This window comes from Triturus cristatus, chromosome 9, assembly GCF_964204655.1.
Source record: "Triturus cristatus chromosome 9, aTriCri1.1, whole genome shotgun sequence".
NCBI classification, from domain to species: Eukaryota; Metazoa; Chordata; class Amphibia; order Caudata; family Salamandridae; genus Triturus; species Triturus cristatus.
In genome coordinates this window covers 1,072,151,561-1,072,295,739 of record NC_140592.1, presented here as the reverse complement: position 1 = coordinate 1,072,295,739, position 144,179 = coordinate 1,072,151,561, and positions in this window count along the sequence as shown.

The following is a 144,179-nucleotide window of genomic DNA, read 5'->3' as shown; positions in this document are numbered from 1 at the left end:
GACAACTACGATGGTTGCGATGGCACACGCTTCTTCCTCGATGCAAGACTCTTCTCTTGATGTGGTGCAATGCGTCAGCTACGATGGCTGTGATGGCGACACGCTTCTTCGGCGTTGCGAGACACTTCCTGTATGATTCAAGACGCTTCCGCTCGATGCGATGCTGCAGCGGCGACACACTTTACGAGATGCGTCGACAACAGCTCCGACGGCAGCACGCTTCTTCTTGAGTCGCGCTTCCAGCTCCTTGCGACACGCAGTCCATCAAAAGGCCCAACAACAGCAGCAGGCACTTCCAAAGAACTCTAGGGAGCTGGGGGTGAAGTCTGCTGTTCCTGAGACTTCAGCAGGAGGCAACCTCTTTTCCAAGCCCTTGGAGATCCTTCACAAGTTTAGCAAAAGTACACACAAAGTTCCTTTCTCCTCTCTTTGGCAGTAAGGGAACCACTGCAGGCCAATCCCCTAGGTTCAGGGATAGTTTCCTCCTCAGCTTCTTCTGGTTCCTCCCTCAGCAGAGGTTATTCTTGTTTTCCCAAAGTGATCTAATTTCTTGGGATCAGGGTACCAATATTTATACCCAGAAATACTTTGTCCTCTGAAGGCAGAGGGGCCTTTGCCCAGTCCAAACCAGTTCCTGAGCACTCTGTTTACCTTTCCTTTCACAGTGCAGGGCAGAATTGTTAGACGCCCACAGGAGGTGGAGCCAGCATTGTGGAAGGCAAGTACAGTCCTGGAGCACTTTGTTGACAGGATTGCTTCTCTTCATTCACTGTGCAGGGCAGAGACATCAGCCACTCCCCAGGAGGTTGTGCCGGCATTGTGGAAGGTAGGCACAGCCCTATTCAGGTCCCATGTGCAACTCCTCCCACCCATCTAGATGCAGATCTCTCTATTCACCACTGGGGCACCTCACTCTGTCTCCTGGAATTCCCCAGCCCTGTCACTCAAACTCCAGACAAAGGAATACACACAGCCTAGCAGAGGCAGGTTTGAATGGTTAGACAAGAAAATACCTACTTTCTAAAAGTGGCATTTTCAAACCCAGAATGTTAAAACCAACTTCACTAAAAGATGTATTTTATCATCCTTAGTTCAGGCTTACTAATTTCGAATTTTTACCATGTTCTCTGAGTCAGTTAGGATTATAAGATGTAATAACCAAACTGCCCATTCTGGCCTATGAAGAACAGTTAGCCTTGCAATAGTGAAAAACGAAAATGGGTGTAATTCACTATTAGAACATGCCACTCACACCAGGGCATGTCCTACCTTATCCTTACAATGGACCCTGCCCTTGGGCCTACCATAGGGGTGTCTGATATGAAGAAAAGGGAAGGTTTAGGCACTGGCAAGTGGGTGCACTTGCCCAGTCAGCATGACAGTACCAGACTGCACGCAGGCTCTGCGATGGCAGACCTTAGACACATTTTACAGGCTGCTTCTGTGGGTGGCACAACCAGTGCTGCAAGCCCACCAGCAGCATTTGGATTACAAGCTCTGGGCACTCCTGGTGCACTGTACTAGGGTCTGACAGGTAAACCAAATCAACCAATCATGGAATCACAAATCATACATTAATTTAAAATAGAGAGAGAATATGCACTTTAGCACTGATCAGCAGTGGTAAAGTGCCCAGAGTCATAAAACAGCCAACAGGTCAGAACAAATATAGGAGGAAGGGAAAAAGTTCAGGGATGACCCTGCAAAAAGGGCCAAGTCCAACAGTTCCCTTTGTTCATAGTCAATCCCACTCAAACAAACAAAACCTTTATACACCAATTTGTGAATTTATTTGTGAAATCTCAAAGACGAAGCCTTAAATTCAATGGCCTATTTTGGTTTTATGTGGTGTTGTTTGTTTGACTGGGGGTATGCACCATGATGTATTTGTACTTCTATGCAATTTTTGTAATTTATTGTGGTAGCTGGCCTTCAGTTTCAGTAGGGGCCTAGTTATTTTTTGCGTATATATTTTCTTCTTTTGTAAAGGAAAAATGTTGCACTGTTTACTATATTTTCTCATTTTTTAAATTAGTTTTGCAATATTCATGTAATTCACTATGTGGCCTAGTCTGCCAATGGACCTTCCAGCCAGTAGGCCCAGTTATAGTCATGGGTGCATGAAAAAACTGTTTCCGTGGTGTCTGTTGAATTGAAATGTTATTTAGGCCATGGATGGCATTGGATTACATTACAAAATGTGTTTTTTGAGGAATTTCATGTGTTTTCCTTCTGCTAACAGTGTATAGGTGGGGTAATTATATTTGATGATTTTTTCAAGGATCTGTTTGCTCAGTTAATATTCATTTTTAGCATTGCTGAATTGATGGTGTTTTCTCTGTGTTATCCTGCCTCCTCGTTTGGCCAATGTGTGAATGTGTTCGCTATAGACAACCATTTGTCTTTGTTCCCCATGCCATGTGGCCATGGGCCATATTTTGTATAGTCAGTGTTCACAGCCCTGTATGTGTTCTTTGTTTTCCATGCCTCATGCTTGTTGTTGTTTGACCATGTGGCTGGTGGCTGTTTTGTGAAGGCAGACAGTGTGCTTTGGTCATAGACCTGCATGTGTTCTTTGTTGTGGCCATGCATCCTTGCTGGTTGTTGTTGTGACCATGTGGCTGGTGGCCATATTGTGTAGGCAGCCAGTGTGCTTTTGCCTTACGCCTACATGTGTTCTTTGTTTTCCAAATCTCCTGCTTGTTGCTGTGACCATGTGGCAGGCAGTAACTTTGTGTAGGTAGCCAGTGTGCTTTTTTTCAATAGGTGTGTATGCCTTCTTTTTTCCCTTTGCCTCCCTGCCCAATGTTGCTGTTAACCATGTGACACTGGCTGGTAGCCATTTTGTGCATCCAGTCAGTGTGCCTTTGCCAAAGGCTTACAGGGAAAGATGAGATATCAGTTTAATAATATGCTTGATGATATTTTCACATATTTTATTTGAATGTTCATATTTTTATTTTGTTATTTTAATTTTACATTTTTTAATTTAAATTCATTTTTAAATTTAAGGATTTAGATTTTAATTTAATTTTTTTAAATTGTAAATTATGTTTTCCCATTTTGCCGCAATCGACCTATCATCAATCCATCCATCCACCAAAGGGACACAGCCATACAACAGCATTCAGTTTTTAGGTACATGATTCAGTTCTTCCTGGACACCCTGGCAGCAGTGCTCTTTAGTGTAGACATTAGTATTATTCATTTGTGTAATGATGATGATTATTCCATTCCAACCTGGACCACACTGCCTGCCAAAGGCGCACACTAACCTCCAATTATTTAAAAGATTACTATTCCATTTAGTTCCCTGAGTGCCACAGTTGTCTCCTTTAGAATATATGGACATACATGAAAGAGGTCCATTCTGCAAATTGTGTGATATTCTCATTGGGAATTATGGTATAATGGTGTGGTTTGACTTTACAGTGGTTACCTAAGTAAACAAAACAACCACACTAATATTGCCTTTGTACTAATTATAATTGTAAATAATGACACGTTTCATACTAATTGCTTCTCTTGCTTTTTTTCTTTTAAGTGCACTAGAGAAGTGACATGACCCACAGTACTGCCAAACAGAAGGCCTGTGCAGTCACGACAGTCCTCCAAACTCTTCCGCCTGTGCAGCCTAGTGCGAGTGCCAAGTGAGAGCTTTAAGAATAATATGGCCACAAAAAAAGATGCTTCAATGATGTCAGTGAGAAGAAACAGCTTCCCACCAGTGACATGTCACCCAAAACCTTTTTTGGACCACCACATTATGTGCCTGCCGCACCAGCCTCTGCGGAGCAAGCTGAGAGAGCAACATTCCTGCATCAACAGCATTACCCCAACCTAAGCTCAGGACCATGTCTTTCAGTGAGGCATCCACTGCAATCATGGCAACACCACAGTAGCGACTTTGAATTGGATTTGTCCCTTTCAAAATCTAGTACACAATCATTACAGGAAACAGAGCAAACTGGACAGCAGTTGCAGCCAGCAATAGTATATTAGAGATTCAGCTTCCTTCTGAGCAAGAAACTCCTCTTTTAGAATCATTGGCTTCCAGATCTCCAACAAGGAAAAGACAGGCTAATACTTCACCATGCTCTCCATGCACCACTTCTGATGAAGATGATAGGGACATTGAGTGGACCCTGGCAGAGTCCAGGAGACAATAGGAGGGGCTAGAGAAATGAAAAGTTCATAAAACACTTATACTTATGGAAGGGGAAGATGAGGAGGATGACAACAATGAGGCAGTCAATTTGCAATGTGACACAGAGAAGTCTGACACAGGTAGTATCGCCAGATCCTATCTAATCCCAGCTGAGTCCCGCACCATCCCCTATCTCAGGAGAAGCAGAATGCAATCAATCACACTCCCACCTCCCTCAGTTCTTTTTTAAAACTTGCAAAGTACTTCCCCCCAGTTTGGGACTTTTTTACTGTTAACAAAGAGTTGCATTACAATATGCAGCATTTACCATACAAATGTTTGGTAAGCATGGTACAAATTATAGTACTGAATGCCAACAACACATATGTCAAACATCACACAATAAAGTGGGAGGAGCACCTAAAAAAACATGTTGAATGTGGGTACAGTGGTGTGGAGAGCCAAGGAACATCAGCTACAAGTCTAATCATGGTGGGAGGTGATAATGAGATAGAAGGTACCATTCCTAGCAGTACACCAGCAGAATCACCTACCTCTGTGACTTCACAATGGCACAAGACTCGGAGTGAGGTGGAGACATTATGGCATACACCATGGCATACACTGACTGCCCCACCACAATGCGCAATAATTCTACCACCATCATCTACTTCTCAAAAGATGCCTGAGTCAGTGGTCCCAGAAAATAAGAAAATCCAGGCTAGCAATACACGCATGTTTATGCAGGAGGGGCCCTATGAGCGGACCCACCCACACACACACTGGTACAATCGAAGCCAACAAAAATGTTAGCACTAGACCTCCTCTCATTTTATTTTGTGGAAGGAGTGGGATTCTTAGACTTTGTGGCAGCCATCGGCCTGAAATGGAAGGTTCCAAGTCTGACCTATCTTGCCAGAGTTGCAGTTCCATCGCTGCATCATGATGTGCTGAAGTTGGTTGGACAAGCTTTGAGCAAAGTTTTGTTCACAGTATCTACCTAATGACAGACATGTTGACTGGTTGTCAGGTGACTGATTACATGTGCCTCACTGTACACTGGATCTCTTTTGTGAGGGTAAAGCAAACAATATCTCCAGATCTTGGCCCTGGAGAATGTTTTAAGAGCTTTTGGCGGCATGCAACAGTGACAATGTTCACCATGGAGAATTCACATACAGCTGCTAAACACCTTGGACGAATTTGACAGCAAGGTGTATAAATGGCTGCAACCCAGAGGTCCCCGAATTGGATATGTTACCACGGACAAAGGCATTAACTTAGACAAGAAGATAAAGTCAGCAACATACTGACCACCTACAGAAGAATCTGCAGACAAATAGGGCCTATTCAAATGCCTGTCACAGATGCTATTCTCTTTGGGATTTTCACACAAGAAGTTAGCAACGAGGACAGTATGATGGGACAAGCTATCCAGTTGTGACATCTGCTACATTACCAGGTAAAGAAGGTGTCTGAAAGGTTTGCACACAGATGTGTGAATGAAAACACAGAAGTGTGTGCCTCGGCTCAGTGCTTATTACTTTGCTTGGCTTGTTACAAAAAAGATTGTAACATAACATCATCATGCCCAAAGAGTACATCTGTGCCACTTGATCCACTGTACAAAAAATTGTGCCCACTTTCATTTCGATTTCTAAAGGAGATGTTTCAAAATACAAGAGGTGGATTGTAGATTAAGCCAGAGACTTGCAAGAAGAATGGCTGGAACTTCAAGTCCCACCCAGCAGTACTGGGGTGCTGCATTCAACCTCCAGAGAGGGCAGTCTTGTCTCACAGCAGCCAACAACACCATCAACCAGAACACTGGTAAGAATAGCAACAGAAGTACGGGACCCGACCTCTGTATTATATTGATTTCAATCTGCAGGTCTTAAGTCTAGTGCAGAGGTGATGTCAAAAGAGGTTGAGCAAGTGAAAGCACCAATGACCATCCACAGGATATTCCAGAAGGTCTATGTGGATGAAAATCCAATGAAGTATTGGTATGGGAAGATGTGCCAATGTCCAGAACTCAGCATGCTGGCAATAAAGTAACTGATTTGTCCTGCGGCCAGTGTGTCTGCTGAGCATGTATTCAGTGCATCTGGTATGTTTGTTACAGTGAGATGTCCCAGAAAACTGTTGCTTTAGAAGAGTGCCAGTACCAAATTCCAATGTGTTGCCTGCGTCTAAGATGAATTTCTAATACCTAAACTATCAGTGCTTGGATTGGAAGAGGTAAGCACAAGTATTGCAATGGTGAGTGAGTGATTGTGTGAGTGATCATGATTTAGGATTCATGTGGTAGCTGACAGTGAGGGTGGGTATTTAATTGCAATGTGAGAACTTGTTTGAAATTATTGATTTGTAAAGTTTGGGACCTGAGTGATAGGTGATCATTTTTTTCAAGGAGGTGATTGCTATTTACAAACTTATTGTCCACGCCTATGATCCTACTGTTTTTTTAACGGTGGGCGTTAAGCTCCGCTACCCTGGCAGAGCTTATGAAGTTTTCTCCACTCCACACCCCACTTGGAGCAAGACCTTTGACAAAAAAATCAATTTCCTGTGCAGCATAGTAGAGTTTACCAGTGCAGCCAGGTGCCCACTTCTACTGTTAGCTCCTTCCTTGTGGCAAGCCAGCAATTTCTTAATTTTGCTCCCTTACACATTTCTTCGACCATTGAGATGCTAAACAATGTGTCACATCTTTCAGACATGCCGTCGTTTCTGCTCCTGGCACTAGATTTGTGAAATTGCTACAAGCTTCCTCGCAGCCTTCTTCCGCTCCTGTCAGCATTCCTCAATGAGAACAGGTGACACTTTATTCAGTTCAGGGCTGCATTTTATCAGCACACCCACTAACAACCCCTCAGCTCCCAGGGGGACTCAGGAGTCTGCCTTTTCCATATGCACACCAGTCATCAGAGTGGGGAATAACACACTTCTGCTTTTGAGACCTGAGGACTTGGAGAATGTCTGCTGTTTCTCATTTAAAAATGTCTAAAACACAGCCTGGTCAAGTCATGAAGTGCACATTTGGAATTATGATTTTCCAATACAAATATATTACCCATGGTGATATCATTTTGTTGATTGTATCCTCATCCCATTACTACACAACTGGCTGTCCCACTACTAATGTTAGTAAAGCATCTGTGGACTCAAGCTGAACTCGACAACTCTCTTATGCGGACTCCTCGAAACACTTTACTGTTTTATTATGTATGTTTCTCAGGACATGGCAGTTCTGTATTTTCTATCAATCCCTTTTTCATTCTCACTGCACTAAAGGTAAGGGATATAGGATTCTGCCTTTTCTGCCACAAGTAAACCCTCCATTCTCACTGCGTGAAGATGTCCATCTTCACACATAATGAGGTGAATGTACCCAAAATTAAAAATAACTATGCCGCTGTGATGTTGTCACTGTAAGTAACATGCTGATGAACATCACCTCTTTCCACTCCCTCCCCTGTAGCCCAGAGCTCCTCCCTTACTCCAGCCCAGGCTTTGCTCCTCCCCATCTCTCCTACACTCTCCGCCATGTTGTACCCCTGCTTTGTGCTAGGCTTGGGCTGACGGACTGCGAGGAGGAGCAGAAGCTGATGACCATACCTCGGGCCGAGCTAGCAGCCCAGACATGAGCTTGGCCTGGAGGCAGCCATTTTCCTGGAAGGGCCGGCCCAGCACCAGCAGCAAGCACGATTGGTAAGAAGGGGGGGCTCAGTGGGGATGGGGCAGAGCCAATGGGTTTGGGAGGGATCTCCCTCAGGTCTGGGTTAGTGCTGTTGAGCAGCAGACATTGCCCCTGCAAGGCAAGAGGAGTCTGGTGTTTACTCTTTGGAATAGTGTAGACATTTAAAGCAACTTTGTTTTTCTAATCTTTTCTTGCTGCCTGTGATCCTCTGCTTGCTCTGCCTTGGAGCAAGTTTTTAATTTCATTTCTAATAGTGGTTCTAGGACGGAGCGGAACTCAGCGGAATTCCACTGAGTTTTTATGCAACTCTGTGGAATTCCGCAAAGTGAAACTCTGTGAGCTCAACCCACCCTTGGATTTTTCATCATCTAGGATGGCTGCCCCTGTAGATGGTTTGATTCATAAGGCTGCCAAATTACACACAGTTGCTTTCATCAAAGTGGAGATAGTTTACCTACCACTGTTCTTGGATCGGGACAGATAACCACTGTACCAATTAGTGATCTCATTATCGAGTGATTGTAAGTGATAATTGATGATTCATGTGGTGTCAGACAGTGAGGTAGGATGTTGAACTGTAATGTGGGTACTTACTTGAGATGATTTATTTGCAATGTTTGGGGCTTGAGTGATGGGCGATTATTTTTTTTATGATGTTGAAAAACCCCTTCACACATAGCAAGATTTACTTGCAGGGTCCTCTCCTTTTCTCTTGCTCTTCAGAGACCAGAATAGTCACTTTAATTACAGAAAAAACCTATGCATCTACTGCAATTCTGTTTCTCTACTTGTTCTTCAACAGCTGTGCACTACACGTCTATCTTGCTCTGGTCATGACTGGTCTGGGACGGATTCTCTCGGAGTCAAGAGGAGAATGGAAGAAGTCAGGGTGGAAGCTGCGGGACCACCTGATCAACAGTTGGAAGCAAGAAATTATGGACTTCTAAGGTAAAGCAAGACTCTGAGGCCTAGTACTCAGCTATGTGTAACGGAGAGAGGAGTGTTTATTTGTGTAATGCTGCTGCTGTGTGTGTGCGTGTGTGTGTGTGTGTGTGTGTGTGCTCCACTGGTGGCAAAAGTGAAACTCTGAGTTCCCTTTTTGCTATTTTGATCTGCCTTCTTGATACACGCCTCATGAAGATTACCTACCTTCTGTCTTTCCGTTTGACTCTAAAATACAGACTCTTGTTAACAATCCGCAGGCCTTTTAGTCTTCTGTACAAATGAAAGGTAAAAGCTGAGCTTAACACTCCTGCTTAACTGCCGGTCCAGTCCAGACAGGCACCCAAGAGTGATGGACATTCCTGAGAATACTGATGCACCAGCTAATTTTGCAATGGAGTATAAGGTTTCTTTTAACAATCATATTTGTAGAACTGGGTGGGTAGATTCACTCCCAACCTAGAAGGCAGAACATTTAGCTATGTTATAACTTGGGACTCAGGGGTAGAAGGACTGTGTGCAATGCATTTATCTGTACTCTTTCATACTCATTTGTTCGATTCCTTCCACAATAGATAGATGGTGAATGACGTGCTGCTTATTGCCCAGATGAATGTTGTCCTGTTTTTCTTTGTCAAACTTTTCCCCAAATACCATAATCCATCCATTCATTAAACCCCTAATCCTCTTCCCTCGGGCTGTGATATATTGAGGTGTGGCTTAAGCTACACAATCATTGGATCATTGGAACACACACTTCGTGGGGTGGATGTGGTGAAAGCAATACCAACTCACTGCAGGATCTTCTAAGAAATAGCCCATACTGGCCCGATGTATCCACCCATGCATAAAATGTGTTCCATATTTTAGATATAGAATGAAGAACATCAGTTGTCACTTGTCAGCATCATCGTTCAGGCCTTGTGTTGCGTAACCATAAACGCCTAACATAAGCATGTCCACTCAAGACTTTGAGTCCATTTTTTATGACTCAAGGATTTTGTAAGTTACTAGTAGCTCCCCATTGCTCAAGTTACTACTATTGCTATTTTTGTTTTTATGTTATCACTATCAGGAATTCTTGTTGTGTCATCATGTAGTAGTCTGGTGTCCATTCTTTCTAAAGTGTTGATATAGTCCACTAACTTAGTGTTTTTATTTCAATTTATTTGCCTGCAATGTATAATCCTTCCAATTAATCCTACAGTTGGAGCATATATGGGTGAAAGTGGGAACTTGCTTGTGACGCCACCCCTGCTATTGCTTCATCTATATTCAGGTATGGCAACTATGCATTTATCTAATTACTTGTAGACAATATAGGTCACAGCAGCATCCCCCAAATAGAAGTGAAACTTAGAGAGGTATAACTCTAAAACTAAGAGGTTCACTCTTACAATAAATAAACAGTGTGCATAAAAACTGAAGGTAGCAGTACAAAGTAAAAGTAAAATAAACTCCTTTTGGCATACAGTTTGTTAACACTATGTTTTCCTTTTTTTTTCACCCTCACCACCTACCCCTCTCCCCACACAAATGGGCAAAGCCCCAATGTCCTAAAATATGAAATGTCCAAAGAATAAAACCAGATCCTGACTCCCTTACTAACCTCTCCACCCACAACAAGTCCTTCCCAATGAATCAAAAAAATTAAAAAAAGGCCAACAGAGGGCATTCGGTATTTGGGTCCAGAACTGGTCTAGTCTCTGCTCCATCGTGGTGGGCCGTCTCTCTTTGGTGTCCAGCCGCTGCAGGATTTGCAACTGGCATGTTTGTTAGACTAGTCCTATTATGTATGCCTCTTTTGACATACATTGTCCCATCCGCATGACAATAACGGTTCTGAACAGGCGACCATTTACCTAGTAGCTTGTCCTGTCTCTTTGACACCAGGTTCTTAGTATTTTATCATAATCCCTGTACCTAACATACATAAACATGTCCTCAAGCACTGAATAATTATTCTGTGTAAGGGTCACTGCTATTTTTTATCCATGGCCAACATGCCCTTTGTGCATAATTGCATTGATTTAGGAAAACATTCAAGATTGTTTTCAAAACATTTATGATTGTTTTTAAAACATATTGATTCTAGAAGATATCCTGGAGTGACCACTCTAGTAAATAAGACCCTATTCCCCCCTGCAAATTAGAGGAGAATTCCTTTTATGCTGACAAAGGTTCCTGAATGCTGAATCTTCTACACGCATCGGTCTGACATCCCTTGCGGGGTGTCATCCTCGGAGTAGAAACTGGGTCCTTCAATCTCTACCATCAGGTGAGGGGGTTGGAGCTTCCCTAGGGGATTCTTGTCTCCATACATACCTATATACATGCTACACCTACATATCTAGCTTAGGAGTATGCAAGTCCTACTGCCTTATCTGAAATATGTATGTTCATCTTCTTAGCACTATGGTAGAAATGTATCTACTGTTTACCATATTAGTACTTGTGATTTCTTTCATATGCTTTTGTCTCCTGATTGTCGCAGCAAATACATTTTACACAAGGCTGATGCTGGACCAACAAATACTTATTGAAAACATGCAAATCACCATCCTGTGTATTTTCTGATAATAACTAAGCAAGAGTGACTGAGCGAAAAGTACTGTACTGTTTTCTACGATCCCGGATTAATAAGAGTTGTCATGTTCAGTGGTTGCCAGAAGCTACCTACTGTAGGATACAGGAGGGTGGTAGTGACACTGTAGAACTAGCTGGTCTAACAGTGGACATATCCTGTGGGGGTGTGCAGAGTCGGTTTGGACACCAATCCCTCAGTTTAGGTCATCCAAAATGCGCAGGTTCTGGGGATTCCTAGGAACTACACAACACCACAGAATGACCGGCTGATATTAGTGGGGGGGTGGCAGCAGTTGATGTCAGCTGGTGGTGGTGCTGGCAATGGGCTGGCCGGGAGGCTGAGAGGGACTGGCTGCACTGAGGTCCAGCTGAGAGGCAGCTAATTCATCCTCTTCCTCCTCCAGGACCTCCAGCCGCCAGTATTCCAGTAGTATGTGTTCTGGCATCTGCCACCACAAATGGGTAACTGTCTCCTGACTGTTGATGTTTGGTGCTATGGGTGGATCAGCAGGAGTAGTTATATTGAAAAAACAAAAAGAAAAATAGACAAATTGTAAATAGTGCTCTGTGCAAGCAATTGCTTGAAATTAGCAGCTTGCTCAGTAGCAATACATTGCTAGTCCCATAGGGCCATTGGAATTCAAAGTGATTATGATTAGGGGAGTCATAAGGCTAATTATAATTTTACCCACAAATGCCTTGCATGAAAAACACTGACTGCAGGGCAGAAAGTATTAAGGCAGAATAACACCGGATTAAAAAACAGTTATTTGATTTTTTTTTTCTTCTGAAAGCTTTTCAAGTAACTATACATATTGAAAAAACAAAAAGAAAAATAGACAAATTGTAAATAGTGCTCTGTGCAAGCAATTGTTTGAAATTAATAGTTTGCTCAGTAGCAGTACATTGCTAGTTCCATAGGGCCATTGGAATTCAAAGTCATTATGATTAGGGGAGTCATAAGGCTAATTATAATTTTACCCACAAATGCCTTGCATGAAAAACACTGACTGCAGGGCAGAAAGTATTAAGGCAGAATAACACCGGATTAAAAAACAGTGATTTGATTTTTTTTTCTTCTGAAAGCTTTTCAAGTAACTATACACACACACTTTGAGTGGAAAAATTATCTACCTCTCATTACTGAGTATGGCATTATGCACTATGGAGTAAATGTATGGGGGTTTTGCTAAAATAATAGGGCCATGCTCATTGCTAGTCCACGCATCAAGTATCTTGCTACTGTCTACAGGAGTGACAAGGACTTCAGGTAAATGAAAACGTGGTTTATTGAAGACACGTAGTAGCGAGCTGTCCAGGCCTTGCTGTCTCCAACTTCAACGTCCTTAACGTTCTGAGCATGGAATCGCAACAATAGTATTCTTATTCCATGTTCAGCACGAGACGGCATCCATAGATCACCACATGGCTTTTCCCAAACCTTCACCTTCATTTCATTGACTTTGTTTCTTTCATCAAAATTACGTTCTTGTTTTTCCTGAAAAGCAGAGACTCTTTTCCTGACTACTTCATCAGTCATCTGATTTTGCTTAGAGTGTACCCATTTATTCATCCAAGCCAGACAGAAACACGTGGTTGGCCTTCTCCCTCACATAATTCAAAAAGAGTTTGTTAGAAAAAAGAGAGGATTTGGGGCAAAGCACAACCGCACCTATCCCTAGTGAGATTATGTAAAAGTATGGTGCTAATGACCGGAGATCCAAAACCTCTAAATCTCCTGAAGCTCCACGCTTCAAACAACCAAAGCAAAATCCAATGGTCCAGCACCCAAATAGCAACAGATATTAAACATTTGTTATGACATAAATAATTGTCGACAGTTCGTCTTTCAAATAAAAACCATGGACTTTCAGCAGAGATGATTCTTTTCCTTTTTGATCCTTTATTCAGAAATTTTCTTTCAACATGTTAAAACAGACCATAGCCAACGCGTTTCATCCTCGCGGACTTCTTCAGGGCTATAAACAATACATATATATACATAAAATTAATATACACTATTTACACAAAATTTTTTCTTTTTATATTACACTATATACAATTCAAACAATCACAGCATCTTATTAAGTAAAAATAAATATAAACATGAATGTACAAACCATAGTGGTTCGAGGTTCCCAATTCTTTATGATTAAAACAATGAATTGACAGTTCTTTTAACATGAAAGAATAAAGCAAAAGTACTCAAAACTCATTCCTTCCTTTTGCCCATTTCCAGTACATCTCCTATGGGATCATAATCACTCTGCTGAATTCCAAATTACAAGAGAGGAACAATTATATATACTATTCCTTGAACATTTCATTTGTTTACAATTCCGTATGCGTTTCACATGAATATATACTGTCATGTTGGAGCATCTCAAGACCCTTAGCTAAAATAGAAAAAAGGTATCAATTCCATCAGGCTTACCATTAAGTAGTAACTTTGTTTTTCTGTGGTCTGTGCTCTATCGTTACGATTGCAGGTAGTCTAATTGTTGTGTACGTTTTTGCGATATCTATCAAAGAAAATATTTCATTTTTTAAAATGTTTTAAATTTTATAAGGTGTAAAATATGTATACAGACTTATAGAGTTATTCGTAAAAGGATAATAAAGTAATAATGTTAGGACACAGGGATTTATGCTATTTTTTACTTTCTAAGTTGCCAATTTCGAAAGGATTTGCATATCCCTACCTGACAGAGTGCTCTGGCGATTGGAAAATTCAGTTCCTTATATTTTCCCGGTTCGTTGGGTTAGTCAAAGTCCGCCATTCCTCAGTCAGTGAGTATCTATTTTAAAGTAAATAACATAGAGTATGTTGCTACCCCCATCCATGGAAATCATAGGCCAGTATACATATATTTCTTTATTTCTCCCTAGTTTTCCCCTTCTTCTTTTTATCTCTTTTCTGTCCCAGGTCTTTATATAGATATGATTTAAACGTGCTCAAAAAGACTGTAGGGATTCAATACTAATACACCCCTCACTTCTAAAATGGATATTTCTCCTCAATTCCATAACACACAAATGTTTTAGCTACAAATAGAAGCAAATTCCCTGGTATTCTATTAATTCCCCATTAATCTTAGTTAGTTCCAATATGTATATCACACAAATGTTTTAGCCACAAATAAAAGCAATTTCCCTGGTATTCTACTAGTTCCCCCTTAATCTTAGTTAGTTCCAATATGTATATCCATAGGCTTACCTTTTCGTTTTTTAACTGCCGGCTAATCGCGTGGCGTCAGTATTGCCAAAAGCAGTGTGATCGTCGGGTTTAAATACCCCGCTTTAATTGAAATGTGAAACACCTGTGTTTGATCGGCGCCTTGTCCATTAACAAATTCTAATCTTGGTCGCCATCTTGGAATAGGTACTTTATCATGTCTTATTCTCGTTTTTTTACGTAAAAAGATCTATTTAAACATTCAATTGATTCATATGGTGAACTCTAGCACAGTATTATGCGTAAATATATTTTATCCGCTTCCTATTCTTTAAGCCCAAACACGTACCTGCACCTGTATCAAGTCGGCGCCTCGTCCATTAACGATTTCTAATCTTGTACGCCATCTTAGAATAGGTACTTTACCATATATCATTCTCGTTTTTTTTACTTAAAAGAATTTATTCTCTTGGTACACTCAAGCATAATATTATGCGTGTATATATTATCCGCTTCCTGTTCTTTAAGCCCAGTCATATAGTCATCAACCCATCGAAAAACCTCACCCAATGTTTTTATGTCGCCATCTTGGAATGGTATACTAAAGCGTGCTGCCATATAGCTAATTAGAAGCTTTTAGTGTATCCACACGCGTTCGAAAAACATCTCCCTTTAATACATATATTTTGCAGTGCATTATATCCATCTTTATCAAAACGTATGCCGATACTTTCATTTCGCCATCTTTAAATGATTTCCATAAGCGTAATAGCCAATTCAAAGGTTTTAATATATCAACACACGTTTTGAAAGCGTCTCCTTTTATATATCGTTCGACATATATTCTATGTATTGTCAATCATTCCTAAATTATACCCAATCGTGCAGTGTATTATATTTGGTTTTTTATGAAGGCAAACCACCCTTTTTGAAACAGAATTGTTTCAATGGCGTGCATGTACATATGCCTTATGTTATTATTTATGCATATCCACAGCGCTTTTTTAAGTAATACCTTCTTAATCACATGATTTTCCATACTAGTGTGTGTCTGAATACTATATTTTGTTATTCAAACATATTGTCAACAATAGTTCTGTTTATATATTATTGTTATGTTTGTATTGAAAGCATACCACTATTTCGGATAGAGAATGCTTCAATATATATGAAAACTCCTCATTTCATTAGTACTCGTATATAAGTACTATACAGTAATCTTTTATGTCTCATATTAAACTCTCCAAATTTTTCAAATACCAGGTAAATTTTGTTAATTTAAAAATTTTAATCTTTTGAGGATACACACCACTTTTTACATTACGGGGGTTTAGTGTATTGAGGATTTCCATTTTATACTCACAATGCCGATAATCCTACATTGTGCTCCCAATGACATGCTCCCTATATGACTTATTATTAAGTGCTCCCTTTATTATTTTGTGTAGTTATATAATATGTACTAAAATCTCTTTAAAGGATTATTCATCAATTTTTGCTCTTTTTAGATTCTGCCATCTTTGAATGATATTCTATTTGTCTCATTTATATAATGAAAAAGTTTTTAAAGTATATAAAGTGATCTAATTGTCATGGTTCTTTATGATATTAAATTTTACATGACATCACGTCGTGAGTTATCTGAATATTGTACCATGTGTTCAAAAAAGATATTCCGAACAATATCTAAATTATATTTCTATTTACACCACTTATATTCCGATTCTCTCCCATGAGTGGCATTATACCCCAGGTAGTTCTTAATAGTCTTTTTAAGAAAAAACTTTAGGTTCAAGGGGGCCAGTTTTTAGAAAAATTACATACCCCTTATATATGTGTCAATCATCATCCATACCAGATTTATTTAGAGATGGAACTATTCATCTGTAATCATTTTAGGGCATTCAAATTCACAAAAAATGATAAAGTTCATCATTTGTGTTTAGACCTAGAGCTACTGTTCTTAAGCGGCAAATCCAACCAGCTTCTGCTTTTCTTAGAATCGATTCTCTGTTTCCACCCCTCTCCGGTATTTTTATGTGTTCCAATGCATGAAACCATATGTCTGTTTTCAATGGGTGATGTTCGTGGATGTGTATTGCTACTGGATAACGTTCATCCTTGTTTTTTATGGCCCTTATGTGCTCCTGGATCCTAGTTTTCAAATTTCTGATACTACTGCCTATATATATTTTATTACAGGCACATCCAAGGACATAAATTGTGTAAGTTGAATTACAATTAATAAAAGTATTAATTGTATAGCCTTTTTGTGTGTTATATCGGAAATCTGTTTTTTTGTTGCATCCAAATTTACATACACTGCACAAACCACATGTAAAGAACCCTGATGGTTTATTTGGAAGCCATGTGGTTGGTTTTATATCAGTTTTTTTAATGTAACTTGGACAGAGAATCTTTTTCAATGTTTCACCTTTTTTATAAACCACTCTCGGTTTTTTAGATACACTACCAGGTGGCATTTGTTCATTGGCAATTAAATGCCAATTTTTTCGCAGGATATTATATACATGATCACTGTAAGCATTATATGTGGTTATAAACAGAATTTCTTCCGTTTCTGCCCCTCTATTTTCTTTTCGTTGGCTTGATGTTAAAGTAGTTTTGCGATCTATTTTTAATGCCCTTGATTCTGCTTGTTTCAGACATTTTTCTGTATATCCCCTATTTTTGAATTTATGTTTGATGTTATTAATGCTTTTTTTTAAATTGCTTTCTTCGCTACAAACACGCCGTGCTCTAATCATTTCTCCGAAGGGTATGGCATTGATTGTAGATCTGGGGTGTGAGCTTTCAGCATGCAGAATACTATTGCATGCAGTTGGTTTAACAAACATTTTACTTTGTATTTGATTGTTTGCCACATATAGGTTTAAGTCGAGAAAGTCAATTGAATCTCTAGAGTAATTGATGGTCATCTTCACATTAAATCTATTTTGGTTTAGGTATTTGTGATAATCCAATAGGTCTTCCACCCTTCCATTCCAAATTAGGAGCACATCGTCTATGTATCTCCCATAGAAAATGATATTGTTGCTCCAATTTTTTGAGCCTGGTCCCCAGGCGTGCTCCGTCTCATACAGACCCATAAAAAGGTTTGCATAAGACGGAGCAAACCTGGATCCCATGGCCGTGCCCTGTTGTTGTAGAAACCATTTATCACCATGCAAAAATGCATTCATACTGAGAATCAAGCGAGTCATTTCAAGGAGCATAAGAGTATGCTCCAGGTGACAAGCATTTCGTTTGTATAGGAAATGTCTTAGAGCTTCAAGTCCAACATCAGTTTTTATGCATGTATACAGACTTTCAACGTCTAAGGATACAAATAGAAGATCATTACTGTCCCAGATAAAATCCTCCAGCTTACAAAGGACATCCCTACTATCCTTAAGATACGATGGCAGATTCTTAACAAAGGGTTGTAAAAACCCATCTACATATTCCGAGAGGTGCTCAGTTGGTCCCCCATTACCCGAGATAATTGGTCTTCCTGGGGGAAATCCCCCCCCTCCCTTATGAATTTTCGGGAGAATGTAGATGCATGGTTTTCTAGAATCCTGTGCTAGTAGGTATTTATATTCCTTATCAGACAGAAGACATGATTCGTGCCAATCACGTAGACTAGCATTGATATTTTGTTCAATTAGTTTCGTTGGATCTTCCTTAAGTTGTGTGTAACAGTCACTATTTCCCAATTGTCTGTCAATTTCACCCAAGTAATCACATCTATTCATCACCACAATGTTTCCTCCCTTATCAGCTTCTCTTATAACTATCTCTGGATCTTCCCTTAGTGATGCTAACAATTCCCTTTCTCTTTTAGTTATATTATATTTGTGTTTACAATGGGCATTTACGGTGTGTTTATCCTCCAACTGATGTAACTGTTGTGTGACCCTATTGTAGAACTCGTCAATGTGGGTGTCCTGTGTTCTTGGTGGTTGAAACCTTGATCTATCTTTCAAACCACTATCTATTGAGGTGTCCTCAAAAATTTCTAGCATACTTGCAGTGTCCGTAATATCAATATTGTCATCATCATTATCAAGGGTAGCCAAAAGATGTGTAGCATTCAGATCTGCAATAGTTAATGAGGAAACATTTGGGTGATCAGACAATACATTTCGCATACAAGGTCGATTTTCAAAGAACTTTTTTAATCTCAGTTTTCTTACAAATTTGTAGAGATCAATGTGAACATCAACAAAATCACATGAATTCGTAACACAAAAGCTCAATCCTTTACGTAGGATGTCCTTTTCACAATCGGTCAGAGTTCTTCCTGACAAGTTTACAATATTCAACTCATTAGAGGTTAGATCATTGGCAGTAGTTTCATCATCGTTATTACATTCATCCGATATGGTATTCACTTCCTCACTTGTGTTTTGCTTTGCATTCTGGTTTGTACGCCTATTTTTGTATTTCTTCCCTCCCCTCCTGATTCTTGGTTTGGGTTTTTCTTTTTGTTCCCCAGTCTGTAACGTTGTACCTCCCTTAAAAAATGGGACGAGGTAGAGGTTTCCAGATTACTTACTCCCTCCCCCAGATCGCTTTCAATAGAGGAAAGGGAAGCACTAGTGTTGGAAGACACACTTTCCGCCTTCTCAGTGGCTTTAGTAACTTTGGATGAGACATCATCATATTTTTTAGAAAAAGTAAAGATGCGGCCACTCGCATAGTCTGCCTCATCCCGTAATATTTTCTTCTGTTTTTTATCTTTCAAATAAATCTGGTATGCCACCAATTCCTTTTTAAGGATTTCATAGTTCTTAGCAATAGCTTCCTTTAAATTTATATCAGCAATTTCCTTTTCTAATTTCATAATCTCTTCTTTTATTTTGCTAACCTTTCTTTCAGAATTAGTTATAAGAATCCTCATCATGCGATACGATGCATCATAGAGGCCTTCCTCCCAATCATCTAAGAGGTCCTGTTCCAAGTCCTCATAATTCGGGAAAATTAAAATTCTCAGGCCCCGTGGGATTTTCTTGTTCTCAATATATTTTCGCAGTGTTGCCCCATCCCACCATTTGGCCAGTTCCTGTTTTTTCAGTTTTTCCAACCTGAAAAATTTCTCCCTCAGTCCCTCATTTTTGGGAGAAGTTGTTGTGGGGATATTAGTCTTGGGCCCCTGTGATTTAAACAGGTCCCCTAGTAACGCTTCCCGGTTATCATCGAAATCCATTATGCGTATAACTCAAATAGCAAAAGGATAGTGCTGGTTCACCCAATTGAACAATTTGTTAGAAAAAAGAGAGGATTTGGGGCAAAGCACAACCGCACCTATCCCTAGTGAGATTATGTAAAAGTATGGTGCTAATGACCGGAGATCCAAAACCTCTAAATCTCCTGAAGCTCCACGCTTCAAACAACCAAAGCAAAATCCAATGGTCCAGCACCCAAATAGCAACAGATATTAAACATTTGTTATGACATAAATATTTGTCGACAGTTCGTCTTTCAAATAAAAACCATGGACTTTCAGCAGAGATGATTCTTTTCCTTTTTGATCCTTTATTCAGAAATTTTCTTTCAACATGTTAAAACAGACCATAGCCAACGCGTTTCATCCTCGCGGACTTCTTCAGGGCTATAAACAATACATATATATACATAAAATTAATATACACTATTTACACAAATTTTTTTCTTTTTATATTACACTATATACAATTCAAACAATCACAGCATCTTATTAAGTAAAAATAAATATAAACATGAATGTACAAACCATAGTGGTTCGAGGTTCCCAATTCTTTATGATTAAAACAATGAATTGACAGTTCTTTTAACATGAAAGAATAAAGCAAAAGTACTCAAAACTCATTCCTTCCTTTTGCCCATTTCCAGTACATCTCCTATGGGATCATAATCACTCTGCTGAATTCCAAATTACAAGAGAGGAACAATTATATATACTATTCCTTGAACATTTCATTTGTTTACAATTCCGTATGCGTTTCACATGAATATATACTGTCATGTTGGAGCATCTCAAGACCCTTAGCTAAAATAGAAAAAAGGTATCAATTCCATCAGGCTTACCATTAAGTAGTAACTTTGTTTTTCTGTGGTCTGTGCTCTATCGTTACGATTGCAGGTAGTCTAATTGTTGTGTACGTTTTTGCGATATCTATCAAAGAAAATATTTCATTTTTTAAAATTTTTTAAATTTTATAAGGTGTAAAATATGTATACAGACTTATAGAGTTATTCGTAAAAGGATAATAAAGTAATAATGTTAGGACACAGGGATTTATGCTATTTTTTACTTTCTAAGTTGCCAATTTCGAAAGGATTTGCATATCCCTACCTGACAGAGTGCTCTGGCGATTGGAAAATTCAGTTCCTTATATTTTCCCGGTTCGTTGGGTTAGTCAAAGTCCGCCATTCCTCAGTCAGTGAGTATCTATTTTAAAGTAAATAACATAGAGTATGTTGCTACCCCCATCCATGGTAATCATAGGCCAGTATACATATATTTCTTTATTTCTCCCTAGTTTTCCCCTTCTTCTTTTTATCTCTTTTCTGTCCCAGGTCTTTATATAGATATGATTTAAACGTGCTCAAAAAGACTGTAGGGATTCAATACTAATACACCCCTCACTTCTAAAATGGATATTTCTCCTCAATTCCATAACACACAAATGTTTTAGCTACAAATAGAAGCAAATTCCCTGGTATTCTATTAATTCCCCATTAATCTTAGTTAGTTCCAATATGTATATCACACAAATGTTTTAGCCACAAATAAAAGCAATTTCCCTGGTATTCTACTAGTTCCCCCTTAATATTAGTTAGTTCCAATATGTATATCCATAGGCTTACCTTTTCGTTTTTTAACTGCCGGCTAATCGCGTGGCGTCAGTATTGCCAAAAGCAGTGTGATCGTCGGGTTTAAATACCCCGCTTTAATTGAAATGTGAAACACCTGTGTTTGATCGGCGCCTTGTCCATTAACAAATTCTAATCTTGGTCGCCATCTTGGAATAGGTACTTTATCATGTCTTATTCTCGTTTTTTTACGTAAAAAGATCTATTTAAACATTCAATTGATTCATATGGTGAACTCTAGCACAGTATTATGCGTAAATATATTTTATCCGCTTCCTATTCTTTAAGCCCAAACACGTACCTGCACCTGTATCAAGTCGGCGCCTCGTCCATTAACGATTTCTAATCTTGTACGCCATCTTAGAATAGGTACTTTACCATATATCATTCTCGTTTTTTTTACTTAAAAGAATTTATTCTCTTGGTACACTCAAGCATAATATTATGCGTGTATATATTATCCGCTTCCTGTTCTTTAAGCCCAGTCATATAGTCATCAACCCATCGAAAAACCTCACCCAATGTTTTTATGTCGCCATCTTGGAATGGTATACTAAAGCGTGCTGCCATATAGCTAATTAGAAGCTTTTAGTGTATCCACACGCGTTCGAAAAACATCTCCCTTTAATACATATATTTTGCAGTGCATTATATCCATCTTTATCAAAACGTATGCCGATACTTTCATTTCGCCATCTTTAAATGATTTCCATAAGCGTAATAGCCAATTCAAAGGTTTTAATATATCAACACACGTTTTGAAAGCGTCTCCTTTTATATATCGTTCGACATATATTCTATGTATTGTCAATCATTCCTAAATTATACCCAATCGTGCAGTGTATTATATTTGGTTTTTTATGAAGGCAAACCACCCTTTTTGAAACAGAATTGTTTCAATGGCGTGCATGTACATATGCCTTATGTTATTATTTATGCATATCCACAGCGCTTTTTTAAGTAATACCTTCTTAATCACATGATTTTCCATACTAGTGTGTGTCTGAATACTATATTTTGTTATTCAAACATATTGTCAACAATAGTTCTGTTTATATATTATTGTTATGTTTGTATTGAAAGCATACCACCTGGGGACCAGGCTCAAAAAATTGGAGCAACAATATCATTTTCTATGGGAGATACATAGACGATGTGCTCCTAATTTGGAATGGAAGGGTGGAAGACCTATTGGATTATCACAAATACCTAAACCAAAATAGATTTAATGTGAAGATGACCATCAATTACTCTAGAGATATAAAACATTGGGTGAGGTTTTTCGATGGGTTGATGACTATATGACTGGGCTTAAAGAACAGGAAGCGGATAATATATACACGCATAATATTATGCTTGAGTGTACCAAGAGAATAAATTCTTTTAAGTAAAAAAAACGAGAATGATATATGGTAAAGTACCTATTCTAAGATGGCGTACAAGATTAGAAATCGTTAATGGACGAGGCGCCGACTTGATACAGGTGCAGGTACGTGTTTGGGCTTAAAGAATAGGAAGCGGATAAAATATATTTACGCATAATACTGTGCTAGAGTTCACCATATGAATCAATTGAATGTTTAAATAGATCTTTTTACGTAAAAGAACGAGAATAAGACATGATAAAGTACCTATTCCAAGATGGCGACCAAGATTAGAATTTGTTAATGGACAAGGCGCCGATCAAACACAGGTGTTTCACATTTCAATTAAAGCGGGGTATTTAAACCCGACGATCACACTGCTTTTGGCAATACTGACGCCACGCGATTAGCCGGCAGTTAAAAAACGAAAAGGTAAGCCTATGGATATACATATTGGAACTAACAATTAGACTACCTGCAATCGTAACGATAGAGCACAGACCACAGAAAAAAAAAATGTTACTACTTAATGGTAAGCCTGATGGAATTGATACCTTTTTTCTATTTTAGCTAAGGGTCTTGAGATGCTCCAACATGACAGTATATATTCATGTGAAACGCATACGGAATTGTAAACAAATGAAATGTTCAAGGAATAGTATATATAATTGTTCCTCTCTTGTAATTTGGAATTCAGCAGAGTGATTATGATCCCATAGGAGATGTACTGGAAATGGGCAAAAGGAAGGAATGAGTTTTGAGTACTTTTGCTTTATTCTTTCATGTTAAAAGAACTGTCAATTCATTGTTTTAATCATAAAGAATTGGGAACCTCGAACCACTATGGTTTGTACATTCATGTTTATATTTATTTTTACTTAATAAGATGCTGTGATTGTTTGAATTGTATATAGTGTAATATAAAAAGAAATTTTTTTGTGTAAATAGTGTATATTAATTTTATGTATATATATGTATTGTTTATAGCCCTGAAGAAGTCCGCGAGGATGAAACGCGTTGGCTATGGTCTGTTTTAACATGTTGAAAGAAAATTTCTGAATAAAGGATCAAAAAGGAAAAGAATCATCTCTGCTGAAAGTCCATGGTTTTTATTTGAAAGACGAACTGTCGACAATTATTTATGTCATAACAAATGTTTAATATCTGTTGCTATTTGGGTGCTGGACCATTGGATTTTGCTATAATTCAAAAAGAGAGATACCTGTTGCTGGATGAGGAGTTGTTTGATAAAACCAAAGCATACTCTTAGCTGCATTGCCAATCACACATTTATTGTCAATTGCCCACTGGATGCATTTTCCTAAGACTTTATTTATTCTCTCTACTAGCCTGTTTGTTTGTGTATGATATAAAGAACTCCTGAGATGTTTAATGCCACTTGTCTCCAGAAACAGTCTAAATTCATCCGAGATAAACTGGGCACCATTATCTGATACAAGGGTTGCTGGAAAGCCTTCCATAACAAAGGCTATCTTCATAAATCCAACCACAACTTTGGATGTAACTTTCTTGACGAACATAACTTCAGGCCACTAACTGTAATTGTCCATCATGACCACAGCAAACCTAGATGTTCTATTTAAGACATAAAATGGTCCCACTGTGTCAATACCCACTTTGTCCCAAGGACCTGCGGGCACTTCCATGGGTCTTAGGGGTGGATTCCATAACTTAAACGTCTTGTCAGAACTTGAGCATATGACACAATTTTTTACAACCAAGTCAATCTTCGGATCCATAGCTAGCCACCAGAAAGATAACTGTACCCTTTTTTTGTCACAGTAGCTCCCAGATGTCGATCATGTGCTCTGACAATACTCTTTTTCTCACAGTCACGCGAGAAACAAACTTGTTAGCTCTCAACAACAGACCATCCTCAACTGATAATTCCTCCACCACTTTAACAAAAGTCTTGAGCTTAAAATCTACATTCCTCTCCTTGGGCCAACCAGTTTCAATATACTTCATTACTAAATTAAGAGTAAAGTCCTCCTGCAGTTCTCTTTATCCTCATCATTATTGGTAGTCTTGTCATCTTCACCCCAGTCTGATGAACATGACAAGAAATCTGCGCAACCATTTTTAGTACCAGAAGTTGTGGAGTCAAATTGTAGCAGCTTGGTGGAGAGACGGGCAATACCGGGTGTGAACCCTTTTGAGCTTTTTCCATTTAGGATATAAATTATTGGTTTATGGTTAGTTTAAATGACAAAACGTGTTCCCCATATGTAGAATCTAAATTTCATGATACTCCATCAAAAAGCCAAAAATTATTTTTCAATCACAGAATATTGGTTTTCTGTGTCATACTGCCCTTGGGATGCATAACCAATCGTGTGCATTTCGGAGATCTTTACCTGGCTGAGTACAACTACCAAACCCACATTGCTTGCATTTACTGTTAGCACACTTTAAAGTTCTGGGTCATACTTTTTTAAGACCTTAGGTGATGACTGCTGCTCTTTCACCTATTCATACACATTTTGACACTCTTTGTTCTAGTCAAACACCACACCTCTCCTCAACATACTGGACAGAGGCCTCAGCTACGTAGCGTAATCCTATATAAACCTAGAATAGAACTCACATATGCCAAGAAACGATTTTAAACTAGGCTCGTCTACAGGAGCCTTTTGCATTTGTAATACTTTTCACTAACCCTGGTTTTGGCTCAACACTGCGTTCACCCAAATATATAGCCTCTTCCTCCACCTGCCCGTCCTCCAGCTCCACCTCTCTGTTCTTTACAATTTCGGTTTTATCCTCATTTAACAGATAACCCGAAAATTTGCCAAACTGGTTAGCCTCATCTTCGATTTCCCTTAGCGCGATCCTGGAGTGACAACCACTAAATCATCAGAGTAGGCCAAGATTTTTGTTTCCCAGTCATAGGATCTAACAGGCAATATTAATTTATTATTTTCTATCCTCCTTATCAATGGATCGATATGTAGGGCAAATAGCAAGGGAGAGCAAGGGCATCCCTGTCTTTCACCCCTTGGTATCATGATCAGATCTGACTGGCCCATCACTAAAAACCTTGCTTTGAGCTGCTTTTACAGTGCCTTCAGAGCCAATCCAAACCTAATCCTTAGCCCAATCTTTTCAATCAAGTCCCAAAGCTAGAGCCAGTAGACCCTATCAAATGCTTTTTCTATATCCAGGAGTATTAAAGCCAAAGGATATTCCAATGTGAGGATGCATCAAAACGTTTGGTCACCAGTCTTATATGGTCTGGTGTTCCATGTCCTGGAATGGTCCCATGCTGCCTTAATGACACGATTTTACTTATTATCCGACAGCCTTGTCACCAAAATCTTGGAGTAAAGTTTGGAGTCACTGTTTATTAGGGTAATTGGCCGGTAAGAGCCTAACTCTAATCGGGACTTTTATGGAATTCTATGATGTTCGCTAAGGCCCAGGTTCCAGGTGGTTCTTCCCCTTGTTGCACTTTCTAAAAAAGCTCCAGCACATACTGTTTTAGGCTGGGGGATAAGATCCTATAAAATTCTCCAAGTATAAGATCGGTTCCAACTGCCCCACCAATGGGTAGAGCAGAGATTGCTAAATTAGTTTCTTCTGTCGTTATTGGTTGATCCAAGTACTCATGATCTTTCGTACATAATTTGCTCAATGTGACTGAATTCAAATACCCTGTCAAGTTCATTACCCATATCATCCAAGTATAACCACTGGTAGAATCTCTGAAAGGCGGCCCTTATTCCAAATTGGAAAGTCACCAATCCTAAAAGGGGATCCCTAATTTCCTTTATCTGACACTGTAGTGTTTGCTGTCTAATCCGAGCTGCTAGAAGATGGCCCACCCTCTCGCTGTATTCATAGAATGTGTGTTTTTGCACCATAAATGTATCTGTGGCTTTCTTTGTTGAAATACTCATCATTTCTGATTTTGCATTTGTAACGTCTGGTTCTCCATACCCTTGGCCACCACATCTACCAATTGTGTCTCTGCAAGTGACAGCCCTTTGTACAAAGCCTCCAAGTAAAGCTTCTCTTTTTTTTTGACTGGCCAGCTATACCAGGCAGTTTCCACTCGTACCCCAGCCTTAAAAGCGTCCCAGACCATTCCAATGGATGCACTGCCTAGGTTTTCAAACATAAGAACAGGAATCCACTCATGCATATGCCTGAGATGTTCCTTGTCCAACAGAAGGGCCCGTTCAAAGGACAAGCACCATGATTGACCTAAGCTGTCTAATAAGGGAAGCCACAAAACCAGCAGATTAGGATCTAACACGACCATGGGATATTTCTCAATACAGGTACCCTGTAGGAGTTCCCAAGAAATAAGAAAAAAATCCAACCTCGCATTAACTTGATGTGGAGCGGAAAAGTATGTAAATCCAGGATCAGAAGGATATTTCTCGAAACAAACATCCCTCAACCAATGTGCTAATTTGAGGTTTAACAAAATTCTAAATACCTTGGGTTTACAGCATTTATATGGCTTAGGCCCTGTACCCAGCAATTCCATATTCAGATATGACAATCCCAGCACATAATAAGGGGGGGTGGCCATAAGGTCAACTCCAGGCTTAGCTAGTCAAATACTGCTGGGTCATCAAGGACTGACCTGTATACTAAACAAATCGTAAAACCGCCAATGGGGAGCTGGCACTCAGTAATGACCGAACAGCCTTACTTATCTTCCCTGGCACAAGGGAAAGGACCTCCCCTTTCAAAAACATAATTCCCACCCGTGTGTGTGCCCCTTCTGAAGTACAACATATCACTTGATATCCCAGTGAATCCGGAACCATTTTTCTCGACCGCTCAATATGCGTTTCCTGCAAGCAGATAATATCTGCTTTGAGATATTGAGATGAGTCTCTTCATTGGGTCATTTAAACCACATATACTAATTGTTGCAATCTGCAGATTACTCATTCTTAATGTTTAAAACATAAACCATTATCCAATCTGCTCAGGTTATCGTGCCTGGCAGCACCATTTTGTGCATGTCTCCCTGTCCCATTGGGTATCCCATCACCCCTGGCCCTCCCAAACCTACCCTGACCCACCCTACAGCTCCCCCCACCCTCCCCACCACAATAGAGCAAATAGGTCATACATGACCCTGGTGATGCCACCCGTAACCACCCTGCCCCGAGATGCCACTGTGCTCCAGCTCATATGAACACAACATAAGAGAGAAAGTAAATATTAGAAAGATGTTTTAGAAGGAATAGAGAAAACAGACTCGGGTAAGAGAAGCCCCTGCTCTGTGTCCTTAGAATGCAGACAAAAGCAATCCTCCCATAGACAAGCCATAAAACTTTCCAATATTGTCCAATGGTCCCCCTTTGAGCTCATTCAGGAACTCCCGGCTTTGATTTCCGAAGTTAAGACTCACACCTTCCCTTTACAAATAAGCTCGAGCAGAGTCAATAGATATTCCTCACAGCCAAGTCACTGAAAAAAAGTGAGCAGCTGATGCAGCCGCCACCGCCTTTTTCTCCGTGGCGTGGCAGAAGTCCAACTGCACAAAGAAGGTGTGGCCCTCGAAGGTACGTTTGGCTTCTGGTCTTGCCTTTTCAAAAATGGCTTGTCGAAGGAGGAAGTTGCCAAAAAAACAAGATTGCTCTGGGCCTTTCGGGTTGTTCTGTAGCTTGGCTTCTCCTAGGTGTCATTGGAAAACAATGACCCTGTTGCAACTCAGCCTCCCAGTCCCACTAGGGAAGATGGGGAAAGGCTCCCCTGAAAAGACCCACCATGAAAGATCTAATCTCATTCTCCTTGATGTTTTCAGCTAGAGCTAAGAACAGTACGTTATTACGGCACTGGTGATTCTCAAATTCTTCAAGCTTCCACATAACATCTGTCATTTGTGATTCCTTTGCATTTCTGTAGTTGCCCAACTTCTGCCTCTACAGCTCCGGCACTTTCTTCCACTAGGGTTATTCTTTCATTCTTTTCCAAGCAGGCCTTGCTAATCTTCACTATTGACCCTTGCAGGTTCTTTGTAGCCTGATGGGCCTTATGATTCTACAGTTGTGCCTCCCCTTGCATTTGTTTTAGAGTGGAATAAATGAGCTCAATAGAGGAGATGTCTGCAGAGCTTGAGGTATTGTCTGGCCCAGCATGAGGTGTGTCCTCTGTCCCCCCATCAACAGTATAGACCTGCCTGGTATTTCTTAGTGCAAATCGATTTTAATGTGCTATTCATTAACGGTCATGTGTCTTCTTAAGTTTTGTATATCTGCTTTGATGACTAACATTCTCGAAGAAAGCTAATAAGACTTACCTGCCTGGTGGCAGAGTAAACCCTTTTAAATTTACAGGCAGTACTTGAGTCCGTGTCTTGGTTGGTTCTACTCGCCCTGGATTTCTTTCTACCTTTATGACTGGAAGGTTTTCCATGACAGCCCCCGGAACTGCACACTGAGATCCTAGTACCAGACTCTTCATCAGTAAGTCTAGCACTCGAAGCCAACAACTCAGATTCTTCCGCTAAGTAAAACATTTTTCTCCCGACTCTGGGGATCCCAGCTCCCTCCTTATACTGATGTCCAACCGGTTTGACCCAGGGGGTGTAGGAGAATGGAAAAGGTCAGGGATTGTGGACACATTTGTGATAGACTCTAAATTTCCCCCCACTTTCCAGTGATCGTGAGCCCAGGGACCCTCTCTTATTCCCTTCTCCCACTAAGGTACTCTGCTTAGGTAGCCCTGTTCCAGCTCCTGCTGGCTTACTTCCTCCAGACAGCAGCATTGTATCAGCGTCCTCTGCCGTAAAAAGATCATTGACTTCTGCACCGCCCGCCAATCCAGTTTGTCCAAGAGCACTAGAAGAGCTCTCATCTTTCAAGGGGCTGGAGGGCGGCCTCAAACCCACTGCAGCTGTTGAACAGATCTCCACCAGTGAGGGCTGTTTGAGACCACTGTGGTCAATGTAGGCCTTCCCCGACGGCTGCATCTTGTGGAACTTCTTTTCGCCCTTGAACCCCTTTATGGCCGGAGCTGCAGCATCCTCTGATTTCTAGGTCGGCACACTATGACGGGGCTGAGCTGTGACCCGTCCTTCACTGCCTTGCTGGGTTTCGGAGCCATTTTCTGCGAAAGACGCTGTGAAAATCCTCCGCGTAGATTGCTGATCACAGATCCGGCCAGGGTGAATGCTGTCGCCATTACACCATGCGACCAACAGAGCAAAAGAGGACGCCAAATGCCAAAGTTGATCGAGGACTGAGAGGTAAGGCTCTTCAATCATATAACCACTTTTGTCATTTTTATTTCTCGCCTTCCGCAATACTGGAGCAATCCTTTCACCGTCCTTCAACCATTAGGGCTGGAGCCTCAGGTATTAGCTGCTTCAGCGGTCAAGCAGATCCCATCTTACTTACTGTCTTCATCTGGGGCAGCTGTAGTTGACAATTATCTATTTTTATTTCCAATGGCCCTGCTCTTCACCAAATACATTTCTCTTTCTACCCTGACTCCAAAGGGGCAGATGAATAATAAGTAAGATATTTCATCACACACCTCACGTATGAAATACTGACATAAATTATCCTGCCTATTGTAAGTAGATGTTGGGCAAAATGAATGCTGCATTGCATTACAGGAAAAGGGAAAGTGCTATATAGTTTGTATTTGGTACGTTTGTCAAAGGGAATCCCATAAACCAAACTTGACATGAAATCATGCACTTAACCCCACTTTACTCATTGACCTCACCCACTGCCACATATTATTTACAATATATTCATTCACTGAGCAGTAGGTAAGGAAATTATACTTGACTTACTCTACTGCAGGGTAGGGTGTGTTCAGTTTGCACTGCATTGAAATCTTTGTAAATGGCAGATTAACTGAAGCAGGGGCATACTGCACAACCAACACTACAGTCTGCCCTTTGGTCATAGGTGCCATGGGTGGGTAGGAGTGGAGACGAATGATGGATGGTATACATCTGGCTCACTAACACAAATACAGTGAGTCAAGGGACTTTTAACCATAGATTTGATAGCCCTATGTAAGCAAAGCCGGTGAGCAGCATGCCCCTCTCCATGAGGCCTGGCTTATTCATCAAAGCAATCCAAATATTTATTCATCATTTCTCTCTAATTCAGCCCTAGCCATCATGATTAGGCTTTACTTTCTCTCATCCAGTCTTTCATAATCCATTATCCATCCATTCAATATCAACCCTTTCTTCAAACCACCCATTCGTCCATCTATCTCTTTATCCCATGCACTCTTTCAACCACCCACCCTTTCACTCATATATGATTTTCCTTTCTTTTAACATTCAGTTTTTCTCACATTTACCTCAAGCCATCAATGCTCATTATGTGAGCTTTTGGTGATTTACAGATAGAAGAGGCCATGACAATTAAATCTGCACCTGGTAAAGCAGGGGGTCCCAGTAACAAGTTGAGGATGCCCTGGTACTAGCTAGTAAGTATAATAGTAATTGTGAATCAGCAAGCAATTATGAGACTTACCAATGCCCGTCCCTACCACCTCTTCTGTCCCTCCAACTGACTCTCCGCCTGCAGTGGAGCCAGCATCACTGGTAGTCAATGTAGCTAGAATAAAACATTATATATATTTTAGATGCCAGATATGCCACCCCTTATTTTTTTCAATCATAAAATACAACCGCAATACATCACTAAAGTTCAGTTAGCACCACAGAATCTTATAATAAAAATGTCATTATGGGCATTTGGTTGAATCACAATGTTAGGTACGCCAGGGGTAGAATAATGGTCAATGAAAGACATATGAAGTTGGTTGGCATATGGAATGGAAGTGGGACGTCATACTTTTTTCCTGCCATGCTGCATTCCCATGGAAAAGTGCTGGTATACTGCATACATGAAGGAAACAGCACACAACATTTAGGGGTGGTCCATGACCACAGCCTCTCACTTGTGAACTTAACTGTTAGAACATGAGCAGGAATAAGAAAGCCTTCTCAATAAACATACATGGTGAACATGATTTATAATGCTGGCTTACTTGCGCCTGCAATGTTCATAGTAGACAGTAGAGTGACACAAATGTGTCATTCCTAGTCTTACGCTTACAGTACCACAAGATATATAGGAGAAAAGGAAAGATTACCAACAAAGCAGAAGATAAATGAACTAGAGACTAGGGACTTGAAAAAGTCAGGTACCAAAAAAGAAAGCTGTGTAAAATAAGTGATAAAAAGATAAGGCAGGGATAAATGGAATTAAATAAAAATTGAATCCACTGTACTTTGCACAAGTGGGTTCGTATCCAATCCTTGTCACCCCGTAGAAAGAAGACGGCAGGTAAGCATGTCAAAGTAACTTTATTTTTCACCTCACCACACCAGCAACACCAGCCTCCAGGTAGCAACTCCCATCCTGGAACCCAGCACCAACATTCCAATACCCCAAAATTCTACCCTAAGCCCACAACAATCATAAAACCCAACATAGGGGAAATAATAATAATAAATATTAGGATTTACTGGGGTTAGCAGAGCCCCTGGCAGCGGCACTGATGGTCAGCGCCTCCTGGTGACCAGCTACTCTCGGACCCAATACTATATACCTCTTCTTGCCCTTGGGTGCTGATGTAAGAAATGAAGAAGATTCAGTTCATCTCCACTAAATTATTATGACATGAAAAGGCAGACACATAATTGTACTTTTCTAAAACAGATCACCTATAGTACTAATTACGAGTCTATCGACTATTGAGTTGCCCATAGTAGTTCTAAAATCCCTATTCCAAATTTCCTTATCAAAAACTACATTTGCAACTAATGCATTCCAAAGAATGATCTTTGACTCTATTCTAATTTCTCAACCCCCTTGATGAGCCAACTCAGTCTCATTTTTTTGCAATGCATAGATGCGTACTACACATCACTATGAAATAGCAAAGAACTGTACATTTATGACAGGCAAAGGCAAACATAATTGTACTTCTCTAAAACAGATCACCTATAGTACTAGTTATGAGTCTATCGACTATTAAGTTGCCCATAGTAGTTCTAAAATCCCTATTCCGAATTTCCTTTTCAAAAATTACATTTGGAACTGATGCATTACAGTGAATGATCTTTGACTCTATTCAAATTTCTCAAGCCCCTTGATTGACCAACTCAGTCTCACTTTTTTTGTAATGCATTGATGCGTACTACACATCACTATGAAATAGCTTAGAACTGTACAAGCTACATAAACAAAGTCACTGAGTGGATGCTAACTCACTGCTTTCCCTGATTCACTAAGGTGACAGGAGGACAGTCTGCAATGGCTTCCTAATTAATCAATCAAAGTGAGCGCCAATGATGAGTACAATTAGGTAGCACTGAGGGCAGAGGTTTTGGTGCATTGGCCATATATGCCCACTTGGGAGCTGGGGATCCCAGTCCGAGTCTCTGCATTGGTGCAACATACTGTGATTCTGGGCAAATCACTTAATCTCCCCATGCCCATGGACAGCACCTGGATACTCTTACGAGCGATAAGCCTCACTGTATATATCAACAAACTAAACTATGAGCACCTGCCTAACAGAAACTAGAAATTGGATCACATAATAATAATAATAATATTCCAACGTAAAGTGAATGTAAGTTACCTCTGGTTGTAAGCAGAATGCTATTTGGGAAGAAATTGTTAGCTTTGTAGAACAGAAACACAACAAATACTGAATACTCACCGAGTCCAGGAATCTCAACACCTAGTAGGTTGAGCAGGTCCTATTCCTGGTCTAAGATATCTGACCAGCGGTGTTTCAGCTGCTGGAGAGTGCCCAAACCTGGCTGGTGCACTGCACACACCAGTGCATCCTCTCCCAGGGCAGCCGATGCTCCAACAGCGGGTATCTGCTGCCAGCCATTCTGCCAGCATGGAGGGGAGGTGGTGCTGTGCAAAAAAACTACTGCTGCCACCTCCTCCTTGCTAAAAATCACCCTGAGCTGCACACCGGGGCGGCGGCACAGCATGCAAGATACACAACCCTTTGCCATGGCGCTGGTTGGGGTAAGGAAAGATGAGAAAAGAAGGAAAAGGAATGAAAGGAATGAAGAAATAAGAAAGAAAGGGGACAAATAGCCAAAATACAAAAAGCCACAAAAACACTAATAAAAAAAACAAAATACACAAACTAATTTAATAAATACAAATGAGGGGTTGATAAGTTTGATATGTGAGGATTTAAGAGATTAAAGAGGGATTGACAATTAGACCCAGAAACATAACAAAAAGTGGAAAAACATGATGGCTGCACCCATGCAAACTGCATGGTGCAGTTTGTGCATGATTTCCAGCACAAGGGCGCACATGAGAACCACATAGTGCTATTCATGCATGATATGCAATGGGAGTACGCACTCCACATTGCACATGGCAATGTGAAATGGCGCCCAGCCTACTCCACCCACACGCATATCTCCATATAGCACGACTGGGTTTTTTAGCCCCTTTCACGGAGTTCCACATAGCCTATTTCCGCAAGCTCTGATCGGGCCTTCCCAGGATCCAGTTTAACAAGCCAGCCCCAGTGTACAGCCTCCTGGCATTACATCGCCGCTGCCAGCTGTCAGGGCCCGACTGCCCCTGCTGCCACCCTCTCCCGCTCGGACAGGCAATTTCAGCTTCGCTTTATAGAGAGGCTCACTTTATTGAAAGCCGGCTGGGGAGCGTAGAGTAGAGCCTGACCCAGCTCCAAACCGTATGGACTATTGTTGTGTTCTACTGTGCTATGTAGATCACAATATCACATACTTTATTTTAGTACGGTTGGCTTTTCCAAAATGCAAATTGTAAACCCTCTGCCACCATTTTTGGAATTGCCAGGTATTCCAGCTATACCATGGAATCAATGGTTTGATGTATTTGAGATGTACCTAAGGGCTATAGGGGCATCTTGTCATGGGGCAGAAAAAAGAAATATATTTTGTTTCATTCATTGGGATTTGAGGGAAGAGAAGTGTTCAAACATCTTTCAGTGCTGTCTCCTGTAGAAGATGAAGATCTTAATGAATATCAAGAGGTAGTAAAGAAACTGAAGGAAAGATTTGATATTGAACATAGCTTGGTTGTCTTACAACATAAGTTGTTCAAAAGAAATCAACTCCCATCAGAGAATGTTGACTCACATATCAGTATATTGAAGAAACTGTGCAAAATGTAAGTTTTCTAAGTTCACTAATCAACTGAACAGAGTTGATTTTATAGAAAATTGCTTAGAGAGACATATTCCACAAAAGTTACTCACAATGGGCAATCCTTCTTTTGACAAAGTGGTTAAAGAAGTAAAAAGTATGGAGTTGTTTCAACTTTCCATAAAGGAGTTAAATGTCCAGACGACGGAGAAAGAAACAGTTAATGTGATCCGTGTGGGTCAACATATCAGGAAAGATGTAAGTGCAAGTGCCCTCATTTACTATATTTTGGAGCATGGCAGTGCAGCAAGCCTTCCTGCTGCACTGCTGTGTGTCAAAATAAAAGGGCAAGAATGCACCCTATCTACAAGATACATCATATTCCTGTCATTTTCTCCAGCGCTGGCACCCAAACAGAAGCCTTGGGCCAATGCCGACACCCTGGTGCAAGGGTGCCTGCATTGCAGGGATTATAGTTATTGCACAGGAAGGACACCTTTTGGCACAAAAACAAATATTAATGGCATTTATCTCCTTTTATGTGTCCTGCAGAATGCAGCATGCATAGAAAGAGCAAAAAAGGAGTAGAAATAAATGTTTTTCTCCTTGTTGCTCACTCTTACACCTCCCCTGGTGAGGTGTAGAATTCTGACACATTCCCAGGAATACGACACTTTAGAAAATCTGGGAATGTGTCAAGTTCCATGAATGTTGCCTGGGAACATCCACAGCAATACCCATGGAAATCCCTTTTCAATAATGTGTGTAAGGGGTCCATATTTATAGGGCCATAAAATGTCACGCAGGGTGACTTTACGTGGCCTTGTAAATATGGGCAGGCACAGTGAGTCTAAAAAAGTGATGCACCAGCGGCGCAATGGGCTTGTAGATGAGGCCCAAGATATCTAAATGTTCTGTCTTCCAGGTTTGAAAAAATCGAATTATGGAGGAGTCATTCCACACAGTTAAACAAATATGATTGTTAAAGAAAAATGATACTGTATTGCAAATTTGGGTGGTGAATCTGCATTCTTCTCAGTAATGCCCTCACTCTTTGGAGCCTGTCTGGACCGCTCCAGTAGGTAAGCATGAGTGTTAAGCTCAGCTGTCACCTTTTGTTCATGCAGGAGACAAGAAGGCCTGCGTATTGTAAAACAGAAACTGTATCGTAGAGTCAAGCAGAAAGTCAGAAGGTAAGCTTCATTAAGAGTGTACCAAGAAGACTCAGAGGTGGATCAGAAAAAAAGAGGACTCGGAGTTTCATTATTGCCGCCAGTGCAACACACACACTCAGCTACATTTCCCAAATCAATGCACCTCTCTCCATTCCACATAGCTGAGTACTAGGCCTCAGAGTCATGGTTTCCCTTTGAAGTTGACACCTTCTTTCTTCTAGCTGTTGATGAGTTAGCCCCACCCTGAATTCGTCCATCCTGCTCCTGATTCTGAGTAATTCAGTCCTAGGACCAACCCAAGGAAGAGAGACATGTAGTGCACTGCTGTTGAAGATCAAGTAGAGAAACAGAATTGCAGTATTTTGTATAGGTTTTTGTTTGTTATTTAAAGTGACTTGTCTGTTCTTTGAAGAAACAGAAAAAAGGCTTGGACAATGCAAGTAAATCTCACTAAGGGCCTGATTCCGATGACCATCCGACATTGGTCAGGAACTGTATTTGAACGAATTTGAACTGTCATTGGTTACAGACCCTCAAGCAGGATGCGACCGAACCCTGTTGGGTCACATGCCTATATTTTTCAATGAGACCATGGATTCTGAATGGAATGCATGCTCTCATTTAAAGAGCAGGGTTGCAGTTCATATCTGCACCCCATGGCAGGCACCTCAAGGTGCCTTCCACCAGGTGTCGGGATCAACAGTCACTCACCCATGGACAGACCGGCACAAAAAGGCAGTGGGAAACAGCCATCATACTACCTCTACTGGAAAAAGTCAGCCGGGGGAGTACTGAAGGATTTCGGGATGGCGGACGGGATCTCCGAGCCCGTTGTAAGCCATCCAGAAAACCGTGTCAGATCCTTTCAGACAGAGGCTATCAGAATGGTTTAGTCAGAAAGGAATCAAAACGGCACGTTCTGAAGTGGCAGGAGGGCTCCGACCGATGGTTGGAGCCCTTCCTGCCGCATCGGAATTGGCCCTAAGTGGGAAAAGGCCAATCACCTTCAAGAAAATGATTACCCATCATTCAGGCTCCGAACATTGCAAATCATTTCACTCAAGTTTACAAATCACAGTTGAACACGCTCCCTCTCACTGTCTGCCACCACATGAATCTTCAATCATCCCTCACACTAACTCAATAATATATCTCTCTTTGCAGCAATAGTTACCTCTTCCAACACAAGCACTGTGGTAGGTACACATTTGTATCTCCCCTTTGATGCAAGTAACAGATTGGAATTTGGCAATCTTATAAATCAACTGATCTTCTGGGGCAGCCCTTCTAAGTGATGAAAAAACAGAAGGATCTTAGGAGTGGACTGCACAGGTCAATTTTCATTAAGTAATTTTGTAAAGGCCAATCACCACCAGAAAAAATGATCACCCATCATTTAGGCTCCAAACATTGCAAAGCATCTCAATCAAGTGTACAAATTGCAGTTGGATACCTCCCTGACTGTCTGCCACCACATGAATCATCAATCATCTTTCAAAATCACTCACTCTTTTTTTGAGTACCTGTTCCAATCCAAGCATGGGTAGGATAGATAGTAAGTACACAATTGTATCTTTAACTCAGGCAACACACTGGAATTTGGTATTGCCACTCTTGTAAATAAACAATATTCATGGGCAGACCTGCTAAGGGATGCAAAAAAGGATAGGCATCCAAGGGAGGCAGGCAGTGTCTCCAATGTCATTAAGGAATTGTGGAGGCCCTCTTCATTGCACACTGGTCCAACTGCAATCGGCCATACATGTGACTAAGAAATTGGTGGGGCATCATAAATCTGACACAAATAATAATAATTTTCCTTTTTACTTTTTACAACAACCTGTAAAAAAAAGAACAAGGAAAATCTATTAGTGGCATTATTTTTAGAGACATTGTTTATTTTTCAAAAGGTCGTTCTGACAAATTGCATTCCCTTGAGTCTTATTTAGTTTTATATATATAAACTCTTCGGCCCAGAACACAAAAGAACTACAACGAAACACACAAATTACAAGCGGCGGCAGAGGCGCAGGGCGAGGAAGAGGTGAAACATTTCAGAACAAAAAGAGGGGCAGGAGTCAATGGGCGCCCAACAAGCAGTAACAAGACAGCATGCAAATCAAACTATCATCAATTTGACTGCATTTACACTTACTGCAGAGGAGGAAGAAATACTAAAATTGGACTTATCCTTCGCACCACACAATAACTTTGATTACGTAACAACTAGACTTGATATATACAAAGCTGTGAGAAAACTCAAGTTACGAAATAACTTTATGTTAAATGCAAAAAAGAATGCAGGTTCTGACAATATGGAGATTTCTGATGAGTTGACAATAATGGGAACACCTTTGTCCAAAGCATTATTTGAACTCTGGGAAACTGAAGGGGCAGGATATGAGTCATCACAGAGACCGAATAGCAATGTAGAGGAGAGAGCGCAAAACATTGCACAAATGGCTCCAAACACACCATTCAAACCGGTGTCAACCTTCAACCCGGTGATGCCTCTGGAAACAGTTGATGGCCTCCATGAGAATGTAACTAACCAATTGAAACAACTACAAAGAAGGATTCAAAATCAAAAGTGGAAGTATAACAGACAATCTCAACAGTATGAGGCTTTAGTGACTAAACTAAGTAAAGAGAAGGACATTGTCATCAGGGCAAGTGACAAGGTTGGAAATATAGTGTTGCTCACCCGTACTAATTATGACAAAGAGGCCTATTCACAACTTAACGATAGGCAATGCTATGAGCGCATGAATTTGGAAACTATGAAGATGGCACATAAAGAATATTATCAGAAATTGGCCAAGTGGCGAAGCAGAAAAATACTGTCAGAGAATGAATACCAATACCTTAAGAATGATCATCCGGTGACACCCTCTCTATATTTTATCCCGAAAGTCCATAAAAACAAGGATACATCACCAGGTAGGCTGATCATATCGGCTAGAGGGGGGATTCTAGAAAGAACTTCTGTATACATTGACTATTTCTTACAATATCATGTGAAAGCCTTGGATTCATATGTGCAAGATACAGGAGACTTTCTACAGAAGATACAACAAGTTACATGGGGAGAGGGTTACTGGATGATGGCATTGGATGCCACTGCGCTCTATACGAGCATAAAGCATGAGGACGGATTGAATGCAACACAATATTACCCATCACGAAGATTGGAACAGTATAAAGAACATAATGAAATGATAATGCAAATGTTGGAACACTGATTGAAAAATAACATTTTCATGTACAGCAGTCTGTTATATCATCAATTGCAAGGCATGGCAATGGGGGCCAGTTTTTCCCCAAGCTATGCCTCTTTACATATGGGCAGCTTGGAAGAACTGGTCCTTAAGGTCCGTTTCAAAACAGTATGGGAGGAGAAAATTGTTATATGGTTGCGATACATCGACAACCTATTTGTGGTATGGAGGGGTACTAGGGATCAAGCCGAGGAATTTGTGACTGACATCAATATCAATGAGGTTAATTTATGATTTACATTCACTATGAGCCAGTTAACAGTTCCATTTTTGGATACCGAGGTATATATCAGTAACAATAAAATTGAAACAAGGTTATACAGAAAGAGTACCTCCGGTAACACAATACTACATGCCGGCAGTGCACACCCGGCCCATTTAATAGCAAGCTTTCCCTATTGGGAGATGCTTCGTCTTAGAAGGGTGTGCAGCAATGAACAGGATTTAAAAGTGGCACAACAGGTAAGCAAGATCAGGTTCCTCGAGAGGGGTTATACAAGAAAAAACATAGAAAATGCCTTAAGTAAGTCCATGGAATTAAGTAGGCATGAACTCCTCAGCACATACAGGCAGGACTATGAATCTGAAACTGAAAACACCCCAATTGAAGTAAATCAAATAAATGTACAACCTAGCCCCTTTAGAATTATTATGGGCTATAACAGACAACATTCTGGCATATACAGAATCATCAATCGAAACTGGTCCACGGTCCTGAATGACCTTGTGATAGGCCCCACATTATTTCGTAAAGTATAGTTAATTTTCAGTAGAGCACCTTCTATGAAAGACCGCTTGGTCAATACTAGTCCGGAAGTAATCGAGAAAACATCATGGCTTCAGACCAACAGCGGCTTCTACAAATGCAAGACATGCAAATCCTGCACACATGGCATCAATGTCAAAACATATAGGGATGCCTTCCGCAGAAAGGAGCATCTGATCAACAAAGTACTCACTTGTAAAACCGAATTCGCTGTATACATTTTAATATGTCCATGTGGACTTAAGTACGTGGGCAGTACAAAATTGGCTGTACACAAACGTATCTTACAGCATCTCCGAGCCATAGCCAATCAAGATAATACCTATCCCATGGCCAGGCATTTCAAGGAAAGACACCACAGTGACAATTCTGGTTTAAAGTACTTTGTTATAGATACAGTCATTGCAAGTAGAAGAGGTGGAGACAGGGAGTCTAAACTTCGTAAGTTAGAAACGATGTACATCATTCAATTAGATTCCAAGAGTCCCGGCGGTCTAAACATTACAGAAGATTTACACACAAGCTTATCCTAAGAACTGATCGTAACACATGCAGGGTAGGAGAATCATAATATCAGGATTCGTATACCTCCATATTAATTATTTATATTTTTAATATTTATTACACCTATCTATGGGATTTTAACACTTTTATCCTATTTATTAATCTGCATGAAAATTGATCATATAGAAGATAAGATGATAAGCTGTGTTTAACATCATCTCTTCTTTCAAAGCTGATACTATTGCAGGAAAACCAGGGTAGGAATAGGAAACATAAAAATGCTTTCAGATTATATAATGTATGATAGTCTAACTGTGTAACAGAGCTTTTCCCACAGCAACACGTCAAGCATAAATCCACTTAGCTTTACAGGACTAAAATAGAAAGAACAGTATGAGTCCAGCATAAGGTATCTGAAGAAAAAAACTGAAATAAAAAAAAAGAATAAGCAAAGAAAAGAATATGAGTTATGAATGACATAGAATAAAGGGGTAAGAACAATAAAATGTGAATGAAGAGAAAATAAAGAGAAAAAAAAGAACTAAAAAAATAAAATAAGAAAACAAAATAATGACCTAACGGATGTTAGAATGGTTTTTAAAACTGACACTATGCACTTTTATCACTTTTTGCACATATTTTATTAGATTGAGTAGAGGGCAGACCAATTAAGATATGGCAAATGTTTTCTATGGCATGTCTCAGGAAATGTTTTTCGTTTTTTTTGCACATTGTTATTCGCTATTTTGCACATACCTTGCTAATTATTTAAGAGGAGATATAATATTAGTAGAAAGGCGATGAGGATTTAACCCATAATAACTGGAATCATGCAGTTGACTCAGTCTATACGGTCGATGTGTAACTAAGATTGACCTATAGGTGACAGCACAATCTAGGACTGTGTAATAGGAGTAGAGGTACACAATCCTCATACCCTATTGTTGAGACATGCACCATCAGCAAAACTGGACATGTATAAAATATATATGATTAAAATATGACCATCAGCAGTGGTTATGTTGACGTTGCCCAAGTACCGCATGTAATAATGGATAACTGTAATTTATCGCATTGTGCATTATTGGATATGATATGCTTTCCGTCAGCGTCATTTGCACGAGGGTTGCTGTGATGCGTATGATACCATGAATTTAGGATTTATATTCAATGAGGAGTCATGTTATAGGCCTAATTCAGCAGTATATGTAATTCAATACACATACATCGTCTGCACAAATATCATATTTTGCACATACTCATTATGTATTTTAGGCTCAATTATTGACGCTCTGTTTACATATTTGTGGATTTTGCACATATTTATATGAATTTTAATATTTGGATACATTCTTAATTGGGCAAAGCGTTCTTACAAAATACAAGACTGATCGTATATATACAAATACGGAAGGCAATTTACTGCCATAAGTATGTCTACCATATCTACTATTTTGTTCTGCCACGTGATTGATCACAAACTAAACACTGTCACTTTAAAAATTGTGGATTGCCAATGTCACATTGTCATGTGATCAAGGATCGGAGGAGCCAAAACGTTATGGCGGCATCTTACAAACAATAAAGAAAAATTGCACTTATTTGCTGGTTCGTGTCCTCGTATGCTGTTGAAACGGTGGGGAATGAACTGCCATCGCCTAGATATATATATATATATATATATATATATATATATATATATATATATATATACATATATATATATATATATTACCTACTGGCGGTCGCCAGTAGGTAGTTATAGTTAGGACCACGTTTCCATAGGAAATCCGCAACATTCTATTTTGAATAACTTTGGCGCCGGTCGACGAATCCTCGCGAATTTTTCAAAATAGGTGGGGCGCTACGCTCCGCTCCTACCCTGAAAGTCTCGGGGGGATTCGTCAAGCGGGGGCTGAGATAAAAGGGGGGTCCCAAAACGCGTTTATCCCATGCATTTTTCCATAGGACCTTTAGACAGGGCTACAGCCCGAACGGCTGAACAGAATTACTAGAAATTTGGCAAAGAGGTAGTCCTCAGGTCAAGGAAGTGCCTTTTGTAGGTTTGGTGTAAATCTGTTCAGTAGATTCTGAGAAAATAGCCTTTAAATCAATATATATATCTGAGCCAGCTTACGGTGCGCTTACGGTACGCTTACCGTACGCGTACGGTGGCGTGCGCGAGCGCAATTCTGATTGGCTCTTAGATCTTAGTAAACATTCGAATCGGCCGAAACCAGGAAGCGGCGGCCGCCATTTTCTCTCTCGCACTGAGAGTGATGTTTAAAATATAAAGCACAAAAACATGTAAAGGGGCTGTTTAGACAGCTCCCACACACATAGCAATGTTGAGGGAGTCCCCAAAGATCCCCCAAGGCCAAAAACGGAATTTTTATTTTTTCGCTAATTTCGCCGATTACGCTTATCGTACGCGTACAGTAAAAAATTATTTAAAAAAAAAAATTATCCACACTCTCCCCACCCCGTGTGCAATTGGTGCCCGAAGGGCACCAATTATGCATGGCTTATTAAAGATGAGTTAAACTAAAATATTAAAAAAAAAAAAAAAAAAAAAAATTATCCACACTCTCTCCACCCCGTGTGCAAATGGTGCCCGAAGGGCACCATTTGTGCATGGCTTATAACTAATACGAAAAATTAAAATATTACCTTTCAAAACTAAGTGCATCATATGTCCTCCATGTGCGCACGGTGCGCGAAGCGCATCGTGCGTACATGGCCCATCTAGCGTAACGTGGACGGCACTAACTGCGTAAAGTGGGCGCGCGGTGCGCGCACGGAACGAACTGCGTTAAGTGGGAGCGCACGCCACGAATGGCGTAAAGTAACTTAGCATTTAAAAAAACGTACAAATTCACTGAAAAAACCATAGGTTTCACACACGTTATAGTTAGGAATTAGCATTTAAAAAACCTTGCAAATTCACTGAAAAAACCATAGGTTTCACACATGTTATAGTTAGCGGAAATTTTACTGATAAAAAACCAATGAAATTCCCCCGTTATAGGTAGTGCAGGCAACTATAACTCACGCGACCGCAATCTTCTGCTGATGACATATGTGTCTTTATGAAAAAAAAATATTTGTAATATATGTATAGCTAAAAATTTATGGAAGAAGACATGGGAAAATAAGTGTCTAAATACAGTATTAGCATCAGCAGAGCGTGCGTTATAGTTGCCTGCACTAACTATAACGGGGGAATTTCATTGGTTTTTTATCAGTAAACTTTCCGCTAACTATAACGTGTGTGAAACCTATGGTTTTTTCAGTGAATATATATATGTGTGTGTATTTCATTTAAAGTTTGAGTTGCTAAAGTTCTTGGACAATTATGTACTTGAACAATCAGATTTTATAATAGAAGCATGAAGGAATGCTTAATGTCTACAGATTTTTAGATAATACCTCTTGTACCACGTCTGCGAGTTCCAAGACCTTTTTCCTTGAAGCACTACAGTTCCCTAGGCAGATAGGCAGTTTATCCAGTAGGACAATGCTACCATTAAAGACGGTTGGGAGTATTAGTATCAAAAGTTCCCTCCCTCGGCCAGGAAAAAGTGTGTGCCATAGTGCGTGCGTGCCATTCTTGGCAAAACTTGTTATGTTTGTTTTGTCTGTGTGGGGAACCTAGTTTCCATGTGTTTTAGTGGTAACATGATGATAAGTTGGGTAGTTTTAGAAGACAGAGCACCCTAGTTTCTTGTATTTATGGAATCTTCTTTAGTTTTATTTTAATTGTGGGGGAAATATATACAGGGAGGTTTACTGGTTCTAACTAATTACTGTGAGCTCAATGTTATCTACAAATGCAACAACAGGAATATCTCACAAACACAAATAAAAATGTATTTGAAGGGTCACAACATAGAAAGAAGTGCAATTGTTAAGCAAGCAACATGCAATTTGGCATCAAATAACAAATTCTGACTTTGGTATAAAATAACACATTTTTGCTTTGACATCAAATAAAGATTGGGAAAAATAGTAGCACATTCATATCAGCTGTGGCCACTGCAGGTAAGAGCGATGGGGCCGGCTGGGCGCGGGGGGGGGGATCTTGAGAGACGTCCACATGGGAAAATTAAATAGATAATCAATTTTCCCTCATGGTCTTCTCTCGAAATCTCCCCCAGCTGGCCCCGGCACCCTACTGCTCTTACATGCAGAGCCTGCAGCTGCTTCATATACCACAGTGATAAATTGACTAAATACAATACTTAAGAGAAAACACAGTTGATCATAATAAGAAAAAACTGACAGGGAATTAATTATGACTTTGTCAAAAGTACCTTAGTCTTCTCCTAGCGCTTGCTATCCTGTGACCTGGGGAAACTCTGTGGAGTACACAGGACTAAGTGAGTCTGATAGTCTGTCCATATCGGATCTGGGACAAAGATAATTTTTAATAAATGCAAAAAAATGAATAGCTTGAAAAACCATAGGCCCCTCTTGGCCAAACATGAGCTATACCTTATCTCCCAGATCCAAATATTTTTACCTAACATCCAAATTACACCCTGTATCACAACCAGGGGCCAAGTGTACCATCAGTGTCATGCCCAGCAGTCCAGGCAAACAACACCTCTCAGTGTTAAGAAAATGATAGCACATTGAAAATCCTTTTAGACAAAAAAATTGGATTGATGTGCAACCCCTGTATCACATTCAGGGCCCTAGTGTACCATCTGTAAAATGCCCAGCTGCCCACGAGGTGAGGCCTCAACCCTCTATGACACCCAGGGGACAAAAGTACCATCTGCTGTGTTATGCCCAATGGTCCCAGTAACAAACAATATTCACCTCTTATAGGGTGCTGGCTATCAAAAAATGGTGATCTTCGTGGGAACCGCTCTGAGGTCGCCTTCTGACTACTCAGTTCAGATGCATAAAATAGGTAGCATGTCAGATTTCTGTCAGTGACAGGGCACTCAGGTTACAATTTTGTGCTTTTCCTAGTTTGCAAATACGCCAAATGCTGGGACTAAGGATCTGATGTAGTCTCTTACCCACTGTGACAGGGGTTTCAGGACAGATCTCCACCCCGGGGATTCAGCAGAACTTCCAACTAATTGCGGTGTCTGCTTACCTTTCTGGCTGTGCAAATGTGAATCTGTCCAGGCAGGATCCCTTTCCTTCAGCTGCAGTCAGGTCGGAGATAGCAGTCACTCCTGGCCGGCTCACTAAAATATTGCTCAATTATGATTTTAGCTTGAACTAAAGAAAAGAGGCATTTGGCAAAGTAGGAACTGTTTTATTTATTTATTTAAAGTTTTGTATAGCCCGAACATGACCCAGGTGGGTATCAGAGCACTTTACATACGGTTGAGGAAGATATAGGAAAACTGCTCGGGGAGAAAAATCAAGGTAACAGTGGAACAATATACAACAGGAGTAAATTAAAATTAAGGTGGACATAGGAGGCAGGTTGGGTGAGAACGAAAAGAAGGGCAATATACATCAAGAGCAAACAAGACAATATGGCAGGTGACAATGGGTCGCAACAAATGAAACACATACAGTAAGCTAGAGGCAGGAGGAGCAAAGCATCTAGTTCAAGGCATTATTCATTAGAAGAGCTTCAACTTCCCTTTTGAAGGCAAGTGTAGAGGGAATCAGTCTTGTTTCCACTGGAAGGGAGTTCCAGATTCTCGGGGCGATGCCAGAGAATGTACGATTGTAGGTTTTAAGCTTATTAAATTTATTTGGCTTGAGCAGCAGTGTGCCAGTGCTCCTTGTGGACCTGGACTCACCGGATAGTTCCAGCTAGTTTGTCAGGTAGAGTGGGGTGTTGAAGTGTAGTGCACTATGGGTCATTCAAGACGGATCCTTGCCTCAAAGGGAAGCCAATTGAGCGATTTCAGGTCCAGTGAAATGTGGTTGGTCTTCTTAGACAGTTGGTTTTATTAAATGCTTTGGCCAGGAGTACCGTTACACAAGAGGGTATGAGGACTCTCTCAAAATACAATCGATCTGAGCAAGGTTTTATACATTTCTTTGTGTATTATGAAATGTTTCCGCCAACCCTTTTTGGCAAAGAATACAGGCCTTGTCTTTGGAGTCATAAATAAGGCCCCTGATAACAAATGCAGATGAGCCCAGTGGGTATTGTGTCCTGTCCAGATGTCCAGCATGAGGGGTGTGTGATCACTGCATGTATTGTGTGTGATGTGCCCTGATTGGTTGTGTGTTCCTAACTTTGTGTGGCAACTTAATTTATAGTGTTTTGGGAATGCACGCACCACTCCAGCCATGTGTGCTTCATTGGGACAATCTCCCTGGACCATTGTGGTTTCGCTGAGCCTATATGTGAGATTGACCTTTGTTTCCTGTTTGCGCATTTGTTTGCTGGCTATGTGCCATCCTTCCTGTGACCTGCCAATCAGTAACCTCAGGCTGATGTCTCAGAGCCTCCCTGACCACGTTTTTGAGTCTGGGTTGACAGAGAGTTAATGACGGTTGAATTCGATAATAGACATTTAATGTCATTCTTACATATGAATGTATCATTATTAGCATCGACACTGACTTTCCCAATTTTAACAGGCGCAAGACAAAACCTTTGACAGGCCTGTCCACAACCTCTATTGACTTCAAATGAGGATGGTCTCAGATGAGTTCTGTAGGCCCTGTCCTATTTGTCAGGCGAGTGGAACGTCAGGGGGGAGATGCAAGGCCCCTCTGACATTTTCCTTGCCATCCGCACCTCTTTTGAATGGGTTGGCATCGACAATATGGAGCCTCTGGATCCCAAGACAGCCATGGGCAACAGATTCATTCCGGCCTTGGTGGACCATGGCACCCGTCATGGCCAGGGTATTGATGGGGACCTTTACCAATGTGAGGTTCCCCAAGTAGGTGGCATATGATCAGGGTACCAACTTCATGAAGCTGATGTGGGAGTGTGGAGTGACCTATAAATTCCCCCAAGCCAATGGGTTGGTTAAAAGGTTCAACAGTACCCTCACAGGCATGATTATGGGTCTACCCGAACACATGAGGTGTAAGTGTTGCACGCCTTTTGTTTGCATTACAGCAAGGTTCTTCAGAAAGGGATTGGCTTCAGCCATTTATTATTTCTTTTTGGACACCTTGTGAGAGGACTTTTCAGTTAGGTTAAGGAAGGCTGGGAGGATGCTCCCAAGAAGCCACCCTAAGATATAGTTAGCTACATGATAGCATTCCAGACAGTCTGCTTGCGAACACTCACACAGGAGAACCTGAAAGCTAGCCAGCTGGACATGAAATGATGGTAAGCCAGGAATACAATACTGGTTAAGGGTTCAGCCTGGTCAAAAAGTGTGGGTCATGGATCCAGTGAGGCTCCAGACCCTGCAAGACTGTTTGCCTGGGCCTTATGAGGTGAAGGAGTGCAAGAGTGAGGTCACCTACTTGGTGACTTCAAGACTCCTTGGAACCCTTTGAGGGTCCTACATGTCAACCATCACAAGCCCCACTTTGAGAGGTCTGTGCTTACCATGCTCCTGGTCACTGATGAGGGGATGAAAGAGGAGAGTAAACCTCTCCCTGACCTCCTATCTTCGAAGGAACAGGATGAGTCATCGGAGTCAGTATGCCTCACCCCTACACTACCCTAGATCTACAGAGACTGCTGCCAGTTGCTGGGGCAGTGTGTCTCTTTGTTCTCTCTCACCCCAGCACTCACTACATGGTGTACACATGATATCAATACTGGGGACAGTACACATGTAAAGAACAAAATGTACAGGTTGCCTGATAAGGTGAGGGCTAGCATCAAGGAGGAGGTCAACAAGATTCTGGCATTAGGAGTTGGTTCCCAAGGCTGCCCCTCCAGGTGTCGCACCTGAACTATTGTTCTGTGTGGACTACCTTGGGCTCAAAGCAGTCACCCAGACTGATGCACACCCCATCCCCAGAGTTGATGAGCCCATATATAGGTTCAGAGCGGAGTTCCTTAGCATGTTTGACCTAATGACTGGGTACTAGCAGATTGCCTTGACTGACTTAGCTAAGGAGAGGTCAACATTCCATGGGTGGAACATGGGCATTCCCATGCACCCACTCATGGATATTGGTGCATTCCTAGAATATAGCAACATAAACAGAGGACAGTTCAGGCCAAATCTCCAGGCCAGGTCCTCCCTCTTTCAAGTTAACCTAGCTGATAAGGGGTGATACCCCAAAACCTTTCCCAGGATGCTTGTTTCTGGTCCAGGGAGGACCGAGCCTGGCAGTTCAAGCTGGACTGCTCTCTTGAGGAGCAGAGTCAAGACTGATTTGGATATGGCTGGGTCCAAACTAGGGTAGTGTGGTGAGCAAAAGAAGGATAGCTTAAACCCAGATCTGTGACTGGGGTTCAATGTTGCATTGTACAGCATTCCTTCCATTATCTGTTCTTTAATCATTTCCCGATTATCAAAGTAAACCTGGAAATGCATCAAAATGGTACTCCTTCCCAACAGAGGCATAACGAGGACAAATATTTTATTGCTTCTTGCTAGTTCCTCTTTTATGTTTGCTGCAATCTGAGAAAAATGACTGCACAAACACAATTGAGCCTGTAACAAAGGCACCCTTGCACCACGTAGCCTGCATTTGCACTATACAGCACTCAGCGTGGCAGCACAGGGAGAGAGGAAGGAATGTATCATATCTTAGTAGATAGGGTACATTCCAGCTCTCTCCCTGTCACACAGTGAAGCGCAGCTCAGCACAGCGTTGCTTGACATCTGGCCCTTAATGCCAGCGTCTCAGCACAGAGGTTACTAATGCCAACAAAGCCATTTGGAGAAACGTCAGAAACTGGAGGGTTAGCAATATTAGTGAATCTTAAGACCTCTCAATCATTTAATGGCAATTTAAAAGTTAAAGACACCAAGATGTGAATTATGAGATTTGCAGACATAAGAGGTCTGTTTCTCTGTCATGAGTGCAGCCCTACTAGTCACTAGCAACTAAAGAAATTGTGCATGATAACTTTGGATACTGTGACATTTCAGTAAGCCAAAACGTCAAATAAAGCACACATGATAGATAAAGATGATGTTTTTTTTTACTTAAGTATGCTGTATATTGACAGCATTGTCCAATATAGGGTATTCTAGCATCAGAGAGAAGTGAGAGAGTAAGCAAGGAACGATTTGGGGAGCTATCGGCATAAAATGAAACTGCTGAACAATCAGAATTACATTATAAACAACGTGAGAGACACAAAACATCTATGTATTCTCTGTAAGAGAGCAGTGTATCTTGTATAACAACTTTATAAGAATAAAATGGCTATATTTTAAGAGATACATCATCCCCCACCAATGAAGGAGTGGTATCTGATATGTGTTTGAAAAGACAGAAATGGTGCATTGTAACTCGTATGCAGATTAATCATGTATGGGGAAAAATCATAAAACAGATAACTCGACCTAATAGACAAATCAATGAAAAACGTGAACCAATCTGCAACAACAACATAGGAGCAAAGGCAGAAGTATATTATTCAAGCAAACACATGGATGACAATGTCTATTCAAAGTACATACAAAGAATAACAATGTCAGTAATTTGAACCAATGGCACACCCAAACACGGGAAACTTTGATCACTTTTCCACTCATGATGAGATGGACCAGGTCAATGATAGTGTCCTTTTAAATCCAAATTGCTATGGAACTGAAATATTCTCCTTGGCATTAGTTTTCTTTTTATGTGTCCTATTCTCTCCTGAAATGTTGCATGAAAGCAGAATGTCAGGTAGAGCTACACGTGCATACTATCGTGCTTATACCTCATGGTGTCTGCATTGATGTATTCCAAAGTATGCTACTTTTTGTGCATTTTAAGGAACTGTTAGGTTGTGCTACCTATCTCTATATTTTAGGGTGTAGCCTGGGCGGAGTCCGCAGAGTTCCACAACTCAGAACTCAGTGAAGTGCAAAAAAAAACTTCACCACACTATGCAGAGCTCTGCAAGTGGTGGAGCAGGTTAGAAAAAATGCAGTTCACGATAATTTTCAGTGCCGGGTGTTTGTCCATGCTGTGATATTATCGCGAACAGCACCATGCACAGAGCAAGTGGGCGCTGCTTCCTATCTGCCACTTGAGTAGATTTTGTAACCGAGCGGCAGCTTTCTCAACACGAACAGACGGTTTCTCAATGCGAGCAGTTGTGAGCATACACAGCCACGTGCATTGAGAAATCCGACCACCCGCCTTGAGAAATCTCTCCTGGCGGTTGATTTCCCTCGCTCTAGCTCACCAACTTTACTTTGACGAGTGCAAATGAGAAAAAATCTGGCTGGGAGGTAGATTTTCCTCGCTTGTGCTCGCCAACTCGATCTTATGAGTATTACTGTTCATGCAAACAAGATAGGAAAATAAAGTTTTGATATGTGTGAATCTTAAGATGCATCTTTTAGTGAGGGTGATGTTTACATTCTGGGTTTGAAAACACCACGTTTAGAAAATAGGTATTTTCTTGCCTAACCATCCAGTGTGACTCTACTTGGTTGTGTATAGACTATATGGCTTTCGAGTGACAGGGGCTGGGGATGTGCCTTCTGTTCAGACAACCACTTTGGGGGTTGAGGGGTGTCTTGCCTTTCCAGGGTGAGTCAGGGCTGGGCTGAATAGACCTGGGCTGTTTTCAGAGTAAGGGGAAGGAGATTTCTTTTCACACATGAATGGGCCTGTTCTGCCATGGACAAGGCTGTCTCCACCTCCTGCCAGGAAGCTGCGCCGGATAGGACAGAACTGGTTCTGGCTGGGCAAAGAGACTCTCTGCCTTCTGAGAACAAAGGATTTTGTTTCATAAAAAGAGGCGCCCAAACCCCAGACTTTTAGATCACTTCTGGTAATCAAAAGGAACCTTTACCAAGGAGAACAGCTGGAGAAACTGGGGAAGAATTCTGCCCCTGTGCTGTTTGCTGTCTGGGGTTGGCCTGCAGTGGCTATTTTCTGCCAAGGAAAGGAGAAGTACTTTGATGTTTGCTCTGTCCCCTGCTTGAGGAAGATCTCTAAGGGCTTCAATTGAGCTTGCCTCCTGTTCTGAAGTCTCAGGGATGCAAAGACTTCACCCCCAGTCCCCCAGAACTCATTTGCTGGGAGTTCTGACCTGCTCAGAAGTGCCTGCCATTGGAGGTTGTTCTTGGACAGGAAACTACAAGAACTGTGAAAATCAATGCATCACCTGTTTTTAATGCATCGCAGCAGTGTGAGAAGAATTTTCCGACGCCGTGCCTACTCAAGGCTGAAGTGTCTGCCGAGCGATAAATCCTGTGCACCAATCTCTGAGGTCCAACATCACCGCACCGATTCTGATGCAGGCCCTGATAGAGAAGAACCAACGCATCAAGGGGATGTGGCTGAAGTCATTGCAGCGCATCCCGAGTCTTCATGCATCGTACTGGATCGTCACGCATTGCATCGAAGAGCCAAGTCTGTCGCATCATTGGACGACGAAGTAAGAAAATGACGCATCAATTCCCCAAGCAGTAAGAAACAGATGCATCACCTCCTCTGCAGTAAGGAACCGATGTATTACCTTCCCCGGAGCAAGGAACCAGCGCATCACCTCCCCCGGATAAAGGAACCGATGCATCACCTCCCCCGGAGCAAGGAACCGATGCATCACCTTGCCTGCGACCCTTTTTGCTTGCATTTGTGATGCAACCAAGGTACTTTGTGTAAATGTGTTGCATCCAACATTTTCTTGGAACAGAACTGTTTCTACCTTTTTAAATATCATATTTTAAGTACTGTATTGTGGATTTTGGTCGTTTTGGTCTTGTCTTGGTTTAGATAAAGAATACTTATTTTTCTAAAATGGTGTGGTGTTCATTTGTAGTGTATGTGTATGTGTCCACAAATGCTTTACACACTGCCACTGAGATAAACCTGACTGCTTGTACCTAGTAACCATGGGGGTGAGCAAGGGTTATTTTATCAGTGTATCCCCCAGACTCTGACTAGGAAGAAGGGTCCCTACTTGGACAAAGGTACCTACCTCTGCCAACTATAGATCCCCATTTCTAACACATATCATGGCACAGTAGACATATTCCCTCTTCAGTTCCTTTGTCCATGCATTAAAATGGAATGGGTGTAGCCTCTTGCTACCTGACGTGATGGTGCATCCAGGGACCTAATCCAGTAAATTGGTAGTGAACCCATATGTGACTCTTTTAAGGGACAGGTAGAACTATGATGTATGCCACTCTTGCTTGAAATATATAGTTGATTGACGTTTTTGATTTGAGTGCTTACTTTTGTTCTGATTTGAAGCTCGATTAAAAAAACACTTATCAATAAACGCTACTCATTTCACGACAGCCTTGTTGTAGGTATCCGCTTGTTGCTGGATGAGTGTTTTAAAATGTTTGTAGAGTGAGTGAAATTGAGCCACTCTCATTGCTTGTTTGTGTTTTCTGCATGTATGGTGTCAGTAAATTTTGTGTTACATAAGTGCCTATTATGCTCATTATCAGTGTTAAGGACTTGGCTTAGTTGAGTCTGCCTCAGGAGTGGAGGTGGGATTAATGGGAATTACACATTGGACTCTGAAAATCAGCAAGAATGAACAGTTATTGAATAATCCATAACTCTGGTTTCTGATTCCTATGAATCTCTCCCACAGTTTGCCCACATGTTTCAAGCATTCTACAGCCAGTGTCCTTACTGGGTCCGCTGTAAATCAAGGGTCATTTTACCTCCAAAGCACCTGTAACAAGAATCGCCATCCCCATCAGAATGACTTCAGTCTTTATAATGGTGCAGTGAGTGGTTCTGTTTACATATAATACAGTAAGTTCAATAATATGAACAATGAGCCCATCGTTTGATCCGTCATTGAGAAGTTGTATCATTACCTCATAGAGCGGTTCCTCATTAAGGAGACCAAGCGACACAAACATAGTGATCTGGGAATGGAAAGAACTCAGGACCCAACCAAATGCCAGAGAATGCACTTCATGTACAAACCTGCACCTCAATTGATATATTTCTATGGATGAAAGTAGTATCTTTGTGGCTGATAAAAAGCTACCTTCAAAGCAAATAGGGCTGGCTCAGCGCATTAGGGACATTTATAGTTACAGGAGAAGATGTGGCACTGGCTCTTTGATTATCTTGTGCCTCCCTCCCTACGTGACAATTTGAAGGCCTTCATCCAGAGTTAGAGGTGTTTATCGTCATTTAGAAAAAAATAAAAGCATTGGACGTGACCCCCACTACAATGGGCTGAAGTAGAGAGTTTTGCCCTTCATCATTGCTCTATATTTCGGTTATCACTATTGCGGTATATGAACTGTTCTATATAAAGAAAAAAACAAGTATCAATCAAAATAAAATCACAAATATTAAAGTTAAGTATTCCTTACAACCCAATATGACCTAGGATCTTTGCAATAGTTGTTCTATTAAAATATATAATTAATGTTTTACTACGTAGATTTAAATTCACTGAGTACTCTATCAAGTATTTCCCTTAATTACTTATTATGTCAAGTTTGCGGTCGGCTGTCTTTCATAAATTGAGAAATAAGCTCTTTGTGTGATGAGCAATTTATATAATTGAGTTAATTGCAGAAGTTACTTACTGACATGTAGTGTTCGTAATAATGCCCCCCGAGGAAGCTTTGGAACAGAATCTAAAAACATAAGACTTTCTGTCAACCTGAAATAATATGGTTTACAATGTGAATATGATTTGAAAAGACATTTCATCATATTTAATTTCCATTATTAACAAATATGTGACCGCTCCTATTCTCCTCCTCCTGGGATTGTTCTATTAGTTTTGACAAGGATTTTACCAAGGGAAACCAGATTGTATACAATAAATCCCCAAAGCATTGAACACACTATTATTGATACAAATCCGTGACACAGTTTAGGCGACTTTTAGTACAGTTGTATCTCACTTCATCTCAATTTCTCCTATGTTGTTGAAACGCTGGGTTGAAAAGTGACATGAAGTTAATGTCATGTAGAAAACGGGTTGAGTTTAACATAGAGGAAAAACTATTCTTAAAAGAGTGGGGTATATTCTCAAGAATGTGTGATAACTACCGCAAGAGTAGTGTAACGTAACTTTCAATATCGCAGCCTATCGCGGGGAAATAACCCCTTGTCAAAGTGGAATTCATAACAAGGCGGTAGCAAGCGAAAGTCACCAGATAAGGGGCCAAATGTCTGCGTGAAAATCAATGTCACGCCGCATAAATGCGATACGCGAATGCAAAAAAACATGCGATTAGGCCAACCGCGGTACAACAAGTAGGGAAAACCAGCCACAGGCCTGCAAATCCCACGCATCTGGTGGAACAATGCACCATAAAAACCACAGAAAAAATACACCAACAACAATCCAAAGTGCGCAGCAACTTGGATGCACCCTGACACAGCGCAGGGGCCAACTCGAACCCCACAACCCCCACAGGCTACCAGCAAGGAACAACAGGGTCGGGGAAGGCCAAGGAGAAGAGGGAGAGGAAGACGGGGTGCAGACCGCAGGAAAACAAGACCAGCATCATGGAGGTGACAGAACACTAACAGCAGCTGACCCACTAGCAGACCACCTGGATTGCAGTCAGAGTGCCGAGGAGGCCAATCCAGGTGGCCAATCGGTGCTGGCATGTCGTGACTATCTTAACCAGGCACAAACCTGCTGCCAACAGGAAGGCAGCAACGGCGACAGGAGGTGGCAGTCCAGCGCCACCGGAGGAGCTGAAGGAAACCCAGGCCACAGTCATCAGTGTGGAGGCGGTGCAAGGAGTAGGGAGTGTGGACACAGCTCGAGAGGACCTGACACAACATCAACAGGGAGGGAGTGCAACAAATAGGGAATGGGGGGATGGGGGAGTGGGCACAATGGCATACATACACAACGAGGTGAAAAACACTGCACACCCACAATCACCCAGGTCCATGGCCTCGATCTCCTTGGCACACTGCAGCACACACACAGCACGAACAGCAAACCCACATTGACGACAACGAGGAACAACACGCATAGCCGAACAGAGGACACAACTGGCTCCGCACAGGCACAGAAACATGCCTGACAGAGTCGGAAACTGTGAAATGGAAATGTACCCATACGACCTCACATCTGTCATGTAGACCAAATGTACACTTTTCCAACGAAGAATCCAGCACCCCCAAACAGTCACAATGTACATTGCCATACAGTCTGCATGCAAACCTGCACAATGCGCCAACATATACGTCAATGCAAAGTCAATACACACCTCCCCTTCACATCGCACAGGGGCACACAACACCATCAGCAGAGCACAGAATACAACACATCAGTGATGCCGGAGAGGATCACCACACAGTTGACACCAACGCCCAAAAACAGCACATGGATATCTCACGCAATCCCTCACCAGGATGCGGACAGCCAAGCTACTCAGAGGAGAACACCGAGCGTGCAACAGACCACACAGCAGAAAGCACCCGCAAGCACCGCTGGCCCCTGACACTTCACCCACCCACACATCGCACCCCAATGCCATGTTTCTGCATGCCAAAAGGAGGTGGCTCAACAGGTGTGGGTGGGGGCCAAACCCATGGAATGCGAGCAGGACACATACGTAGGTGTCTATCACGCTTCAGGGGCCACCAGCACCCTACTAAGGAAAGCCACACTGCCATAGAGACACATGCAGATGCACATTCACAGTAGAGAGACACAGGCAGGGGCGCTCAAATAGCAGTTACACTCCCATTTTGGCTCTGCGTACGATGGCCCTGGCCACTTCCCTTATGAATTGAGTGGGTGACGACAAAGCTACATGTCCAAGCTCCAAACCGCTGCCTGCAGTGACACGTCTGCATCCGATGTACACAGCACAATGTAATGGCATAATGCATACAACAAGACCACTGGGACACACGCAGATATCATGTTGAACTGGCTACGGGCTCATGCGCCCGGCCCCTTTATTGGCAGAGCCACATGTACAGTGACGCCTGTGCTGGATGTGTGTGGGGTGAGTGTAAGCCATTCCGCACGGAATGACTGGTGCTGGCAACCACTTGAACATTAGACCCCAGTGCAACAGGAACAGAAAACACATGCATAAAAGAGTCGACTGCTGAGCAACGTGGAGGGAGCAGGAGAAAGTCCAGAGGACAGCCAACATGCAAACAGAAGTGTCCGTGAGTTGCAGTGCACTGGGGATGGGACACTAGAGATGAGCCCGCCCATGTGGAGAAAAAGTCTCGGATTGTGTCCCTTCGATAGATACCTGATGCAGATGCAGTGGGGTGTGTCATACCTGCATCATCTTCCTCATGAACGTCTCAGGTCCCCACACTGTTTGAGGTGACATAACTGCGCAACCTCTCCACAGCTCAAAACTCAATCAGTAATGGACAATGGCTTGTGGTGCACTGAGTCACTGGCACCTGGAGTGCTGAGCAGGGTATCAGGCAAATGATGGCATCCACGACAGGTCTGAGCAACTCCATAAGTCTGTCAGGACCTCCATATCGACTGTGGCAGATGGAGGTGGTCCTTGCGGTGGTGGCGTGTGCCTCGTGCGGTGATGCTATGTCCGGGCCGGTCAGGACTCAATTTGGTGTGTGAGCCCTGGTGGGACGCTGTAGGGCCCGGAGGCTGCGTGCAGTGCAGGGCCACAGAGAAATGACGTTGATGACCCCTAGGCCAACGCTTCAGGGGCCATCCAATATCTCAGAAGAAGGGGTCCCAGACCTGACAAGTACGGAGTTAGTGGCCCCGGATGCACAGCGGCCGGCATAGAGACCCAGCCACGGGACGGTGACTTGCGGTGCAGTCAGATGGGCCATGCGACCTGAGCAAGTCACCATCAATGACCGAGGTGTTGTTGCGGAGGGTTTCGGGGGACAGTGGAAGATGTTCTCCAGGGCATGACACCGAAAGGTTTGATTTTATCTGGAAGCAGCAAATGGAGGAGTGGAATGTGACAGCCTCATTGCCACCACCAATTCGATATCAGCTACATGAGAATGAAAACTGCTCCATAGTCCATAGACTCAGACGCCACCAAAGTTAGACCAGAGAGTGTCCATGATTGTTGTGGAACAGACTTAGTGGCACCGGGGCTGAGAGGAGATGCTGTCTGCGATGATGCTGGTACGCTGATATGAACTCAGCCATTGCAAAATGAAGAGTCTGTGACCTACTGGACCGCAGTGTAGGCCGGAGGCAGCGGTCAGCAGTGGCCCACAGCAAGGTGTCATTGGATGGCATTAAACAGGGTTAGTGGCACCATGTGTCGCAGGCTGGCGTTGAACAGTGTTAGTGGCAATACGTGTCTCAAGTAGCCAATATGGAACTATGCCTCACTGATCGGGTGGGGCCTGGTGCTGTTGCCGCTGGCCCGGATTTGGGGTTACTGCCATTCATGACTCAGTACACAGTTCCACATATGGGACCTACTGGGCAGGAGAGTAGGCCTGAGGCGGCAGTAGAGCACGTCAACAAAAAAGGAGTAAAGCGGGCCTGTGTCATGGAGGCTGTGATGGTCTGAGGAGGCTGCCAAGGTGGCGGGACTCAGACCTGGAGCTTGCGCCAGCACGTGGTGGGCCCTCCTTCACATACGCTGGTGTCGGTAGGTGATCAGTGAGGCCTGGCTGCGCTGGGGCGGCCCTGATGAGTTTGTGGTACAGTGTGCCGGGGTCTGGCAGGCACACAGCATCGCAGGCAACTTCGCTCAAGAGGACGGCGTCGGCCTCGTAGTGGGGTGAGAGGCGCTGCCCTGGCAGAGACGTTGGGCTTTCCGGAAGAGGACCATGCCCAGGGCTACGTGCTTTTTATTCACATCCCTACGCTGGCATGGCGTATGCCGGGCCATGGACACTGGTCATGCTTAGGGGGGGCGTAACAGGCAAGATTTCCGTGAGGTCCTCCACTGGCTGTGGTGACATGGTTATGTCCACTGTCCACTACACTGCATACACCAGGGGTGTAAGTCACCATTGATATGGGTGTGTGCTGCATACTGAGGTCTGTCCAGCACATCTCCGCCACTCTTGGCATTGTGTACTTTCCCAATCATGGTACTATTGCATCCTTCACATATGCCTGGTTGCCACCTCTCCCTACATTCAGCTGTTGTGTGGCTGAGGTGCCATGCCGTTGATGGCTCATGTTCACGGCTTGGCCAGGTAACCATTGTGAGTTGTTCTGTCGTGTCTGGTGGGTGGGCATGCTGTTTTGAATGTTTGTTGTGATTTTGTGACGTGTGCATAGCCAGAGTTTTGATTTGCATGGTTGTGGAGTTGAGGTGAGTGGGGTGTTCATTTTGAACTTGCCAAGGGGCTGTGCATTTCCCTTGTTGCCATCCTGGGTACGCTAGTTGATGATGGATACATGGAGTATGAAGGAAACATGCACACTGGCTGTGTATTTGAAGGCGACATTGTTGGAGGTTCCACTGTGTTCTGTTGTTGCCTGCACATTGGGGTGGGACGTGTGCTTTCTGTTGTGGTGATTGTGTGCTGTGTCACCAGGGGGCACAGGTAGGACATGTGTGCCGTGGTTTGCCCCAAACACGTGCGTGCATCCTGCTAGGGCGTATGGTCCTTGATTGGTCTCCATCGTGACCTGCGCATTGTGTTGGATGTATGGGGACTGGGGTACCAGGGTGATGGTGATGTCCAGGACAGGAGTGGGGGACTTGGATTTTGCTGGCTGTGAGACTCCTACGACTCTTGCGACTGTTGGTTGGGGGGTGCCAGGGGCCAACAGGTGCAGCCAAGCCAGCAGCTAGGTGTGGGGTGGGATGTTGATTGTCCACTGTGCTGGTGCCGGAGGCCTGTTAGACGATGATGGTCGGGATGCGTAGGATAGTTGTCCATTTCAGCCTGTGGTGGATGGTGACATTGTCAGATGTTGGGTCTGTGCGGCTGGTACGCTTCCTGGGGGTCTGCTGACTTTGTCTGCGCTGCGTCTGATGTGGTCCGGGGGGGTGTTCCGGGTATGGGTTGGGGTCCTGGGGTGGTGTCGGTGGGTGTTGTGGCCCTCTTGGGTGTCCGGGCGGCATGATGAGTTGCTCCATGGCATCTGTTGCCCTTCCGATGTGGCCCTGGGCTGGTCTCCCTTTTATGGTGCAGGCTGCCGTCTGACTTTATACCAAGTCAGAGCAGTGTAGATTTCCTGGTGCTAACGCGACGTATCGCCTGTTTTGTGTTTTTATCGCCGATGTGGCTGGTCGCTGAGAATGTTGTGGTGTGATGTTGTTGCGGCTTTTGGCACAGGAACGCCCACTCTGCATCTCATTAGCAATAGCTGCGTAGGTCCTCTGTGGCGATGTTTTTTGCGACTGCTATCGCGGGTTAAGTGGTACTGTGGGCTCTTTACATCAGCTTGTAAATGGGGAGGTAGATTTATAACTTCTTTGGCTGCAATAACGTGCCGTTAATTCGGCGATAGCTCCTTGTGAATATGGCCCAGTATGTTACAACAATATCGTAGGCATATTTCAAAAATGTAGCAAAAGGTCCAAAGGGACTAATCACGTTTTAAATGAGTTTCCATCATATTTCGGAGCAAAAGATGTGAACTAATTTTTAATGTGTTTCATAATTAAACCGCATTTTTTTAATGGTTTAAGTAGTTTTTATTAGGTATGCAATAGGATCAATACAGTACACCCACCTACAACCACCGGCCGGTGGGGAATCTTCAATCAAATCCAAACTTTTATTGATAGAAAAGGAGAACGGAAGGGAGCATTCCCAATAGAAGCAATAAGAAGAGGAGAAAGACAGAAAAGAAGAGAAAGGAGTACCACCCAGAGAGTATGACCGATTCGGCAGGGATTTAGGAGTGAGGATCTGGCAAGGGCACCCTAGGTTCCGGCGACGGGTCTATGGGGAAGCGTAGGACTCTAAGGAATCGAGGGCAGGTGAGCTCCACAAACTTGGAGGAGAGGTATACGACCATGGACCCCTAGGTCTTATCAAACCTAGGGAGTGTGTGGTGGATCCCGGCAGTAATTCATCCAGTTTGTGTAGCCAGTCTTACCGGGTCGGAACTTCCATTGTGCCCCACTTAGCAAGAAGAACCTGTTTAGCTGCCCCCAGTGCTAAGGTAATCTCCCTGGATCTAAGAGGGTACGTGAGGGGGTTGGGCAATCCTAGCAGAATGTAGCTGGGGAACCTAGGGAGTTCAGTCTGATATATGTGGTCGATGATAGGTAAGATGGTCTCCCAGAACGCCTGGATCTTGGAGAACTGCCAAAGAATATGGGAGAGGGTACCCTCCTGTCCACAATTCCTCCAACAGAGACTACTACTTCAGGGTTTCCGTTTCGCCACCCTCACCGGGGTGTAGTACCAATAGTGTGCGATTTTTAGGAGCATCTCTTTCCCTGAACTGCTGCAGGAGGATGCCCGGGCCCTGTGAACAATGTCCGCCCACTCCTTAGGTGAGAATTTTCTACCCAGTTTTGTCTCCCACTGACGCTGCGCTGGGGTCTTTGTCTGGGTTCTTGCCCTGTTGAGAAACCCATAGATATCCAAAAGAGGGCGCTTCTTGGAGGTGCGGATAATATACCACATTACATATTTTGTGAGGAGTCGTCCCCATGCGGATGGATCTGTGGCCCTGTGACCCAATGGTGCAGTGCCAAATATTGCCAGTATGCTGTCTTGGGAATGTCATAGTGGGCCACCAACCTGGGGAAGTCCAAGACCCCTCGCTCATCAAAAAGGTCTCCGATACTCTTACATTGTGCCTCCTGCCAGGGTAAGTAGGAATCGCCTTTCAGAATTTTTTTAAAGAAAGATTTTTATCCTGCTCAAACATATTTCGTCAATTGCTATTTCCCTATACCTAATAGCACAATTAAATACAGGAAACAAATATGAATGAATTTCTTGTTTGAGAATACTTGGTCTTAAAATAATAATATTGAAGGCACGAAAAAAAAGGTTGCACTCCGTGAAAATATTCAGTCAATAATATTATTGGGCAGAAAACTGAAAAAGGAATGTGTTGAATGTAACGAACTTTGAATTGACAGTGTGTCATCAAATTAATTACATTCTCATCACTTACTCACTACAGCCCCTTCGTTAATTCACAAGTGTAAGTCTACTTGTGGCTTACACAAAATCGAGGTTTTAGATTCAAAATCGTTTTCCCCACTAAGATTTTCAGATAAAAATGTTTTAATCTGAAGGGTTCTGAGTGACAATAGATAGACAACAACATTCAATAGCAAACATAAGTTTTCAGCAGATAGACTGGTGGTTTGTTAATGGATTTATCATCTGGGTCACTCTGATTTTTACAATAGAGCAGGCTTCTCCAAAGAGTAGCCTCAAGCTAATGCTAGCTCCCCAGCTACCTATCAGTAGCTTTCCTGTGTACTGCCCAGCATACTAAATTAGAAGCTTTAATTAATATATGTATGCCAAAATTGAAAAGTGTTAATTTGAGACGACCATGTGTGTATTTTCAGAAAGTGATATTTGGAAAAAAATAGTTACATTTTCAAATATATTTAAGCTGATAATGGAGTGATTAATCCTGTGGCACTGGGGAGACTTATTATTATTATTATTACCTTGATGCAAGGGGCATTCCAACTGAGGCTGTTATGTTTTACCCATATGGAGGGATCTTACATTGACAAATCCTATTTTACATTACTGCTGGTGAAAGTTCCTGATGAACTGAGGTGATCACTGCTGGTTTCTTGTGTATGGTAACCAATATTGGAATCTTCTTTGTTATAGTCAATATTACAGCACTGGAAATATTAGTAGATCATGATGATTTTCATCGAAAAAAGTAGATCCTAATATGGAAAAGTTTGGGGGACTCTGCAATAGAGCATTGATACTATCAAAGGTAAAATATATAACGATCTTTACTGTCAGCACTATCAGTTATTGATCTAGAATGACAGGGAAGCCAAATCATCTGAAAAATAAAGGGGCACCCCTTCCCTGATTGGCCAGTCCTATCCTAAGAATGGAGAATAAAGTACATGGGACCAGATATGGTAAGTATTTTTATGGTAACAAACGCTCCAATTGGAGTTTGCGATTGCAATAGAGTTTTGTTTTCAGATGCAGTAATTCTGTTGTATGAGTCAGCAAAGATTTTCCTAAAGTTGAATATTGATCATTATATGGAAGAGCAGTGTTGTAGACATCCATTCCAAATACTAACAGCCTAATTACGATGTTGGTTGGACGAGCGCCCGACCGACATCATAGTGTTAACGGACTGCCCATCAAGGAGTCAACGGTTCTGCTTCCACTATTAGGCTGCAACCACCTTCACCGCAGAGGTACAGTGTATATTTTCTATTGAGGCTTGTGCTGTGGGTTGCAGCACCAGCCTCAATAGAAAGTATACCCTTTTAAAACATCCCTAAACTATGTGGCAGGCACCATGCATGCCACACAGTGCAGGGATGTTTAGGCGGGCACCACAGGTGCCCCCCAGGCATCATAGCAAAGGCCACAGGGCATGGGGACCCTACTATGGGCCCCCAATGTCACTTTCCGCCAGTCTTTTCATGTCAGAAAGGCCAACCTGGACCAACCTGGAAAGGCTGTGAGAAACAGACATCATGATCTTGAAGACGATGCTTTTGCAAGCACTGCCATCATTTGGAGATTACCAGTCCTTCCTACACTCTGATAGTCTCCTTGAGCCTGTCGGAAATGCAGCAGAATCCCCCCGCAGGTTTCCTTCTGACCACTGGTATTGTAAGAGGGAAACGATCGATTTTGGGCAGAAAGCCTCCGACTAGCTGTCAGATGGCTTTCCGCCCAACAGCGTAACCAGGCCCTAAGTCAATGGGCTACGTATTAATGTTTTGCGACTAATATCTAAGGTCAAAACATTGAAAAGTTAGTAATACCTCAAAGGAGGTGGTAACCGATTTTCAAAAGGGAAGGGGCTCCCCTTGGGACCACTCCCGTTAGTGAATTAAAAAAAATGTGTTGAGGAAAAGACAGCAGTCCACTGCCAACTAAAAAAAAAGAGGTTTTCTTTTAAACACAGCCCAATTTTTTTTAAGGAAATCTGGCTACATTTTAAAATAAATATTTGATGTATGTAGAAGCGACCCCGGAAGACAACTATCCCTGTGATAATGTCCAGTCGTAGTAAGTCACAATGTGTGACCTAAGACATTAATATTCAGTAGGTAGGTTGTATTGTGACACACTAAGATTCCGAATTTTGCAAACTGAGTGTATAGGTCAGTTCCTAAAATTGTTTACTGGGTGCAAACAACTGGTCATAATTTGCGACCAGTATTTTGCAGCCGGTTGTTCGTACGCCCACATTGTTTTTTCCATGGAAGGGTTGTTCCCACACACAAGGATTACAACCCATAGGAGGACTCTTTAAGGGAAGAGGTATAGGTGCCTGCAGAGGAGGCCATCCACCCAGACCAACTAGCCATCTGATGGACATGAAAGTGACCTGTTGTTGTTGATTTTGGGGCAATGGGCACATTTGGTATTGAGGTACTCACGCGTTGCCAGTTCTTTATTCCTTTACATTTCATAGTTTTCCGTTTTTGTCACCAGAACCATGAACAGAGTGCTGCCTCTTGGACTCTAAGTGGGCAGCAAAATAGACCAGAGATGCCCATTTTGAAGAGGACACATATGCTCACTTGTTGTTTACTTGTTGCATTGCTCTACCATATAATTCAACGCCTCTGCTCTCTGCCTCAGCTTCCTGCAAGAGACAGCTTTCTAGTTTCTAATTGACTTAACCTTAAACTTCTTGCCCCTGTCTCTCTTTGGAGACAGCCTTCTATTTTACAGAAAATATTCAGTAATCTTCAAGAAGGCTTCAAAAAAGCACTTTTATAACAGACTACAAATATAGCTTTCAAACCTAGTTCCCTGTGTGGGTTCTTTGATTTGTCTGAAGAGGGAGCTGTGTCTCCTTTCTGCACCGACTTTTGGTTTTAAACTCCCCTGCCTGCGACAAGTAACCTGCACACCTTCCCTTGGAAGCTGGGGACAAGCAACCCCTTTTGAAACTCTACCCCTTTGTGATAGCTTCCAACCATCTTGAATCTTGGAACCTAGTTATTCAACTGGCACTGTTGTGCCCCCATGACTTTGACTGCGGTCATCATTCTTCCACCTCTGTTCAGTGCTTCAACTATTCCATTCATTACATGAACCTCAGGTTAGTGCACTAACTGAGCACTGCTAGTTTTGGGTATACACTTTTTTCTTTAAGGACACCCTAGCACTTTTAGTTTGAATAAGTCAGCCTTGGCTAAAGCAAAAGGACTAAGGGCCAGATGTATCAACATTGGATTTTACTAGTCTATAATAGCGAATTTCACTGATTCTCTATTATAAACTCGCAAAATGGAATGTATGTAGGTTTTTGCAAACATTTTGCGATATCTACGCATTCCTTAATTGCGACTCGCAACTTGGATTAAGGAATGGCTTTCCATTCATTCCTATGGGCCTAGAGGCCCATAGGAATGAATGGGAATTGCATGCACAATTTGTGAGTACCCAGTAGGTACTCGCAAATTGCGCATGCAATTTCAAGGGTGCACTCATTTTGTTAAATGGTGTAAATCCATTCAGTAGTTGCTGAAAAATGTAAACAATTCTCAAATATCCATATTTCTCAAGTCTGCGATCTGTATGGCTGCCTACATTTCCAACCAGGAAGTGTTGGCATCATCTTGCGATGCGGCTGAACTGAGTCGCAAGAAAAAAGGTAAAAAAACGGATAAAAACATGAAAAGGGAGCAGGGTAGAAACATCCTGAACCCCTAGGCATGCTCTGGGGGTTCCACAGGGCCCCCAGGGCCAAAAAAATAAGTTTTGTGTAAAACAATCGGTGGGAGTCTCGTTGGGTCTGCGAATGGTGCCAAAAATGTGGGGGCTATGTCCTTTAAATATGGGGGCCACTCAGCCCTGGGGACCACCTCGTCCGCAGGGCTTTTTTAAAATATAATGCGTGGGGGGCCTACTGCTCCCCCACTCAGCCCTGGGGACCGTTACCTCACCAGGGCTATATTTATTAAGTTCTGGGACCACATGGGCCCCCCTAGCCCCAGGTACAGCTACCTCCCTGGGACTTTATTTAACAAATAAAATGCAATGGTGGGCAGGAAATGCCACCTCCCCATGGCTATATTCAATAAATGCGGGGGTCCATGTGCCACCCCATAACCCTAGGAACCACAACCTCCCCGGGGCTATCTTAAAAAATTAAGTGTGGGGGGCCAAGCGGCCCCCCATACTGCCCCGGGGACCCCCTGGGGCATCAATTAATTAAATGTGGGGGTCCGTTGTGGACTCCCATCCCAGGGGACCACCACCTCCCCAGGGCCACAAAGAAGAGGAGCCCTCCATGGCCCTGGGGACCGCAAACCCCCAGGGTCGGCTCCTGCAATTTCCAGGTGTGTCTACCCCCAGGACATTGCAGTTTGCTATGGCATGGCGGAAGCACTGCTGAGTGATTGCTTTTTCACTGGTTTAACAGAGAAGGTATAGTATTGTCTTGCACAATATAAGGAGCTAGTCATATGTTCTTACTTTCCTGTGATCTGTTTTGTTGATTTAAAATTGACCTGGGTGAAGATCTAAGCATTTGAAGCTCAATACTTCCACCTGAGGTATCTTGCATGCTGCAATTCCAATCACTTGGAGAGAACTAAAAATGACGAACATTAGAGTTGTTGATGAATTTTCAATAAGGATTTGCCATTCACATGAGGGGAAAACTCCAGGCATAATGTTGTTTCCTGCATGTCTGGTTTGCAGGGGTATGTAATAAGGGAAACATTCCCATCTATGAGTGCAGAACTCTACCATCATTGCATTTTTTAGTACCTGTGTTAACCCTTTACTTTTTTGCATTGCTTCACCAATTTCAAGACTATCTGCTGAACTGGGATGCACCCAAACTGTACCACTCCACAACTGTAGAGTGACTTCTGCTTCTTTATAGCTAATGAGGTGGTCAATGAATATCCTTAATGAAACATACCAAACAAAAATTACTATAAGAATTCAAGTCCATGTGAAGTTCCCTAGAGCACTCATCATCCATGCTGTATCCTGAGTGCATATTCTTTAGTCTATGCTCAGAAGAGTCTGAAATTGTTATCTTCCCATAATATTGTATTACTTTATACAACTAGGGCCCACTGTATCATCGCTTTTTGCGTTTGCGAATGAAAAAATGCATTTGGCAATGTATGAAACATATTGAATTTGCAATATGGGTAATTGCAAATATTTGCGATTACCTAAATTGCGAATGCAGTTAGGGAATCACAATTTGCGATTCCCTAAATGCAGTTCTTGTAGCTATCGCAAATTGCGAATTAGCATTAAGGAATCGCAAATTACCACCAACGTCTAGCAATGCGGAAGCTCAGCCGGTAAGTGATCCGCAGTACTGCCAAAGGCAGTTCACCCAGGACATGCAGCAGACGTGCAAGATATAGGTGGACGTGAAGGGAGTCGACCATGTGTTCGGGATGCTCTCCCATTGCGTCAGTGGCTCTGCTTGTAGCTGCACTGGCTTGCCGTGTGCCAGTCTTGTGGATGAAATGGCACAGCTTGGTGCAATGAGCCGGGTCTGTGTGCAATGGGTGCAGGGCAGGGGTGTGGTGGGAGTTTGTGTGAAGGCCGTTTCACGCACGCTCACTATGACGAAGGACTTTTGAATGTGGGATGTGTACTCGTTGTTCTCAAATTGGGCAGTGCGTAGTGTGGGAGACGGATGCAAATATTATCGTATCTGTTGGGGGGCCGGCCACTTGCAAGTTCCTTCTCGGAGCAGCAGATGTGCTAGCGCAAGATAGCTCAGACAAAGAACCTTTCATCCCTACAGTAACTTCTCCAGGTGCATTCATACAGAATGTGTACAAAGGCTGGTCGTGGGTGTTGTGGGATGTCTGCGACCCTGGTCATTATGGATGAGATACCCAGCACGTGGCACATGGGCATGTTCACTGTGTGTTAGGTTGCCAAACAGCTGCTCCTCCCTCCCACGAGCCCCCACACTTTTGTACGGTGCACTGTTGTATCCCGTGCACTCCTACGGAAAACCATTGTAATGCCTATTTGCACATGTCCTGCGGAATTCCAACCACATCGTGACACTGCAGTTTGGAGGTGGTGCATGCCACTTTACAACATTGACTGCTGCGGCCCTTGTGGTGGCCACACCAGAACACAGAGACACACTTACCGCACTTCCTGAACATGAACATGTCCGAGACACCCTGTTCCCCTTGCAGGATAGGCAGACCCCTGCGCTGACCTGTGTACGCCGGACCAGCACATGCTGCTTGTGCATGCAGGAGGATGCATGCGTAGTTACATGTACACGCTCACAGCCTCTCTGAGATGACATGGTAACGTCCGCTGACACTGTGATGTTGCAGGGCCCGTGCCTATCATGCTAACACAATGACCACATGGAAACACTTGCTCAGATGCGGGTTCGGGGGCGTTGGTGGTCCTGGGGTTGTTGTGATGAGTGTTGTGGACCTCATGGGTATCTGTGTATCATGATCATTGACTCTATGGCTCCTGTGGGTCTTTTGGTGTGGCTCTTGGCTGTGCTCTGCTTCATGCTGCAGGTAGTCGTCCTGCTTAACACCAGCAGAAAGCAGGTGTAAAATCCCTGGTGCTAACGCGACTTATCGCCAGAATTTGTTTTGCATCGCAGTTGTTGTGAAAGTTGTGATGTGGTATTTTCTTGTGCAGAAAAATACACAAAATGGGCAGTGTATCCTGTCAAGATCCAGGACCTGACCCTCTATTCCCAATCAATATAAATACAATGACATTTCTTCATTGATTTTGTGTGTACACTGTAAGTGCACCCACTACCACAGTGCAATTCAATACAGGATTTTAGTATTTAGAATAAATCGCAAAGGTGCACCTCGTGTCTTTTTGCACGGGAACGCCTACTCTGCATTTCATTATCAGCACTTTAATGCAACTAAAGTTGAGATAAATCTAACACACTATTCAGAAGCTGGTGCAAACTGTAGACATCACCAGTATTGCTGTGATAACTGCCCCAAAATGTAACACCATTGTGGATGCCACGAAATAACAGTAAAAAGAATGAGAAAGAGTCACACAGCACTTAAGTAACAACCAAAGCCTTTATTGAATTTTTTTGTTTTTTTTCAAACTTTATTTTTCCGTAAATGTATATATAAAGGATAAACTAGATTTAACAAACTGAACACAAAACAACAAGGCGGAAGACTCCTGTCTGAACCATGAATGTCGACGACACAGCCTGGAAAATAAAGCACAAAATAAGGATGTGTGTAATGCGCATATCAAAGGAGTGAGACACAGAGAAGGAAAAAAAAGCCAGAGAGAAAAATAAAGGGAAAGAAAGGGAGTGAGAAAGGGAGAAGGGAGATAGAGAAAGGGAAGGAATGGAAGGAAGAGAGTGAGAGAGAGAGTGGAGAGAGGGAAGTGAGAGAGAGAGAGAGAGAGAGAGAGAGAGAGAGAGAGAGAGAGATAGAGATACTGCCACCCCTTCGCATCCATGACCAAATAATTACCTGCTGCCACCGGAGTGTCTACCAGTGAGCACTCCACATGCCTGTCAAAGCTCCGCGGCCCGGCAGATCTCACAGATGTCACTGAGTCCTGAGTCATGAATGGCGGAGACCACATCAGCTTTTCCACGGCCCGGCAAATCTCACACATGTCGCTGAGTCCTGAGTCATCAATGGTGGAGACCACATCAGCGTTTAGTGCCGCTAACCCTGTGCAACGCAAGTCAATGCCATGTGGTGGTAGGCTGCTGACGGTCATATAACTTAGGGTGCGACCAACCCTGTGCAACTCAAGTCTGCACCACGTGGTGGTAGGCCCCTGACGGCCACATCAGCTTTGGGTGGCACTAACCCTGTGCAACTCAATTCCGCGCCAAGTAGTGGTGGGCCTGTGACGGCCACATTAGCTTCGGGTGGCACTAACCCTGTGCAACTCAAGTTCGCGCCACGTGGTGGTAGGCCCCTGACAGCCACATCAGCTTCAGGTGGCACTAACCCTGTGGAACTCAAGTCCGCGCACGTGGTAGTAGGCCCCTGAGGGCCATACAGCTCAGGGTGCGACTAACCCTCTGCGCAACTTTTCATGGACTCTATAATTGAGACCTGTGGAGCATCTGCCATCCAGTCACCACAGGCAATAAAGGATGTGACGTTGTCGATCCATTATATTTGCGTGGTCACATGGCCTGTGACGCATGTGCCGAATGGTTGTGGTGTGAGTGCAAATCTGCTCTCAGTGAGTGGCCGTGATATGTTGACAACAAGACCACTGACCTGCACAACAACAGCGCGTACCCCTGCGACAGGTAGCTATGTGGGGGGGTGAAAACGTGTTTTCTCAATGGATTTTCAATAGGAAACTTTAGACAAGGCTACAGGTCAAACTTCTGAACGGAATTATGCCAAATTTGGCAGGGAGAAAGGTCTTGGTCCAGAAAGCGCGCTTTCTTGCATCAAGTGAAAATATAAAAGAAAGGTCTCGGGAGCAATTTAATATACCGGAGCTCTGTTTCTGCGAGATAGCTCTTTCACACTCCCTCTGCCCAGCATCACCACTTTGCAGCTATGCCGTTAGAAGCCAGTCCGCCGGCTCGCAGCTCTCTACCTTTGCGAGCTAGTACGCTACTGTGCCTGTACCTCTGCGAGCTACTACGCTGCTGTTCCTTTGGGAGCGGATGGCTCGTAGTACTGCGTGTGTGAGTCGAGCGGACGGGCTGCAGTTGTCCCTCTGCGAGCCTGGGTGCGAACTGTTCATATCTCACACTACATAAGCATTGAAAAAACATTTTGTGATTCAGTCCGTCAGCTGGCATCTGTTCGAGGCATTTCTGAAAACATATCGTAGTTCTTTCTGTGAGAGATCCCCTTTCACGCTGCCTCTCCCCACATCAGCAGGTAACACACCCTCTGCCCACATTACCAACATACCCCCAACAACCTTCTTGGGCCCGGAAGTGTCCCAGTGCGGTTGGACAAACAAGAATCTTAGTCATGTATAGGTTTACATATTAACATTTTATTTAAAGAAAACCACAACAAATAAAACTGAAGGGAGTCTGGTGCTGTGGTCGCTGCCATGAAGTTGGGGTCACTGCCATTCAGGAATCAGGACACAGTTCCACATGTGGGATTGGCTTGTGTTGAAAGGGTTAGTGGCACCATGTGTCGCCGGCTTGTGTTGAACATGGTTAGTGGCACCACGTGTTGCCTGCCTTGCATATGGAAATATGCCTCACTGATCAAAGGGAGTCTTGTGTTGTGGTCACTGCCACGGACTTGGGGTCACTGCCATTCAGGACTCAGGACACAGTTCCACATGTGGGATCGACTTGTGTTAAACAGGGTTAGTGGCACCATGTGTCGCGCCTTGTGTTGTACAGGGTTAGTGGCACTACATGTTGCCGGCCTTGCATATGGAAATATGCCTAACTGATCAAAGGGAGTCTGGTGCTGTGGTCGCTGCCACGGACTTGGGGTCACTGCCATTCAGGACTCAGGACACAGTTCCACACGTGGGATCAGCTTTTGTTGAACAGGGTTAGTGGCACCACGTGTCGCCGGCTTCTGTTGAACAGGGTTAGTGGCACCACGTACCGTGGCTTGTGTTGAATAGGGTTAGTGGCACCACGTGTCGTAGCTTGTGTTGTACAGGGTTAGTGGCACCACTTGTCGCCAGCCTTGCATATGGAAATATGCCTAACTGATCAAAGGGAGTCTGGTGCTGTGGTCGCTGCCACGGACTTGGGGTCACTGCCATTCAGGACTCAGGACACAGTTCCATATGTGGGAACAGATTTTGTTGAACAGGGTTAGTGACACCAGGTGTCACCGGCTTCTGTTGAACAGGGTTAGTGGCACCAGGTGTCACGGCTTGTGTTGAACAGGGTTAGTGGCACCATGTGTCGCCGGCTTGTGTTGAACGGGGTTAGTGGCACCATGTGTTGTGGTTTGCATTGAATTCTGCCTCAATAAGGCCACGCGGCGATGACTTGTGGTGCAGTGAGTTAGAAGTACCTTTGGCGCTGAGCGTACAATGATGCGTGGTCCGGGGGCGGTACAAAAAACATGGGAATGATTCGGTTAAGGATAAACAGAGGTGGGAATCCTAATACATACACAAAAGAAAGTTACCTCTGACACCGTAAATCCAAACTTATTTTTGCTCCAGTAGGATTTTTTCATTATCCCTGGGTTATAGTTACGCATTTTTTTCAAAACATAGACACCCTTCACGGGACAAGCTAGAAGATAGCCTTCTTGCCTTATTTTTTGTGCATGTAAATTTTACAAAATTTTTGTATACAATATTAGAAAGACATAGACATGTATGATTTACAAACGTAAAACATATTAATGCGCCAAACACATTTAAACCTATACATTACATCGAGTAAAGATTAGTCCTACTCGTTTTCCAAAAAATGACAGGGTACAGGGACTATTTTTCTTTTAATCCTCCAAGTACGCTGATATGTTAGCCAGAGAGAGGTCAAACTGATGTTTAGAACCTGAGTATGGAGCCCTGGACAATGGGCTCTATTATGTCCAATTTTAGGACCAAGCGTGTGCTCGGTTTTTAGAAGAGCCTCTCAATAGATTAAAACCTAAGTGTTTCAACCTTCTGGGGGGCACTTCTTAATACGAAGGTCTTCATCAGGGTTTGGTTTTTTCAAGAAGGACTTAGAATACCTGTGTGAATTAAAGAAAATTGGGAATAAGGAGATGCTAGTTCAATATGTGTTATTTACAAAGGGAATTGATTTTTAGGCGCGAGCATCACAAACCGTATTTGTGTTTACACCTTTCATGGCGGAGCATAGGAAATCCTTGGTAGACGTTCAATGGGTTGTGTAAGCTGGAAAGAGTAATGAACTAGTATTACTACGGGGACAAACAGCGCCGTGTTGTTATGGTTGACTTGTGCTTTTAATATTTAGAAATATCTCTCAAATTGCTGGACATGAAGGTCAATAACTACCAGTGTAAAGGGGTTACCTAGCTTGTAGTGCACCCGTTAAGTGTGGTGTATATAACATGCACATATTAAAGTGGACACTGGTCTATCCATGCAACCTCGGTGATACCACATAGAGATTAGCCACGCCTTGTTTTCAAAAGGCATACTTTCTATTTCTTGGTTTGTTCTGAAAATGGCGTGGACAGCTCATGCTCATTAGGCGCTCAGCGTTATTGGAGAACTTCCTTCTTCGGGATACTGCACGTTTCTTCAGTCCTCGCGCTGCGTCTGGAATTCTACAGAGGGCAGTGCTTCATGTTCGAGTGTAATGTCGACTCTGCTACGGCATGGGGAATGTGCTGTTCGTCTGGCCATTTATATTGTTGACTCCCTACGAGGCTTGCATTCAGAAACTTCCGCTCCTCGTACCGGAAGTAATTTTGCCTGACCATGTCTCAATTCCGATTTCGCCTTCGTGGACTTCCTGCTCCTTAAACTGCACAACCTTGGTTCGAGACTGGGCTCCGACCTGGATTTTATTGTTTCGATGGAAAATACTTCCGTTTTTTGTCCAGGCTCAACATAAAAACCTATCATGTTTATAAGTAATTATCACAAGTCAAGCTGAGGTCAAATAGTTTACCAACGTCCACAACCATACTGGAGCATTTTGTAGGTTTCCTTGTGGTTCCGCATTTAGATGGTTCTTGTTTCAAGGGAGGGAGAAGGGGGGAGGAAAGAAAATCCATTGTTGTAATTTTATTATACCCAATGATTTATCTCACTCATTTCATTGAGCCCATGGTCAATCGTGTTTAGGTACATGATGGTTTTAGCTTCAAATCTAGATAGTAGATTGTCAATGTTATTGCCGGACACATGTTTTAGTTTTGTCCATATTATGTCATTCGGACCATGATGATGTTCTATATAGTGAGTTACTATTGGTGCACTTGTGATTTTGCATCGTATTCTGGACCGATATTGTGTTATTTTCTTCCTGATCGCTTGGGTCGTTTTGCCAATGTAGGCTTTAGGGCATGGGCACACAACACAATATATTATGTTGTGCGTGTTGCAATTGGTAAACTCCTCATGTTTTACGAACTTCTTACCATATGTAAATATGGAGCCTTCCAGGGTACTATCACAGGATGAGCAGTTACCACATCTTTTGTGTCCTTTAATGGGAGGTAGCGAAAGTAGAGCTCGAATTGACTGAATGTTCTTTTTCTTTGCAGTATTGGCATGTACCAGTCTGTCTTTTATGCATCTATTTTTCTTAAGTACGAAGATTGGGACCTCTGCCAGTGGTTCCAATGCCTTTACTGTAGTCCAGTTCGTGCGTACAGTTTTCTTCACCTCATTTGTACATCCAGAGAATGTAGTTACACAAACTAATTGCGGATTTTCATTTTTTTCTTTTGGTACAAGGAGTGATTGATTCCCTGGGGGTGTACCAAGCTCTATTCATAGCTCCCTTCAGCATTTTTCTTCTTGGATAGTTATGTTCTGCAAGTTTTTCAAGGAGTATTTTAGCATTATTAAAATAATCCTCTTTCTTGGTGCAGTTGCGTCTTGTTCTTAAAAACTGACTGAAGGGCAGGTTTTCACGAAGGTTGTGTTGGTGAAAACTTGAAAAATGAAGGAGGGTATTCCTGTCCATTTTTTTCATATATAATGTTGTGTACAACAACCCTTCTTCATGTTTTATTAGCAGGTCCAGAAAGTTAATCTCCGTTTTGTTGAAGTTAACCGTAAACTCAATATCTCTGTTCCGGAACTCCATCAGTTGTTCTCTTGTTCCCTTCCATAACCTAAAAACATTCTCGATATAACGATGCCACATTTTTATGTGTCCGTCATATTGGTTGTTACTGTAGATTCATCTATCTTCAAAAAGGGCCATAAACATTATTGCCATTTCGGACACGAATGGACAACCCATAGCCACTCCCTTTATCTGTACAAACTGAATTTCATTAAAGCTGAAGAAGTTGTATTTTAAGCATATTTCAGCTAGTTGTAGTATAAATGTAGTAGGTACATTATGGGGTCATACTCGTTTATCCAGAAAAAATTTGATGGCTTCCAATCCTGCTTCTTTAGGGATATTTGTGTATAAACTGATGATGTCCAGTGTAAGTAAGTATTCCTCTTCTTCTTCAAAAGATTTCCCCTCTAGTAGTGTGATGGCCTGCATCGTATCCTTTATGAAGCTGGTGGTATCTCCTACTAGGGGTTTTAAGAAGGTGTCCACATATTTAGCCGGTCTTTACAGGATAGAATTTACTCCTGAAATGATCGGTCTTCCGGGACGGTTCTGGATGTCCTTGGGGACTTTTGGTAGGACGTATATCATTGGTGCCCTTGGGTTGTCATTGATTAGGTATTGTGCTTCTTTTTTTGACAACCATCCTTCCGTTTCTCCAATTGATGTTAAATTCGTCAGTTTTTCTTTGATCAGTTTTGTAAAATCTTCATCCGATCTTTTATAATGTTCTTTATTGGAAAACTGTCATACAACTTCAGAATCTTATTTGTCACACTGTAGAATTACAATTGCGCCGCCGTTGTCTGCTTGCTTAATTATGATTTCTTCATTCTCCATTAGTTTGTCCAAGGCTGTTGTTTAATTTTTTGTCAAATTCCATTTTGTGTAGATTTGCTTGTTATCCAATATATTTAGATCTCTCATTATGTTTTTCTCGAAGGCAAGCACTTCAATTGACATTAAGTCGGAGGTAGCAAAGAACGTAGAGGGATTTTTTAGTCCTGAGTAGTTTTTAGCTATTGTCTCTTGCTTGTCAGAGAAGAAAACTTTAAGCCTCATTTTCCTGAAAAGTTGCAGAATCTCCAATTTTGTTTGCCCAAGGTCCGGTTTCACTGTGGGTATAAAGGATAAGCCCTTTTGGAGTACTGTTGTTTCCTCTTTTGATAAAGTGTAGTTGGACAAGTTGTAAATTGAACTGTTCGTCTCTTCTACCATCGGTATACTTTCCTCCGGGTCGTTATTTCTCCTTGATATTGTTGAGGAGGTTGTGAGCACTGTATTGGTCTTGTTCTTCCAGTTGGTCGTCTGTGTGCTCTGTCTAAAAAAGGCCCCGGTTGGTAAAATTGTCTGGATTGGGTTCCACTCTTACTGGTGGAAGGTTCTGAATCGCTCGAATTGTCTGAATATGATGAGGCGTCAGAGAATGTGGTATATTGTCTCCTACTTCTGCCACCATAAGTTCGGAACATGCCAATGTTGGATGGATGTTTGTAGTATTCCTTATCAAGGTAAGGGTAAGTCTTCTTTTCAGTGAAATTGCTGATGTCTTTTTGAAGTTTTGATCTCTTTATGTCCTCTGTGTTTTTCTTAAAAGTTTTGTTCTCTTTTTCTAATTTTGCCAAGAGTGCTTGGGCGTTCTGCACTGCCGTGTTACTTAAGAATTCCTCTTCAAGTTCTTTTATTAACTCGAGTTCCTTTTGACTTAGTCATTCAGCTGTCTTAATGGAATAGAACATCCAATCTCACGAGCATTTTGTTCCTATGTGGCTGAATCCGTCTCAATATTCTGGTTGATCTGTAAAAATGACTGGGACATTTTTCACCTGTAGACCAGCTGGTATAGCCCCAGAACTTAGATGTTCTAGCAGTACTTCTCCATTTAGGGCCATACGAACTTGTTTCTTTGTCAATCAGGTAATTTTTTCCAGATCAGACAGTTGGCCTGGATTTGTCGATGTGCTGTTAGGGTTACGTTTTGAGGGGCGCTTCAATAGTTCCTCAATTTCCTCCTCCCTAATGCTTAGGGTTTTTTAGTTCTGACATGAAGAGCACTAGATGCTATTCTAGTCTATAAATGTTGGTGGTAATTCTTGGTCTGTTATGCTCACGTGTTAGATCAACGTTTGGGAAGGAAAGGAGGGAAGACTAGCTTGTGGTGTCTACTGTGAAGGGGGGAGTCAGTTCTGAAAGATTCTAAGCAAAGGTTCCAAAAACCTTTGTAATAGCAACACTAATGCGCCGTGTTTTTATTTTATAAATACCTTACCTCGTAGGCGTGGTGCCTACTCTAAGATCGGGTAAAAAACAGGGGAATGATTCGGTTAAGGATAAACAGAGGTGGGAATCCTAATACATACACAAAAGCAAGTTACCGCTGACACAATAAATCCAAACTTTATTTTTGCTCCAGTAGGATTTTTTATTATCCCTGGGTTATAGTTAAATATATGTTACGTTTTTTACACTTTTTTTAAAAACATAGACACCCTTCACGGGACAAGCTAGAAGATAGCCTTCTTGCCTTATTTTTTGTGCATGTAAATTATACGAAATGTGATTCAAACAAAAATTTGTTTTGTATACAATATTAGAAAGACATGGACATGTATGATTTACAAACGTAAAACATATTAATATGACAAACACATTTAAACCTATATATTACATCAAGTAAACAATAGTCATACTCATTTTCAAAAAATGACAGGGTACAGGGACTTTTTTTCTTTTTATCCACCAAGTACGCTGATATTTTATCCAGAGAGAAGTCAAACCAATGTTTAGAACCTGAGTATGGAGCCCTGCACAATGGGCTCTATTATGTCCAATTTTAGGACCAAGCGTGTGCTCGGTTCTTAGAAGAGGCCTCTCAATAGATTAAAATCAACGTGTTTCGAACTTCTGGGGGGCACTTCTTAATACGAAGGTCTTCATCAGGGTATGGTTTTTTCAAGAAGGACTTAGAATACCTGTGTGAATTAAAGAAAATTGGGAACTAATGAGACGCTAGTTCAATATGTGTTATTTACAAAGGGAATTGATTTTTTGGCGCAAGCATCACAAACCGTATTTGTGTTTAAACCTTTCATGGTGGAGCATAGGAAATTCTTGGTAGACGTTCAATGGGTTGTGTAAGTTGGAAAGTGTAATGAACTAGTATTACTATGGGGACAAACAGCACCGTGTTGTTATGGTTGACTTGTGCTTTTATTATTTAGAAATATCTCTCAAAATGCTGGACATGAAGGTCAATAACTACCAGTGTAAAGGGGTTACCTAGCTTGTAGTGCACCCGTTAAGTGTGCTGTATATAACATGCACAAATTAAAGTGGACACTGGTCTATCCATGCCACCTTGGTGATACCACATAGAGATTAGCCATGCCTTGTTTTCGAAAGGCATACCTTCTATTTCTTGGCTTGTTCTGAAAACGGCGCGGACAGCATGAGTAAGTTCGTGAATCAATGGATGTATGGGTTTTTGAGTGCATCTGTGAGAGGCTTTATGGGTGACTTAGTGTGTGTATAGCTGTGTTGGTGAGTGAATGGATGTCTCAGTGGTGTATGGGTGAGTAACTGTATGTGGGAGGGAGTGATTGTGAGAGTGGCTGTATCAGTGAGTGTATGCTTGTGTCAGTGACTGTATAGGTGAGTAAGTTTGTGTTGGTATTTGTATGAATAAGTGAGTTGGTGTGTGTATAACTGTAGGTGAGTAAGTGGCAGTATGACTGACTCTATGGGTGAGAGAATAGGTGTGCGAGTAGCTCTTTGAGTGTCTGACAGTATATGAGTGGCTGCATGGGTGTATGAATGGATATGTCAGTGTCTGTATTAGTGAGTGAGTAGGTGTATTAGTGGCTGTATGGGTGAGTGAGTGGATATGTGTGTAGACCTATTAATGAGTGGGTGGGTATTTAAGTACTGGTGTGGGTGTGTAAATGGTTTTGAGAATTGTAGTGTAAAAGTTGGATTGGGTGTACGAATAATTAAGTGGGGGTGTAAGTGGCTGCATCAGAGATTATGTGGATGATGTCATTAGTGATGTCATCAGTGATGTCATTTGGGATGTCATCAGTGATTTCATCAGTGATATCACTGACCATGTCATGACTGATGTAATATGTGAGGTCATAAGCAGTGCATTGTGAGGGTACGGCAGTTATAGTTGGCTCGGCTAACTATAACTGCTGAATTTCTCTGGTTTTGTACGAGTGAAATGTCCAACTAACTATAACGTCCCTGCAACCTTTATTTTTTCCAGTGAATTTCTAAGGTTTTTTTAAATTCTATTTCCTAACTATAACATCCCTGTAAACTTTGTTGTTTTTTTCAGTGAATTTTTAAGGTTTATTGTTCTCTATAACGTTCCTGTATCCTTTGGGTTTTCCAATTTCTAAGTTTAAAAAAAATTCTATTTCTTAATTGTAATGTCTTTTTTTGTAAGTGAACCTGGAAGATTTTCGTACCTTCTTCCTATAATTAGATATTGTGTATTATATTTATATAATGCATCTCAGATTTTTTGATTTTATATGTCTTTATCAAAAAATACATTGATAACTGGTTTCATTTTTAACAATTTTGTAAGGCGGCACAACATCTTTGCATTTTCAGTGGAGATTCTGTCAGCAGTAAATTCATCAGACCTACTGAAAAATACACATGAAGAAATGATTTGAATAAAGTTTAACTCTAAATATATAGTAGATATTCATTTAACTTTTCTTTCTAAGATCAATTTGAAAGAAAGCCACCTTCTCACAAAAAAAGATTATTTGTGACTACCAAAGTCATCGCGATGACGTCAATAGTCGGGAAGAGCACATGGTTTATTCAAAGTGTAAAACATATATATAGATATATCCAGTAGAGGTTTATTAGTGTACTTTTCAAACTGATATTTTTCTAGTTAGTTTCCATATTAATCGCCTCCAAACTGTTTTTCCCTTTTCTGTGAAGACAGAGGAAGTCGCGATGAGGTCGGTATTCACAGATAGCGCACGTTTTTCAACAACTGAAACGTATATGTGGAGGTACTGTGAACAAGCCTAGTATAGCTGTTCACTATTATAATATTGCAATTTCTGCTTTTTCTTCCATTTTTAAACAAAACTACTTTAAACTTATATTTTGCATTTCCGCTTCACCATGGTAACTATGACTATTTCGGTCACTTAGAATATCTCATGACCAAGAAAGCAAAGAATATGATTGGATAATATACTTTTCAGCAAAATCTTGAACTTCATTCAGCGCAGGTGGATTAATTTTGCAGTGGAAACATTTTGCTGTTTTTTTCCTATCCAAAATGGCAACACAGCAAGGAGATGGAGGTCAGCAGGAACAACAGCTGGGCCAGCAGGTGGAGGAGGTAGACAGTAACGATCTGGAAGAACAGGAAGCTCCACAAAAGAGAGCCAGCGTGGCTTGGGATTTTGTTACAATACCATCAGGTGAATCAAAAACAACTGCCGAATTGTGCAATGCACAATTTGCGAGAAGACCCTCTCTAGAGGAACCAACAATAATTATTCATGTGGGACTATGTTCCACCATCTAAAAACCTGACATAAAAAAATTCTTCAACGGGTGATCAATCAGAGGGAAGTTGTAGCGCCAACTACTTCAGTGGCAGCAGCAACAATTCCTGGTAAAAAAAATCCATTCTGGGGTGCAGATTACCGCAATATAAATGGCTCCAGAGATGGCAAGAATGGCCATGTACTGCATGGACTGTAGAGCTGTCATAAGTGCTGGTGAGCTGTCTCCTACAGCTCTTCACAATGCTGCAAAACAGCATACATGCTAATTTTATCCCTCTTTCCTACGTTATGCACATTTTTCTGGGCATGTTTTTTCAATTCCTGCTCCCATTTGACATTTTTGTTATTATAAAAAACAACAAGATAAAATTAAATCTTTACAAAAACCTTAAAAAAAGGTTCCTGTTGGAACTGCCTTTTACAGTAAAAAATAAAATGATAATGTTTATATAAATGTTGGAATGAGTGTATGACTGGTGCCTGGATATTTTAATGTGTGCACAACTGGTGCATGAATCTTACAATGAGTGCAACAGTGGTGCCTGAATAAATCTATGAGTGCCTTAGTGATTGGATGAGTGCATGGGTAGTGCCTGAGTTAATGGATGAGTGCCTGCATACTACCTGAGTGAACAAAGGAGTGCAAGGCTAGTGCCTGAGTGATTGGATTTGTCCATAGGAAGTACCTCGGTGAATGGATGAGTTTGTGGGTAGTGCCTGAGTGAATATGTGAGTGCATGGGTACTGGCTGAGTGATTCGATATGTGCATGGTTAGTGCCTGGTTGAATGCATGAGTGAATGGATGAGTGCAAGTGTAGTGCCTGGGTCATTAGACGAGTGCTTGGATAGCGCCTGAGTGAATGGATGAACGCATGTATAGTGCCTGAGTGAATGGATGAGTGGAAGGGTAGTGCCTGGGTGATTGGATATGTGCATGTGGAGTGCCTGGGTAAATGGATGAGTGCAGTGATAATGCCAGAGTGAATCAATGAGTGCATGGATAGTGCCTGGATAATTCCATGAATGAATTGGTAGTGTCTGAGTGAATGGATGAGCGCAATGGTAGTGCCTGGGTAACTGAAAGAATGTATGAGTAGTGCCTAGTTGATTTGATGACTGCATACGTACTGCCAAGGTGATTGCATGAGTAATGACTGATTGAATGGATGAGTGCATGAGTCATTCCTCAGTGAATAAATTAGTGCAATGGTAGTGCCTAGATGATTGGATGAGTGCATGGATAGTGCCTAGGGGATTGGGAGAGTGCATAGATAGTGCATGAGAGAATGGATGAGTGCTTGGGTACTCATTGAGTGACTGGATGAGTGCATGGGTAGTGCCTCAGTGAATGGACGAGTGCATGCATAGTGCCTTAGTGAATGGATTAGTGCAAGGATAGTGCCTGGGTGATTGGATATGTGCATGGGTAGTGTATGGGTGAATGGATGAGTGCAAAGGTAGTGCCTGAGTGATTGGATATGTGTATGGCTAGTATATGGGTGAATAGATAAGTGCATGGGTAGTGCATTAGTGAATGGATCAGTGCAAGGGCACTGCCTGAGTAAATGAATGAGTGGAAGGATAACATCTGAGTTATTGGATGAGTGCAAGGTAGTGCCTGGGTAACTGCATTAGTACAAGGGTAGTACCTGGGTAATTGGGTGAGTGCATAGATAGTGCCTGGTTCATTGGGTAAATGAATGCAAAGTGCCTGCATGATTTTGTGAGTATATGTATACTGCCTGAGTGATTGCATGAGTGCATGGGTAGTGCATCAGTGAATGGATGACTGCAAGGGTAGTGCCTGGCTGAATGGATGAGTGCATGATAATGGCTGGGAGAATGAATCAATGCATGGGTAGTGCCTGAGTGAATGGATGAGTGTATGGGTCATGCCTGAGTGAGTGGATGAGCGCATTCATAGTATCTGAGTAAACATATGATTGCAAGTCTAGTTCCTGAGTGTTTGGATGTCTCCTAGTGGCAGGGTGAATGAATGAGTTTATGGGTAGTGCCTGAGAGAATAGATGAGTGTATGGGTATGGCCTGGGTGATTGGATGTGTGCATGCATAGTGCCTGGAAAAATGGATGAGTGCATGGGTAGTGCCCAAGTGAATGCATGCATGCAGGCATAGTGCCTCAGTAAATGCATAAGTGTAAAGGTATGACCTAGGTGGGTGGATGAGTAAAAGGGTAGTGCCTGGGTGAATGAAAAAGTGCATGGGTAGTGTCTCAGTGAATGGATGAGTACAAGGCTAGTTCCTGAGTGAATGGATAAATGCATGGATAATGGCTGAGTGAATGAATTAGTGCATGGGTAGTGCCTCAGTGAATGGATGAGTGCAAAGGTCATGTTTGGGTGATTAGCTGAGTGCATGGATAGTGCATTGGAGATTCTATGAGTGCATAGCTAGTGCCTGAATGAATGAAAGAGCGCATGGGTACTGCTTGGGTAGTTCATGGTTGATTCTATGAGTGTGTGAGTAGTGCATAGGTGAGTAGATGTCTGCAAGAGTAGCACTTGGGTCATCTGATGAGTGCAAGGGTTGTGACTTGGTGATCAGGTGAATACACAGAGAGGGTCTGGGTGATTGGTGAATGCATGGATAGTGCCTAGGTAATTGCATGAGTGCATGGGTACTGTCTGAGTGATTGGATGAGTCCATGAGTAGTACCTGGGTGACTGGATGTCTGCATGGGCAGTGCCTCAGTGAATGGATGAGTACATACATAGTGTCTGGGTGTTTGCATAGTGCATGGGTAGTGCCTGGGTGATAGTATGAGTGCCTGAGTATTGACTGGGAGATTAGATGAAATCAGGTGCAGTACCGGAGTGATTGAATGACTGCTTACGTAGTGGCTGGATGATTAGACTAGTGCAACTTTTGTGCATGGGAGATGGGATGAGTACATGAGAAGTAACTCAATTAATCCATTACTAGATTTGGTGATTTGACACACGTTCTATATCTCTTCCTCTAACTCTGTGAAGAAATAACAAAAGACAAAAATATATTAGTGTTAGACCTGGCACATTGGCGTGAGTCTCCCTTCCATTTTTTGCTGTTGCCTCATGTATTTTTGCTGGTGTTAGTTGCTCAGGGCACTGTGCCACTGCTGTCCAGTGCAACAGTGCAAGTGCTCCCTTTCGTAAATTAATGTATGATTTGTGATTCCATGATTGGTTGGTTTGGTTTACCTGTCAGACCCTAGTACAGTGCACCAGGAGTGCCCAGGGCTTGTAATCCAAATGCTGCTGGTGGGCTTGCAGCACTAGTTGTGCCCCCCACAGAAGCAGCCTGTAAAAGTGTGTCTAAGGTCTGCCATTGCAGAGCAAGCGTGCAGTCTGGTACTGTCATCGTGACTGGGCAAGTGCACCCACTTGCCAGTCCCTAAACCTTCCCTGTTCTTCGTATCAGACACCCCTATTGTAGGCCCAAGGGCAGGGTGCATTGTAAGGATAAGGTAGGAAATGCCCTGGTGTGAGTGGCATATTCTAATAGTGAATTACAGTCATTTTCATTTTTCACTATTGCAAGGCTACCTGTTCTCCATAGGCCACAATGGGCAGTTTGGTTATTACATCTTATAATCCTAACTGACTAAGAGAACATTGTAGAAATTCGTATTTAGAATGCCTGAACTCAGGATGATAAAATACATTTTTTAGTGAAGTTGGTTTTAACATTCTCTGTTTGAAAATGCCACTTTTAGGCATTTTCTTGTCTAACCATTCAAACCTGCCTCTGCTAGGCTGTGTATTCCTTTGTCTGGAGTTTGAGTGACAGGGCTGGGGAATTCCAGGAGACAGGGTGAGGTGTCCCAGTGGTGAATAGAGAGATCTGCATCCAGATGGGTTGGAGGAGTTGCACCTGGGACCTGAATAGGGCTGTGCCTGCCTTCCACAATGCTGGCTCTACCTCCAGGGGAGTGGCTGATGTCTCTGCCCTGCACAGTGAATGAAGAGAAGGAATGCTGTCAACAAAGTGCTCCAGGGCTGTACTTGCCTTCCACAATGCTGGCTCCACCTCCTGTGGGGCGTCTAATGTTTCTGCCCTGCACTGTGAAAGGAAAGGAGAAGTCTGGTAAACAGAGTGCTCAGGAACTAGTTTGGACTGGGCAAAGGCCCCTCTGCCTTCAGAGGACAAAAGATTTCTGGGTATAAATATTGAGACCCTGATCCCAAGAATTTAGATCACTTTGGGAAAACAAGAACCTCTGCTGAGGGAGGAACCAGAAGAAGCTGAGGAGGAAACTATCCCTGAACCTGGGGGATTGGCCTGCAGTGGTTGCCTTACTGCCAAAGAGAGGAGAAAGGAACTTTGTGTGTACTTTTGCTCAACTTGTGAAGGATCTCCAAGGGCTTGGAAAAGAGCTTGCCTCCTGCTGAAGTCTCAGGAACAACAGATTTCACTCCCCAGCTCCCCAGAGTTCTTTGGAAGTGCCTGCTGCTGTTGTTGGGCCTTCTGAAGGACTGCGTGTCGCAAGGAGCTGGAAGCGCGACTCAAGAAGGAGAAGCGTGCCGCTGTCGGAGCTGTTGTCTTCGCATCTCGTAAAGTGTGTCGCCACTGCAGCATCGCATCTCGCATCATCCAGGAAGTGTCTCGCAACGCCGAAGAAGCGTGTCGCCATCGCAGCCATCGTAGCTGACGCATTGCACCATACCAAGAGAAGAGTCTTGCATTGAGGAAGAAGCGTGTTGCCGTTGGAGCTGCTGTTGTCGCATCGCGTAAAGGGGTGTCCCCGTAGCAACATCGCATCGAGCGGAAGCGTCTCGCAAACTTCAGAGAAAAGTGTCGCTGCCAAGGCTGCTGTCGTCGTATCGCGTCGAGTCGAGTTTTCTCGCAACATCAGGGAAGCATAACACATCTGGAAGATCTTCACGTCTTTATTTCTTTGCACCAAAAACTTCATCGCATCAACATCGTTGCAACACTTTCGTTGCCCTGCGTGTCGGATCTAAAAGGTACATTGACTTAAAGTGTTGCATTTAAGAACTAAAAAGAACTAAGCAAAATCCTACCATCTAAAGTAAGAGTATTGTGTGTTTTTGTCGTTTAATGGTCTTGTGGTAAATCTATATAAAGAATACTTATTTTTGATATAAAACCTGTGTGGGGTCCATCTGCAGTGTTGTCACTTGGTTACTGTATGTGTTCACAAATGCTTTACACACTGCCTCTGAGATAAGCCTGTCTGCTCATGCCAAGCAACCAAGGGGGTGAGCAGGGGTTATTTTAGGAGTGTACCCCCTACCCTGACTAGAGACGAGGGTCCCTATTTGTCATAAGTGCATACCTGTGCCAACTAGAGACCCCCAAGTCTAACAATTAGAATTTTATTTTGAACATTAGGCAACCAAACAACATAGAATGGTCTTTCTACCAAAACTTTATTTCAACATAGACAATTGTTTTAGTTTTTTTTCATACTTGTTAATTATCAACAGTGCTGAAGAAAAACAATCAATGGATTGCACAGTAGATCATTATTACTGTGTCGTACTGTTCACTCCGCTCAATAGACGTTTTTAAATACTGGCTTGCTGATAGCTCACTACGTTAATGAAAATAACTATATGGTGAAATTGTTTCTGATAGTATTATATCTAGTACAACATGTCAAAAAATGATGACGGAGTCTTCATTTTTGCTTTTCATTGTACACACCTTGCATTTTGTAAACATCATCCTTGTTAGGCCAAATGATGTCTAAACTGTTCCTAGTCCATGTGTTAAAAACATAACTCATAGTACAATGTAGAAGTTGCTGTAGCAGAAATAAAAGGGGAGTTTTTTTAGTGGTGAAGAGACTTTTCACATGCAACTTAAGGCTACTGGTATTATAGTACCTCCATTTACTTTTTATCTGTAGTAACACAATGTAGTCTTCAAATGTTTTAGACATTCCTTTACTGCAGTTTAAAGGAGTCCTTCATTTCTAACTGCTTGCTGTAGACAATACCATCAATAGGCCGAATAATGTCTCAGAAACACATACTCCATATATATATTAATACAAAACCACATTTTCTTATGAAACATTCTCCTTAGAACTTCAGTTCTAGAAACAGCAGATATGAGTTCGGTAACTTTTTGGGTAGCATTGATTTAAATGTCACTTTTATGTCATTGCACTCTGTCCATCCTGTTTAAATATAGTGTGTAGTGTCCAGAGGTTATATTAATTCCTTCATGAAATATAACTGATATAGTTGTGAAAGTTCTTTTTGGGATGGTAATTGGTGCAGCTTCAAAGTTTGTAATTTCTGTTCCTAACTAAGTACCATCAACTCTGCATCAGTGTAGCATGGCTATGATATATTTTCCATACCTCTGTAGAAATATCGTTGACCTAATTTCTGATCCACAATTTGGACAGGTCATATCTTGATGGGCGTATGTAGTTAAATCTTCAAATGGCACAGCTTCACAATCAGGTAATGTCAAATAGAGGAATCGTTCTTAATTGATTTCAGTGCTAGACCTAAATTTACAATCTTCACAGTTATGGGTCCATTTATAAGTGAAACCAAATAATTAATCAATATTCACATCTTCTTCATCGAATAGTCACATTGTTACCATTAGAAATTCTTGAGCATCCTGCTGAAGAGTTTGAGGGAACACTACTGATCCGGTACAGTAATCAGTGATTTTTCTTATTCCAGTAGCAGAATGTATAATATTTCTATCACTTTTTAATTCTTCAAGTAAACTACCCAGTTGTAAAGACATTGTTTTATCTACCTTTTCTTTAATAGAAATTTGTAAAATGAGGCAAATTATATAGCCCATTTCCATAACAGTTCACTCCAGATTTATTATCAAAGTGATATCCTTGTATTTCCTCATTGTGTTCTAGTTTTCTTTTCTTGCCTCCTTTTCGATTTTCTTTTTGTTCATCTTTCTGTTCAACTGTGATAGACTTTTTAGATTTTTTCTACTTTGGACACAGTATTGTTTTTTGAACCACAGGATACAGGCCTAAATTTGGTGCATATTGAGCTTATAGCTGAATATACTCTGTTATACAGCTTATATCAGCACCTACTTTCTTCTCATCAAAATCAATGACAAATAAACCAGGCAATGTTCTAATTCGCAACAAAGCAACATATGACATTCCTTCGTTGAATACACTACTACCAATTTAAACAAGACCTGTATCTACACTTAAACCTTGTGATTTATCAATAGTTACTGCAAACACTAAAGACACTGGGAACTGCTTTCGCTGGACATACCATTCTTTCACAAGTAGGAGACATACAACACATCTACCAATCTGATTAACGTCAGCAATATCATCACATTTTATGGCTAAGCAGTCACTATCATTTCTGTTTGGATAATTAACAAACTTCATAACTTTACCCATTGCACCTTTCACTAGCCCTTCTTTAACATTTAAATTACGACATAAGAATAAAGGACCATTTTTTCATATAAATAACTGTTTTTCTAAACCTACAGTTTTTGCCACTGACTTTTGTAAACTATCCAATTTCACCTGCAGTTTTTCTGTTAGTAGCACTGTAACTCCTTGATGTTCCATTTTATCATTTGCTGTAATTTTGATGATCTCTTCTTCTTCCAGTTGCAATAATTCTGGTCTAAGTTCCAGTATAGGTATTTCTAGACAATTCTCAGGGTACTTGAAATGGCTATAATCGTTAGTCTCTCCTTTAATCTGCAAAACTTAACATCGCTCTAATAACTAACCATACAACTTGTATTTTTTTAAAAGGATTCAAGTTCTAAAAGCATGAGCGAGATCACTGACTCCTCCTGTGCACTTAAATAATTCAGTGGCAAGTTGAAGTCACAGGAGAAGAAATAGTTTTATGTTTTTCCTCCAAACGTTTCTTGACATATATTACCGCTTATGATGTACAACTCACTTTTATTTAACTGATGTCCCCATCATATTACCCTGGCTAAGCCTTGCACAAATGAACTTACAAAGCCAAATTCTAATCTATTAGCAGGTTTTGGGACCAGAGTGTTCAAATTATGTAGTTTACGTCAAATCTGTCCTTAAAGCTTATCTAGAAAACTCCAGTCTTCTACTGCAACAGATTCAATAGTGTATAACAGTGTGGAGGGGATTTTTGCTTTAAATACCAGTAGCAGATGTAAGAAATGTCTTCGAACCATTGCGCTATTGAATATTCGTAAGCCATTTGCCTGCGATGCTGCTTTACAAGGGCTATGTTCAATATGTGGTTTATTCCTCGTTCTGCCCGCTATTACTTTCCCCAAGCAGAGATAAAAGTTTACAATCTCAAGATTTTCAGAGCCAATTCCAATTAAAATTATGAAATGTTCTGCTCCTGCTACCTTTTTCATGATCAGAACTTCACTTTTAGAAACATTTATCTTTAGAAGCTGTGACGTTGTATGATTCTGTAGCGCTGCCAACTTCTTATTCAGCCCATTGGCAGTTAAATCCATGATAGCAATATCATCTGCGTACATAAGACATGCAAGAGTGTGGCCACCTATCTTCGGTGCGTCTCCTCCTAGGGAAGAAAAGCATTCCGGTAAATCTGCTACATGCAGAGAGAAGAGTAGCGGGGCTAGTAGACAGCGTTGTTTTAGTCCATTTTCTGCAGGTATTACTGCAGATATGTGCTGATTTCCCACTATTAGCACCTGGCAACACGTTTGTGAGTGCAGGGCAATAATTAGTGATGATAATCACACAGGAGTAACTGTTCCTAAAGAAAAGAAGAGCTGGCCTATTTTGCTCTCTGGGCGAGACTATGAGTGAGTTACTCACAGGGTAGGTTGGAGACAGAGTAGTGTGGGAGTGGGGAACCTCCTCCTTTTGTAAAAAGTGCCCTCACACACCCATGCAGGTATCATGCTTCATCATTGGGCATTGCTCCTCATGGGGGTTGCAGTGCAGTCCCCCACGGGCCCCGCGAGGGGGCTCTTTGTCAGAGTTCTTTTTAGGAATAACGCTGCAGTTGTGAGTGTGGGTGTGTGGAGGGGAGAGAAGAAAGGTGAGTGAATAAAATTACCACACTGGTATCCTAGAGAACCTTTATTCAAGAGTCCATGCGGAACTGATGATAGAGAAGGCCTCTAGAAAAATTGTATCTGAGGGGTGAGTATTTTCCTTTTGTTCTGTTGTCAACAGGTGAACAAAGTGATGATGGTGAGTGAGTGTGTTAGGTCAACATGTTTCACTCCTTTTAAGGGTTCCTAGTGGATCCTGTGGTGTTTCTTCAGAACCGTGCTAGAAGTGCTTTTCAGATAGCACTATGCGCAAAAGAAATATGGCATGGGTGTTGCTGTGGGTGGTGCTCCCCAGGCGAGGTGTAGGGAGATTCTACTTCATATACAGGCAGACAACATGTTTGTATCTTTTAATAATGATTACACTACTCCTGTGATATATCTTTTCATATCACTGTGATACTCTTTTTTATCAAACTCCCATATACATATTTTCTTCAGCAATTTCTATAAATAATTAAAAAGTTAAGTACATACCATTACATTCAGTTTGTAGATTATATTGTTGTTTTAGATCTCTGTGGATAGTTTTGACACTGTTATGTTTTCTGAAAACTAAGCACAAGAATCATACACCACTCTCATACAAATCAAAATGGCAACCTCTTCAACTTTGCCCTCTGGTATCATGAGAAAGGCAGCAAATTAAATCATGTCTTTCATTTTAGACTGCACGATCTCCTCTTCTTCTTCAAAAAGAGATTCCTATCTATGGTTGTTCATGATGTATGTACAATTATCACAGAGAAATCATTAAAAACCCATATCTAGCTTTATTTTTTTTATTTAAAATACTACATAACAATTCATGACATAGTCCTGAGTTGGAAATTAAATATTGCCATTACTTAAATTGTGTCATCACTCCTCAACTTTAAAAAAAATGCTGTCTCTTTAACACCCTTCCCACCCAAACACTCTTACCTCAGTGTATCTAGCAACCCAGTGCAACCAGTAGGTCACAATTTTGTATCTCATTCTAGAAAGAACATGCTGCTTCCAAATAAGATACAGCCGGTGTGCTTTACTCCACAGATTCATAAGCATATCAATGTTTGTATTAGATTTCTTTCCTTAAACAACAGCCAATAATAAGACTTCTTGCTAAGACATTCAACCCACTAATTTTGTTCACTTTAATGCTGACAACATCCAATTAAATATATCTTTTTGTTTAAAAAAAACCTCTATTTTAACTGCTTTTTATTTGGAAAACTACCTTATTCAGCTCCAGCCTTCTCATGACTGCTATTGCTCCTTCACTTCAGTATGGAATTGTGGGGCACACTTATATCAATTGGGCTAAAGAGGCTGCAAAAAAGAAAGGTATTGACAGAGACTCGGGTTTGCCAAATGTGGAGACTACTTGGTTTGGCTGGAAAGGGATAAAGTTTCATCAGTTACTGCCTTTGGTTAAATCCATGCTGGATTCCCAAGTTCCTCACCGCATGATTATGCACTGTGGTGGCAATGACCTAGGCACATTGACTGGGGTAGGCCTGGAAAGCCTAATGAAAGAAACCTTTGTAGAATTGATGTAACTTTTCCCTCACACTGTCTTGGTGTACTGTAATATATGTCAAAGACAGAAATGGAAGTGGTCCAATCAATTCTGTCCACAGATTGACAAAATCAGGAAACATGTTAATCATACTATTTCTGCATTCCTCAGAAACCATTGCATGGGCTGTATTTATAACAACAATCTGCAATTTGACATGCATGAAATCTATAGAAATTATGGAGTGCACTTTCCAGATGAAGGCAACAGGGTGTTTCTAAGTAACCTGAAACTCTGCATCCGGCCTTATGTGTAGCTGCCTTATACACATAACCAACACAACTGCTCTTGTCAGAGCCACCCTAGTGCTCTAAATATTGTTAATTTTCTTTAAAAAGCTTTTTTCAATTTTTTGGGTGATCATCGCGACAGCATCGTGATCCCCATAGATATGTTGCCAAAATGGAAAAAGCAGGCATTTAATGGCCACCCAATATCACTGTAAGTACCCCACTTAAATCAAAGGATGGTTGGGAAAAAAGGGGGCAGAAAAGAAGCAAACCGGGGGTCAGCCACTTAATAGTGGGAAAGGATGTTATATAACCCTCACACACTCTAGTAGTGTCCTGCTTCATCATCGAGTTCACCCTGACTCCTAAAGGTCTAAACTGTATTTCAGGGAGCACTTAGAAGAACAAGGCCAGAAGATTAAAACTCTTCCTGTGGTTCCAGGTATCCCTTTATTGGCGGAACCATAGGGGATATTAAAACAAGAAAAAGTACATTTGGGTCGTCAGGAGGTGATAGTCCTATGACCCCTAGTGCCAACATGTTTCAGTCTGTAAAAAGCAGCCCATTAGGGTCCTGGACTTTCTTCAGGGCAAAAATAATGTCCTCCCTGGTCAAATAAGGATAAAGATAGTCCTATAGCCCGACAGGGCTATTGGTCACCAATATACGAAGAATTTTCTTGAAAGACCCAATATTCAAGAAGGAAAGGTCACTGGTTGCATGGTGCTGCAAGCGCGATTGGTTGAACCATACAGACGCCATCTTTTGATCATAGGCTCGAGCACGGGCCGTGATCATTTGTTGATCACGTGCAGCTGTCAGGCCCCAGTTCATCTGAGTTACTGTTTGCAGCTGAAGGTAGGCTGTTTTACTCGACTGTTCTAACACTCAAGGTCGCATCTGGCTTTGGGGGCGACAAGTGCATTCCTGAAGGCGCCGTGCCTACAATCCCAGGCACCAAGACGAAAGGGAGTCACCCCTCCTGACCTCCTGTGTAATAGATAGTCAAGCCTTTGTACTGATTTGATGTGTGCCATATATGGTCCTTCCCTGGAGCTCGAGGGCCAACTGGTATTTTTCCTTTTACAGTGATTATATGTGTTGAACCGAAAAGTATATAACCTTATGTTTGAATACGAGCCAAAAGTCTTCTCGGCGCACCTGATGGGTGAAGTTCGGAGAGGCTCCGCTATAGAGTATTCTGTTTAATAAATGATTGAACCTTCTTCACTGCCAACTGACTGATTATTTGGTAATGGTATTGGGACTATTGGTAGGTATAGTCCTATAGTTTATTTTGTGGTACATCAACTAACCCTGTTCAATACAAGCCAATCCACATGGGGAACTGTGTCCTGAGTCCTGAATGGCAGTGACCCCAACTTCGTGGCAGCGACCACAGCACCAGATTCCCTTCAGTTTTATTTGTTGTTGTTTTGTTTAAATAAAATGTTTTATTTGTAAATCTATACATGACTAACATTCTTGTTTGTCCAACCGCACAGGGACAATTCCGGGCCCAAGAAAGTTGTTGGGGGTATGTTGGTAATGTGGGAAGAGGGTGCGTTACCTGCTGATGTGGGGAGAGGCAGCATGAAAGGGGTATCTCTCACAGAAAGAACTCAGGTATGTTTTCAGAAATGCCTTAGACAGATGCTAGCTGACGGACTGAATCACAAAATGGCTTTTCAATGCTTATGTAGTGTGACATATGAACAGTTCGCACCCAGGCTCGCAGAGGGAAAACTGCGGCCCATCCGCTCGACTCACAGACGCAGTACTATGAGCTGTCTGCTCCCAAAGTAACAGCAGAGTAGTAGCTTGGAGAGGTACAGGCACAGCAGCGTACTAGCTCACAAAGGTAGAGAGCTGCAAGCCGACAAACTGGCTTCTAACGGCATAGCTGCGAAGTGGTGATGTTGGGCAGAGAGAGTGTGAAAGTGTTATCTCGCACAGGCAAAGCTCCAGTATATTAAATTGCCCCCGGGACCTTTCTTTTATATTTTCACTCGATGCGAGAAAGCGCGCTTACTGGACCAAGACTTTTCTCCCTACCAAATTTGGCGTAATTCCGTTCAGCAGTTTGACCTGTAGCCTTGTGTAAAGTTTCCTATGGAAAATCTTTCGAGAAAACACGTTTTCACACCCTCCACATAGCTATCTGTCGCAGGCGTACTCACTGTTTGTGTGCAGGACAGTGGTCTGGTTGTCAACATGTCACGGCCACTCCCTGAGGGCAGGTTTGCACACACACCACACCCATCCGGCACATGCGTCACAGGCCATGTGACCATGTAAATATAATGCATCGACAACGTCACATCCTTTTTTGCCGGTGGTGACTGGATGGCGGACGCTCCGCGGGTCTCAATCTTAAAGAGTCTATGAAAAGTTGTGCAGAGAGTTAGTCGCACCCTGAGCTGTATGGCCCTCAGGGGCCTACTGCCACGTGGCGTGGACTTGACTTACACAGGGTTAGTGGCACCCAAAGCTGATGTGGCTGTCAGGAGCCTACCACCATGTGGCGCGGACTTGAGTTCCACAGGGTGAGTGCCACCCTAAGTTGTATGGCTGTCAGCAGCCTACCACCACGTGCTGACTTGCGTTGCACAGGGTTAGCGACACAAAATGCTGATGTGGTCTCTGCCATTGATGACCCAGGACTCAGCGATATGTGTGGGATCTGCTGGGCCACGGAGGGGGTCCACATAATGTGCACCAAGCCAAGGAGGCTGGACTGGGCCCTGGAGCTTTCATGGGCACATGGAGTGCCCACTTGTAGACACTCCGGTGGCAGCAGGTAATTATTTGGGCATGTTTTATACCTTTGTTTCTCCATTTTCAGGTGACTCACTTCTACCAAGCCACAAGATGGCTGCCAACACTTCCTGGTTTGGACTACTAGCAGCCAATCACAGTGAAGCTCACGCATTCAACTTAGGCTCCTCCCAGATATCAAAACTTTTATTTTTCTAATTTCTCAGCAACTTCTAAACGGATTTACACCATTTTTAAAAAGGTCACTTTCTGATCCTAACACTACCTTTCTGCCAAATTTGGAGTAATTCCGTTCAGTAGTTCCGGCTGTAGTCTTGCACAAAGTTTCCTATGGGAAATTGATTTTTTGACTCTTATTTTTTGAATTTCTCAAAAACTACTGAACAGATTTACACCATTTAAAAAAAGGTTGCTTTCTGAACCAAGCTCTACCTTTTTGCCAAATTTGGGTTAATTCCGTTCAGCAGTTCGGGCTGTAGCTCGTCGCAAAATTGCTAATGGAAATTAACATTAGGAAAATGAATTTTGGGACCCCCCTTTTTTCTCAGCCCCTGCTTGACCAACCACTCCCAAACTTCCAGGATTGGAGCTGACCTGGATAGACTTTTCTTTTGGAGAATTTCAGGAAGATTCATCAAACGATGCTAAAGTTATTAGCAAATAAAAAAATGCTTTTCTTATGGAAACTAAGTTCTATCTATAACTACATATATATATGCAGTTGCCAGTAGATAGTTATAGTTAGGACAATGTTTCCATAGGAAAAGCATTTTTTCATCTGCTTATTACTTTGGCGTCCTTTGACGAATCTTTACGAAATGTTCCCCCAAAATTCTCTTTTTTGATCAGCTCCTATCTTAAAGGATTGGGGGTGATTGGTTAAGTGGGGGGCTGAGAAAAAACGGGGGTCCCAAAACGTGTTTTTTCAATGCATTTTCCATAGGAAACTTTAGACAAGGCTACAGGTCAAACTGCTGAACGGAATTACGCCAAATTTGGCAGGGAGAAAGGTCTTGGTCCAGAAAGCACGATTTTGTTTCAATGGTGTAAATCCGTTCAGTAGTTTTTGAGATATTAAAGAAAATAAATATATAGATATCTGTGTGGAGCCTAACTCCCGAGCACAAGCTTGCCTCTAATTGGCTGCTAACACTTCAAACCAGGAAGTGTCCTTTGATTGGCTGCTAACACTTCAAACCAGGAAGTGTTAGCAGACATCTTGTGCCTCGCATCGAGTGAAAATGTAAAACAAAGGTCCCGGGGGCATTTTAATATAGCAGAGCTCTGTCTGTGCGAGATACCACTTTCACGCTCCCTCTGCCCACATCACCAGCTCGTAGCTATTCCTTTAGAAGACAGTCCGACGGCTCTCAGCTCTCTACCTTTGCGAGCTAGTATGCTGCTGTGCCTCTACCTCTGCGAGCTAGTACGCTACTCTTCCTTTGGGAGCGGACGGAATGTCGTTCTCCCTCTGCGAGTCGAGCTCATGGGCTACAGCTGTCCCTCTGCGAATCTGGGTGCGAACTGTTGATAAGTTACACTATATGAGCATTAAAAAGCCATTTTGTGATTCAGTCTGTCAGCTTGCAACTCTGAAAACATACCGGAGCTCTGTCTGTGCGAGATACCCTTTTCATGCTGCCTCTCCCCACATCAGCAGGTAACGCACCCTCTTCCCACATCGCCAGCATACCCCAAATAACCTTCTTGGGCACGCAAGTCTCCCTCTGCGAACCACCGGTCAGCTCGCAGCTCTTTGGGTGCGACTTCTCAGGCCCACAGTTGTATCTGTGCAGCCAAGACTGGAAATATACCGCAGGTCTCTCTCTGCGAGATACCCCCTTCACGATCCCTTTCCCCACATCACTGTACCTCAGCTATCCCTTTGGAAGCCGACGGCCTGCACCTTTCCCTATACCTGTCGGCCCACAGCTGTTCCAGCCATCTAGGAGCCAGCCCGCCGGCTCGCAAGTCTCTGGGAACAGATGCAATGGAGCCAACGATCATGCAGGTCGGACATCCAACACTGGTCTGACACCCCCCAGCCGCAGCTCCTTGTCCACCATTCCCCCTCACCCCCAACCCCCACAAATAAATGTGACAGTCACGTTAGGGAATCTTGAACGTAAAAAATTGGTTAATGTTGTACAATTATAAATAGGAAGATGCTTGAGAGGTTGGACAAATAAGAATCTTAGTTATGTATGGATTTACATATAAAACATTTTATTTAAACAAAATATCAAAATAAAAGTAGGTACAGGTATGGCGTGTCATCCCTCGACAATTTGTGAATCACAGCCTGCAAGACAAAAAGAAAGGTACATGGTGCATTATGCGTCCAGCAAAGGAGAGAGAATCACAGCCTGCAAGACAAAAAGAAAGATAAGATGGTGTGTCATGTGTCAAGCAAAGGAGAGAGAGAGAGAGGGAAAGAGTGAGAGAGAGGAAGAGTGAGAGAGAGAGGAAGACAAAGAGAGAAAGAGTGAGAGATAGAAAGAGTGAGATACAAGGAAGAGAGAAAGAGAGAAACAGTGTGAGAGAGAGGAAGAGAGAAAGGAAGAGTGAGAGAGAGGAAGAGAGAGAAAGAAAGAATGAGAGAGAGGAAGAGACATATAAAGAGGGAAAGTGTGAGAGAGAGAAAGGAAGAGATAAAGAATAAGAGAGAGATAGAGTGTGAGTGACAGAAAGGAAGAGATGGAGAGGGAGAGTGAGTGTTGACACTGTAGAGAAAATCTTCACAGCTCACCTTTCTGCCACTGGTGTGTCTCCAACCACGTGCCAGGACATAATGCAGCCCTCAAGTTTAGTCAAACATAGTATAGAAAGAGTAATGGCAGAGTGCATACAACTGCACAATTTGTGAATCACAGCCTGCAAGACAAAAATAAAGATTTTTATTTATTTATTTTGACGGTTTTAAATAGAGCTGGCTAGACCCAGACTTATCAGAGCGCTTTACTAGATAAGAATTGTATAAAGCACATAGGGTATAAAAGCATATGAAAGGTAGTGCAACAGATATTTGAAATATACAAAGTACAAACCACATGAGCATTATACAAAACCAGATAAATAAACAGGGGCAGGAGCTATACATTTAAGTAATTAGGCAAATGGTGAACAGGGGAACAGGGTAGATAATTACTGAACAAATATAGTATGATAGCTAAGAAGTCATGGAGTAGGACACAGGTTAGGAACCCCAATAATAATTGAGGAGGTGGGTTTTGAGGTCTTTTTTGAAACTAGAATAGGAGGGATTACAGCGCAGGTTTTTTGGGAGGGCATTCCAGATAATAGGGACATTGCCAGAGAAGGAGCGAGACTGTGTAGATTTCTTTTTATGCAGAGGTGGGATTAGGAGTAGGGTGTTGGTGCTTCTCAGAGGTCGAGTGGAGCCCACAGTGTGGAGTTTCTTTGAGAGGTAATGCGGAGTGTTTTGGTGGAGTAATGCAGGTGGTTTTGTAGGCAGATCTTCCTTCGATAGGGAGCCATTTAAGAGATTTGAGAGCCGGGGATATATGATCGAAGCGTTTGCAGTCCGTGAAGAGCCTGGCAGCAAGGTTGAGCACTGCTTTGATTGGAGCTAGGTGTACCTTGGGGATTCCATTAAGGATGGCATTACAATAATCAATACGTGACAGAACAAGCGACTGAACTACGAGTTTGAAATTATCGGTGAGTATGAATGGTTTGATTTTCTTGAGGTGACGGAGAGTGAAGAGGGCTTCTCTGGCAGAGTTTTTGATGTGAACATTAGGGGTTAGGGTGTTGTCGATAGTGATGCCAAGAGATTTGACGGAGTTGGACAGGGTGAGTGAGCAATTGAGTGCATTGAGGTCTGGGATCCATGACTGAATGGGTAGAGGGTTATTTTTTTGGGGGGGAAAGAATGATTTCGGTTTTGTTAGGGTTGAGTTTGAGATGATTGGAATGGAACCAGGTTTGGATCTTGGTAAGGGTGTTGTTCAGGTGTAAGATGTCAGCATGAGTTTTAATCTTGTAATAGATTTGGGTGTCATCGGCGTAGAGGTGGTAATTTATGCCTGCTTGGTTAAGAATGGGGGTGAGGGGTTCCATAAAGAGGTTAAAGAGGGAGAGAGAGAGAATAGATCCTTGGGGGACTCCAAGGGAGACAAGAGTGGGGGTAGAGAGACAGTTTTGAATTTTGATTTGCTGAGTACGGTGTTGTAGATAAGAGATGATCCATTTGTAGGCGGTGCCATTAAGGCCGAAACGGGTCCTATGCAAATTAAGTAGGGCTGAGTGGTTGACTGTATCGAATGCTGCAGATAGATCAAGAAGTATAAGAAGGCAGGTCTCGCCATTGTCAAGTGATTGATGGATGTCATCTATGACATTGAGCATTGCCTTTTCGGTGCTGCAGCCTTTTCTGAAGCCAGATTGAAAGGGGTCGAGAAGGTTGAAATTTTCTATGTGTTTGTCTAGTTGTAGTAGGACACATTTTTCAAGTACCTTTGAGAGAAGGGGGAGGTTAGTGATGGGGCGGAGATTATTTAGGTCATTGGGGTCAGTATTGGGGTTTTTGTTTATGGGCGAGATTTGACCAAGCTGAAGGGAGGAGGGGACACAGCCGGTGGAGAGAGAGGTGTTGATGATTTTGGTCCAAAATGGGGTGATGATGTGCTTAAGAGCAGGGACAAGGTTGGAGGGTATTGGGTCTTTTGTGTGGTAGGACGGTTTTAGATTGCCAATTATATTGAGGACTTCAAGCTCAGTGACGGGGAGAAAGTTGAGCAAGGAGGCATTTTTCATAGGTTGAGATTTAGGGGAGTTGGTTACTGGAGATGTGGAAGATGAGAGGCCTGTGGAGTGTTGGGGGGGAATGGAAATGGGTGGGTGAGGAGGCTCGCTGGGGAGCAGTAGGATAGAGGGCAGAGGAGAGAGAGTGTCGTCTGGAAGGGGGGATGTGGAGTAGGCATTAGAGTTGAGGACAAGATTGGATTGAAAGTTGGAGGATAGTTGTGTTGGAAGGAAGGACTGGTCAATTTTGGCAATTTCTTCCGAGAAGAAGTGGGCAATTTCTTCACATCTGTCTGATGAGGCTGTCATATTAGGAGGTGCGGGGGAAGTTTGGTTTCGGATGATTTTGAAGAGTTCCCTGGTTCTGTTTTTGGCACGGTCAAGTTGAGTGCGGAAGAAGGATGCCTTTTCCTTGAGGATGTGTTTTTTGTAAGTGGATCTAGCATGTCTGACAAGTGCAAGATGGGAGGGTGAGGGATGGTGTCTCCAGGTTCTCTCCGACAGCCCGTCTCTGATTATTTATCTCTGTATTAAACCAAGAGTTTGAGGGGGTGTTTCTTTGGTTTTTGAATTTAGGCGGGGCTAGTTGGTCAAGAATATCTGTTAGAGTACTGTTAAATAGTTCAGTGAGCTCATTCGCATTTTGGGAGGGGGGAATGAGAAGAAGTTGAGCTTGGAGTTTCGATTGAAGATCACCTGGGGGATGCCTTTTAGGTTTCTGGTCAATTTCTTAGGTCTGGTAGTTTTAGGGGCGGGAAGGTTTGCTAAGGTAGCAATGGTGAACATTATAAGGTGATGGTCGGACCAGTCAATGGGGATGATATTGGTAACGGAGGTCAGATCATCGTTGGACAGAATGACATCAAGTATGGATCCTTTGGTGTGAGTTGGAGATTGGCAGAGTTGTTTGAGTTCGTTGATTTCAAGAAGTGTAGTGAGGAGGGAGATGGTGGGGTCATTGGTATCATTCCAATGGAGGTTGAGATCCCCAAGAAAGAGATTTTTTGAGTTGGATAATGTTGATTGCGCCAGCAGGTCAGATAAGTCCTCAATGAAGGGCTGTGGTGGTCCCGGGGGGCGATAGATGTTGTGTAGATGAATTGGGAGGGAGTTTTGAGTTAACAGTTCTGCTTCCAGGTATTCGCATGAGGAGTAGCCTAAGTTAGTGATAAGGGAAATTTGAAGTTCCTTTTTGAAGATAATGGCTAGCCCTCCCCCAACTCTGTTAGGTCTGTCTTTTCTAAGAATAGAGTATTTCGGGGGGGAGAGAAGGTCAAGTATGCTCGTTGATTGGTCATTTAGCCATGTTTCAGTGAGTCCCTATGAGAACAGGGATGGGGGCATAAGGGAGTGGAGGGTTGGAGGTTGGCAGATTAGGAAGGTAGGAGTTACAAAGGTTGGCGAGGTCGGATGGGGAGAGATGGTTCGAGGTGCGGAGAGGTCTATGCTTACGGCATCGGAGAGGAAGTGATCTCCAAAGGTTGTGTTTGTTATTGGGGATGTTTGAGGGATGGAGGATGGTGGTTTTATGGTGAGGGAGGGATCTGGTGCTGTGTACGAAGAAGTCTTTTCTGAGTTGGGCAAATTCAGTAGTTAAATTAGATAGGTCACATTCAATTTTGTGTAGGATCTGGGCAATTGAGGAGAGGGGAGGTATCGGGAGTGCGTGGTCTGAATTATTTGCAGAGGGTGGACTCATATGTGAGGGGGGAGATGTGGTAGATGGTGTGGGGTGAGCGGTGACGGGGCTGGGAGGAGTGAGGGGTTCAGAAGTTAAAGTAGGCAGGACGAGTACAGTGTTGTGTATGCTCGGGGTATTCCGGGTACAGGGAAGGAATGATGGGGCATAGGAGGTGGGAGGAGAATGGTCTGGGGATAGGGAGTGGTCATGATTAGTTGCGGATGGAGGCCTACTGTGTGAGGGGGGAGATAGGGTAGTAGGTATGGAGTGATGGCTGGCGGAGCTGTTAAGTGAGAGTGGAGGGGTTAGATTATACAAGGGGCAGAAATCTTCAGGTGATGTGGTCAGAGAGGATAAAAGGGCATGAAGCGAGTGAGAAACAAATATATTGGTGTGATGGGGATGTGTAATTATTGAGGGTTGGGGTGAGGGGGTGTGAGGGAGATGGGTGTTTATTGGGGGTTGAGGTGCGGGGTTAGGGGGTTGGGTAGGTAGATGTTCAGTAGGGTAGAAAAGGTAAAACAAGCACGGTAGATATGATGAATCAAGCAATGGGACAAATAAGCAAGGAAATACAGTCAGGCGCAGATAAGATAGTAAAAGCAGATTCCAGTGCTAATACGGATCACATTAAATAGGTAAACAGACAGGATAAAATAGGGGAGTAGGATAAACAAGGGACGAATTAAAAATCAAGAGCAGATTAGGTAGCAAAACAGATTACATCGTGAAATTTGAGCAAGGCTCGATTTCCAGGGTTTTACTCAGGATTTGCGCCGATGGCGATCCCAAACCTCCGGGGCCCAACCATTCAATACACATAGAAAAACAGGATGAGGAAGAAAACAATGGCTGATGTCCAGTCGGCCTCTCTGCTCACCTTTTGTGGACCACACAGGGCGTCAACCTGAAATCGCCTGACCGGCGCCATTTTGAAGATAGGCGACATCAACCAGTAGGGACAGAAAAATCAGTGTCCACTTCATCATCTTTGTGCCGGGTGAGTCTTTCATGCTCAAAGGTGAGTTTAACTTGTTTCGTAACATGATGTCGCAATCAGACTTACAGAGGCCCTGCAGACACAGCGGGGCGCACCAGGCGCAACTGCTGGAGCAGGGTTTTCTGTTTAAACCCGAACATCAGCTTATAATTTCGTATGTCATAATTGAAATTACTAATAATTAATTACTAGATATTAATTTTGTCGAGTTTCTGATTATTCAACCTTACTAATGAAAAAATTACACGTGGGAATGCAATTGCATGGCTTAATTAATAAGTGAACTAAGTTGGTGAGCGCCATAATTAAATATGTGTGGCTAAAGTGTTATTTGTTATGTGTTTGCGCTTTGAAATAATACGCTTTAATGCTTCTTTATGTTGCAGATGGCTAGATAATTACATACACATAAGGGTTTTAGTGGGAATTAACACTGTATAATCATTACGATGTAGTAACGTTGTTTTGTGTTTCTTTTAATTAAGATTGTCCATTCTGGCCTAGTGAAAGATGGCCGATATTTACAGCCTGCATTTGAGTAGATGAAATACGAAGAGAGGCCTCGCTGAATATGGTTGAAAACCTGACCTCGGCCTCTGTCTGTATTAAAAGTTTCCGTGTGGACAGCAGCTCCGGGCTCGACGCCAGTTATCCTTGGGAGAGAATAAGAGCCACAATGAACATTTGATAAACTTGCGGTGGCTTCACTATGATTCCGGGGAAGAGCATTAATGAATGTTGCAGTTTAGTTTGTGCTTCCTTCTTCCATGTTTTTATTTTTGAGATATTCGAGAGCGGAGGTTTTTTCTAAATGTTGCGAGTCAACATCCTTTCCTGCTCGCTCTGCTCAACGGATGCTTGGAACTTGTTTGTAACTTTAATGTGTAAGTTTTGCTATAAATATTGTTAGACTAGAGAGGGTCTAAGGCCACTTTTTTCCGAACTTATGCTCGAGAGGATCGACGCTGATTGAGAGGACGGCGACTCGGGAGACTTTACTGAAAGACCTGTCCTGACCTAAATACGACATTTAGCTAGAATAGGTAACTATGAGAATAATGATATTGCTATTGATTGACTTTCATTTGAACTAATTAGATAAAAATAACCTTTTGTTTGAATCACAGTGTCGGGTGGTTATTTCTTTGTCAATTTATTGAGTTCTCAAATGTGTTCTTATTGTTTAAATCATGACTCAAGACTGATCAATTAGGTCGCATTGACCTCAGTTTAGATGCAGATTGATTTAGGAGTTCTCTCGTATATTCAGTGTGGATAGAGTAATAGAATGAATGTTAGTGTGATGGGCCCTAGCGTATGATGAGTGTATGTGCGTATGACTGTGGAATTACTCTGTGCGTGGAAGTAGGGAGAATTTATATGCTCCGATTTGCAGCAGTTTCCTGGTAGCAGTATGATGGTTTGATTATTGTCTTGATCTAATAGATTGCTTGTACATAGGCTTTTGGATTCATTGATTTATTGAATGATGTTGATACATGTACTAACATTATATGTTGAAATCGTCGTATTAAGTTATATGTAGTGTGTACGGCTTCTGGAACGTAGGGAGCTGGTGACGGTTCCGTAGTAGGGCAGAGGGAAGTGAGTGCTGCTCTCGGGAAAGACGGGATTGTTGGCCCTGTACGTATGCAGGGAAAAGCGTGTGACAATTGAAGTTGCGCGTCGCAATGTCTGGGTTCGGAATCAGTGACATCGCCGTGTGTTACTACTAGAGACATATTTTCAGCATAAAAGCAGCGTGTATGGTAGCGGAAGGTTATCTGTGAAACTCTGGTCTTAAGTCCCAGGGATCCGTAAGGTTTGCCGTTAAAGCTTATCGCTGGAGAAGTAATAGGTATTCTCTGAGCTTGTTTGAAGGACTGGGCAGAGGTAAGCGCTGCTTGGTTAACGTGTGTTATAATTCTGTAGTGGGACAGACTGTTCGCTGTTCTCGGGAAAGGCAGGATTCTGTGTAGATGTGCTACATTTTCTAGTGTGAAAGTGCGTGAATGTATGAGCATTTAGTTAATTGTGAAACTCTTTGGAGCGTTCCGAGAGGAAGCAGTTAATGGGTGCATGTTAGAAGGGCAGAGTAGAGGGATGTGCTACTGTGTCAACGAGAGTAAGAATTCCGTAGTGGAGCAGAGGTAAGCGCTGTTCTAGAGAGAAGCGGGATTCTTGTGAGAAAGACCTTTCTTTACTATTCTGTGGTTAGCGAAGCAGACAATGGAGATGTTTATATGTTGTAACTAATGATTTTGTAGAATCTGAAACAGAGTCTACCAAGAAGGCTTTGTAAAGGAGGGGTAGACGAGTGACAGGAGACAAGAGTAAAAGCGACTGCAGCGACTGCTGACGTCAGAAAGACCGCGCTGTGATTGGATAGTGGATTAGAACAGTGCTCGCGCTGTGATTGGTGAGTTGGTGTGAGCCGCGCAGGGATTGGAAGGAGTACAGGGTGACGTAGACGCTCCAGGATTGGTGCGTTGGTGTGATTCGCGCTGTTATTGGACAAAAGATCGTACTGTTGCGGAAGGGACTAGAGGGTTGTGGTAAACGCAAAAATGTATTACCAAACGGAGGAAAAGAAGAAGAAATCCTTGTTCGGTAAAATTAAAAGGTGGTTCGACAAGGATAAGGACATAATAACTAGAGAAGGCACAGTGGAAAGCTAAAAGGGATTGGGAAGAGAGCGAGTGGCAAGACCTTAAGGTAGCATGTAGTGGAAAGAACCAGAAGAAGTTCTGGGACATTTTTAAGTGGAAAAGGGGGGAAATAACAGAAAGTCCCCACAACTGTGTTCCCCAGGACTCTTGGATAGAGTTTTTTAAAAGTCAATATGCGAAGGATGCAGAGGATATTAGTCCACCCTACCAGGAATGGGGTTTCTATAAGGAGCCACCTTTTAGTAGTAAGGAGGTTGATAGAGCTCTTGATACTGTGACCCCGGGCCGCGCACCTGGTATGGATCTAATTCCTGCAGATGTGTTTGTACATGACAGGCAGAGATGGCGCCTTTATATTACTCATTTGGCCAATGCTATTGCCCAGGGCATGACCATTCCTCAATCTTGGAAAGGCGCTGAAATTGTCCCGATATACAAAAAAGGGGACAAGTCTTTGGCCAGCAACTATAGGCCCATCAGCCTAATAGATGCTATACAAAAAGTCATGGGACGGCTGGTCTTGGGCAAAATCCAGTCCTGGATGGAAGATGGTAATATTCTGAGTCCTCTACAGGCTGGTTTTTGTCCCAAGACCAGCACCATTGACCAGGTTTTTAGATTTTTGATATTGTACTGGAGGACAGTGGTATTAGAAAAAGGTGTCCTGTACGCAGTGTTTGTCGACCTGCGGGCGGCATTCGACCTACTCCCGCGTGGCAAACTGTGGCAAGTACTCCAGGGACTGGGGATGGCACCGGAGTTGCTGGCACTAGTCGTTCGCTTACATGAGGACAACTTCGCTCGGGTACGCTGGGGCAGGCCGGGAGAGGTCACGGATTCTTTCCCCGTGGAGCGGGGAGTGCGGCAGGGTTGTGTCTTGGCACCTACCCTGTTCTCACTCTTCGTTAACGGGGTGGCCGAGTTCCTCTCCCGGGTCCCCACAGATGCCCCAGCTATGGCTAGAGCTCGCGTTCCAGTCCTCATGTTCGCGGATGACACTCTGCTGATTTCAAAAACTCCGAGTGGCCTCCAGCTTACCTTGCGGCGCTTCGAAGAGTTTTGCTTATTGCGTGGACTAGAAATTAATGTCGCAAAGACCAAGTTTATGGTGCTTAATGGCCCTAGACCCAATAAAATGTATAGATCACTAGAACAGGTTGTTGCATTTACATATCTGGGAGTAACACTGCAGAAAAATATGTGCTGGAATAGTCATATAGATCTCTCATTATTGAAATACCAACAACAGACTGGTATTTTATTGAAACGATTTAAAACCTCGCAGTCCCAACCAATGGAGCCACTTCTAGAGATCTATACGATGAAGAATCGCAGCTCGTCTCTGTATGGGTCTGAGCTGTGGGGGTATGGCAAAAACCCGCAGCGATTGAATGCCATGGAGAACGAGTTCATCCGGAAAGTTGTTGGCGTTCCGCAAAGTACTCCCTTGCTACCCCTTTTCTGGGATCTTGGTTTGAAATCATTACAGGATGTAGCTTATCTGCGTCCTTTGCTGTATTGGTGTAGGGTATGGACAACTAGCGAGCTTAGTCATTATGCACTGGGCCTAAAGGAAATTATAGAAAAGGATTCCTCCCACAAGATAGAATGGCTGAGATCTGTAAAACTGTTACTTTATCGCATGGGGTTGAGAGACCTATGGGACGATCCATCTAATGCAGTTTTCACTTCAAAAGATCTTGTGAAAACCAGATATTGGGAGATGATCGGTTTAGAACTATTCACTAAGGGGTGTTCATCCGTTTTAACTGGAAGATTTCTGGAATTTAAGATTAATGTCAGACTGGAACCATACTGTGGTTTAATTGAAGTACCGTCTGATCGTAAACTTTTTTTCCAGTTCTGGATAGGTACACTCCCAATACGATCATTCACATCCCATTGGGCAGTGGGGTCTGAAGATAGATGCCCAAAGTGCTTTGACAAGATTGAATCTATGAGTCACTTTGTCCTTTTTTGCCCGCTTTATTCCATCCCACGCAAGAAATGGGTATTACCTGTCTGCCGATTAATGGGCATCCGAAGGTATGAGGTGGCTATGAGAATCTTATCTACTGACCCATGTCCGATCATCTCTATTGCAATGTCAAAATATATAAAGTGGGCCTGGGCAATTCGGTCTAAATTGATTAATGCTAAAGTGACTTGTGATTAGGCAATTGACTGGATTGTTATATATTTATTGGGTCATTTTATCGTTGTATCCTTGTGTATCGACTATTTTTATGCTATTTTTAAAATGCTGATTTATGAATGTAACTTTGCATTGATATTATGTGTATGCGATTGTCTTATGCCACTTTTACGACTTAATTGTCGAATAAAGTATTTGAAACGAAACTAGAGAAGGTGAATTGCTACCTCCGACAAGAACTCCTGCATCCTTCATGGTTGCGAAATATGGGTATCATACCTGTATTTGGTTAGACAATTGGGCTAAGTACACTAAAGAAGATGGTGTTTTAGCGTTCCCGGAACATGGTTCATTTAATTTGGCCGTGTTGAGAAATTTACGGGAAAAAATTATGTGTCTAGAGCCTAGACCAAGGCCGACACAGTTCGAGGCATTGGTAGAATGGGAAGATGAGGTGCATGAGCGAGAAAAGCAGAGGAGTGGAGGTAATTATAGGTATATTTTTGGGAGGAAATATGATCGTGAAACTCATCATGATCGAATGAGGAGTTGGCGAGATGCTAGTATGTCAGAGGGACTATATCCTATGAGAACTTTTGAAGAAACGGAAGGGAGGAAAGGTACGGAAAAGGTACCTGATGCAGAATTGAGGAGGTATGGGGCTAATGATTATGAGGATGAAGTCTTGGATTGACATGATTTACAAAAGACCGCCTCCATATAGACCAGAACCAGAAGAGAGAATGCCAGTTACTACTCCCATAAGAGATACCTTGCGAATTGTTAAAACAGAAAGTGCGACACCTGATCTGAAAAGTGGTAGCTCTTTCACGGAAAGGGAGAGGGAGAGAGAGCAAAAGAGAGAAAATCAAATTGGGGATGAGAAAACAAGAGAATTAGCCAGAACCACATCTGTGTTGACTGAGAAAATTAGAGAACTAACAAAGAATCTAGAGGCTGTTACAGTGCCTGTAACCGTAGGTCCGGTTATGCCTATATTTGATAAGCAAAGAATGGGTGAAAATGGTTTGACAGTTCCCTATGTAGGAAATGGTTTGGTTGGTTCTTCGGGAGAGTCAGGAATGAGGACGGAAGAAAATCATTTGAGACAGTTGAGACATGACACATGTGGTGGAGAGTTAAATGTACAGCCTAATTCAGGATTGAATACTGGTTGTTTAGGAGGATCAATTTTGGAACCACAGAGGATGGCAGAACAAGTGGGTGCAGTGAAAAGGTCTACAGAAATAACAGCTGAGGATTTGAATGATTGGTTGAAAGTTCTTCAAAAGAAGGATAAAGATTCTCAGGCAATTGATGTGGCCAGGTTGCGCATAGAATTGGAGGAGCTCATAGCAGGAACAATTCCTACAGAAATGTTAAAAAATCATCATGATGTAGAGTTGTTATTCATGTGCAAGAGTATTACATGGAGGGCTAAGAATACACATGACAGGTTGAAAGGAATAGCGAGTGAAATGGGAGTTGATATGGATAAGGTGAAACCTTTGCAGAAGCCTTACAGGGTGGATTTTTCTGATAAGGACATTGAGAACCTAAATGATGTTGGAAGAACAGGGCAGATTAAGGAAATGATTTCCTTATTGCGAAAATGGGGTGATGTGGAAAAGTGGAAGGATAGGTGGTACAAGAAATGAGAAGATTCAGTGGACAGGACTTACTCAGCATTTCCCATGAGAGAAAAGGAAAAAACAGTGGATGCCTATCCTATGAGAGAGATTCCTGGAGGAGGATATGTACATGTCCCATGGACTAGACAGGATATTTTGTCATTTACGAATGATTTCCCTCGACTGAGAGAAAAGCCCGTTGAGTGGTATAGGCAGGTAGATAGGTTTGTGAAATTGTCAAAGGTGCTGTGGATTGACCTGAATAGTCTGTTTGATATAATTGTTCCAGCAGACTTGTGGGCAGAGTGTAAAATAGTTGTAGATTGGCCTGCTAAGGAGTACCCAAGAGATCAGAAAACAGGAGCTCCAGACCCGGAGGTTATGAAGAAGTACGAGCAGGTTATGGTGTTCTTGAAGAATAAGGTACCCCCTAAAGAGACAGACTGGGTTAAGATAGATCGGACACATCAGGAAGCAAAAGAATCAGTTCATGCTTTCTATGAAAGGTTGTTACTGGCTTTTAAACAGTTCAGTGGAGATGAACACCTGGGTGATAAGGATTTGAGTCATTTTGTATACAGATTTGTATATGGCTTGCGACCTGAAATCAGTGAAAGGATTCGTGAGCACACAGTTGATTGGCAGAGTAAGAAGATTGATGAGATCTTGAGACATGCGAAATACTTCAGTGATGAAATTGAGGCAAAACAAAGAAAGCTGAAAGAGAAAGCAATGTGGGCACAGGTGAAGGTTGCAGAAAGACAAGAAGCACAGCTGGTTGAACAAGCAAATAATCCAGGAAATAGGCCTAGATATGGAACAGGAAAAGGAAAGGGGAATTTAGAAGAGGCCAAAAAGAAGTTCCCATGTCACAACTGTGGACAATTGGGGCATTGGAGATCCGAGTGTACGAATCCACCATTAGTGAGTAATGAGAATAAATCATTGAATCAACAGGTGCAGAACGAGGGGTGTAATCATCAGCAGCAACAGCAGAAGGTTGTCAGACAGCAGAGTCAAGAGCCAAAACCGCCCTTGCCGCAGAATAGAGGGTCCCAGAAAGATAACCAGGACTCAGGATTCTACAATGATGAGCAGGTAAACAAACCGAGACGTACTAACCCGGTACAGCAATACTGGTTAAAGAATGAAGGGAGTGAGTCTGAAGGGGACTACTGACGGTGCCGAAGAGAGGAGGAAGAGTGCATACTTGGAGCAACTCTAGAAATAGACCAGGCAGGACCATTTGTAGATGGGAAAATAAATGGGGAAAGTGTTACTTTTTTAGTAGACACAGGAGCGACGAGATCAACTGTCAGGTCAGCAGATATAAGAAATCTTCCTCTCTTGGACGAAGCAATCCAAGTGGTTGGTGTAGCTAATACACAGATTAAGACTCGTCTTACCGAACCAGTAAGAGTAAGAATAGGAGCATTTTCAGATATGCACAGGTTTGTGGTCTGTGACACTAGTCCAGTGAACTTGTTGGGTAGGGACTTATTGTGTAAAATGAATTGCACAATTTATTGTACTCCGGATGGAATAGCCTTTGAGACACCAGATGAGGATGTCTTATACAGGATGACTCTAGATAATAGAGAGAGTGAGATTGTTGGAACATATGCTGTATTTAATCCAGATGACTTGCCTCAAGAGTTGAGAAATACAGTAAAGGCAGCAGTTTGGGATTTTACTTGAGAAGATGTGGGATTGATGAATAATGTAGATCCAGTAAAGATTACAGTGAAAGAGGGAATCACTTATCCTAATATCCCACAGTACAGATTGACACCAGAGATAATTGAGGGAATAACCCCTATAATTTACAAGATGATTCAACAGGGTGTTTTGAGAGAGTTACTGAGTAGCCCATGTAATTCACCGATAATGGGGCTGAAGAAACCTAATGGGAAGTTCAGGATTGTACAAGATTTGAGAAAAGTTAACAAGATTGTGGTATCATGCTGTTCCATTGTGCCAAATCCGTCAGTGATTTTGTATCAGATTCCTCATGATGCTGAATGGTACACAGTAATTGATTTGTGCCATGCTTTCTTTTCAATCCCATTGCATCATGACAGCCAGCCGATTTTTGCATTTCGGTTTGGACAGCGTATTTTGGCATGGTGCCGTATCCCACAGGGGTATACAGAGAGTCCTTCAATATTTAATCAGTTGCTGAAGAAATCATTGGAGAGTTTGATCATGCCTGAAAGCTCAGTACTAGTACAGTATATCGATGACCTACTTGTGGCATCGAAGACACGTGAAGCTTGTGAAGTAGATACCATAGCTTTACTGAATCATCTACCAGATGGAGGGTTAAAGGTATCTCCAGCCAAATTGCAGTTTTGCAAGAAAGAAGTACATTATCTTGGACACAATATTGAAAAAGGTCTGAGGAAGGTGACCAATGACAGAATCCAAATTATCAGAGTAATGAGAGCCCCAATGACCCAGAGAGAAGTGAGAATGTTTATGGGAATGGTGGGTTATTGTCGTCAGTGGATAAGTAATTTCTCCCTGATAGCAAGGCCACTGATTACATTGACTAAAAGTGAGGTGAAAGACCCATTGGAACTGAATGCAGAACAAATGGCAGCATTTGAAGAATTAAAGAGCAGATTGTGTGAAGCTCCTGCTTTGGGAATGCCGGACTATGAGAAAGAGTTTGAATTGTACTGTAGTGAGAGAAATGGATGTGCACTTTCAGTGTTAATCCAGAAACATGGACGACTGAGAAGGCCAATTGCGTACTTCTCATCAACACTTGACCCAGTAGCTGTGGGTTTACCAGGTTGCCTGAAAGCAGTAGCTGCTACATGCAGAAGCTTGGAACAGAGTGAGGGTATAATAATGGGATATCCTGTAAGGGTGTTCGTACCTCATGATGTGGCAATTCTTTTGACGAGAAGCAGAACTCAATATATGTCACATAGTCGGCTGACTAAATATGAGAAAATCATTCTAGGAGCATCAAATGTGACTCTTGAGAGATGTGTGAATGTGAATCCAGCAACTCTTTTGCCAGATGCTGAAAATGTGAATGTGGGAGATGATGTTGATCATGATTGTTTGGATGTGCTTGATTACTGCACAAAACCAAGACCAGACATAAGAGATCTGCCACTACCTGAGAGTGATCATGTGCTGTTTGTGGATGGATCATGTTTGAGAACAGAAGATGGTGTGCTGAGTGCAGCATATGCTGTGTGTAAAGTCTCTCAGAAGTTATGGAAGCTTCGTCTTTGAAAGGAGTTAGATCTGCTCAAGTAGCTGAATTGGTGGCATTGACAAAAGCTTGTAAGATTGGGAAAAATTTGAGAGTGACTGTGATGACTGATAGTCAGTATGGTTTTGGAGTGGTTCATGATTTTGGCCAACTTTGGCTACAGAGAGGTTTCTTGACGTCGAGTGGAACTCCTATAAAGAATGCCGAAGTGATTGGGAAGTTGCTTGAGGCGATACAGCTGCCTAAAGAACTAGCAGTTGTAAAATGTGCTGCTCATGGACAAGGAGATGATTTTGTTACTCTTGGTAATCGCTTAACAAATGACATAGCACAGTATTGTGCAAAGAACAATCATTCGATTAACAGGGGAAGAGAAAGGGAAATGTCTTTTTGTTCTGTGATGTTTACTAATGTCCTGGAAACATGGGATGAAGTGAAGCAGTTGCAGGATGAAGCAGGAGATGAGGAAATGAGGGATTGGATCAAGGCAGGTTGTGCTCCAAGAGAGAAAGATCGTGTTTGGATCTATAGAGATGGAAGACCAGTTATGCCAAATTCCATGTTGTCAACAATGGCAAGAATGTATCATGGCCAGGGACACCTGGGGAGGGACGCTATGATTAGGTCCTTTAAACAAACATGGTACAATGCAAAGTTCAGGCTGATTGCAGAGAGCATCTGTCAGAGATGTTTGATTTGTCAGCAGTTCAATACTGGAAAGAAGACAGTGGTGAGCCTAAGAACAATAGGCAGAGAAGGAGGTCCTTTTACCAGAATGCAAATTGATTTCATTGAAATGCCACAGGTCAATAGATTGAGGTATGTTCTAGTGGTAGTCTGTTTGTTCTCAAGGTGGGTGGAAGCCTATCCGACTAGGAGAAATGATGGAATAACAGTGGCCAAGTTGCTGTTAAGAGAATTGATTCCTAGGTACGGGTTCCCAGTGACAATTGAGTCAGACAGAGGGGGACACTTCTACAATGAGCTCATGGGTTTACTTTGTGAAGCATTGAGCATACAGCAGAAGCTACATTGTGCATACAGGCCAGAGGCTTCTGGTGTTGTTGAACAGATGAATGGCACAATCAAAAACAGAATTGGTAAGATGTGTTTAGCCACTGGAATGAAATGGCCTGATGTCTTGCCTCTAGTGCTAATGACTATTATGTCTACTCCAGATAGAGCTACAGGGTTGAGTCCACATGAAATATTGATGGGACGAGCAATGAGACATGCATTCGTGCCTGTCAACAAGTTGATGACAATAACTGATGACATGATTTTGGATTACTGTAAAGGCCTGGCTGACGCAGTTCATTCTGTGTTTCACCAGGTTGGAGAATACGCCACCACACTTGAAAATAAGCAAGCCCATGATCTAAGTCCAGGGGACTGGGTGAGAATAAAAGTGCACAGAAGAAGAAATGGCTTGGTTCCAAGGTGGGGAAGGCCAAGACAAGTCATTCTGACTACGACAACTGCTGTGAAGTGTGCTGGTGTGAAGAATGGGTGCATGCAAGTCATACTCTGAGAGTTCCGAATCCAAAGGATGGGACTGGTAAAGAGTACTTTGAAGAGTCAGATTCCAGTGATGATGCAGACACTGAAACAGTGAGAAGAAAAAAGAATCCTGAAAGGGGGGAAGGAGAAAGAGAGTTAGGTGATTCTTTTTTCTTACCAAGAGAGGCTTCAAGAGGAACATTGAGGACCTCAGGAGAAAGTTCAGATTCTGGAAAGGTGCCTGAAGTTTCAACGAGCGGTGAAAAAGAAAGAGGAGAAAAGAGCAATTCCACAGAGACTACACCTGAATCAGATGAAGAGATTGAGGATCCACCTGAGATTATTTCTGGAGAAGTAGGGTCAGAAGAAGATAGAGAGGGACAGATTGCGGAAGACCCCCGAGTAGGTGTAGGGAATATTCCTGATAAGCTAGGTGAAGGGACAAGTAGACAGCAAGAAGATTGCGTGTCGGAGACCCGAGGAGGGACAGTAGTAGGGAGAAGAAGACTGTGGAAAAAGAGAAAATCGTTCTTGAACCAGAGGCAAATGAGACAGAATCGGATGAGAGTGAGAATGAGAAACCAGAGGGTCGAGTTCTGAGAGAGAGAACTTGGATTGGAGAAAGAAACAACAGAGAAGTGAAACAGAAAAGGAGCGTAAAGGGAGATCTTTGGCCTAATAAGATAAAGAGGCTGAGGTATCGACTGACACAAGCAAATTCATCGAAAGTTGAACAGATGAACGAGGTGTCGAGTCAGAATTAAGCAAAGGGTGAAAAACAAAAGGAATCAAAAGAACCAGAGGAGATCAAGAGAATCAGAAAGCCCAACCAGAAGTATAGGTCACCGGAATGGACGTATGTGGCACTGTCTGAAGAAGAAGAGGCAGAAAGTCAAGGAAATCCAGAGGGGACCTTACGGGAAGTGGTTGAGGAGGAGAAAACTGTTGGAATCCTGAAAGTTATCTTGACTGACATTGGAGAAGAGTCAGATGCTCAGGATATTGAAGATCTGATACAATTTGATGTTGCTGAAGAAGAAGTAAAAAGTGATGAAAATCCAAATTGAGTGAAATAAAGGAGTCATTTGGAGAAGAGTGAGGAAGAAGAGATCTAAAAATTAGCAGATTGAAATAATCTAGTGGAGTAGTAGAGGCTAAGTCAAAAGACACTGCCAAAGTAATAAGATGGCTAACACCGAAAATAATCAAAGTAGATGTACCTTCTGGAAAAGATGGTGTAGAATGTGCTGCTGCTGTACAGGATTATTGATGCTACTATGGAGTGTACTTGCTTTACTAGTTACTTTTAGAGTTACAATAGACACCTTTGGAATACATACTGAGAATATGACTAATATAGAGAAGAGTTCACAGAAAGTAGTTCCAATTACAATTAGTAACATATAAATACATAAGGATAGGTCAATTAATGATTTTTCTAGTAATGTTTTTTCAAAATTATTGTATGAATACGTAAAGACAATGGAAGTAAGGGATTGCTACGTCTGTATGCAATTGCCTGCATCCGTTTCAGAGGGAGTTACTTATCACCATCTTCCAGCTACGTATGGGATTTCATGTAGTGTGTTGAGTAGTATTTTCTATCTGTTAGGGAAAATAGATTATGAGATGTCTAATAAAGATAACATTTTTGGGCAATTGCCTATGAATAAAGAACTGAATCCTGCAAAAGAAGCTAACATTTTTGGTGAGATTTTTATTGAGACAGAAGAATTAACATTAGATTACATTTTTAGAAACAATTTAACTTGCAGTTTGAAGGAAGAAGAAAAAGCTTTCCTAGACATGGTAGAGAAAAGAAGGGTGAGCATGCATGAAAAGGCAGGAGGATATAAGATGAGTGAGACAATATGGGACAATGAGATGGGAAAGGAGTTGAGGAATGGGGCCAGTCCAACTTTGGCTTTAGATGCACCACAGAAGGGTAAACTATGCATTACCAGAAGGAAATCCCAATATGATAGCTATTTTGTTGGGACTAGTGAGTGTCATGATACATATTTTATTGCAACAGGATGGGGATTCAAGGGAGGAGAAGATCCAGTTTTCCCGAGAGTGTATTATATTTGTGGGAATAAGGCTTATTACAGGTTGCCTGACCATTGGTATGGCACATGTTATGTTGGCCTGGTCTTTCCAAAGATTTTTCATATAGATAAGATAGAAGATGTAGAACAAATTAATTTACTAACACGCTTTAAGAGGGAAACTTGGTCAGAAATTGAAGGAGATATTTTTGGAGCTTTGATTCCAGCAGTGGGAATTTCATTAAATGCATATGGAATTCGGAAACTGTCAACAGTGGTGGATCGCTTATCGACAAGCACCGCTGGAGGGTTTCTTTTGGTAAATACGGAGATGGTTGCCTTACGCGCCATGTCTATGCAAAATTGACTTGCCCTTGATATTCTATTGGCCAAAGTGGGTGGAGTCTGTGGAATGCTGAAAGTTCAACATTGTTGCACTTACATTCCTGATGAAAGCAGAGATCTAAGGGTCTATATAAAAAATATTACTGATTTGCATGAAGAATTTGTACCACTGGAAGCTGAAAGTATCTGGACTAAAATGGCTAATAAGATGATTGCTTTTAAGAACTTTATTGCTAAGATAGGTAGTACCATTTTTGGTAAGATATTATTTCCATTGACATGTGTGATTATTGCTTTATTGATTCTGAGATTAGGGTGTTTATGTTGTAGAAATAGGAGAAGTAAAAAGAAAATAGTAAAAGAAAATACTGAAAAGAGACAAAAGAGGTCAAAAAGAGACCCACAAGAAATAGAATTAGAAGAATTTAGGGAGAGTGTGTAGCTAGAATCGAAAGGAGAAACTGGTGTGTAACATGTATGCAAAAAGACATTTGAATTTCTCTTAAGAAATGGGAACTAAATTTTTGGGTTGGATTTTTGTGGTGATAATATATCACCAAAGGGGGGATTGCTGGAGCAGGGTTTTCTGTTTAAACCCGAACATCAGCTTATAATTTCGTATGTCATAATTGAAATTACTAATAATTAATTACTAGATAATAATTTTGTCGAGTTTCTGATTAATCAACCTTACTAATGAAAAAATTACCCGTGGGAATGCAATTGCATGGCTTAATTAATAAGTGAACTAAGTTGGTGAGCGGATTAATTAAATATGTGTGGCTAAAGTGTTATTTGTTATGTGTTTGCGCTTTGAAATAATACGCTTTAATGCTTCTTTATGTTGCAGATGGCTAGATAATTACATACACATAAGGGTTTTAGTGGGAATTAACACTGTATAATCATTACGATGTAGTAACGTTGTTTTGTGTTTCTTTTAATTAAGATTGTCCATTCTGGTCTAGTGAAAGATGGCCGATATTTACAGCCTGCATTTGAGTAGATGAAATACGAAGAGAGGCCTCGCTGAATATGGTTGAAAACCTGACCTCGGCCTCTGTCTGTATTAAAAGTTTCCGTGTGGACAGCAGCTCCGGGCTCGACGCCAGTTATCCTTGGGAGAGAATAAGAGCCACAATGAACATTTGATAAACTTGCAGTGGCTTCACTATGATTCCGGATAAGAGCATTCAAGAATGTTGCAGTTTAGTTTGTGCTTCCTTCTTCCATGTTTTTATTTTTGAGATATTCGAGAGCGGAGGTTTTTTCTAAATGTTGGGAGTCAACATCCTTTCCTGCTCGCTCTGCTCAACGGATGCTTGGAGCTTGTTTGTAACTTTAATGTGTAAGTTTTGCTATAAATATTGTTAGACTAGAGAGGGTCTAAGGCCACTTCTTCCCGAACTTATGCTCGAGAGGATCGACGCTGATTGAGAGGACGGCGACTCGGGAGACTTTACTGAGAGACCTGTCCTGACCTAAATACGACATTTAGCTAGAATAGGTAACTATGAGAATAATGATATTGCTATTGATTGACTTTCATTTGAACTAATTAGATAAAAATTACCTTTTGTTTGAATCACAGTGTCGGGTGGTTATTTCTTTGTCAATTTATTGAGTTCTCAAATGTGTTCTTATTGTTTAAATCATGACTCAAGACTGATCAATTAGGTCGCATTGACCTCAGTTTAGATGCAGATTGATTTAGGAGTTCTCTCGTATATTCAGTGTGGATAGAGTAATAGAATGAATGTTAGTGTGATGGGCCCTAGCGTATGATGAGTGTATGTGCGTATGACTGTGGAATTACTCTGTCCGTGGAAGTAGGGAGAATTTATATGCTCCGATCTGCAGCACAACCAGGTTTTAATCCGAATCAGAACTCAATCCTGTGTAGGTATAGCACTCAACGTTCACTCCGAAGCACAGTAGGTTTACCAGACAGCCAGCAAGGGCCCAAGGGTGAACACCGCTAGGGATTGGCTTGATCTGATGTGACTTACGGTGCGCCGGTGCCCGTGGTCATGGTGATGTTTTCTTTTGCCAGGAGGGCTCTCACTCATCTGTCAGGAGAGAGCACTAGGGTTAGCGCCCTTCCATTTCTGGTGCTCTACAGCAGTTTCAAGAACTTCTTGGAGTTTCTTATTGGTCAAATGGCTGTAATTTCTGATGTTAAGAAGTTTCCCTCGTCTTCATTGCATGATTTTTGCTCGCGAGAAAGTGTCATTCATAGTCGCTGAAATGTCACTCATAATTTCAGTGAAATTATGGAAATGTCACAAATGGCAATCTGAAACCTTGGCAGCTATACACTGGTGTTAAGTATAGTATCAACAATTCGTGCACTTACTGACTTTGCTGATGAGTTCCTGTTCTATAGCCAAAGGCATCTCAGCCGAATGGTCCAGGAGTTGGGGCCGTGTTTAGAGAGGGTATGGTCCTGAGGGTGATGGTCAGTGCTGAGAAGGGGCATGTTGGGTGGACGTGAGACAGAGTAAAGAGAAGGAAGTTAAAGGAGATGGGGGTAGGGGAGGAGAGGAGATGGGGGTGCTGGGAGAGTGATGGGAAAAAAAATCGGGGGCAAGTTAAGGAGGTAGTGTTAAGCAAGAGAGGAATAAAATCAGGAGCAGATTCGATAGCAAAACAAATTACATCACTGATGTTCAGTATGGTATAAAAGGTAAAACAAGCACGGTAGATATGATGAATCAAGCAAGGTGGCAAATAAGCAGGGAAATACAGTCAGGCGCGGATAAGATAGTAAAAGCAGATTCCAGTGCTAATACGGATCACATTAAATAGGGAAACAAACAAGATAAAATAGGGGAGTAGGGTAAACAAGGGAGGAATCAAAAATCAAGAGCAGATTAGGTAGCAAAACAGATTACATCGTGAAATTTGAGCAAATTAGATAGGTAAACAAACAAAAACCTCAAAAAGCAAAAGATAAAATCCCAAAACAATAGTCTGTGGGGGAGCAATTATATTATATTATAACATTATATCATATTTTAGCAATATGAAGCAAGTAGCTTGGTTTGATAGGCTCGATTTCCAGGGTTTACTCAAGATTTGCGCCGATGGCGATCCCAAACCTCCGGGGCCCAACCATTCAATACACATAGAAAAACAGGATGAGGAAGAAAACAATGGCTGATGTCCAGTCGGCCCCTCTGCTCACCTTTTGTGGACCACACAGGGCGTCAACCTGAAATCGCCTGACCGGCGCCATTTTGAAGATAGGCGACATCAACCAGTAGGGACAGAAAAATCAGTGTCCACTTCATCATCTTTGTGCCGGGTGAGTCTTTCTTGCTCAAAGGTGAGTTTAACTTGTTTCGTAACATGATGTCGCAATCAGACTTACAGCGGCCCTGCAGACACAGCGGGGCGCACCAGGCGCAACCAGGTTTTAATCCGAATCAGAACTCAATCCTGTGTAGGTATAGCACTCAACGTTCACTCCGAAGCACAGTAGGTTCACCAGACAGCCAGCAAGGGTCCAAGGGTGAACACCGCTAGGGCTGGCTTGATCTGGTGTGACTTACGGTGCGCCGGTGCCCGTGGTCATGGTGATGTTTTCTTTTGCCTGGAGGGCTCTCACTCATCTGTCAGGAGAGCGCACTAGGGTTAGCGCCCTTCCATTTCTGGTGCTCTACAGCAGTTTCAAGAAATTCTTGGAGTTTCTTATTGCTCAAATGGCTGTAATTTCTGATGTTAAGAAGTTTCCCTCGTCTTCATTGCATGATTTTTGCTCGCGAGAAAGTGTCATTCATAGTCGCTGAAATGTCACTCATAATTTCAGTGAAATTATGGAAATGTCACAAATGGCAATCTGAAACCTTGGCAGCTATGCACTGGTGTTAAGTATAGTATCAACAATTCGTGCACTTACTGACTTTGCTGATGAGTTCCTGTTCTATAGCCAAAGGCATCTCAGCCGAATGGTCCAGGAGTTGGGGCCGTGTTTAGAGAGGGTATGGTCCTGAGGGTGATGGTCAGTGCTGAGAAGGGGCATGTTGGGTGGACGTGAGACAGAGTAAAGAGAAGGAAGTTAAAGGAGATGGGGGTAGGGGAGGAGAGGAGATGGGGGTGCTGGGAGAGTGAGGGAAAAAAAAATCGGGGGCAAGTTAAGGAGGTAGTGTTAAGCAAGAGAGGAATAAAATCAGGAGCAGATTCGATAGCAAAACAAATTACATCACTGATGTTCAGTATGGTAGAAAAGGTAAAACAAGCACGGTAGATATGATGAATCAAGCAAGGTGGCAAATAAGCAGGGAAATACAGTCAGGCGCGGATAAGATAGTAAAAGCAGATTCCAGTGCTAATACGGATCACATTAAATAGGGAAACAAACAAGATAAAATAAGGGAGTAGGGTAAACAAGGGAGGAATCAAAAATCAAGAGCAGATTAGGTAGCAAAACAGATTACATCGTGAAATTTGAGCAAATTAGATAGGTAAACAAACAAAAACCTCAAAAAGCAAAAGATAAAATCCCAAAACAATAGTCTGTGGGGGAGCAATTATATTATATTATAACATTATATCATATTTTAGCAATATGAAGCAAGTAGCTTGGTTTGATAGGCTCGATTTCCAGGGTTTACTCAGGATTTGCGCCGATGGCGATCCCAAACCTCTGGGGCCCAACCATTCAATACACATAGAAAAACAGGATGAGGAAGAAAACAATGGCTGATGTCCAGTCGGCCCCTCTGCTCACCTTTTGTGGACCACACAGGGCGTCAACCTGAAATCGCCTGACCGCCGCCATTTTGAAGATAGGCGACATCAACCAGTAGGGACAGAAAAATCAGTGTCCACTTCATCATCTTTGTGCCGGGTGAGTCTTTCATGCTCAAAGGTGAGTTTAACTTGTTTCGTAACATGATGTCGCAATCAGACTTACAGCGGCCCTGCAGACACAGCGGGGCGCACCAGGCGCAACCAGGTTTTAATCCGAATCAGAACTCAATCCTGTGTAGGTATAGCACTCAACGTTCACTCCGAAGCACAGTAGGTTCACCAGACAGCCAGCAAGGGCCCAAGGGTGAACACCGCTAGGGCTGGCTTGATCTGGTGTGACTTACGGTGCGCCGGTGCCCGTGGTCATGGTGATGTTTTCTTTTGCCAGGAGGGCTCTCACTCATCTGTCAGGAGAGCGCACTAGGGTTAGCGCCCTTCCATTTCTGGTGCTCTACAGCAGTTTCAAGAAATTCTTGGAGTTTCTTATTGCTCAAATGGCTGTAATTTCTGATGTTAAGAAGTTTCCGTCGTCTTCATTGCATGATTTTTGCTCGCGAGAAAGTGTCATTCATAGTCGCTGAAATGTCACTCATAATTTCAGTGAAATTATGGAAATGTCACAAATGGCAATCTGAAACCTTGGCAGCTATGCACTGGTGTTAAGTATAGTATCAACAATTCGTGCACTTACTGACTTTGCTGATGAGTTCCTGTTCTATAGCCAAAGGCATCTCAGCCGAATGGTCCAGGAGTTGGGGCCGTGTTTAGAGAGGGTATGGTCCTGAGGGTGATGGTCAGTGCTGAGAAGGGGCATGTTGGGTGGACGTGAGACAGAGTAAAGAGAAGGAAGTTAAAGGAGATGGGGGTAGGGGAGGAGAGGAGATGGGGGTGCTGGGAGAGTGAGGGAAAAAAAAATCGGGGGCAAGTTAAGGAGGTAGTGTTAAGCAAGAGAGGAATAAAATCAGGAGCAGATTCGATAGCAAAACAAATTACATCACTGATGTTCAGTATGGTAGAAAAGGTAAAACAAGCACGGTAGATATGATGAATCAAGCAAGGTGGCAAATAAGCAGGGAAATACAGTCAGGCGCAGATAAGATAGTAAAAGCAGATTCCAGTGCTAATACGGATCACATTAAATAGGGAAACAAACAAGATAAAATAGGGGAGTAGGGTAAACAAGGGAGGAATCAAAAATCAAGAGCAGATTAGGTGGCAAAACAGATTACATCGTAAATTTGAGCAAATTAGATAGGTAAACAAACAAAAACATCAAAAAGCAAAAGATAAAATCCCAAAACAATAGTCTGTGGGGGAGCAATTATATTATATTATAACATTATATCATATTTTAGCAATATGAAGCAAGTAGCTTGGTTTGATAGGCTCGATTTCCAGGGTTTACTCAGGATTTGCGCCGATGGCGATCCCAAACCTCCGGGGCCCAACCATTCAATACACATAGAAAAACAGGATGAGGAAGAAAACAATGGCTGATGTCCAGTCGGCCCCTCTGCTCACCTTTTGTGGACCACACAGGGCGTCAACCTGAAATCGCCTGACCGGCGCCATTTTGAAGATAGGCGACATCAACCAGTAGGGACAGAAAAATCAGTGTCCACTTCATCATCTTTGTGCCAGGTGAGTCTTTCATGCTCAAAGGTGATTTTAACTTGTTTCGTAACATGATGTCGCAATCAGACTTACAGCGGCCCTGCAGACACAGCGGGGCGCACCAGGCGCAACCAGGTTTTAATCCGAATCAGAACTCAATCCTGTGTAGGTATAGCACTCAACGTTCACTCCGAAGCACAGTAGGTTCACCAGACAGCCAGCAAGGGCCCAAGGGTGAACACCGCTAGGGCTGGCTTGATCTGGTGTGACTTACGGTGCGCCGGTGCCCGTGGTCATGGTGATGTTTTCTTTTGCCTGGAGGGCTCTCACTCATCTGTCAGGAGAGCGCACTAGGGTTAGCGCCCTTCCATTTCTGGTGCTCTACAGCAGTTTCAAGAAATTATTGGAGTTTCTTATTGCTCAAATGGCTGTAATTTCTGATGTTAAGAAGTTTCCCTCGTCTTCATTGCATGATTTTTGCTCGCGAGAAAGTGTCATTCATAGTCGCTGAAATGTCACTCATAATTTCAGTGAAATTATGGAAATGTCACAAATGGCAATCTGAAACCTTGGCAGCTATGCACTGGTGTTAAGTATAGTATCAACAATTCGTGCACTTACTGACTTTGCTGATGAGTTCCTGTTCTATAGCCAAAGGCATCTCAGCCGAATGGTCCAGGAGTTGGGGCCGTGTTTAGAGAGGGTATGGTCCTGAGGGTGATGGTCAGTGCTGAGAAGGGGCATGTTGGGTGGACGTGAGACAGAGTAAAGAGAAGGAAGTTAAAGGAGATGGGGGTAGGGGAGGAGAGGAGATGGGGGTGCTGGGAGAGTGAGGGGAAAAAAAATCGGTGGCAAGTTAAGGAGGTAGTGTTAAGCAAGAGAGGAATAAAATCAGGAGCAGATTCGATAGCAAAACAAATTACATCACTGATGTTCAGTATGGTAGAAAAGGTAAAACAAGCACGGTAGATATGATGAATCAAGCAAGGTGGCAAATAAGCAGGGAAATACAGTCAGGCGCGGATAAGATAGTAAAAGCAGATTCCAGTGCTAATACGGATCACATTAAATAGGGAAACAAACAAGATAAAATAGGGGAGTAGGGTAAACAAGGGAGGAATCAAAAATCAAGAGCAGATTAGGTAGCAAAACAGATTACATCGTGAAATTTGAGCAAATTAGATAGGTAAACAAACAAAAACCTCAAAAAGCAAAAGATAAAATCCCAAAACAATAGTCTGTGGGGGAGCAATTATATTATATTATAACATTATATCATATTTTAGCAATATGAAGCAAGTAGCTTGGTTTGATAGGCTCGATTTCCAGGGTTTACTCAAGATTTGCGCCGATGGCGATCCCAAACCTCCGGGGCCCAACCATTCAATACACATAGAAAAACAGGATGAGGAAGAAAACAATGGCTGATGTCCAGTCGGCCCCTCTGCTCACCTTTTGTGGACCACACAGGGCGTCAACCTGAAATCGCCTGACCGCCGCCATTTTGAAGATAGGCGACATCAACCAGTAGGGACAGAAAAATCAGTGTCCACTTCATCATCTTTGTGCCGGGTGAGTCTTTCATGCTCAAAGGTGAGTTTAACTTGTTTCGTAACATGATGTCGCAATCAGACTTACAGCGGCCCTGCAGACACAGCAGGGCGCACCAGGCGCAACCAGGTTTTAATCCGAATCAGAACTCAATCCTGTGTAGGTATAGCACTCAACGTTCACTCCGAAGCACAGTAGGTTCACCAGACAGCCAGCAAGGGCCCAAGGGTGAACACCGCTAGGGCTGGCTTGATCTGGTGTGACTTACGGTGCGCCGGAGCCCGTGGTCATGGTGATGTTTTCTTTTGCCAGGAGGGCTCTCACTCATCTGTCAGGAGAGCGCACTAGGGTTAGCGCCCTTCCATTTCTGGTGCTCTACAGCAGTTTCAAGAAATTCTTGGAGTTTCTTATTGCTCAAATGGCTGTAATTTCTGATGTTAAGAAGTTTCCCTCGTCTTCATTGCATGATTTTTGCTCGCGAGAAAGTGTCATTCATAGTCGCTGAAATGTCACTCATAATTTCAGTGAAATTATGGAAATGTCACAAATGGCAATCTGAAACCTTGGCAGCTATGCGCTGGTGTTAAGTATAGTATCAACAATTCGTGCACTTACTGACTTTGCTGATGTGTTCCTGTTCTATAGCCAAAGGCATCTCAGCCGTGAGCCAGAATCGGGGAGTTAGAGGACGTTATGTCTGCATACAGTGGCACAGGCAACCTAAGTCTTTTGGGGACGACAGGGACATGCAAGGTGGGATCGTGTTGCACATTCAAGGCCTTGCTAGATTTTATATGTCCTTCTGGTGATTAACAAGAATGCAAGTTCTCTCCCAGGTCCTGGTTAGTGTTACTACGCGGCATCTGCGTGTCATCCAGGTTTCGTTTTTGGCCATAGCCGATCATGGGTTCACACATCATTACCATATGCAGAGTTTAAATTTACGATGATGTCCGATGTGGTCACGTCGCTCCAGTATCAGCGGTGTGTAGTACACCGTTAGCCCCACTACACTGTTTATAAGCGTATTGCTTTAGTCGGATGCATGTTCGGTTCACTATGGCGACCCCCAGTCACCTCCGCTGTCTCTTTCCTTGCGGTATATCTTTATATAATGTATTGGGGCTGCATGCAGTGTCACAGTTGTTTCTCCTCAAGTGGATTCCCGGGGGCGATCCCGCTCACTGTCTCTTCCAGGCCGCGGCCGCCATCTTGAGGCCGAGATCCTCCACCCGCTCCGTACCTCACGACCTCAGCGTCCAGCCTCCGTTTCTTACAGGCCAGAAGCACACAGCTCGTCACTCCTTTCACCGGCTCTGATGAAATTCTGAGATCTATTCAAAGATGTCATTTATTCCACAAACACTCGCCAGGCTCAGATCACGCGCGAAGGAGACGAACATTAAAAACAAAAGGTTTTCAAATACCGACACCTGCAGGTCTGCTCCAGAAAGATGAGCCCGGCATCCCTGAAGTGCACTCCGCTTACAGCTGCGATTCACTGGGGGTCCGCAGAGGTCACAGCAGTGCACATTGTAGCTGCCATGGTTCTCTTGAAGTAGACGCTTCTTGCACCTCCTTGTGTGACACTTGTGTACAGGTCTGTTGTGGTGCCCCGGCTGTGAGTCTGTCTGCTCTCCTGTCAGCAGTCTCTCCTTCCCTCCGCAGCATCAAGGGCGGCCGCCTCCAGAACAGCCAGAGATCAGATGGTGCAAGCAGCGCATGGGGCTGAGCCGGAACTGCAGCCGGGAGCCGCCGGAGATCAGACGGTGCGAGCAGCGCACGGGGCTGAACCGGGACTGCAGCCCCGTTATACACGATCAAGGCGCCAAGAACAGAGACAAGAGGGCGAAGGACTATCTACTTAAAGTCTAGGATTACCTCAATTGGGGGGATAAATGTACGTAGTACAGTTAAATTCTTTAAAGCTTCCGCTGTCCTTGCTTCACTTTCTTTCGTTGTTACAGGTATAGCGTTGCAATTCCAGGTGGAGCAGTCTGCCATTTAGGAACGCCAATATACACTGTTACTGCAAGCGAGACTGACGTTTTAAAGAAGTCATGGATATGCAACTTTTTTTTATCGAGTAAGTCACTGGATTTGCGTCAGCTCCGGGGTTTAAACAGCAAGCTAGGCATTTTCAAAACTTATTTGAGCATTGTTTAGTACATGCCTGGGCTCACGTCGGCCGGGCCAGGCGGCCCCAGCCATATTCTTGTAGGTGCAGGCAAGTGGTGTAGATCATATCCCAGACCCTGCCTCACCATGAGGGTCATGAGGGCCATCAGCGCTGGGGGTATGAGCAGGCCCAATATCTGGCACGGAGTTGAAATGTCACAGAGTGGGGTGGGGGAGACCGTAGATTGAGCCGAACAGGAGCTGAGGTGTACCTGGCACCTGGCAATGGGGTAAATGTTGCAGCCCTGCCCTCGGTGTGCTTCAGTGGAGGGTCAAGAATCTCATAGTTGCCTGCAGGGGGGGATAAAGTGGCAGTCAGGACCCAGTTAGCCCGAAACCAGGTACTCTATAGCAGTCTCAGGTAGGGTAGGCACTTTCTTTACACCACACAAGTAGGCCCCACCAGTCGGGTCTGCGCCGCGCCGCACCCAGTGTAACTCCAGGCAGCAGTCACCACAACATTCAATCTATAGTGGGCCGCGGCAGGACTCACCAGGCCCAGCGCACCAAGAGATATATTTGAAATGAACAAGGCAGTATACAGTTTTCCCTTTTAAGTTGCATTGGATGGCATTCAGTTTGTCATGCCAGAGAGGTAGTTGGAGAGCACCATTCACTTTTAAGTGTGAGCATCAGTAGCTTGTAGATGGCTCTGTCGTTAGCTGAGAACCTGTCACTTTGATGACCATGGAAGAGTTGAGGTGGGCAGGGAGATTAAATGTGGTTCCATTTTCAAAGTTTAAGACTTTCTCAGGTAAGTGATATGAGTGGGCCTATTGCTCACAAGTCTCATGGTGTTGTGTTGAGTCCAGTCTTCTGAGTATCTGTGAAATGTTTGAAGAATTGAATTTGACAGTCTTGAATTTGATGTGTTGGCAGATCTTTCACACATTCAATATTTGAAGCCTTGTTGCTGTGGCTGTATCGCATATAATAGATTCCATCCTCATGTTTGTAAAAAAATGAAACCCTCATTTTTAGAATCAGCAGGAAGATTTCAAGTTATCTTGGGTAAACTGAAAAGAGTAGGTTAAAATATGCATGTTGACAAGGAGGAAAAGTACCCAATCTCAGTTTCAGAAGATTTTACCATGGAAAAGAATCAGGCCATACAATGGTGGGTGCAGGTGAAACAATTTACAATCATTGTTGGAAAGAGTGGTGAGTAATTGGAAAAGAGAAAAATATTTGAATGCTGTCAGCATACGTACAAAGACATATAATATATGTCGTGTAGAGTGAGAAAAAAGGCAAACACAAGGAGAAAGCATTGGAGGGTGCTGACATGCGGTTAGACATATTTTTGAGTTCATGGTTTCCAGAAGGACACAGAGAAAGGACATGAGACATTTTTGGACTATGCCTGTGGTGCCCTCTGATTCAAGACCTGGATCTACAATGCAAAAAGCAGTAGATGGGTCAAGAACATTGAGAATAGAAAAAAGTGATTGTGAAGTGCATTTGTGTTTAAGTGTGGGTTCTGTTCAATGAAGAGTATAAAAGCCAGAATGAAGAGGGCTGAGGAGTTTGTTTAAAGATAGGTATATTAAGAGGTAATTGACAGCCAGTTGCTTGTGAATTTTGAAGGAAAATATACGACGTAATATTGGGCAATAGTTGGATGGAGGCAAAGGATCAGCTGTAGTTTTTCTAGAAAAGGTAGGGCCACAGCCTATTTAAAGCATGGAGGGTATGTGTTTGGTAAAAAGGAAAAGTCAGGTGTAGCGGCCAAACAGAGAAAGATCCTAAATTTGAGCACAAGATTGTTGACGTTTTGTGAGTTGAGCAGGCCAGATACTGAACAGGGTGGATTAGTTTACTAGTTGTAATATATTCAGTGGGAGATTTGTGTATGAAGAGTGATAGCTGACAGCTAAATTAGAGCATGGTGTGGTGGGGCATAGAATGGTTGAGATGGGGAAGTCACTAGTGTGGCTTGAATTTCTGTATTGGTTGTTTTTGAAGAGACTGTCAAGAACTCACTGACTTGTTAAATAGGTCCAGATGAAGTTATGTGAAATCCTCCTTGCCTCTCCAACAAATGAGCACTTGTGATTGAAGTAGGGGTATACTTCTTTGTGGCGGAATGGGGGCTCAAAAAGATATGTGAGTCTCTATGATCATCTCCTCTGTTACTAATTTGAGATGTTTTTGAACAGCTCTGGCATGAATATGGTTTTTTGCCCGGTGATGAAGTTGTGGAGCAATTAAAAAAAGAACAGCTGGTTAGCACATGCAAATTTGTCTGTCAATGCCAGGTTGCTACGTCAATGTAGGATGGTCAGACTTGGTCAGTGAATGTTGATTCACTTTGGGGGAAAGGCAGTTTCAAAGATGACACGCTTTGAGTTCCCTCTCAACTCTCTCATCCAAGCACGGGAACCACACTCTGTCTCTTAGGGCTCTTTTGGTAGCGACAATACCCCAATGTTATTCATAGGCTAGTTCAATGCCTGTTGTCTTAGGGTCTCAGGTACGACAATTCTTGAGCCTCTCAATACAACACCTTTGTTGGTTACAGACAGTTCATCCTGTACATTCTTGAATTTGTGAAATATGATTTCGTCAGCAAGAGGTTGAGCAAATATTTTCCAGGATTGAGCCAAAGTGATGTCTTTGAGAATATGAATGTTCTTGTCAGCATTAGTGCCCTCAAAAATCTGTTCAATTGATACGGCAGCTGGCGTCCTGGACTTCACAATGAAGTTGATGTACTCCTCAGCTGTCTTCGATGTCTAACTGTGATGATGTAGTGGTACTCGTGAAAGGTAATCAGCAGGGTTCTACTTCTAATCTTTTTCCAGCTCCTGTACATTTGCATAATCATACTTTTGCAGCCTCAGACCCCACCTCTCAGTGCGAGGGCGCATCTTGGCTTTCGGATTTCCAAAGATGGTGAGCAACGCTTGGTGGTCTGTTATGATAGTGAAATGTTTTCCATATGGAAACACATGAAAATGTTTGCAGGCCCTCACTACAGCCAGACTCTCTTTCTCTGGATGAGAATAGGCACAATCTGTGTCGTACAGGCTCCAACTGGCATAGGCCACAATGTGTCTCTGAGAATTCGGATGTCCATTATGTTGAGCAAGGATTATCCCCCAGTCCAACCGGGCCCGCATCCACTGTGATCTCAGAGTGTAGTTCGGGGTCAGAGGAGGCCATCTCGGTTGCATTCTCAATAACAAGTTTTATTCCTTTGAAACTTGATCATATTCAACAGACAAATGGAACAGGAATTTTTGTTTTGTCAACTCTCTCAATGTAGCACTTACAGGTGCAAAATCACACAGGTCCTTTGAGCATTAGCTGGCCATACCTAGAAAGGATTGCCGCATGGTGATATCTTGCAGGGAGCAAGTAGCTGGCAATACTTTTACTTTGTCAGGGTCAGGAGTCATTCACCAATCATGTGGAAGGAATTTGAGTTTGGTCTTGTGAAACTCACACTTGCTTCGTTCTGAGTAAGACCTGCATCAGCAGGTAATTAGCACACTTGCGTAGGAGCCTTGTAATGCTCCTTGCATGTTGCTCCAAATACCAGTATGACATCACTGTAATTAAAAACATTTGTGACAGGTAGAATTATTTGATGTATAACATCCTGAAATATTTCTGCAGCTGACAACACTCCTAAGCTTAACCTTTTGTATCTGAACAAACTAACATGAGTAAAAAAAGTAGTGATGGGCCTGAAATTCTCTTCCAACTCAAGTTGATGATATCCCTTGTTCAGGTCAAGAAAGGAGAAAACGTTTGCACTATCAAGTTGCATTATCATTTCTGCTATTTGAGGACCAGGATGTATTTCTCTCTTGATTGCTTTGTTGGCCTGGTGTATATCAACACAGATGCACACAGCAGCCTCACTGCCCTTTTTTTGCACCACCACTAGGGGCAACACCCATGGCATAGGACCTGTGGAGCACTCCATGATGTCATGCTTCAACAGGATTTCTAGTTCTTTCTCAGCAGCTTCTTGTAAGTAGAAAACAGCTCTGCAGTACCACTGGGCAAAGGAGCGAATGTCCCCATTGATGTGAAATTGCACTGTCATTGTTTGAGCCTGCCCAATTGCTGTGATTGGCATTTGACTCTGCAATGGTTTGGAAGTGGCCTACGTATACACTCTAATGTTTTACGGGATGAGACGTAGCACAGGAGATAGACTGTTGAAGTTTTCAACTAGCATGATGTTAATCAATGCACCACAGTCTATAATGAAGGTTACGGGGCAACAGCTAACCGTTATTGTAATCCTGTGGCAATGTCCAAATGAGTTTTGCTGACATCCATCTTCCACACTGGCGATCGATGATGACATTAACAGGCCTCTGTAGGATGAACTTGATGACGATTGACTTTGTCTGGCTTCTGCTTGTTATAACTGATGCTAGCTTTTTGTTTTATGGGCATGGCGACGAGGCTTCTGACACCTTCTGGTGTCCATGTTTTCTTCTTGCAGTGATGTAGTTAGTTTCTCTTTCACTTTGCAAACCGTTATGAAGTGGCTGTCCTTACTGCAGCCTTTGCACGTTTGTCCCATGGCTGGACATCTGTCTTCATGTGGATATGAAAATCCACATCAGAAGCATAATCTTTTCTTCTTTGTAGCTGGCGACTTACATGAATATACTCTGAATTTGCTCTTACTCTTCATAGCTAACACTTTTGCCCATTCCAGTTTTCATGTCAGCGGCCTGTCGGTCCACTCCTTCTTTGGCACTGGTGGCCATAAGTACTTTCTCTAAGCTGAGCGTCTCTCTCAACATGCATCCTCTGAAGGAATCAGAAGGACAGCCATCAATAACTCTGAGATGTATGATATTTCATCATTATATTCACTAAACTTGCAGTGTTTGATAAGCATATCAAGTCGTTCAACAAACTAATCCACTGCTTCACCAGCTTGCTGTTGTGCTTCTTTTTAAATATACCTTTCATAGTCGACGTTCGGCATCAGATTGAACTTGGCTGTCAACACTTCCTTTAATTGATGGTTTGATACTTCGTCAACTTTTGATATTTTTTCAGGAATTCCTACACTCGGTCACCAGCAAGGTTCTTTAGTTTCTTAAATATTTTTTGTCATCTAGGGCATCTATGGAATCAGTGAATGTCTCAATCCATGCAGTCCATCTGGCGCCGATATTCTGCTGGTGGTGGTGGTTTCAGAAACACAGCAACATCGTACTTTACTGTCTGCGCTACTGCTGTGAGATTAATTGCTTTTTCCGGTGATGGCAGCTGTTCTTCTGGCCCAGTGCCTATTGGAAGCATTGGCCTTGTGCTTGATATAGGTCATCACGCCCAATCAGTGGTCATAAGGTGCCATCTTCTTTTTTGAAGGTAAGTGATAGTTTTGCCTCTTGAATTTGTTTGTCACTGCTTTCAGCTTTTTGCATTGTACTTGGTTGTGGCTTCCTCTGGCGTTTCACTCTGTATGGATGATGGCTTTGTTGGACTATGGCGCACATCTCTATACTTGACCATACCAGTGAGTTTCTGGTGGTTTTCTTAATGTGTTCCTCTGCAGGGCCTTCAACTTCTTTGAGAGCTGTATGTGGGCTGGAGTGTGGCTTCAATTTCACACACTCCAAATTCAAACTGCTTTTCACTGAAATAGGCGCACATTGCACACATGAGGAGTTTGCTGTACTGCTGCAAACTTCCATGGAGAGCAGTCTTGTTTCTTTGGGGAAGATCTCACACTTGTCACCAGTTGTAGTGATCTTCCCAGCCCAGGAGAATGCAAATGAATATGCCACACAGGAAGCTCTTAATTATATGTCTTTATTTATTTTTGTACAATCTCACTCTGTTCTCTGATTACATCATAACCATTAATAACCACACCATAACACCCCCAGAAAAAGTCATACTTCCTCTATTGAGTCACGCAGAACCGTAAGGGAAGTGTACTAGCACACATAGCCTCACAACATTAAACTTGTATCCTTAGTTGTAGATGTGGCACGGGATGGGATAAATACTTCTTTCACATTAATATTATACATGGTTTTTTTCAGGTGGAATTAGTTATTTATGTATGTGTTTGAGGAATGCTGGAAAAACCTTTACAGTGCTTCCAATATGAGATAGGGGCTGCTTTGAGGATGCTGACCAGGGTATGAATACTGACATGACTAAATAGGAGGAGTCAATAGTAGGCAGAGAATGAGATAGAATGAGATCCAGGATTTTCCTTGTCCACAAGTGATCATACGCAAGTTCACAGAAGGTGAGTTGCCCTTGATCATTCCCTGAGAAATTCCAATAACCGTAAAGGATGGATAAAATGGTGTGGACCAGTGAGTGAATGGAAGTTCCTCAAATAATGTAGCAATCTTTCCATACAGATGGTAAATAGTATGTTTGATTTAAAGAGAACAGTAACTGATGCACAATGAAATTTGAATGAGGCAGCAGGGTGGTTGGTATAGAAGTATTGGCTGCTGTGTGGGCCTTATTAAGGAAAATATTTAGTCCCTCATCTTTGCAGTTGTGGAGAGGCTGGTTCAAGGAACTGGTATGGTCTGTTGGATCATTTCAGGCCTTAGTGATTTCGGGGATCCTTTTTGAAGGTGAGTGAGAGCCAAAGTAGTCGGCAATAAGGGATGTTTGTTGCAGAGCAAGCTGGCATTGTATAGGCATCGTAAAACCAAGGCCAAGACTTTTGTTGAGGTCACATTCTTACAGTTCATAAATAATAGACAGTAGTGCCATGCTATATGTATTTATTTATTGTTTTTTGATTGTATTAGGTGCAATTGCCGACATGGGCTAAAAAATTTGAATTCTCTGGTACTGAATTTTCCTGTCTCAAAACAAAGATTTCTATTTCATTAATTAAGGTATGTTTGGGTAAATCAGTGATATGTAAATATTTAAGGTGCATTTGTCTGTATGGGAATAAAGATATGATATGATGCTTTTTATAATATTACATGGATTTTTCTGTAAAAATCAATGTGAGCAGAAGTTTTGTAAAACATTTCTCTAAAAGGACAAAAAGGACAAAGTTAAAATGTTGGGAATATGAATAAGGGGTATGGGGTATTTCACCTCTTATCTTGAACATCTGGGGTGCCTTGTTTAAAAAATACAGCTTTTTATAAGAAATATCTTTAAGAACGACAGACATAAACTCCGCCCTCTCTGGAAATGAATAGTGGTCAAACATTTTGTTTAAATAGATGACTAATAGGCAAGCATATAAATGTAATTGTTATGTTTTGTCTTCTTTCCTGCCTTTCATTATCTTGTCAAGAATTGCTTAATCAATGAGTATTGGATTTGAAATATTAAAATATGATCATAAAGTTTTATGGCAATTTGTCATACCAAGTTGGGTATCAGGAATCTTAGGAAAAATAGTATTTTTTAACTTAATATGTATAGTGTATGTCAGTAGCATCGCGCCCGCACAATGAGGAAACCATCGAGTAAATATGTAATAGAAAAATGAAACTTGCAAAGTATCTCTGGGTTAGGTTTCTGTGCGCTATTGTTGGACATTAGAGTGTCAGAGCAATTGGCACTGTATTTTAAATTTGTTGAGTGAAAATACTGTTAATAGATGTATATGTTATCTGTGTTTTCTGTAGCCCTGAAGAAGTCTAACGAAAAGAGACGAAACGCATTGGCTACGTCGATATGAATTTTGTTTATACCATCAATAAAGAATTTTCAACACACAACATGTTTGAAGAAACTTCAATGAACTTGGTGAATTTAGAAGCAAACCTCGTGTAATAATGAAGATTGTCTTGTAGACAGGTCACGTAGAACAAGTTGTAGGTCATCCAACTCCTCCAGTCCCCCACACTCAACATTCCAAGTGACATCACTCATGGCTGAGCAGCAAGGGACAGAACAATAATAAGGAAGATGCACCAACAACAATAGGTTATAACACCTCGCTAACTAAATAGTGTTCAAATCCAGTTTTGCAATTTATTAGCTTTGTCTGATCAGAACAGACCATATTTGAAAAAAATAATAGATAGTGGGTGCGGATCTCTTTTGAATATTCGTGTGTAGATTGTGTCCCCTTATGGGGACCCATGAGGCTTTCTTCCCCTGATCAGAGCAGCACGTTCATAGATTAAACCCTCCATTTTGATAGGTGCAGTTTCGAGAGTCTAGTCCTCTTTCTGAAAATCACATTCTGCAGGATGTTGAACAGTATATCTAGCTTCCAAAATACCATGGTGAGGCTGCAGGCTCTGCTCCTTAACAAGTCCACCTTAGGAAGCACAACTTCCTCGGTGGGATGTCATCATTCTAGAATTCTCTGTGTTTGTTTTCTGCTCCTCGAGGCTCCACCAGCTGACTTGCCCCTCCTCAGGCCTCTCCAAACTACCTTGGCATGCCCTGAACTGCAGGAGTCTTTTGGGGTTCCCATGCTGCTCAGCTAGAGGAAAAGAGCACACTGTGCTGGACAGAGATGAAGAGCAGCACAGGTGCCATCACAATAGTAACCACCCCCATCAGGGGAACAGACTCAGATTAACAGTTCAGTCATCTCTGCAGAACAAGCCAGTGCTTGGGTTGGTGAAGACTCTTTCAATTAATTAAGCAAAAAAAGGCAATTTATGCCAAAGTATGGACCACTTGTTTAGTATTCACTTTAGCAAAATCTATAGACTGATATCAAAGCTGAAGGACAATCTTGTCAGCCAATGCCTAAATCCAGCCGAAATACAGTAGCCAATGGCAGAACATGGCCATTCCAAAGCCTTTTCTGTATTAATATGTATGTCTATGTATATTTTATGTGGTGTGTTGCGTGCGCTGCATGTGGTGTTTGTTGTTGGACTACATGAGCTTTCAGCCAACAGCTAAATTTGTTTGTAAATGCGACTTAAGTAAGTTAGTGAATCATGATCTGGGAATATGCGCATTAACAAGCTAATTATTATTTCTACATATGTCTGTCAGGCTTGTGGGCATAAACTAAATTAACCTTGTGAATTGTAACATTTGCATCCCTCTGTATGACAAGTGATCTGCAACACCACCTCAAAGTTATAAGGATGTTGCAGAAAATATGTGAGAAAATGTAGCAATTATTGTATTATCTCATCCTGTCTGAAGGGGTTCTGGATATAATAAATCAAACAGGCTTCCTTAAAGAGAGGAAGAAAGACGTGTTTTGTGAGGAAAAAAGAGACTTTTTAGTCGCTTGTCTAGCAAAAAGACATTCTGTTCAATGGTCACAGAACACTGGGATATTCCTAACAGTATCCAACAAGAAACATTTCGGAGTTAAAATGCTAAAAATATTTTCTGAGAATGGTTAACACTGATTTCTAAGTGGCGTTTTACAAGTAAAACGTAATTAAAAGCACAACGTGTGTCTTTTTTAGACGACGTCTAGGATCAGCAGAATTGTTTTTAGCTCAATTAGGAAACTAGGGGGCATATCAGCAACAACCGCCGATAATTATTGCTAAGCGCACTTAGCGCTAGGATAATTAGCGCCGGCTAGCGTGGATTTGTATCGCTGAAATAGCGTGCTATTAGCAACGCTTATCTCAAAAGCGATAAATATCCTAGCGCTAACTGCCAAACGTGAGATTATCGCTGGAAACCCAGGGATAATCCCACGAAGTTTGGCGATAGCTTGCTGATAGGGCCTCACATACTAAGCCATGATATCCACCTTCCATAGGATATCATGGCTAAGTCAGTTTCAAAGCAGGCATATGGAAAGTAGCGATAACAGAGGTTATCGCTACTTTTCTTGTTGCTATGCTGCTTTGAGTGAGGCTTGATAATAGGAGAAATGTCGCTTAGCGACATTTCTCCCGTTATCCAGGGGAGGAACGCCCACTTTGCATCTCATTAGAGATGCAAAGATGGGCGTTAGGAATTCAGGCGCTAAGGCAAGGTTTCACGCAATAGCGTGAACTTGCTGATATAGCGATAAAATTAATATAATTAATAATTAATATAATTTTATATCGCCTCCTTGCTGATATGCCCCTAGATATTTTGCAGACAGATACATTGGTGTGACTGTATTCAACAAAAGAAACATGAAAAATTCAGTTTGCAGAGGAAATATTTAATTAAAACAAATTGAAGTTGTTCAGATAAGCGTGGGTTCTGCATCATATATTTAGGTGTGAAATCAAATGTTGGCTCGATCCTGAGGGAAATAAGCAAAAAACAGACAAACACTTTCATAGTGAAGCAGCTTAATACAGAATATTTATAGACAATGAAAACTCAATGTAGATGTTACAATAAAAGAAACACCGGTTTCAAATGTTTAAAATCTCATTTCAGAAGCAGTGGGTAAATCCACTTTAGCCATGAAAGGACTCTGGGGACAAATCAGGATTACAAGATCCAAAAAACTCTGCACATCTCTGGTCATTATTTCGGAGCCCCCACCTGCTGAAAGTATCTTGCACACTGGTCAGATATGTGTTATTAACCACATTCAGTCTGTCTTGTGAGTACTAGAGGTGAACATTTATAAGGAAAATAACAACAATAAAATGTGTGCAACTTGTTAGACCTATGTCATTAAATTAAGGAGAATCAAATCATCTTCTAAAAGATCAAACCCCACACCCAGGGTTCAGCTTTCCAAAATATTTTTTTGACTCTCCGGAAATAAAGAACGTAAGGTTTGATTACAATTCTGCTAGATTTAATTCTAAGGAAACTGGGGGGTCAGAATTAAAATTTCTGGGGCCTACACTCAATTAAGTAGAGGGAATCAGCAAGGTCCAGACCAGAAGCCGTTGGTAATAGTTAACTTTAACTGGTCCCTTAGTCTGCTGTGTCCATGTAGCCACACTCGAGGTCAGCCAACTGACCCTTAGAGTTCACTTCTTTGTCCTGGCCACAGAAGGGAGCAAGTCCAGTTCTACAGTGCTCCTTTCAACTTACAAAAAGAAATATTGATGGACAGAATGCAGAACCATGTCATACATTCACCCCAGTACAGAGATCTGGGCCTAAATCCATCGATTTTTGCTCACCATGCCATTCCAGCTTGGACCCAGCCATATGCAAATCTGTCTTGACCCTGTGCCCAATGGGAACAGTCCAGCCCGAACTGCCAAGCCAGGTCCTCCCTGGACTGGAAACAAGCATTCTAGGACCGGTTTCGGGGTTTCACCCCTCTTCAGCCAGAATAGCTTGATTCCAGCGGCATGGAGAGCACGGGACTCACGTCTGAGCATACCCGTCCCACTCGGGGTGACAAATGCAAAAAGAACTATTGATGGACAGAATGCAGATCAATGTCATACATTCACCCCAGTACAGAGATCTGGCCTAAATCCATTGTTTTTTTGCTCACCATGCCATTCCAGTTTAGACCCAGCCATACGCAAATCAGTCTTGACCCTGTGCCCAATGAAAACAGTCCAGCCCGAACTGCCAAGGCAGGTCCTCCCTGGACTGGAAACAAGCATCCTAGGACCGGTTTCAGGGTTTCACCCCTCTTCAGCCAGGATAGCTTGATCCCAGTGGCACGGAGAGCACGGGACTCATGTCTGAACATACCCGTCCCACTCGGGGTGACAACTGCAAAAACAACAGTTGATGGACAGAATGCAGAACAATCTCATACATTCACCCAAGTACAGAGATCTAGGCCTAAATCCATCGTTTTTTTGCTCACCATGCCATTCCAGTTTGGACCCAGCCATATTCAAATCAGTCTTGACCCTGTTCCCAATGGGAACAGTCCAGCCCGAACTGCCAAGCCAGGTCCTCCCTGGACTGGAAACAAGCATCCTAGGACCGGCTTCGGAGTTTTACCCCTCTTCAGCCAGGATAGCTTGATTCCAGTGGCATGGAGAGCATGGGACTCACGTCTGAGCATACCCGTCCCACTCGGGGTGAAAAATGCAAAAAGAACTTTTGATGGACAGAATGCAGATCAATGTCATACATTCACCCCAGTACAGAGATCTGGCCTAAATCCATTGTTTTTTTGCTCACCATGCCATTCCAGTTTAGACCCAGCCATATGCAAATCAGTCTTGACCCTGTGCCCAATGAAAACAGTTCAGCCCGAACTGCCAAGGCAGGTCCTCCCTGGACTGGAAACAAGCATCCTAGGACCGGTTTCAGGGTTTCACCCCTCTTCAGCCAAGATAGCTTGATCCCAGTGGCACGGAGAGCACGGGACTCATGTCTGAACATACCCGTCCCACTCGGGGATGACAAATGCAAAAACAACAGTTGATGGACAGAATGCAGAACAATGTCATACATTCACCCAAGTACAGAGATCTAGGCCTAAATCCATCGTTTTTTTGCTCACCATGCCATTCCAGTTTGGACCCAGCCATATTCAAATCAGTCTTGACCCTGTTCCCAATGGGAACAGTCCAGCCCGAACTGCCAAGCCAGGTCCTCCCTGGACTGGAAACAAGCATCCTAGGACCGGCTTCGGGGTTTTACCCCTCTTCAGCCAGGATAGCTTGATTCCAGTGGCATGGAGAGCATGGGACTCACGTCTGAACATACCCGTCCCACTTGGGGTGACAAATGCTAAAAGAACTATTGATGGATAGAATGCAGAACAATGTCATACATTCACCCCAGTACAGAGATCTAGGAAAAATCCATAGTTTTTTTGCTCACCATGCCATTCCAGTTTGGAACCAGCCATATGCAAATCAGTCTTGACCCTGTGCCCAATGGGAACAGTCCAGCCCGAACTGCAAAGCCAGGTCCTCCCTGGACAAAAACAAGCATCCTAGGACTGGTTTCAGGGTTTCACCCCTCTTCAGCCAGGATAGCTTGATTCCAGTGGCATGGAGAGCACGGAACTCACGTCTGAACATACGCGTCTCACTCAGGGTGACAAATTCAAAAAGAACTATTGATGGACAGAATGCAGATCAATGTCATACATTCACCCCAGTACAGAGATCTGGCCTAAATCCATTGTTTTTTTGCTCACCATGCCATTCCAGTTTAGACCCAGCCATACGCAAATCAGTCTTGACCCTGTGCCCAATGAAAACAGTCCAGCCCGAACTGCCAAGGCAGGTCCTCCCTGGACTGGAAACAAGCATCCTAGGACCGGTTTCAGGGTTTCACCCCTCTTCAGCCAGGATAGCTTGATCCCAGTGGCACGGAGAGCACGGGACTCATGTCTGAACATACCCGTCCCACTCGGGGTGACAACTGCAAAAACAACAGTTGATGGACAGAATGCAGAACAATCTCATACATTCACCCAAGTACAGAGATCTAGGCCTAAATCCATCGTTTTTTTGCTCACCATGCCATTCCAGTTTGGACCCAGTCATATTCAAATCAGTCTTGACCCTGTTCCCAATGGGAACAGTCCAGCCCGAACTGCCAAGCCAGGTCCTCCCTGGACTGGAAACAAGCATCCTAGGACCGGCTTCGGGGTTTTACCCCTCTTCAGCCAGGATAGCTTGATTCCAGTGGCATGGAGAGCATGGGACTCACGTCTGAGCATACCCGTCCCACTCGGGGTGAAAAATGCAAAAAGAACTTTTGATGGACAGAATGCAGATCAATGTCATACATTCACCCCAGTACAGAGATCTGGCCTAAATCCATTGTTTTTTTGCTCACCATGCCATTCCAGTTTAGACCCAGCCATATGCAAATCAGTCTTGACCCTGTGCCCAATGAAAACAGTCCAGCCCGAACTGCCAAGGCAGGTCCTCCCTGGACTGGAAACAAGCATCCTAGGACCGGTTTCAGGGTTTCACCCCTCTTCAGCCAAGATAGCTTGATCCCAGTGGCACGGAGAGCACGGGACTCATGTCTGAACATACCCGTCCCACTCGGGGTTGACAAATGCAAAAACAACAGTTGATGGACAGAATGCAGAACAATGTCATACATTCACCCAAGTACAGAGATCTAGGCCTAAATCCATCGTTTTTTTGCTCACCATGCCATTCCAGTTTGGACCCAGCCATATTCAAATCAGTCTTGACCCTGTTCCCAATGGGAACAGTCCAGCCCGAACTGCCAAGCCAGGTCCTCCCTGGACTGGAAACATGCATCCTAGGACCGGCTTCGGGGTTTTACCCCTCTTCAGCCAGGATAGCTTGATTCCAGTGGCATGGAGAGCATGGGACTCACGTCTGAACATACCCGTCCCACTTGGGGTGACAAATGCTAAAAGAACTATTGATGGATAGAATGCAGAACAATGTCATACATTCACCCCAGTACAGAGATCTAGGAAAAATCCATAGTTTTTTTGCTCACCATGCCATTCCAGTTTGGAACCAGCCATATGCAAATCAGTCTTGACCCTGTGCCCATTGGGAACAGTCCAGCCCGAACTGCAAAGCCAGGTCCTCCCTGGACAAAAACAAGCATCCTAGGACTGGTTTCAGGGTTTCACCCCTCTTCAGCCAGGATAGCTTGATTCCAGTGGCATGGAGAGCACGGAACTCACGTCTGAACATACGCGTCCCACTCAGGGTGACAAATGCAAAAACAACAGTTGATGGACAGAATGCAGAACAATGTCATACATTCACCCCAGTACAGAGATCTGGGCCTAAATCCATAGTTTTTTTGCTCAATATGCCATTCCAGTTGGAACACAGCCATATGCAAGTCAGTCTTGACCCTGTGCCTCGTGGGAACAGTCCAGCCCGAACTGCCAAGCCAGGTCCTCCCTGGACTGGAAACAAGCATCCTAGGACCGGTTTCGGGGTTTCACCCCTCTTCAGCCAGGATAGCTTGATTCCAGTGGCATGGAGAGCACGGAACTCACGTCTGAGCATACCCATCCCACTCGGGGTGACGAATGCAAAAAGAACTATTGATGGACAGAATGCAGAACAATGTCATACATTCACCCCAGTACAGAGATCTGGGCCTAAATCCATAGTTTTTTTGCTCACCATGCCATTCCAGTTTGGACCCAGCCATAGGACCTAATATTGACAGATATAAATACAGTTTTCCTCCCACAGTCAATGCTGTCAAGTAAATGTATTGTCTCATGCGTTCACAGGCAATGACTATGCTCCCCACCAGGTACGGTATCCTGAACCAGAGAGAATTTCTTCACCTTTTGTGTTATATTGTGTCACATCATCACACATTTATTTGCTGTTATTGAATTGAAGTGAGACATTGCCAACAACTCTAGAAATTGTCCTGAGCAGCCGTGCCCAATGACAGAAAAGTTGCAACACATCATTAACCAACATGTTGGTGGCCTGAGCATTAAGTTGTAGAGAAAAAGTGCACTTTCGATCTTATGCTGTTTGGAGGTCAAAAGCGTTACAACAAACAAATGATGGACGGAATGCTGACAATGCAGACATTCTCCCCCAGTCAAGAGATCTGGGTTAAATCCATCGTTCTTTTGCCCACTACGCCACCCAAGTTTAGACATGGCCATATGCAAATCAGTCTTGACCCTGTGCCTCATGGGAACAGTCCAGCCCGAACTGCCAAGCCATGTCTTCCCTGGACCGGAATCAAACATCCTAGGACCAGTTTCTGGCTATCAGCCGTCATCATCCAGGATAGCTTGACTCCAGTGGCGTAGTGAGCACGGGTCCCACGTCTGGGAATACCCATCCCACTTAGGGCGAAAAGCGTTACAACAAACAAATGATGGACGGAATGCTGACAATGCAGACATTCTCCCCAGTCAAGAGATCTGGGTTAAATCCATCGTTCTTTTGCCCACTACGCCACCCCAGTTTAGACATGGCCATATGCAAATCAGTCTTGACCCTGTGCCTCATGGGAACAGTCCAGCCCGAACTGCCAAGCAATGTCTTCCCTAGACCGGAATCAAACATCCTAGGACCGGTTTCTGGCTATCAGCCGTCATCAGCCAAGATAGCTTGACTCCAGTGGCGTAGTGAGCACGGGTCCCACGTCTGGGAATACCCATCCCACTTAGGGCGAAAAGCGTTACAACAAACAAATGATGGACGGAATGCTGACAATGCAGACATTCTCCCCCAGTCAAGAGATCTGGGTTAAGTCCATTGTTCTTTTGCCCACTACGCCACCCCAGTTTAGACATGGCCATATGCAAATCAGTCTTGACCCTGTGCCTCATGGGAACAGTCCAGCCCGAACTGCCAAGCCATGTGTTCCCTGGACCGGAATCAAACATCCTAGGACCGGTTTCTGGCTATCAGCCGTCATCAGCCAGGATAGCTTGACTCCAGTGGCGTAGTGAGCACGGGTCCCACGTCTGGGAATACCCATCCCACTTAGGGCGAAAAGCGTTACAACAAACAAATGATGGACGGAATGCTGACAATGCAGACATTCTCCCCCAGTCAAGAGATCTGGGTTAAATCCATCGTTCTTTTGCCCACTACGCCACCCCAGTTTAGCCATGGCCATATGCAAATCAGTCTTGACCCTCTGCCTCATGGGAACAGTCCAGCCCGAACTGCCAAGCCATGTCTTCCCTGGACCGGAATCATACATCCTAGGACCGGTTTCTGGCTATCAGCCGTCATCAGCCAGGATAGCTTGACTCCAGTGGCGTAGTGAGCACGGGTCCCACGTCTGGGAATACCCATCCCACTTAGGGCGAAAAGCGTTACAACAAACAAATGATGGACGGAATGCTGACAATGCAGACATTCTCCCCCAGTCAAGAGATCTGGGTTAAATCCATCGTTCTTTTGCCCACGATGCCACCCCAGTTTAGACATGGCCATATGCAAATCAGTCTTGACCCTGTGCCTCATTGGAACAGTCCAGCCCGAACTGCCAAGCCATGTCTTCCCTGGACCGGAATCAAACATCCTAGGACCGGTTTCTGGCTATCAGCCGTCATCAGCCAGGATAGCTTGACTCCAGTGGCGTAGTGAGCACGGGTCCCACGTCTGGGAATACCCATCCCACTTAGGGCGAAAAGGGTTACAACAAACAAATGATGGACGGAATGCTGACAATGCAGACATTCTCCCCCAGTCAAGAGATCTGGGTTAAATCTATCGTTCTTTTGCCCACTACGCCACCCCAGTTTAGACATGGTCATATGCAAATCAGTCTTGACCCTGTGCCTCATGGGAACAGTCCAGCCCAAACTGCCAAGCCATGTCTTCCCTGGACCGGAATCAAACATCCTAGGACCGGTTTCTGGCTATCAGCCGTCATCAGCCAGGATAGCTTGACTCCAGTGGCGTAGTGAGCACGGGTCCCACGTCTGGGAATACCCATCCCACTTAGGGCGAAAAGCGTTACAACAAACAAATGATGGACGGAATGCTGACAATGCAGACATTCTCCCCCAGTCAAGAGATCTGGGTTAAATCCAACGTTCTTTTGCCCACTACGCCACCCCAGTTTAGACATGGCCATATGCAAATCAGTCTTGACCCTGTGCCTCATGGGAACAGTCCAGCCCGAACTGCCAAGCCATGTCTTCCCTGGACTGGAATCAAACCTCCTAGGACCGGTTTCTGGCTATCAGCCGTCATCAGCCAGGATAGCTTGACTCCAGTGGCGTAGTGAGCACGGGTCCCACGTCTGGGAATACCCATCCCACTTAGGGCTAAAAGCGTTACAACAAACAAATGATGGACAGAATGCTGACAATGCAGACATTCTCCCCCAGTCAAGAGATCTGGGTTAAATCCATCGTTCTTTTGCCCACTACGCCACCCCAGTTTAGACATGGCCATATGCAAATCAGTCTTGACCCTGTGCCTCATGGGAACAGTCCAGCCCGAACTGCCAAGCCATGTCTTCCCTGGACCGGAATCAAACATCCTAGGACCGGTTTCTGGCTATCAGCCGTCATCAGCCAGGATAGCTTGACTCCAGTGGCGTAGTGAGCACGGGTCCCACGTCTGGGAATACCCATCCCACTTAGAGCGAAAAGCGTTACAACAAACAAATGATGGACGGAATGCTGACAATGCACACATTCTCCCCCAGTCAAGAGATCTGGGTTAAATCCATCGTTCTTTCGCCCACTACGCCACCCCAGTTTAGACATGGCCATATGCAAATCAGTCTTGACCCTGTGCCTCATGGGAACAGTCCAGCCCAAACTGCCAAGCCATGTCTTCCCTGGACCGGAATCAAACATCCTAGGACCGGTTTCTGGCTATCAGCCGTCATCAGCCAGGATAGCTTGACTCCAGTGGCGTAGTGAGCACGGGTCCCACGTCTGGGAATACCCATCCCACTTAGGGCGAAAAGCGTTACAACAAACAAATGATGGACGGAATGCTGACAATGCAGACATTCTCCCCCAGTCAAGAGATCTGGGTTAAATCCATCGTTCTTTTGCCCACGATGCCACCCCAGTTTAGACATGGCCACATGCAAATCAGTCTTGACCCTGTGCCTCATTGGAACAGTCCAGCCCGAACTGCCAAGCCATGTCTTCCCTGGACCGGAATCAAACATCCTAGGACCGGTTTCTGGCTATCAGCCGTCATCAGCCAGGAAAGCTTGACTCCAGTGGCGTAGTGAGCACGGGTCCCACGTCTGGGAATACCCATCCCACTTAGGGCGAAAAGCGTTACAACAAACAAATGATGGACGGAATGCTGACAATGCAGACATTCTCCCCCAGTCAAGAGATCTGGGTTAAATCCATCGTTCTTTTGCCCACTACGCCACCCCAGTTTAGACATGGCCATATGCAAATCAGTCTTGACCCTGTGCCTCATGGGAACAGTCCAGCCCGAACTGCCAAGCCATGTCTTCCCTGGACCGGAATCAAACATCCTAGGACCGGTTTCTGGCTATCAGCCGTCAACAGCCAGGATAGCTTGACTCCAGTGGCGTAGTGAGCACGGGTCCCACGTCTGGGAATACCCATCCCACTTAGGGCGAAAAGCGTTACAACAAACAAATGATGGATGGAATGCTGACAATGCAGACATTCTCCCCCAGTCAAGAGATCTGGGTTAAATCCATCGTTCTTTTGCCCACTACGCCACCCCAGTTTAGACATGGCCATATGCAAATCAGTCTTGACCCTGTGCTTCATGGGAACAGTCCAGCCCGAACTGCCAAGCCATGTCTTCCCTGGACCGGAATCAAACATCCTAGGACCGGTTTCTGGCTATCAGCCGTCATCAGCAAAGATAGCTTGACTCCAGTGGCGTAGTGAGCACGGGTCCCACGTCTGGGAATACCCATCCCACTTAGGGCGAAAAGCGTTACAACAAACAAATGATGGACGGAATGCTGACAATGCAGACATTCTCCCCCAGTCAAGAGATCTGGGTTAAATCCATCGTTCTTTTGCCCACTACGCCACCCCAGTTTAGACATGGCCATATGCAAATCAGTCTTGACCCTGTGCCTCATGGGAACAGTCCAGCCCGAACTGCCAAGCCATGTCTTCCCTGGACCGGAATCAAACATCGTAGGACCGGTTTCTGGCTATCAGCCGTCATCAGCCAGGCTAGCTTGACTCCAGTGGCGTAGTGAGCACGGGTCCCACGTCTGGGAATACCCATCCCACTTAGGGCGAAAAGCGTTACAACAAACAAATGATGGACAGAA